This window comes from Scyliorhinus torazame, chromosome 21 (assembly GCF_047496885.1).
Source record: "Scyliorhinus torazame isolate Kashiwa2021f chromosome 21, sScyTor2.1, whole genome shotgun sequence".
In the NCBI taxonomy this organism is placed as follows: Eukaryota; Metazoa; Chordata; class Chondrichthyes; order Carcharhiniformes; family Scyliorhinidae; genus Scyliorhinus; species Scyliorhinus torazame.
This window is the reverse complement of record NC_092727.1, coordinates 113,345,863-113,465,644: the sequence shown is the minus strand read 5'-3', so window position 1 is coordinate 113,465,644 and position 119,782 is coordinate 113,345,863. Positions and strand designations below refer to the sequence as shown.

The following is a 119,782-nucleotide window of genomic DNA, read 5'->3' as shown; positions in this document are numbered from 1 at the left end:
CTCACACCCCACAATTTTCCCGAAAGACTATGGATGCTAATACAATTGAAATTTACATGACCTACGATTGATGCATTTTTCTTAAGCTTATCAAGGGATATAGAAAATATGTGGTCTTTGACCCTTGGCTACCCAATAATTAGTCACCAGGGGCGGGACTCTCCCCTACCCAGCGGGGCGGGGGGTCCCGGCGTGATGGAGTGGTGAGAACCACTCCGGCATCGGGCCGCCCCAAAAGGTGCGGAAGTCTCCGCACCTTTAGGGGCCAAGCCCTCACCGTGAGGGGCTAGGCCCGCGCCGGAGTGGTTTCCGCTCCACCGGCTAGTGTGGAAGGCCTTTGGCGTCACGCCAGACAGGGCCGAAAGGACTTCGCCGGCCTGCGTAAGTCCACGCATGCGCGGGAGCGTCAGCGGTTGCTGACATCATCCACGCGCATTCGCTGGGGAGGGGGTCTCTTCCGCCTCTGCCATGGTGAAGACCATGACGAAGGCGGAAGAAAAAGAGTGCCCCCACGGCACAGGCCCGCTCGTGGATCGATGAGCCCCGATCGCGGGCCAGGCCACCGTGGGGGCACCCCCCTGGGGCCAGATCACCCCGCCTCTCTCCCCCCCCCCCCCCCCCCCCCCCCCCCCCGGAGCCCGCCCGCGTTGCCTGCTCCAGCCGGTAAGGTAGGTGGTTTAATCCACGCCGGCGGGAGAGGGTTGACAGCGGCGGGACTTCGGCCCATCGTGGGTGGGCCCGCCGACCGGCACGACGCGATTCCCACTCCCGCCGAATCTCTGGTGGCGGAGAATTCGGGACACGGCGGGGGCGGGATTCACACCAGCCCCCGGCGATTCTCCGACCTGACAGGGGGTCGGAGAATCCCGCCCCTGGTTTGTAAATGCACAATCAATTAATTTTTATAAATAGCAAGAACTATAATGAAATATCAGGCAAATGCAATTGGTTGACTATTATCTAGTTCTTAAATCCCCACTTTAATTTGTTCCCACCCTCTCAATTGAAGCCTACTTGTGACAGTAGCGATTTTTATTTCATTTCATTCAGAGTCCAAGATATTGTGTTCTTTTAAAAATCATCTGGAGCAAGGGCAGCACGGTGGCGCAGTGGTAGCACTGCAGTCTCACGGCGCCGAGGTCCCAGGTTCGATCCCAGCTCTCGGTCGGGTCACTGTCCGTATGGAGTTTGCACACTCTCCCCGTGATTGCGTGGTTTTCGCCCCCACAACCCAAAGATGTGCAAGGTAGGTCGATTGGCCACGCTAAAATTGCCCCTTAGTTGGAAAAATGAATTGGGTACTCTAAATTTTTTTTATAAAACAAACAAAAATCATCTGGAGCCAAGCACAATCTGCACTCTAATCCTGGCTAAAAATGTTTAGTACCAATTCAAAATCCTTCGGCTCTTTGTTACTACACCCTGGGCTAGTGCACGGTGAATTCCAGCCCCACTTGACTAGGAGTCGCAACACAAGTGAATTAACTAATAGTTCTTCGAAAAATACGTGGTCTTTGACACTTGGCTGCCCAATAATTACAGTCACCAGGTTTGTAAATGCAAAATCAATTACTTTTTATTAATAGCAAGAATTATAATGAAATATCCAGCAAATGCAATTGGTTAACCATTATCTAATTCGTAATTCCCCACTTTAATTTGTTCCCATCCTCTACGCACACAAAATGAACAAACACAGAGGGGTGAAAATCATAACTAAAAGGAAAAAAAAAAGAGTCTTTGTTTCAGATGGTGGTTTTTAGTACCTTACTCCTCTTCAAATTTTGCTTTCAGTTCAAGGTTTTACTGTACGTTCATTCTAGTCTCTAGTTTCAGAAATACAGCACTCACAGCCTTTCTGGAGAAAACATGGAGGCGAGTAGGTCTTTGTGTGTCTACGACTCAAACTGAGCTCATTAGGTCTCTGAAAATCATCCCACTGGGATAGGATCCAATCACCACCTGTTACTTGGCAGAGTACAACCTTTTTGCCAATTAATTGGCCACCAGCCAATCAATTGAACTGAGTCACGCCCCATCTCTCTGGTGCTGAAAGGTATGAGGCTTCCTGTTCAAACTAGTAGAGATTAGCAGAGTGTTCCCTCCTGTAACCTCTGAATTCCTGACTCCTCGTTATCATAGAATTTACAGTGCAGAAGGAGGTCATTCTGCCCACCGAGTCTGCACCGGCTCTTGGAAAGAGCACCCTACCCAAGGTCAACACCTCTACCCTATCCCCATAACCCAGTAACCCCACCCAACACGAAGGGCAATTTTGGACACTAAGGACAATTTATCACAGCCAATCCACCTAACCTGCACATCCTTGGACTGTGGGAGGAAACCAGAGAACCCGGAGGAAACCCACGCAGACACTGGGAGAACGTGCAGACTCCGCACAGACGGTGCCCAGCTGGGAATGGAACCTGGGACCCTGGAGCTGTGACGCAATTGGGCTATCCACAATTCTACCGTGCTGCCCACTTTACTGCTTGACTTTAAGGCACATGTCCATTAATCATCCATAGATCAAAAATTATAATGGCAAAATAAAAGAAAGGGGAAATTAGGGAATAAATAAGAAGGACCCTTACAACGTCACTTTGTTCTCAACCAAAATTGGCAACAAGCCTCATAAAGAGAAATTAGTGCCGATGATCAAAAGCTTGGTCAAAGAGGTAAGTTTTAAAGGGAACCTTAATGGAGGAAAGAGGTCTGAGGTGGGAATTCCAGTGCTTAGGGCCTTGGCACCTGAAGGCATAGCTGCCAAAAGTGGAGGATTAAAGTCAGGGATGCTCAAAAGGTCAGAATTAGAGAAGCATAAGAGATCTCTGAAGATTGTAGGACTATCTCATCATAACCTCTCCTATCAGTTCAAACAGTAAAATACATTGGATTTTCTGGCAGCAGAGGCAGTTCGCCATTCGTCACTGGCGGGATCTTCCAGTGCCACCAAAGCCGGTGGCCAATCACATTGCTTGCCGGCCACGCCTCTGGGGAACCTACAGTGGGGGGGTCAGCCACAGCAGGACTGGAATGGCCAGAAAATCTCAGCCATCATCTCAAGGGACCACTTGAGACCTGCTAGTCTGTTTCTTTAAGTTGGTTATAAATTATTAGAATGCAAACAGCTCTTAAACAAATAAAATATGTATATGAGAGGTGCTACCAGACCCAGGAAGAGGAATAGTCCATTCAGCCCGTTGAGCCTGTACAACCATTCAATGAGATCATCCCTCAACTCCATTTACTTGCCTTCTCTCCATTGGTGTACTTTGCTAACAGCAATCTATCAATCTCTGTCTTTTGACTCTACACACACAGTCTTTTGAGGGAACACAAGTCAGGCGAGAACGAAATTGAATCCATTAGAGATATAAATTATTTATATGTGTCACTGAATCAAAGGATCATGTTGAAGGTGGAAACAATTTATATTTCTGTTGGGAACCTCCCAAAACATGCCACGTTGCCATGGTGATGGGCTGTGAGAATTCGAAATTAGCTTTGTTTAATTTTTCTTGGAGCAGGAGTTTGTAGATTTAGTTTTATGTAGGTTGCAACTCACAGGGATGTGCGCGTGAAATATAAATATGAGGCCTGCATCTTAAGCAGTGAAAATACTATCGGGGACCATTGTGTGTGTGGGGGGGGGGGGGGGGGGGGAGGCAGTCGGTTGAGTTCAGTTTGGAATTTGAGGGAGAGAAGCTGGAAGATTTTCCTGGTATGAAGCTAGGGGAAGAAATCACAAGTGGACTTCATAGAGCTTTGTGACAGAAAACAGTTAGCTTGCAAGTTGGGTATCTGCCAGCAACCAAAACAGAGCTGAGGTATGCACAGTCATGAGTCCTCAAAGGAAAGTCAAGAGGTTTGCTTAGCCAAAAAACTAATGGAAGGACTCCCATAGAATTTTGCCTCCAAGAATAGCTGGAACATATTAAAGTGAATTTCAGAAAGCTGGCGCATATCTTTGGGTTGATCACAAAAGGAGTGAATTAACCTTCCAGATTCTTGCATCGTATCGGTTCTCTTGGGAAGGCAGGGGGTAAAATATAGAACTGCATTTATAGCAAAAACTATAGTGTTAAGTGAATAATGCTTGCTTTGCTTTTTATGTACAGCAAAGATTGTTTTTGTGTAAAAATCATAGAGTGTACAGTGAGAAGGAGGCCATTCGGCCCATTGAGTCTGCACCGGCCGTTGGAAAGAGCACCCCACCCAATCCCACATCTCCACCCTAGCCCCTTAACCCCACTAACCTTTTTGGACCCCAAGGACAATTTAGCAAGACCCATCCACCTAACCCATCTTTGGACTATGGGAGGAAACCGGAGCACCCAGAGGAAACCCACGCAGACACGGGGAGAACGTGCAGACTCCGCACAGACAGTGACCCAAGCCGGGAATCGCACCTGGGACCCTTGAGCTGTGAAGCAGCAGTGCTAACCACTGTGCTATCGTGCCGTGTGGAATCTTGTAGCATAGTCTATTCAGTAATCAGATGGTGTTCCCTTTAAATGTTAACAGACTTTGACAGGATCATAACAAAATTGATGAATCACATATTAACTTTAACAAAAATACTGTTACTGCATGCCATTTTATAAGTATATTTATTGCATTGTATCTCAGTGTATCAACATACATTTTACGGGTTGAATGCAGTGATTATATCTATGATATTTCCATTCAAATCTAATCCAGACTTATTTTTAATTGCATGAAATTATCATTCTCAATGTGAAATATAGAATCGTAAAATGGTTACAGCACAGAAGGTGGTGGCAATTTGGTCCTTCTATCCATACCAGCTCTCTGGAAGAGTAACTTAGCTGGTTCTGCTCCCTTGCCTTTTCCTCTGTTTCTCTTTAGGCCCACGGGAACTTCCAATGGGAAGTTTCTCCCTGCTTACTCTCTCGAGGCCCCGGCTGATTTTTATCACCTCTATCAAATCTCGACCTTTAACCAGTGTAGCCTCAGTTTCTTCAATCTACTCACATACCTGAAGCCCCCCCCCCAATCCCTGGATCTATCCTCAAAAGGGTTTATGTGCCCCCACTAATGTCTTCATATCCTTCCTGAACTGTGGGCTCATGAAACTCCAGGTGAAGCAGAACCCGTGACTTTTAAAAGGTGCACCATAACTGCATTTGCATTCTATGCCTCTATTGATAAAGCCCAGGGTCCTGTATGCCTTATTAATCACTTACTTGATCTACCTTGCTACCTTCAACTATTTGCCCACATATACCCCTACGTCCCTCTACTCCTGTCCCTCTTTAGAATTAAATCCTTTTATCTCCTCATTCTTCCAACCAAAATATCACACTTCTCTGCATTAACTTTCATCTGCTACTTGTCTGCCCATTTCACCAGCCTTTCTGCGCCGTCTTGAAATCTACCACTGTCCTTCTTGCAGTTCTCAATTCTTGCAAGTCTTGAGTCACCTGCAAATTTTGAAGTGTACCCTACACATCCTAATCTAGGTTTTTGATATAGATCAAAAAAGCAATGGTCGTAATTCCTGCAGGGAACCCCATTATATACCTTCCTCCAGTCCGAAAAAACAACGATTCCCATTAATCTCTTTTCCTGTTTTCCTCTCAGAAGATCACTAGTACTGCTCGTTTATTGTTATATAACTTTTACAGGCTTGAGTCGAGCTCCAGCATGTCAGAAGGAAGGAAAACAATGAAGCTGTTGGTTTCTGCCCTTTTTGCCAAGCGTCCTGTTACAGTTTTGGTGAACGTTGGTTCCTATTCTCGGCTGCATGCCCTGGAATACAGTGCACAATAGTTATGCTGTAGCACGATGCATCGTTAGACAGGAAGTCATAAAGTTATATGGTTTCAGGTGCAAGAAAAATCATTCCTGCACTTCGTATGGACAATAGGATTCTTGGCAACATCAGCCATGGTTTGGTAATAGCACACGTGTGAGTCAAGGTTGGTCCTGGAGTGGGACTTTAACCCAACAAATCAAAGCTGACACTCCAGTGCAGCACTGACAGGATGTTGCACTGACAGAAGGCATTGATTTTTGAATAAGATGTTAAACTGAGACTCTATCTGCCATCTCAAGTGAATGGAAAATATCCCACAGCACTATTTTGTAGAAGACTTAATATCCCCGCCCATTTCTATCCCTCAATCAACATCACTAAAACAGATTATTTGGTCATTATCACATTACTATTTGTGGGAGCTTGATTTGCACAACAATGGCCGCATTTTCCTACATTACAAAAATACCACACTTCAAATGTACTTCATTGACTGTGAATGCTTTGGGACACCATGTGGTCATGATAGGTATATATAACTGCAAATCTTCATTTCCTATATTTGCTTCCGAAAATGTTGTCTGTTTACTATCTCAAGCAAAATCAAAATTCCAAACACAAATAATTTTTTTTAAGTATGTTTATTAGAATGTTTTCATAATAACACAAACCAGAACAAAAGAATGCAACAAATCACAAGCATCTATGAAAGTTAAAAAAAACTCACAACAAATAATTAACTTAAATACTAAAACTAACCTAAACCCCCCGCCTAACAACTGATGGTGAATAAATCCTTAAAAAGGAAATAAATGGTTGCCATCTTAGGTAGAACCTTTCCACCGACCCCTTGGTGATGAATTTGACTTTCTCCAAGTGTAGGAATGACATTAAATCACCCAACCAGGTGGAGGTACTGGGCAGAGTGGGAGGCTTCCAATCAAGCAATATTCGCCTCTGGGCTACGTGAGGCAAAGGAGAGAACATCTGCCTCTACCCCAGACTGAATCACTGGCGAATCCGACACCCCAAATATGGCTATCAGCGGACACTAGTCTAAATCAGCATGGAGTATCTCCAGCATGAAAGAAGCCCAGAAGCAGGCAAGTTTGGGGCAGGACCAGAACATATGCATGTGGCTAGCCTGCCAAGATCACAGTGATCATACCTATCCTCAACATTTGGGAAAAGCCCAGTCATCCTTGCCCTCGTCAAGTATGCCCTGTGTAACACTTTAAATTGAATTAGGCTCAACCGAGTTCATGAGGACGTGAAGTTGACCCTGTGAAGGGCCTCACTCCAAACCTCACCAGTAAGAATAGGGCCCAATTCGCCTTCATATTTCGTCCTCAGACTGCTTATTGGAGCAGAATCTGATGAGGGAATATGGCCACATAGGTCCGAAATAGACCCCTTGCCAGGCTGAGCCAGAGACAGAATCCTCTTACAGCAAGGAAGAAGGTAGTGCCAAAGGAAAGGCCGTACACGAGAAGTCGCAAACTTGAAAATCCTGAAAAGGGCTGGAGTTGGGCAGCTGGAATTTATCACCTAACTCCCTAAAACCAGCAAACATCCCCTCCAGGAACAGGTCCCCAAAACACTCCAGACTCTTCACTTCCCAAGATTAAAATTTGGGGTCCAAACCGGAAGGTAGGAAAAGGTGAATTGCAAATTCTAAGAGGAGACGGCCACTGGGGATTGAGGAAAATCCAGCAGGGGAAAAGGGCAACGGTGCACTGACTATGACAAGAAGAGTAGAAGTGGTACAGGAGTGTGCCCATTTGTTCCCAAATAGAATTGGGGTCACTATTCCATGACAACATTTTTTAAATGTTCACAGCCCAATTATAAAACAATAAATTCAAGAAAGCATACAGAATGCTTGCCTTCATTGGACGGGGCATTGAGAATAAAAACAGGCAAGTCATGCTGCAGTTGTATGGAACCTTGGTAAAGCCGCACTTGGAATATTGCTCACAATACTGGTCGCCACACTACCAGAAGGATGTGGAAGCTTTGGAGAAGGTGCAGAGGAGGTTTACCAGGATGTTGCCTGGTCTGGAGGGTGTTAGCTATGTGGAGAAAGACGGAGACGGAGGGGTGACCTGATAGAGGTCTACAAGATTATGAGGGGCATGGATTGAGTGGATGGGCAGACACTCTTTCTCAGGGTGGAGGGGTCAGTCAACAGGGGGCATAGGTTTAAGGTCTGTGGGGCAAAGTTTAGAGGAGATGTGGGAGGCAGGTTTTTACACAGGGTGGTGAGTGCCTGGACATTGTACCAAGAACTTTGGACATTGCCTTGGCAAACGCCTGCCAGAATCCACCAAGCTTCGGGCATCCCCAAAACATATGGACATGGTTTGCTGGGCTTCCCGCACACCTCGCACATCTATCTTCTACCCCGAAAAATTTGCTCATCCTCGCCGCCGTCAGGTGTGCCCTGTGTACCACATTAAACTGCATTAGACTGAGCCTGGCACATGATGAAGAGGAATTAACCCTGCTTAGGGCGTCCACCTACAGACCTGCCTCTATCTTCCCACCTAGCTCCTCCTCCCACTTGCCCTTCAGTTCCTCCACCGGGGTCTCCTCCGCCTCTAACAACTCCTGATAGATATCCGACACTTTCCCCTCCCCCACCAGGTACCGGACATTACTCTGTCCTGTATCCCCCGTGGCGGGATCAGCGGGAAAGCCAACACCTGTTTCCTCAGAAAATCCCGGACTTGTAAATATCTGAAATCATTCCCCGGCGGCAGCTTGAACTTGTCCTCCTTCGCCTTCAGACTGGGAAAGCTCCCGTCTATGAATAGATCTCCCATCCGTCTAATTCCTGCTCTCTGCCAACTTCGGATCCCGCCATCTATCCTGCCCGTCGCGAACCTGTGGTTATTGCAAATCGGGGTCCAGACTGACACACCCTACACCTTCTTATACCTCCTCCATTGCCCCCAGATCCTCAATGCCGCCACCACCACCGGTCTACTGGAGTAACGGGCCGGTGAGAACGGTAGAGGTGCCGTTACCAGTGCTTCCAAACTGGTGCCTTTGCATGACGCCGCCTCCATCCGCTCCCATGCCGACCCCTCCCCCATTACCCACTTCCTAATCATCGCTATATTTGCCACCCAGCAGTAGTTGCAGAAGTTCGGCAGCGCCAGCCCACCCTCCTCCCGACTGCACTCCAACAACATTTTCTTCACCCACGGGGTTTTATTCGCCCATACAAAGCCCAAAATAATCTTGCTTACCCGCTTGAAAAAGGCTTTAGGGATGAACATGGAGAGGCACTGGAAGACAAACAAAAATCTGGGGAGCACCGTCATTTTCACGGTCTGCACCCTCCGCGCCAGACATAGCGGGAGCATATCCCATCTTTTAAAGTCCCCCTCCATTTGCTCCACCAGCCGGGTTAGGTTGAGCCTGTGTAATGCCTCCCATTTCCGAGCCACCTGAATTCCCAGGTAGCGAAAGCCCCTCTCTACCATCCTGAGTGGCAGCTCCTTCAGTCTCCTCTCCTGCCCCCTTGCCTGGATCACAAACAATTCACTTTTTCCCATGTTCAATTTGTACCCCGAGAACCTGCCAAATTCCCCCAAGATCTGCATTACCTCCCCCATCTACAGCTGAAGGTGGTAAACAGCTCACGAGGGCGAGGATGAGCCGATTCTTTGAAGGAGTTGAAGAATTGCTTCGCAGCTCCAGGGTCCCAGGTTCGATTCCGGCTTGGGTCACTGTCTGTGCAGAGTCTGCACACCCTCCCCGTGTCTGCGTGGGTTTCCTCCGGGTGCTCCGGTTTCCTCACACAGTCCAAAGATGTGCAGGTTAGGTGGATTGGCCATGATAAATTGCCCTTAGTGTCCAAAATTGCTCTTAGTGTTGGGTGGACTTTGGGTAGGGTGCTCTTTCCAAGAGCCGGTGCAGACTCAATGGGCCGAATGGCTTCCTTCTGCACTGTAAATTCAATGATAATCTATGATTAATCTGGGACAAAGGTTTGGCACAACATCGTGGGCCGAAGGGCCTGTTCTGTGCTGTATTTTTCTATGTTCTATATGTTCTATCCCCTCCACCGGGTTCGAGAGCAGCCTCATATTCATGAGATGAAAGTCATTGCATTTGTTTGAAATGTCACCCAAGTTTAGAATTTCATCTTTGTTGGAGACTAGATGCGTAACTTTACAACAGCTGCAATAAAGCACTTAGCACAGTAGGTTTTCCAAATCAATCAATAAAACCTCGACCCACAATCATCCACAGTAAGACTGTAGCCATCTCAGATGGCCACCTGCAAAGGACCATGGGAATTACGGCCAACCCAGGAGTCAGACAGACTCAGAGCTTGTGTGTGTATTTGCAACCCAGATAGCTGGACGCGATCGAAACCCGCACTTGTTTGCATTCTAATGGCCCATTTCCCCAGAACGAAAGTACTGTACTCAGGTAACCGATACAGATGCAGACTAACCGGCGCCACTCCCTTTGCTAAGAAAGCCCAAACAGCCAAGGTCAATGACCGCTCAGGACACGCCCAGCCATCAAGGCACCCGCCCCTTTATTTTCCAAAATCGAAGGCAGTGATCGAAGCCTGTCGAATTATTGGGTCCAAAGCTAAGGACCGCCCCAAAGAGCGCAAAATCCCAGAGGGATAAAAAGAGACACAGCCATGTGTTCGCTCTCTCTTGGCCCCAGCCTACGCCTATAACCAAGTGTAGCATTACGACCAGATGACAAGTTCAAGACCAACGATCGCTACTAGATGGATGAGTCCGGCAGAAACAAAGCCACTTCTACCCAGCCACGCAAGATTCGAACAAACGCCTTGTTCATCTGCAAAGAGCCGGTTGCCCTGAAGTTAAGTATAGGTTATTGTAGTTGTTAGGTGTAGTTTAACTTGTAGTGTTTTATGTTGCATGTCGAAGTAATCCTTGTGTGTAAATAAACTATCTTTGAACTTGAACTGACTAACTGGTTGTTTGGTCTTGATCGATATCCGGTAAAGCCTTGTGGTGGTATCACTTGATACCTGGTGATTCTGAAAAGCAATATTATCATTAATAACTGCCATCTAGTGAATTTGGCAACATTATTGGTGACGCTGATGGGATAGTACTCCACTCATTAAAAGAGCAACATTATTGGCGTCTCCGATTGGCAACAAGACCCTGTGTCGCTAGAAGATCCGGGCAATTTAACTTTCGCTGAAGACACTTGTATAATTGTGGCGTCACATATCTCCACCAACATTTCCATGTGACGCTTATCATCAAATTTATTCTAACCTAAAAGGTTTTCTGAATGTATTCTACCATGGTGCCAGTTTAGCTCAGTTGGCTGGACAGATGGTTTGTGATGCTGAGCAAGGCCAGCAGCGCAGGTTCAATTCCTGTACTGGCTGAGGTTATTCATGAAGGCCCTGCTTTCTCAACCTTGCTCTTTGCCTGAGGTGTGGTGATCCTTAGGTTAAATCACCACCCGTCAGCTCTCCCCCTCAAAGCAGCCTATGGTCACCTGGGATTATGGCGACTTTAGTCTACCACATCTTGATTGGACCATTCTTCCCAAGCAGTTAAGGGGAAGCTTAATGCAACATGTAAGGGAGGAGTGAATAGGGGGCTATAGCAACTGATTTAAATGAGAAAGGATGGGAGACGGTTTGAGTGGAGCATGAACACCGGCATAGACTTGTTGGGCTGAATGGCCTTATATTCAATGTGATCCCATGTAAGCGTTATTATTGTCGTGTTGGGTGTTCTGGTGTACAAACGATCCAACACGGCTGGAGATGGTGTAACTCAATTTTATTTACTACTTAACTATAACAGCATACTGCTAACTTGGGTACATGCATTACCAGCTAATCTGTGGACCCTGTCTTATCACTATCTGGGTGAGGCACTCAGCACATGGTGAATGTCTGAGAGGCAGGCTCTGAGCTCGGTGCTCTGAGCCGGCTGCTACTGGAATGAGCGGGAACTGTAGTGTCCCCTGTTTTAATAGTGCGTGTGCTCTCACTGGTGATTGGCTGCGATGTTGTGTGTGTGTTGGTTGGTCCTACTGCATGTCCGTCAGTGTGTGTTTGATTGCACCATGATATGCTGATCTAAATATCATGACATCCCCCCTTTTCGCAAAGAATATGTGCCTACATGATAATAAATAAAGAAGTGTGGTGAGTGCATCTAATCATGTGTGTGCAATATTTACAACAATATGTACATGTGGCTATACTATATACACAGGAAGGTGCCAGGTGCAGAAACTAACTATGTTACACCAAGAACGAAACCAATGTTATTAACAAACAATAACAAAATCTTAAACAGTATGGCAAAAAGTCTGAAACAGTGTGTCAGAACAAGTCAGTGAGTCCAATATGAAAAGGTTCATAAATTAAGTCTTTCAGGTGGACGACGAATTCGGGTTGACCACCTCAAGGGTGGGTCAGGATCCACCGGCTGAGGAACGGGCTGGGCCCGTTCCTCCCATTCACGCTGGTGGGTGGGAAGCCACTGGAATTCAGTTGTCTTCCTGACAAGGTGCCTGAGAGCTGTAGTGTGGGAAGCAAGGTTGGGGATGAACTTCCCCAGGAAGTTGACCATTCCGAGAAAGCGTAGCACCGCCTTCTTGTCTGTCGGCTTCTGCATGGCCGTGATGGCTGCCACCATGTCGGCATCCGGCCGCACCCCCAACTGGGAGATGTGGTCTCCCAGGAACTTCAGCTCGGTTTGTCCAAAAGAGCATTTGGCTCGGTTAAGACGCAGGCCCTGGTTCCGTATCCGTTTAAAGACGCGCTGGAGGCAACTGATGTGCTCCTGCGGTGTGGTGGACCAAATAATGATGTCATCCACAAAGACGCCCACCCCTTCGATGCCCTCCATCATCTGTTCCATGATGCGACGGAACACTTCAGAGGCCGATATGATGCCAAATGGCATCCTATTGTAGCAGTATCTGCCAAATGGAGTGTTGAAAGTGCACAGCTTCATGCTGGACTGATCCAATTGAATCTGCCAGAAGCGCTTTGAGGCATCAAGCTTGGTGAATATTTTTGCCCGAGCCATCTCGCACGTGATCTCCTCACGTTTGGGTATGGGGTAGTGTTCCCTCATTATGTTGCGATTTAAGTCTTTTGGGTCTATACAGATCCGAGCTCGCCGGAAGGCTTCTTGACGCACACCATGGAGCTGACCCATGGAGTCGGCTCCGTTACCTGGGAAAGCACTCCTTGGTCCTGAAGGTCCTGCAGCTGCTGCTTGAGGCGGTCCTTGAGGGGTGCTGGGACCCTGCGAGGTGTGTGAACTACCGGGGTGGCATCCTGTTTAAGCCGGATTTTGTACTGTCGAAAACATCCTGGTTGTGCGTGAGGATTGAGTTGAGCTGCGCCCTAAAGTCTGCATCTGGGAAATCGGACGTGCCTTCTGGAGAGAGTGTACACGCCGAACGAGGTGGAGGATTTTGCACGCCTGTGCGCCTAGCAAAGGGTCCTTTGAAGAGCCCACGATTTCGAATGGTAGTGTGGCTTTACGTGATTTGTGTGTCACTTCGAGCTGGCACGACCCCGTGGCGGGGATGACATTGCCATTATAGTCAACGAGTTGACAGTTGGATGGCAGAATAGGTGGTTTAACCTTCAGGGTCTGGAATGCTGACCGTGCGAGGAGATTGGCGGAGGCACCAGTGTCCAGGCGGAATCTGATCTGGGATCGGTTGACCGTCAGGGTGGCACACCACTCGTCGTCCGGATCAATGCTATGCACTGACAGCGGCTGGTGCATTCAACTCGGGGACAGCTTGTTCTTGTTGCTGACAGCAACGCGGAAGGGCTCCCTGTCCTCAGTATCACTGGTCTGTGTGGCGTCGGGATCGGACTCGGTGAACGTGGGTTGAATTGCCCGAACGTTTCTGCGAGGCTGATTAAATGGGTACGAGTTGGCAGAGTGAGCTGCTCGACAGCAGGCAGCATAGTGGCCCAACCTGCCACAGCGAAGGCATTGTCGCGCTTTGGCAGGACATTGCTGCTTTAAATGGGCGGAGCCACAGTTGCCGCACGTCATGACGTCAGGGCGTTCGTTGCGCCACCGCGCATGCGCGGTGCGGTCTTGCGTAGTGCGCGCACCGCGTTCCTCTGCGTCAGCGTCCCCTCTTTTGGCGCGTACAAGCGCGGGAGGCCTCGGAAAGCGCGCGAAATGGCCGGCCTCCTCCAGGCCGTGGCCCAGGAGGTACTCGATCGTCTGGACCCACTCCGCCTCGTGGGGCCCGTGCCGCGCCGTTCTCATGCAGGCCGCAGGTCTTGACAGCAGTCGCCAGGGTGAGTTGTTTGACCCGAAGGCGCAGGGTGTCCGACATGACTCCGAAAACTATCTGGTCGCGTATCATGGAGTCAGAGGTAGTCCCATAGCCGCAGGACTGCGCGAGGATGCGGAGGTGTGTTAAATAAGACTGGAAAGGTTCGTCCTTACCCTGCAGGCGCTGCTGAAACAGGTACCTCTCAAAGCTCTCGTTTACTTCAACGCTGAAGTGTTCGTCGAACTTCAGGAGCACCGTCTTGTATTTGGTTTTGGCCTCGCCGTCCGCAAATGTAAGGGAGTTAAAGATGTGGATGGCGTGTTTCATAGAATTTCATAGATTTTCATAGAATTTACAGTGCAGAAGGAGGCCATTCGGCCAATCGAGTCTGCACCGGCTCTTGGAAAGAGCACCCCACCCAAGGTCAACACCTCCACCCCATCCCCATAACCCAGTAACCCCACCCAACACTATGGGCAATTTTGGACACTAAGGGCAATTTATCATGGCCAATCCACCTAACCTGCACATTGTTGGACTGTGGGAGGAAACCGGAGCACCCGGAGGAAACACACGCACACACGGGAGGATGTGCAGACTCCGCACAGATAATGACCCAAGCTGGAATCGAACCTGGGACCCTGGAGCTGTGAAGCAATTGTGCTATCCACAATGCTACCGTGCTGCCCCGCCGTGGAGAGAAGAAGGGCAATCTTCCTGGTGTCCGATGCATTCTCCCTGTCTGTGGCCTCAAGGAAGAGCTGGAGGCGCTGCTTGAACAGTTTCTAATTGACCCCGAGATTGCCAGCGATCCGGAGCGGCGGCAGCGGGTTGATGTTCTCATTGGTGCAGGACGGCGGATTGCTGATACATTGCAGGTAGGTCTCACAGGCGCTGGTTTGCGTCAACTTCTGGTATCATGTCGTGTTGGGTGTTCTGATGTACAAACGATCCAACACGGCTGGAGATGGTGTAACTCAATTTTATTAACTACTCAACTGTAACAGCACACCGCTAACTTAGGTACGTGCATTACCAGCTAATCTGTGGACCCTGTCCTATCACTATCTGGGTGAGGCACTCAGCACATGGTGAATGTCTGAGTGGCAGGTTCTGAGCTCGGTGCTCTGAGCTGGCTGCTGCTGGAATGAATGGGAACTATAGTGTCCCCTGTTTTTATAGTACGTGTGCTCTCACTGGTGATTGGCTGCAATGTTGTGTGTGTGTTGGTTGGTCCAACTGCATGTCCATCAGTGTGTGTGTGATTGCACCATGATATGCTGATCTAAATATCATGACAAGCCTTATTATTGATTCTGACCCCTGGTCCTTTTAGCCTTGAAAGCACAGTATGTGCACCGGTTGGCTTTATTAAAGCACGGGTCTAGAAAGACATACAGGTTGAGCATTCCTTATCCAAATTTCCGAAAACCGAAAAATTCCAAAATCCGCACTTTTTTTCGAGCGCCGACGTCACTTCACGAGTGGGAAATCCCATAAGGCTTTAGGAAGGTTCCCAAGCAATGTGCAGGTCCCAACGCGCCACACATGCACAGGTCTCAACACGCCAGTAGTTCTGAACATGCGCATTATCAGGTTATATTCTGAAATCTGAAAAACTCCAAAATCCGATACACACTAAGTATTTCATATAAGGGAGGCTAAACCTGTATTTATATTATTATCTATTATAACTTATATAACGATGTCCAAACACCTTTTACAACCAATGAAGTAGTTCTGAACAGGAGGATATGATGTACGATACACTCACAGCAAACTCCCACAAACAACAATGTGATAATGACCAGATAATCTCTTTTGTGTGATATTGACTCAAGGGCACTGGGGGAGAATTCTCCATTCTTTTGTTCAAATGATGGCATGGGATCTTTTGGAGAGAGATATGTGGCCTTGATTTGTCTCACGTGAAGCTGGCACCTCCGACAGCGCAGCACTCCCTCAGATCCCAAGTATACATTTTGTTTGGCATGGTGTAGCATTTCCTTCCTTACAAAACACTGTGTCCTCTGCCTTACCGTGAGCATTGCCACTGGAATTTCACTATCCATTTTCTTTTTAAATAGTACATACAGAGCCTAGAGTTAGCACTCTGCAGATGCCAAACTTCTGTCCAATTTTGAACTGCTGTGTGCTTGTAAGCTTGACCTGAAACTGACAGACACATTCCAAATGTCTAATTTTTTACACCAAACAGTTTAAACTAAGCGATATGAGACTTTGTTTCCTTAACCAAAATTAGACTTTGTGGCCATAAAAGGACACGTACCCACACACAGCAGTACAGCACATTGTGTTTTACATGGAGTAACATAGTGTCTTTATTTGAAGTAGATCAGTCAACTAGCAGAAGTGGCAATACCATCAGAATTCATTTGTTTAGAATAAACAGAAGGCAAAAATGATTAGAATGAAAGCACTCTCACGCGATGTTAAAATATTATCTAAACTCCCTCAATGGGACTATTTTCTTGCAATCACCCCCAGCCAAACACTATTCCCTACAGCTCTGAAATGATGCTCTGTAAAGATTAGAATTGAGATGACATCATCATCGAAATAGTAGATCAGAGAATTTCATACATCTGAGTTACAGGAGATTATGTAATTTACCGTCAGTTATTTATTTTACAATTACTGTGTCGTCTTCTGATTACTGGACAGTACCAACCTTTCAGAAAATGACAGAATTTTACAGTGCAGAAACAGACTATTTGGCCCAAAGGGTCTATGTTGGTTTGTAAAATGCCCATGACCCTCCTCCCATCTTATTTCATCTCACCCTTTCAACAGCATGCACATTTTGCCACGATAATTCAATGTAATAAAGCCTAAATTCTCCTTAACAGCTTGTATAGCAGAACCACTTCTGAAGTTTACCAATTGCTGTGCTTAAATAAAAATAATGACAATTCCTTCCTCCTTAGGTGCAATCGTTTTGTAAAACAAATTGCTGACCTTCTAAACACAGGTGGAAATAAGACACCATTGTTTGCAAAGGGGACTTAAAACAATGCATTTAAACTGTTGCTTTTGTTTATTCAATACTGTGTAACTCAAAGAGACTGTTCTGCTGCTATTATTAAATGAGATGCTGTTATAGAATGGTGATGATGCTTTAGATATAACCCTTAGTTATAGTCAGGCACAGTTGTACCCCAGCGTTTAATGTGAAGGTTGTACTGCATGCATTCTGGACAAAGGAATCCCTTTGTATTGCATAGTGAAAGCAATGAATGATTTAGCAGGAGGGCTATTTAGCAGAACTACAAAACTATCAACCGCTTTCAACAGGCGCATTTGGAGTAAGAGAACTGAATATCATGTAATTCACTACTGTACAAAAGTAAACAGGAAAATGATAGCTTTAACAATGTATACGGTACAAATTGGGCTTCGAGTGTATAAGAAATCACTGAAGTAGATTTACTCTTTATAATAACCAGCCTTATGACACAGCATTATTTGGAATAATATTTTGCATTGATGGTCTTTTATGATGAACAAAAAATAATGTTTTATGATGCATATTTTACAGTATGCATTTAACTTTATAAATTTATTTTCTGTATGACAATGCAATGTTGTTTGTCTCAATATGTAGTTTGAGCACTTTAAGCCACCTGGACTCAACTTTGAGTTCAACAGTTCCAGATCATAACCCCAGCTCCCATTTTGTCCACGCAAAAGGTGCTTGCAATAATTCGGCCGTTGTAATCTACACCTCTTATAGGCCCATCTTTTGTTTCTTGACTTGTTCCATTGCTATCTGCTTTTGCCTTGCACCGTTATCCCTTTGGTCATTTAATCTCTGCCACGCACATTGTTACGACCCCCCCTTTTCCCATAACCTCCCCTCCCTGCTTTCCCTGCCTTTATCAAGCTTGAGCTCTGTTCCGCCCCAAATGTTTTTTGCCAGTTCTAATGAAAGGTCAACAGCCTGAAACAGTAAACGTTTCGCACCCCACGTACGCTGCCATACCTGCTGAGTATCTCCAGCATTTTCACATTCTCATTTCAGGTTAGGTGGATTGGCCGTGTTAAATTGCCCCTTAGCATCTAGAGGTTAGACAGAGTTGCCTGGGTTGGGGTGCACTTTCGGAGGGTCGATGCAGACTCGATGGGCCAAATGGTCTCCTTCAGCACTGTAGGGTTTCTGTGAGATTCATCTATGAGATTGCCAGTGTCTTCAGTATAAGTATTCAACTGAATTTATTGGGATACTGCCATCTGAATTATTTCCTTTTGAAAACTTCAGATAGTTCTGATTTTTAACAAAAATGTCTTCGGGTGACAGCTGAAAATTGATCTTTGGCAGCTTGGTTCAGTTGGCAGCATTCCTGCTTCTGAGTCAGAAGATAGTGGGGTTAAAGGTCTAATCTAGGCTGACACTACATTGCAATATCGGGACAGTGTTGTGTATTTGAGGTGCAATTCTTTTGGACGAGGTCATCATGAGGTACTGAAGGAGTTCACTCAGCCCATCAAGTCCATATTGGCTCTCTGTCCAGCAATCCATTACTCCATTCCATTTACCCTTGCCTTGCTAACCTCCTGAACATAGATGTAAAGCAGACACCAGCATTTGCAAAGGGGACGTAAAAACAATGCATTTAAAGTACACTTCTGTTTAATTAATGCCTCTTAACCCAAATATCTTGTTCTGCTGCTATTATTAAATGAGGTGCTATTATGGAATGATGATGCTGTAGATATAAACCTTAATTATAGTGAGCTACAATTTAACCTCAGTGTTTAATATGCATTAATTTTAGATCTGTTGATGTGAGAAATCCCTTTCTATTGCATAAATGGAAGTAACAAATAATGATTTAGCAGGAGGGCTATTTAGCAGAACACTATCAGCGTACAGTATTAACCAACCTTTTGGAGTCACAGCATTGAGCATCCTGTAATTCACTCCTGTACAAGAAGTGTTCATCCACTTCGGAAATTATTGATCAGTCTGCTTCCACTACCCTCACAGGCAGTAGGTTCCTGCTCATTATGACATGCAGCTTTAAAAAGTTCTCCCCCGCATCTTCCCTGCGTCTTTTGCCCAAAAACCATTTAATTGTGTTCCCTTATTCGTGTACCATTAACTGATGGGGGGAAAAAAGTTTCTTTGTCTGCCTTATCTAAACTCATTACAATCTTGAAAGCCTCTGTTAAATCTCCCCTCAATCTCCTCTGTACCAAGAACAATCTCAGCTTCTCCAACCAAACCTCATCCTGGGAACCATTCTGGTCACCCTCTCAAAGACCATCACATCCTTCTTAAAATTAGGTGATCAGAACTGTTTGCAATATAGCCTAACCAGAGGTTTAGCAAGCTTCTATAGCTTATCTGCTTTTATACCTCTATTAATAAAGATTCCATATGCTTTGCTAATTACTCTTTCAGTATTAACTAGCACCTTCAAAGATTTTTTTTTAAAATTTAGAATACCCAATTAATTTTTCCAATTAAGGGGCAATTTAGCATGGCCAATCCACCTAGCCTGCACATCTTTGGGTTGTGGGGGTGAAACCCACACAAACACGGGGAGAATGTGCAAACTCCACACGGACAGTGACCCAGAGCCGGGATCGAACCCGGGACCTCAGCGCCTTGAGGCAGCAATGCTAACCACTGCACCACCGTGTTGCCCTTACACCTTCAAAGATTTATGTCCATAAACATCCCCCCCCCCCGACCCCCGCCCCCTTCCCCCCAGGTCCCTCTGTCCCAGCATTGTCAAATTACCTTTTCTTATTCCTTCTGTCAAAAGGCATCACCTCATACTTCTCTGTAATTTAATTCCATTCTGCCAGCGAATCTATATCCTTTTGCAGTTGATTGGTACCACCTTTACTGTACGCCGCACTTCCAAATTTGATATCAACAAATTTTGAAATTGTATTCCGCATTCTACATCCAAGTCATATGTGTATATCAAGAAAACAGTGGTCTTAACACTGGCCCTTGCGGAATGGTATGGTCTACCAAACTTCAGTCTGCAAAAACAGCTTTTACAATGGCTTGATCATTTTTGTCCTTCAGACTGTAAGCAAGCTGACACTGATCCTCCTATTCCGTGGAGACTCGGTTTTGTAAACCAGCATTTCACGTGGTACTTTGTCCAATGCTTTCTTACAATCCATGTAGACGACATCAACTGCATTCCCTTGAACAACCATTTCTGTACTTCATCAAAATATTCAATTAGTTAAGTACAATATGCCTCTTATAAATCAGTGCTGACTCTCTACTTAATTTAAACCTCTCCATGTGCCTGTTGATTCTTTTCATTGATTATTGTTTCTCAAATCTTTCCCACCATTGGTTTTAAGCTGTTGTTACTGGGAATGTGCTTGAGTACGGGCGTCACATTTGTCACTTCCCCCTGGCACCTCCCTGGTGACTAGGATGGTTTGAATGATTATGACGAGCCCTTCCATTATCTCCACTCCTACTTCCTTCAGCATCCTGGGATGCAAGCCATCAGACCAGGTGACTTATCTGTTGTACGCACAACCAACCTTTCCACTACAGTCAGTATATCCATTTTCACCCCATCCATTACCTCTACACCTCCGCTTCTGTCATTATTTTGTCAGCATTCTCCTAAAAAACACTGATACGAAGCATTCATTAAACATTCTAGCCTTTTCCTGCCTCTCTAAGCATATATCTCCCTCTTTGTCCCTAATAAACCCATCCGGCCTCTGTACTTCCTATCATCCTACCGTTCAAACTCTCTCAAAACACCACCATCGAAAACAGACTAACTGGTGACTCGCCATTGCTGGGATTTCTTGCTCTGTTTGCCTCATACATAGAAAATAGAAGCAGGAGAAGGTCATTCAGCGATTCACGCCTGCTCCGCCATTCATTATGATCATGGATGATCATCAAATTCAATACCCTGATCCTGCCTTCCCTCCATATCCCTTGATCCCTTTCATACGTTTCTATGAGATCCCCGCCTACTCTACTAACTCCAATTAATATAATCCTAACCGACTCAGTCTCTCCTCATAATACAGTCCCGCCATCCCAGGAATCAGCCTGGTAAACCTTTGCTGCACTCCCTCCATAGCAAGAACATCCTTCCTCAGATAAGGACCCCAAAACTCACCAACGCCCTATACAATTGCAGTAAAACATCCCTATTCCTATACTCAATCCTCTCGCTATGAAGGCCAACATTCCATTTGCCTTCTATGTTCTGTATTACCTACTGTACCTGCTTGCTTGCTTTCAGTGACTGATGCATGAGGACATCAAGGTCTGACTGAGCAACCACCCCTCTCAATTTACATCCATTCAAATAATAATCTGCATTCCTATTTTTGTTAAAGAAGTGGATAACCTCACATTTATCCACATATGCACATTCATTCAGCCTGTCCAAATCACGTTGAAGCATTTCTGCACCCTCTTCAAAGCTCCACCTCCCACACAACTTTGTATCATCAGCAAATTTGGAGAAAATACATTTATTATCCTCATCCAAATCATTAATATATAAGTGAATAGATGGGGTCCTGGCATTGATCTCTGCGGTACCCCACTAGTCACTGCCTGCCAATCACAAAAAGACCCATTTATTCCAACTTTTTGCTTCCTGTCTGCGAACTAGCTTTCTATCCATCTCAAGACACCATCCATAAACCCCCTGCACTTTACTTTTACATAATAATCTGCTATGTGAGACCTTGTCGACAGCCTTCTGGAAGTCTAAATAAACCACATCCACCGGTTCTCTCTGGTCAACTCTACTAGTTACACCTTCAAAGAATTCCAATAGACCTGGCAAGCATGATTTCCTTTTTGTAAATCCATGCTGACTTTGTTTGATTATACCACTGCTTTCCAAATGCTGTGCTATGAAATACTTAATAATGGACTCTAGCAACTTCTGTACTATTGACATTAAGCTCACTGGTCTATTGTTTCCTGCTTTCCCTCTACCTCCCTTTTTGAAAGTGAGCTTCTAATAGCTACTCTCCAATCTGTAGAAACCATTCCTACCGTGGGGCAACACAGTAGCACAGTGGTTAGCACTGTTGTTTCACAGCTCCATGGTCCCAGGTTTGATTCCCGGCTTAGGTCGCTGTCTGTGCAGAGTCTGCACGTTCTCCCCGTATTTGCGTGGGTTTCTGCTGGGTGTCCAGTTTTCTCCTGCAGTTCAAAGATGTTCAGATTAGGTGGATTGGCCATGTTAAATTGCCCTTGGTGTCCAAAAAGGTTAGGTGGGGTTACTGGGTTACGGGGATAGAGTGGGCTTAGGTAAGGTGCTCTTTCCAAGGGCCAGTGCAGACTCAATGGGCCGAATGGCCTCCTTCTGCACTGTAAATTCTATGATTCCAGAGTCCAAAGAATTTGAGAAAATGACCACCAATGAATCTACTATTTCTAGGGTCACTTCCTTAAGTATCTGGGATGGAGACTATCAGGTCCTGGAGATTTATCCACCTTCAATCCATTAATTTCCCCAAAACAATTTCTCTACTAATACTGATTTCCTTCAGCTCCTCACTAAAACTTGTGCTTCTCACAACTTCCGGTACATTATTCATGTCCTCCTTTGTGAAGACAGAAGCAAAGTACGAATTTAGTTCCTCCGCCATTTCTTTGTTCCTCATGGCAGTAGTAGTGGCTGCATTTCAAAATAAACCCATTGGTTTTTAAAGCTCTTTGGTTGATCTGGAGATTTGTTGAGATGCTGCATGCTACTTTTTTGTTACTTTTTAAGTCATAGCTTTATTAAATTGTGATCAGGACCATTGGTTTAGTGGTTTAGTTAAGTCAGATTTTAGGTTAGTATCAGATTCTTAATTCTTTGTTATTTTGTGGATTGTCCACCCCAATTCTATCCATTAATATTGGGAAACCAACAATCTCCAATACCAGCTGCAGGGCTCTCACTCCCATCAACGATGAAAGGACAGCTACATTCTCACAATTTTAAACCATTTGCACAAACACATTGTTAAAAAAATACGTGGCTGTTCCCATTTTTGTTCAACAGGTCGTGGGTAGCACCATTCCTCATCGGTTGTGTTATGGAAGCCCCGACCCCCTCCCCCAGCAATAAAGGTCTGATAGCGTTGGTTTTGGCCATGAAAGGAAACTAATTCGCCTGTAAGATTGATCCTCAGCCTGCTAGCACATGGTAGCACAGTGGTTAGCGCTGTTGCTTCACAGCGCCAGGGACCCCGGTTCGATTCCCGGCTTGGGCCACTGTCTGTGCGGAGTCTGCACGTTCTCCCCGTGTCCGCGTGGGCTTCCTCCGGTTTCTCGCCGCAAGTCCCGAAAGACGTGCTTGTCAAGTGAATTGGACATTCTGAATTCTCCCTCAGTGTATCAGAACAGGCCCCGGAATGTGGCGACTAGGGGATTTTCACAGTAACTTCATTGCTGTGAAACCTCCTCCCCCCTCCCCTTTCCTTGACCCAAATTAACTGCTCCTTAAACAAAACAAACTTTTTTTCCCCCAAAGGTTTTCTTTTCTCACTCAAGCAGCTCCAGGTTGGCCATTTATTCCCTCAAATGCAAAACAAAAAGGGTCGCTTGAGCGAGTTGCTAAAGGCTGTGGGACCGCAGCGCCCAATGCGCTATAGCGCCTGATATTGGTCTCAGGCACTGGGCTAATAACACCTCCCCACAGCGCCCATTGGCTCTGGGGCTGGGGTGGGGGGGGGGGGGGGGGAGAGGGGGGAGTCACTGGGGGAGTCTGCGATACCTGGCAGGGGGGAGGGTTGTAAGACTACTTGTGACACTAATAAGATTGATGTGGCGTTGGACAGTAAGACGTCTTACACCAGATTAAAATCAACAGGTTTGTTTGGAAGCACTAGCTTTCGGAGTGTATTTCCTTCATCAGGAAGGAAATAAACCTGTTGGTCTTTAAGCTGGTGTTGTAAGACTTCTTACTAATAAGATTATTGTTAGTGCCCCGCAGTCCAGTCCAAGCGAGGAACTGTTAAAGATACGAACACGTCAACAAACCTCTCCCTCTAGAGAGGGTTTAGTGGGAGAACGTGACAAGCGTTGAGTGAATGTTCTGCCCGATAGAGGAGAAGTGTGTGCTTTGGGATCCTGCTCCTGCTGATAATACCTCTTCTGGCTTAGAGCTTTCTGAGAAGGCGCGTGTTAAAATGCACTCCCCGGGCACTTGTGCAAACGAGGGGGATTTTAAAAAGGCTGTTTTCGAAAGCGGAAGTTAGAAAGAAGTGAGAGCAAATGACATTTAACATCTCGCTGCGATGGAGCTTTGAGTGAAGGAAGTGTCAGAGACCCACCCCACCCTGCCCCTGACAGGTATCACACACTCCCCCAGTGACTGCCCCCCCCCCCCCCCCCCCCCAGCCCCAGAGCCAATGGGCGCTGTGGGGAGGTGTTATTAGCCCAGCGCCTGTCTGAGGCCAATATCAGGCGCTATAGCGCACTGCGGTCCCACAGCCTTCAGCAACTCGTTTTGTTTTGCATTTGAGGGAATAAATGGCCAACCTGGAGCTGCTTGAGTGAGAAAAGAAAAACCTTTGGGGGAAAAAAGTTTGTTTTGTTTAAGGAGCAGTTCGTTTGGGCCAAGGAAAGGGGAGGAAGTTTCAACTTGAGGCACAATGTGTGAAGCAGTGGGTTTTGTTTTTCAATATAGTCGGAGCTGCTTTTGACAAGAGAGGACTCCGGATCTTTAAACTCACTGCCCCAAAACTTCCTCCCAGTTGCTGGCCAGCTGAGTGAGTGTGTGTGGGTGTGGGTGGGTGAGGAGTGTGGGTGTTAAGAGGAGTGTGGGGGTGAGGGGTGGGTGTGTGTGTGGGTGAGGAGTGTGGGGGTGAGGACTGTGTGTGTGGGTGAGGAGTGTGGGTGAGGAGTGTGGGGGTGAGGACTGTGTGTGGGTGAGGAGTGTGGGTGTGTGTGTGGGTGAGGAGTGTGGGTCTGGGGGTGAGGACTGTGTGTGGGGGGTGAGGACTGTGTGTGTGGGTGAGGAGTGTGGGTCTGGGGGTGAGGACTGTGTGTGGGTGTGTGTGGGGGGTGAGGACTGTGTGTGTGGGTGAGGAGTGTGGGTGTGTGTGGGGGGGGGTGAGGACTGTGTGTGGGTGAGGAGTGTGGGTGTGTGTGTGGGGGGGTGAGGAGTGTGTGTGTGTGGGGGGGGGGGAGTGAGGAGTGTGTGTGGGTGAGGAGTGTGTGTGTGTGTGGGGGGGGGGTGAGGAGTGTGTGTGTGTGTGGGGGGGGAGTGAGGAGTGTGTGTGGGTGGGTGAGGAGTGTGTGTGGGTGTGTGTGTGGGTGAGGAGTGTGGGAGGGGAATGAAGGACGGCTCCATGTCCAGGACCATGTCCCAGGCGGAGGTGGACCTGGCTGGATTCGGGGTGATGGCCTCGCCGCAGGAGCTGGAGCGCACGCCTCTGCTCAGCAAGATGCCGAGCCGGCGGCGGAGAGCTCCGGCCAGAGACTGCCGCCGGAGCCAGCCCCGGGCGTACCGGAGGAGCTCGCTGCCAGCGGATAGTCTGCTGCTGCTGCAGCGGCCGCAGGCAGCCCCGGGCAGCAGCGAGTCCCCGCCGCCGCCGTCCCCGCCTCCGCCCGAGGAGGGCAGGCCAGGAACGGGCGCTCCGCCCGCCTGCCCGGCGCCCCCGCCGCTGCCCAAATCCCCGGCGGCGGCGGCCAACAGCTCGGACACCGAGGATGGCAGCCCCCGCCTCCCGCACAAAGACTCCGTTTGCGAGGAGACCGAGATGGAGCCGGAGGAGAACGAGGTGGAGATGAAGGCGGTGGACACCTCTCCCGACGGCAGGTTCCTCAAATTCAACATCGAGCTGGGCAGAGGCTCCTTCAAAACTGTCTACAAGGGTTTGGACACGGAAACCACGGTGGAAGTGGCATGGTGTGAGTTACAGGTAAAGTGGGGAGGGTTGGTGGGGGGGGTACAGGTGTTTTCAAACCCTCTGCCATCCCTATCATTGCGTAGTTCAGAAATGCTTCGACTCTCCTTTCACAACGTCCGAGGCAACAAAGTTGTGATGGAGGGAAGGACAGCCAATTTACGCACAGTTAGTGAGACAATGCACAGATGATCTGTTTTTACTAACGCTGGGTTGAAGGATAGATATTGGCCAGGGGGAAAACACTCTTTGGAATAGTGCCATGGGATCCTTTCATTCACCAGAGATGGCAAATGGGGTTTTGGTTTAAAATCTCATTCAAAGGTAATTCCCTCAGTGCTGAACCTGCATTGTTTGGTCCTTGCAATGCTGAACCATATGTAATAACTGATGCCTGACTTGCCTTGCATAAGGATGCTTAATGTGGCATGTCGTCAGTGGGTAATAATCTTTATTAGTGTCACAAGTATGCTTACATTAATACTGCAATGAAGTTACTGTGAAAATCCCCTAATCGCCACATTCCGAACCCTGTTTGGGTACACAGAGGGAGAATTCAGAATGTCCAAATTACCTAACAGCACGTCTTTCGGGACTTGTGGGAGGAAACCGGTGCACCCGAAGGAAACCCACGCAGACACGGGGAGAACGTGCAGACTCCGCACAGTCAGTGACTCAAGCTGGGAATCGAACCTGGGACCATGGCGTTGTGAAGCAGCAGTGCTAACACTGTGCCACCGTGCCGCCACGAATGGTTACAGCAGTGTGGCATGTTTGCATTTTACTCCGCCATCTACTCCAAGGATGCCCCTGCTGCTAGAATAATTGAAAGGTTTAGCATGAAATTAGCAACGCAATTATTCCAGAGACATTTTCTACCAAAAACATAACTTATTGTTCATACTCGAAAGTGTGTCGCTAATGCTATGTTAATTCTGTAGCTCCAGAGTTGCTTTATATCCTAGCAATTAAAATAGCAATATTTAGAGAGCGCACCCTCTATATTTTAAAATTAGCTGCTGATGGGAATGAAAGATGCTCGGAAATCGGAGGGAGCTCTATCCCTTCCCTGTCAGCGTTTCTAAATCTATATTGATATGAAGGCAGGGATTCATACAGTATCTCTCAAATTGCTTTATAAATGCACCCTCACAGGGTGGTAATCATTAGCTGAAGTGGTAAGAATGAAGACTCGGGTCTTTTTGGACAGAAGTTTACATTGGTTTACATATTGGTGCAATTATTATAAATTACGTTTATGGGGCATTTGGAGGAGCATATATTGTACAGTGAGTCAGCAGGCATCACTCTATCTTCAGGTACATTACACACCTGAGGATCAGGGTATTCTGTTGTTAGTGGTCATGGGTGGGAGGTATGGCTACTGAGAATAACAATCTTTATTATTGTCACAAGTAGGCTTACAATAACACTGCAATGAAGTTGCTGTGAAAATCACTGTGCCACCTGATTTCACCTTCGGGAAAGAAAGTGGCCCATCCCTCCCTCCTCCAGTGGGGGCTCAGACCGATACAGTTCCTCATAAAAGTCCCTGAAGACCCCATTGATGCCAACCCCACTCCTCACCACACTCCCCCCCCCACCCCCCCCATCCTTAATTCCCCCAATCTCCCTAGCTGCATCCCGCTTCCGAAGTTGATGTGCCAGCATCCGACTTGCCTTTTCCCCATATTCATAAATCACCCCCTGGGCCTTTCTCCACTGTGCCTCCGCCTACCTGGTAGTCAACAGGTCGAATTTGGCCTGTAGGCTACGCCTCTCCCTCAACAGTCCATCCTCCGGCACCTCCGCATACCTCCTGTCTACCCTCACCATCTCCCCACCAGCCTCTCCCTCTCCCTCTGCTCTCTCCTCTCATTGTGGGCCCTAATGGAAATCAGCTCTCCCCTAACCACCGCCTTCAGCACCTCCCATACCATCCCCACTCGGACCTCCCGATTATCGTTGGCCTCCAGGTATCTCTCTAGGCTTCTTCGGACCCGCTCGCTCACCTCCTCTTCCGCCAACAGCCCCACCTCCAAACGCCACAACGGGCGCTGGTCCCTCTCCTCCCCCAGCTCTAAATCTACCCAATGCGGGGCGTGATCCGAAATGGCTATTGCCGAGTACTCGGTATCCTCTACTTTCGCAATCAGCGCCCTGCTCATAACAAAAAAGTCGATCTGGGAATAGGCCTTATGAATGTGCGAGAAGAATGAAAATTCCCTAGCCCCCGGCCTTGCAAATCTCCAAGGGTCCACCCCTCCTATCTGGTCCATAAACCCCCTCAGCACTTTAGCCGCCGCCGGCTTCCTTCCCGTCCTAGACCTGGAGCGATCCAGTGCCGGATCCAACACCGTGTTAAAGTCTCCCCCCCCCCCCCATTATCAGGCCCCCCACTTCCAAGTCCGGGATCCAACCCAACATGCGCCGCATAAAACCCGCATCGTCCCAGTTCGGGACGTACACGTTGACCAGCACCACCCTCTCCCCTTGCAGCTTACCACTTACCATTACGTACCTGCCGCCATTGTCTGTCACAATGCTCGACGCCTCGAACGACACCCTCTTTCCCACCAAGATCGCCACCTCCCCCAATTTTTGGCATCCAGCCCCGAATGAAACACCTGGCCTACCCACCCCTTCCTCAATCTTACCTGGTCTGCCACCTTCAGGTGTGTCTCTTGGAGCATGACCACATCCGCCTTCAGCCCCTTCAGGTGTGCGAACACCCGGGCCCGCATAACCGGCCCGTTCAGCCCCCTTACATTCCAGGTTATCAGCCGGATCAGGGGGCTACCCGCCCCCCTCCCCCGCCGACTAGCCATAACCCCTCCTCGGCCAGCCACGCGCCCGCGCCCCACGCCCGGCCTGTTCCCCACGGCGGCAGACCCCCGTCCCAACACCCTCCACTCGCTCCAGCTCCCCCTTGACCATACCAGCAGCAACCCGGTTCCCCCTCACCCCCCCCCTCCCCACCCCCTAGCTAGGACCCCTTCTAGCTGCATTGCTCCCCCCATTGAACTCCCGCAAGTCAGCTGACTCCTGCTGACCCCGGCCACTCCCGCCTCTCCTTCGACTCCTCCCATTGTGGGACTTCCCCTCCCCCTCCATTACCCATCAGCAGGCTCTCCGCCTCCCCCTTCCATCCCAAGCGCAGGAAAAAACCCGCGCTTCCCATCTGCCTGGCCCCGCCTCCTCTGTCGCAGTTCCTTTAACAGGCCCAGTCCCCTCACCCCCAACTCGGGCCTCACCCTCTCCCGCGGGGCCCCATCCCCCCTACCGGCCATCCACCCCCTACTCCGTTTACTTGCCCCCCTCCAAGAGCCCACCCGACAGTCCCAACCAAAACAGTGCCCAGCCCACCCAAACCACCCACACCAAACCAAAACTGAACAAGAACAAAGAACCTCCCCCCTCAAAATGTAACACAACAACAGCAAACCCCGACCATCCCCACGCCCGACCCCCCATCCCGACCCTCAGTTTGTGTCCAGCTTCTCGGCATAGACAAAGGCCCACGCCTCAACCAGGGACTCAAAATAATGGTGCCAGTCCTTATAGGTGACCCACAGATGCGCCGGCTGCAGCATGCCAAACTTCACCCCCTTCCTGTGCAGCATCACCTTCGCCCGGTTGTACCCGGACGTCTTCTTCGCCACCTCCGCGCTCCAGTCCTGATATACTCGAACCTCCGCATTCTACTACCTGCTGCTCCTCTCTTTCTTGGCCCACCTGAATACGCACTCCCGATCAGCGAACCGATGAAACCGCACCAGCACCGCCCGCGGCGGGCTCGTTAGCCTTGGGCCTCCTCGCTCGCACTCTATGGGCCCCTTCCAGCTCCAGGGGCCCCTGGAAGGATCCCACTCCCATCAGCGAGTTTAACATGGTGACCATCTTGCTCTTCTTCCCTCGCACTTTCTTTGGCTTCACCACCACTTTTTTAGTCGCCCCGCTCCTGGTCCAAGCCATACACTGTCGGGGGAATGTTGCAGTCTTCTTCCCACACCGGGAAATGTCGACAAAATGCCGTTGGGGGTCCTGAAAAGAGCCCAAATGTCCGTTCCAAGCGGGAGCTGCCGAACGTGCGACTTAGCTCCGCATAGCCACAACCGGAAGTCCATGATTAATACTAAATTAAGATAAATAAACCTATACGTTGTATTTGATATGCACAAAATATATACCAAGGAAGTGTGCAAAATTAATTTTTTTCCTCTAATTTGTAGATTGAACTAAACTTATTGTCTCTTCACACTTCTACGAAAAGTTATAAGAATGTAGAACAGTGCCTCAAAATGCCTTCAATGCAAAATCAATTAAAGTGTTCAAAAGGGAGTTGGATATTGCTCAGAAAGTAAAAGTGTTGGAGAAGGTAATCTGGTTATTTTCAAAGTTATTAACATTGAATTGATACCGCTCACTTGTCCCTTTTAGAAAAGAGGGAAAAAGCTAAGTTAACTAAAATGGATTTGGTTAAATGTGTTTGTTAATGGTTGAACCTGAATATACAGTGATGTGGAGATGCCGGCGTTGGACTGCGGTGAGCACAGTAAGAAGTCTTACAACACCAGGTTAAAGTCCAACAGGTTTGTTTCGATGTCACTAGCTTTCGGAGCGCTGCTCCTTCCTCAGGTGAATGAAGATGTATGTTCCAGAAACATATATATAGACAAATTCAAAGATGCCAGACAATGCTTGGAATGCCAGCACTAGCAGGTGATTAAATCTTTACAGATCCAGAGATGGGGTAACCCCAGGTTAAAGAGGTGTGAATTGTACCAAGCCAGGACAGTTGGTAGGATTTCGCAGGCCAGATGGTGGGGATGAATGTAATGCGACATGAGCCCCAGGTCCCGGTTGAGGCCGCACTCATGTGTGCGGAACTTGGCTATAAGCTTCTGCTCGGCGATTCTGCGTCGTCGCGCGTCCTGAAGGCCGCCTTGGAGAACGCTTACCCGGAGATCAGAGGCTGAATGCCCTTGACTGCTGAAGTGTTCCCCGACTGGAAGGGAACATTCCTGCCTGGTGATTGTCGCGCGATGTCCGTTCATTCATTGTCGCAGCGTCTGCATGGTCTCGCCAACGTACCACGCTTCGGGACATCCTTTCCTGCAGCGTATGAGGTAGACAACGTTGGCCGAGTCGCACGAGTATGTACTGCGTACCTGATGGGTGGTGTTCTCATGTATAATGGTGGTATCCATGTCGATGATCTGGCACATCTTGCAGAGATTGCCATGGCAGGGTTGTGTGGTGTCGTGGTCACTGTTCTGAAGGCTGGGTAGTTTGCTGCAAACAATGGTTTGTTTGAGGTTGCGCGGTTGTTTGAAGGCAAGTAGTGGGGGTGTGGGGATGACCTTGGCAAGATGTTCATCTTCATCGATGACGTGTTGAAGGCTGTGAAGAAGATGTCGTAGTTTCTCCACTCCGGGAAAGTACTGGACGACGAAGGGTATTCTGTCGGTTGTGTCCCATGTTTGTCTTCTGAGGAGGTCGGTGCGTTTTTTTGCTGTGGCACGTTGGAACTGTCGATCGATGAGACGAGCGCCATATCCCGTTCATACGAGGGAATCTTTCAACGTCTGTCGATGTCTGTTACGCTCCTCCTTGTCTGAGCAGATCCTGTGTATACGGAGAGCTTGTCCATAGGGGATGGCTTCTTTTCTGTGTTTAAGGTGGAAACTGGAGAAGTGGAGCATCGTGAGGTTATCCGTGGGTTTGCGGTAAAGCGAAGTGCTGAGGTGACCGTCCTTGATGGAGACCAGTGTGTCCAAGAATGCAACTGATTTTGGAGAGTAGTCCATGGTGAGTCTGATGGTTGGATGGAACTTATTGATGTCATCGTGTAGTTGTTTCAGTGATTCTTCACCGTGGGTCCAAAGGAAAAAAATTTTATTGATGTATCTGGTGTATAACGTCGGTTGAAGGTCCTGTGCGGTGAGTAGGTCTTGTTCAAACTTGTGCATGAAGATGTTGGCGGATTGGGGTGCGAATTTGGTCCCCATGGCTGTTCCGTACGTCTGGATGAAGAACTTGTTGTCGAAGGTGAAGACGTTGTGATCCAGAATGAAGCGGATGTGTTGCAGAATTGCGTCTGGAGATTGGCAGTTGTCGGTGATGAGTACTGAGGCTGGTGCAGCAATGCCGTCGTCATGGGGGATGCTGGTACAGAGTGCCGAGACGTCCATTGTGACGAGGAATGTTCCTGGTTCAACTGGTCCATGGGTGCTGAGTTTCTGTAGGAAGTCCGTCGTGTCACGACAGAAGCTGGGCGTACCTTGTACGATGGGTTTCAAGATGCCCTCGATGTAGCCAGAGAGGTTCTCACACGGTCCCATTGCCTGAAACGATAGGACGGCCTGGTGTGTTGGCCTTGTGTATTTTCGGGAGGCAGTAGAGATCTCCAATGCGGGGAGTATATGGGATGAGAGCATGTAGGGTGTGCTGAAGATCTAGATCCAAGGTCTTGATCAGTTTGTTAAGTTGGCGGATGTGTTCATGGTCGGATCTGCGGGTAACTGTCTGTAGTGTTCTTGGTTGTTCAGTTGTCGGTATACTTCTTTGCGGTAGTCTGTTCTGACACCACACTGTGCCACCTATATGCATACCAAGAACAGGAAGCTTGAGAAACTCGGCATCACCACCAGCAGCAACCAAAATCAGAACAGTGACCATGACACCACACAACTCTGCCATGGCAATCTCTGCAATACGTGCCCGATCATCGACATGGATACCACCATTATACGTGAGAACACCACCCATCAGGTACGCGGTACATACTCGTGCGACTCGGCCAATGTTGTCTACCTCACACGCTGCAGGAAAGGATGTCCCGAAGCGTGGTACGTTGGCGAGACCATGCAGACGCTGCGACAACGAATGAACGGAAATCGCGCGACAATCACCAGGCAGGAATGTTCCCTTCCAGTCGGGGAACACTGCAACAGTCAAGGGCATTCAGCCTCTGATCTCCGGGTAAGCGTTCTCCAAGGCGGCCTTCAGGATGCGCGACGACGCAGAATCGCCGAGCAGAAACTTATAGCCAAGTTCCGCACACATGAGTGCGGCCTCAACCGGGACCTGGGATTCATGTCGCATTACATTCATCCCCCACCATCTGGCCTGCGAAATCCTACCAACTGTCCTGGCTTGACACAATTCACACCTCTTTAACCTGGGGTTACCCCATCTCTGGATCTGTAAAGATTTAATCACCTGCTAGTGCTGGCATTCCAAGCATTGTCTGGCATCTTTGAATTTGTCTATATATATATTTCTGGAACATACCTCTTCATTCACCTGAGGAAGGAGCAGCGCTCCGAAAGCTAGTGACATCGAAACAAACCTGTTGGACTTTAACCTGGTGTTGTAAGACTTCTTACTGAATATACAGGGAATTGGGATTGAAATGGTAGAACGCCCATGGCTAACAAAATGGTGAAGCAGACTTGATAGCTTAATGTGATGTGCAGATTTTAAAAAGCCTATTTTCTTATTGTTCACTGTATTGAACACATTTGACCCAAAGAAATACCTACTTGTTTGCTTTGGCTTGTACTTAATGTAATTAAATGCAACTCTACTCCATATCATTTAAACTTAAATGTCTCACGACATTCAAAACCAGCGACAGCAGAACGTGGTGCCATCAGGTAGTTTGTTCCAGTTTCTTAACATGAAACCAAAACATGTAAAATATTTACTGAAAGAACAAAATGAGTCTTTTAAGAAGGCTGCTGACTAGATGTGCCCTAGAAGTAGTTTTCCATTAAAAACAGCACGTATGGCATCAACTCACTTTGGAATTAAAAAGAAAAACACAGCATAGGCATTCGTTCAGAATATTCTATATGAACGAAAGAGAGGGAATCTCATATCTGTGGAAAAATGTCCATGATTTATTTACTATTGAGGTTCAACCATTTGTGTTATATTTCTGTACTGAAACCATTTTAGTTAGCTCATTTTTGCATTTCCTTTCTGGAGGGAATTGGTTCAATTTTACAGCTTCAAAATGAACAGATTAGCATATTTAATAATGGTCCTTTTCATTGCTGGCCAACTCATAATGTCAGATCACTTGAAGTGGTTGTGAGACAAATAGCCTGTCAGCTGATTAACAAAGTGGGTAGCTTTTTGTTTTGCACTGCCCTTGTCTAATGTTGTACGATTTTTAGAATGAAGGAGTATTAGGATCAATTATTTAGATGTGATTATATCCTCAATTTGTTTTGTAAAGCCTGTATTATGTTTCCTGTCACGCATGCTTTCAGTCTGGTTAATTTAGCAAGCCATTGGGATGTATTGAAACACATGGGTTTCTTGCCAAATTGGAGCCATTTACTCAGTTTACCTCAGTGTTACCTCAGTGTTACTTTGGTTCACTTTCAGCCCAAGGTTCAAAGCTCTAAGGAGGCTAGTAGTATTTTTATACATTGGTACTAAGGTCTCCTTGTAAAAGCGTAATCACTGTGGTAGCTAATTATGTTGTGAAATCTCATGTAAATAATTCACTTAAAATGACGCGAGAGTACTTTTACTGAGCACAGTTGACCTACAAAATTGTCTTCCTTTCAATGTCAACATACCATGAAGCACTCTAAAATTTGGAGTGTAAAATTATGGAGCATTTCCCTAACTACAGCTGAGGTATGGGAGATGTTTTTTTCTATCCATTTTTATGGGATGTGGGCCTCGCTGGCTAGGCCAGCATTTGTTGCCCATCCCTAATTGCCCTTGAGAAGTTGGTAGTGAGCTGCCTTCTTGAACCGCTGCAATCCATTTGGTGTGAATACACCCACAGTGCTGTTAGGGAGGGAGTTCCAGGATTTTGGTCCAGCAACATTGAAGGAACAGCAATATATTTCCAAGTCAGGATGGTGAGTGACTTGGAGGGGAGCTCCCAGGTGGTGCTATTCCCATGTATCTGTTGCCCTTGTCCTTCTAGATGGTAGTGGTCATGGGTTTGGAAGGAACTACCTAAGGAGCATTGGTGAGTTCCTGCAGTGCATCTTGTAGGTAGTACACACTGCTGCACCTGTGCGGCGGTGGGAGTGAGTGCTTTGTCCTGGATGGCATTGCGCATCTGCGGGTTCTGAAGTCTTGTTGCAGGAGACGCACCTGAAAGTGGCAGACCAGGTTAGGTTAAGGATGGGCTGGGTCAGTCAGGTCTTTCATTCGGGGCTTGATTCTAAGACGAGGGGGGTTGCGATCCTGATTATTAAAAGGGTACAATTTGAGGCGGAGGGCAAGTCGTGGATGGGGGTGGCAGGTTCGTTATGGTGAGAGGTAAGCTCGAAGGGGTGAGAGTAGTCCTGGTCAGTGTGTATGCCCCTAATTGGGACGATGTGGATTTTATTAGGAGGATGCTAGGATAGATCCCCGACTTGGACTCGCGTAAGTTGATCATGGGCGGGGACTTTAATACGGTCCTGGACCCGAACCTGGACCGGTCATGCTCCAGAACGGGCAGGTTGCCAGCGATGACAAAGGAACTGAGAGGGTTCATGGAGCAAATGGGGGGGAGCAGATCTGTGGAGATTCAGCCGGCCGCCGGCGAGGGAGTTCTCGTACTACTCCCACGTCCACAAGGTGTATTCCTGAATTGACTACTTTGTTGTGAGTAGGGACCTGCTGGCTGGAATGGTGGGGGCAGAATATTCGGCAATTGCCATATCGGACCATGCTCCACACTGGGTAGACCTGCAGTTTTGTAAGGACAGCTTTCAGTGCCCGCTTCACGCAATGTTTCCAGTTAGCTAGTAAATACAAATTACAGGGAAATATGGCATGTAGTAGGTCAAATATATTTGCTTACTTGAATTCTCACTTTGAGTGTAACTCCTGGTTGCAGCGTAAAAATCATCTTTCTCTGCAAATTGTACATTTATTAATTAAAACTCAACTTGGTTCCTGGGTGGGCATTCATTTGCATGAAGTGAAAATGGTCATATTTGGACTAATTTACAACCAAAGTCAGGGGATATCTAGCATATGAAATGAAGTCACAGGAGATCACTGTGTGACTACTTCATTCTGTATTTAATTGTGTATACATACCCCAGTACTTGATGGAAGACTGGGCAAAAAATATTCAATTCACGGAATTGGCACCGCCAACCGAAAGGAAATGTTGGAAAAGTTGATCACTAAAAATCCAAGCTGCAAAAAGAAAAACATTGGGGGTAATTCTTGTTAAGTAATGGGTTAAGAGACATTGCAATTAGTTGTCTCATTTATGTGAAGTATCCATTAATTGACACTGATATGAAAAGGGGCTTCAGGTGGCCTCTGTCAGGTGATGGATGGTTAGAGTTTTGTGCAAAGGCTGTTGGAATGAAATAAATGGGTGTTTGTGAAAAAGGAACAGAACTTTAGACTCTTCATATCACAGCAACTAAAACGTCTAACAATTCTAACCTAACTCTCCCAGCAGGAAATCCACAGGATAGGTTGCCACACTAAGTTTTCCATCCTGTATGATTTTGCTCTCCATTGAAACCCATGTTTCACCCAATCCCATGGGTTATCTGCCCAGCAAGCGTGCATAAGATTATCACTAATATCTCTCCTAAGCAGTGATTTTAATTATTTTGCCACGGCACTGAGGTCCCAGGTTCGATCCCGGCTCTGGGTCACTGTCCATGTGGAGTTTGCACATTCTCCCCGTGTTTGCATGGGTCTCGCCCCCACAACCCAAAGATGTGCAGGGTAGGTGAATTGACCACGCTAAATTGCCCCTTAATTGGAAAAAAATGAATTGGGTACTCTAACATTTATTATTTTTAAAAATTGCCATGAAATCCTCTGACGAGGATCAGACTGGTCAACATAATCTTCATTTGGTGTTCTGAGGTCCCTCTGAGGGCCAAAGGACCAGTTACTTAATGTCCCAATTCCCAGGTGGAGATGTAGTAGCATTTTGGAGCATCTCAAGCACAAATTTCTGCAATTTGAAATTCAACAAAATGACACCAGAGTGGTGTGAAATAAAATATATGTTTACACCATGAGCTATCTCTCAAATGTCAGATCACTGAGTTGTTAATGAAGAATAATGATGTTTCTAAGAACTTGCAAATCTGTCCGTGTGGGGAAGGTACTATTAATAAGACAAAGACTGTTCTAATTTGAATATAGCATTTTTTTGTTAAAATGTTTGATATATCTTGTTTGAATGATTAACATACTTCCAAGGTCTTGCATTAGAATTCATATTTTAAAGGGCAGCATGGTGGTGCAGTGGGTTAGCTCTGCTGCCTCACGGCAACGAGGTCCCAGGTTTGATCTCGGCTCTGGGTCACTGAGACCCATCATAAATGCATTTGGCTATTGTGATTGAGCAAGTAAGTGGGACAGTTTTATTACATTCTGTCATTTTAATGAATCAACTAAATTGCATTCCCATTTGAAAAAATAAAATGAAAATCGCTTATTGTCACAAGTAGGCTTCAATGAAGTTACTGTGAAAAGCCCCTAGTCGCCACATTCCGGCGCCTGTTCGGGGAGGCTGGTACGGGAATTGAACCGTGCTGCTGGCCTGCTTGGTCTGCTTTAAAAGCCAGCGATTTAGCCCAGTGTGCTAAACCAGCCCATTACAAAATTGATTTGGCAATGGTGATTTCCGAGGCTGTTCATTAATTGAGATTATTTTCATGAGATTATGTATATTAGTTGTGAGAGAGCAGTTGGCCAGTACACACTACTAGACAAGAAATCATTAAAGTTTACAAATACCAGATGTATAAAGGTTCGGTGGATTTTTTTTTTTGATAGCTTTTGACTCTCGAATGATGAATTGGTTTCTCTGGCGTCTTCACTTTGCTTCACAAAGTATGAATACAGCCCTTTTCTGCAGTGGAGTACAGAGGAATGGTTATCGGCCTGGACGTAATCCAACACAGACGTGAACACATCTAACCAAAGCTTCTATTCAGTCTACACTTTGTCCATGCCAAACCTTAGTCATTTCTCTGAAAATAGTTGTTCCCTATTGAGTTTTGTTGACTGTGCAGTGCTGTGTTGGAGAGGAGAGCTCCATAATATGAAGGAGTCTCTATATATTGCTCATGGAGGGGATGCCTTTTTTAACAAGTCTTGCATTTGATTAATTTGTTCACACAGAGAAGGTGTGATTCGTTTCCCCCCCCCACTTAGTCTCCAGAATTCCCCTCCACTTAGTCTCCAGTTAACGAATGAAATGCCCAGTTGTATTTATGCAGCACCTTTCATGATCTCAGGACATTGCAAACGTATTTTACAGCCAATGACGTACTTTGCCAATTTAGTCGCTGGTGTAATGCAGAGTCATGCACACACCGCCACCTGGAGGTTACCCTCCCAAGCCACTCCCCATGCAGACTTGGAACTGCATCACCGTTCATTCACTGTCATCGAATCAAAATGCTAGAACTCCCTCACTAACAGCACTGTGGAAGTACCTACATCACACGGACTGCAGCGGTTCAAGAAGGCAGCTCACCAACACCTTCTCAAGGGCAGTTAGGGATGGGCAATAAATGCAGGCCCAGCCAGTGAAGCCCACATTCCTTGAATAAATAAAAATAAATGCACAAAGATTGATGCATGTTAGCATTTTGTCTGATCGCCAGGCTTAAATATTTATGACTAACTTAATATATTTTAAAAGCGTCAGGCAGGGAGCAAAATAAGTTAGAGACGAGGTTGTGTGCATTTTATCATTTATTTCCATGTAATATTTAGAGAAATAGAAAATCAAACTACATGACAAGCTATTAAAATGCCTCGTCATTAAGACAGATTTTCAATCACTCCCATCCTAGACCCACCATAATTTCTAACTTTAATCCATTATTATGATTTTCAAAACACCACCCAAATCATCTGGAAAAATGGGAAATCTGCTTGACCTAAAAATATTTAGTGCAGTAATCATCTGCCTACAATTATTGCAGTTAAGATGGGCATCTATTACAGTAATAACATTAGAAAATGTCAGTTCATTTTACTAAACTTCTGCAAGTGTCAGCTGTGGCTCCATCGTTAGCACTCTGTCCTCTGAATCAGTCCAAGTCCCACTCCAGAATTTTTGAGTACAATGCTCTAGGCTGGCACTCCAATGCAGTACTGAAGGAGCGCTGCATTGTTGGACCAAGTGCCTCCTTTCAGGTAAGATGTTAAACTGAGGACCTGCCTGCCCTGCTCTGCTAGGTGCAGAGAATCAATAGGGAACCATTTGGAAGAAGAACATGGGAGTCGGTGTCCTGGCCAATATTTATCATTCAGTCACTATCACCTTTTAACAAAAACGTATTTGGCTGTTATCTTATTGTGTTTGTGAAAGCTTTCTGTGCACAAATTGGCTTCTGGGTTTCCTACATTATAACGGTGGCTACATTTCAGAGTACTTTGTTGGCTGTGAGATGCGTTTAATGCCTTGAGGTCATGAAATGCACTATGAAAATGCAAGTCTTTCTTTTTTTTGTTCTTTTCATTTGTTGGTTCTTTTCTTCTTCCAGTCTTTCATACATTCTTTTATTCCTTATAATATACCTCACTGTGTGGTTCCAATGCAGGGAACTTAATTAACTGGATGAACTAATGAGTGGAATAATCATAACGAGGCCAAATCACTAGAAACTCACTATTAGCAGGGTCCTTTGACCGTGATTATTTCTGACGGTCATGCAACAATGCTTTCCAAACCAGTAACCGCTTCCATCTAAAAGGACAGGGTAGCAGATGCATGGGAACACCACGACCTGCCAAATCCCACGTGATGCCACACACCATCCTGACTTGGAACGTTTGAAAAATTAATTCAAGGAATGTGGGTGCCGACGGCTAGGCCAGCATTTATTACCCACCCCAGTTGCCCTTGAGAAGATGATGGGGAGCTGCCTTCTTGAACCACTGTAGTCCATGTGTTATAGGTGCACCCCCGGTGCCGTTAAAGATGCAGTTCCAGGATTTTGACCCAACGACAGTGAAGAAACTGCAATGTATTTCCAAATCAGGAGGGTGTGTGGCTTGGAGGGGAACTTGCAGGTGGTGGTGTTCCTATGCACCTGCTGCCCTTGACATTCTAAACGGTAGCAGTCAGGGGTTTGGAAGGTGCTTTTGAAGGAGCCTTGGTGAGTTCCTGCAGTGCATCTTGTAGATGGTACACACGGCTGCCACTGAGTGTTGGTGGTGGAGGGAGGGAATGCTTGTGGATGGGGAGCCAATCAAGCGGGCTGCTTTGTCCTGGAAGCTTCCCCCCCCCCCCCCCCCCTCTCCCACCACTACCACAAAGGATGTTGATAGTAGGAGATGTAGTGATAATGCCATTGAAAATCAAGGGGCGATGGTTAGATTCTCTCTTGTCGGGGATGGTTATTGCCTGCCACTTTCCTGGTGCAGATGTAACTTGCCACTTGTCAGCCCAAGCCTGGATATTGTCTGGATCTTGCTGCAATTGGACATGGACTGCTTCAGTATCCAACGTGATCTCGTGAGATGTTGCAATGTAAATCCCACCTATTGTGGGCGGGATGACTTTTTGTCAAATCTGTATATTAGAGGAGGCAGTTAACCTCACTCTAATGTCTAGATTCCCAAGGTACCTGAGGCTTTGGGATTCATCCCGTTTGCCTCGGACATCTCGGGCAAGCGGCGTTCAGCACTTGTCCCCACAAACGGGGACCAGACGGCACGGCACTAGTGGGGATCTTCCAGGGGATCAGAGACCCCAATCTGCATGTGATTTGGGCAGGGTGGTGCCACTTGGGCACCCTGGCAGTGCCAGCTGACACCTTGGCAGTGCCACCTGGGTGCCAGACTGGCATTGCCACGGTGCCAAGCTGACATTTTTGCACAACGCAACTGGGCTGGGGGTGCCCGGCGTGGGGGTTTAGGGGGTTGCCGGGGACCCTCCCATAGCATATTCGGGCTGGGGGGATGGGGAGGTCGGACATCTTTTCGAGTGGCCTCCGAGATCGGGACAGTATTTAAACATGGTATCTCGATCTCTTGCGACACTGTGGAGGTCCGGCGAGCAGAGCTCCCCACTGTACAAAGGTGGCTCTGGGCAGCCTCGGCCAAACGTTCACCATTCAGGCCCCTTGTACAATGTGGGTTGCATTGAATAGCCATGTGTCTCTTGGCACGATGGGCACTGGGAAACAGGTGGCTAAACGCACTCGTTCGGAGACTTTGTTCTTTTTTGGGAGAATCGTGCTTCAAGTGTTGGGTGAGTTTGGTGGAGTGTTTCTCGCTGGCCTTTTGGGTGAGATCCACATTGCTATTCAATCACACTTTAGTGGGCGGCACGGTGGCACAGCTCTGTGTACCCGAACAGGTGCTGGAATATGGTGACAAGGGGCTTTTCACAGTAACGTCTTTGCAGGGTTAATGTAAGCCTGCTTGTGACAATAAAGATTATTATTATTTGTACAGCTCCCTCACGGCGCCGAAGACTCGGGTTCGATCCCGGCTCCCGGTCACCGTCCGTGTGGAGTTTGCGCATTCACTGCGTGCCTGCGTAGGTCTCAACCCCCACAACACAAAATGTGCAGGGTAGATGGATTGGCCACACTAAATTGCCCGTTAATTGGAAAAAAATAATTGGGTACTCTGAAGTTTATATTTTTTTTAAATCACAATTTTGAAAAAGTTTTAGGCCTTGGGGAGTTTCTCCCCGGTCAAGTCCACACTTAGAAATGTTTTGAACACTGGGAGCTGAACAGAGCGAGACCGGCTCCTCTGAGATTGGGCTGCCATTTTGAGAGGGTGCCCAATCTCGAAGCGAGTTTGAGGATTCCCCACATCGCCCACCAAAGGGCATTTTCACGCTCCACACACATGGACGTTACCACCCACCCCTCCCCCAGGTGAGGACACCCTGCTATGTGCGACAACCGTTTAATCAATATATAATATTTACTCAAAATAAATCAAATAATATTAAAAAAACTGATCTGTTGGTAAATATAATAGATTGGAATTAAGCTATCATGTTCAAATTTTAATGTGCATTTTGATATGTCGATCTGATCATCTGCAGCTCCACTAATGGGACTGAAGCTTATTTAAGATACGCCTATAGGCTTACTTGAATTATCAGATTGACTTATCTCATTCTATTTTTCAAAAAGGAACAGTACTATAACATCATGCTTAAACTTGCATTCAAATCCCGCTTACCATCTCCGCTCTTTAGCTGGTTGTTTAATTATGATTATTTGAGGTGATTGTACAGTGAGCATATTTTGCACTTGTCAACACATGGCAGTAAAACAGTCGTATCCCTGACTCATTTCACTGCCTCTTGGCTCATTGAGCATGTAGCTCAGATTCCCAGTGAGACCCATGTCGCTTGGGACAGCCTCATGCCCAGCAAGGCCAGTCGTTTAAAATTAGCCTCCATTTCCTGCCAAATATTAGCCCAAGGGTCCACTCCATATACGTCTTTCATTCTCACGCCACAATATAAATATTTCCCACTTTCTCTGTCTGTTAGCTTTTACAAAGGGTCATCGGACTCGAAACGTTAGCTCTTTTATCTCCCTACAGATGCTGCCAGACATGCTGAGATTTTCCAGCATTTTCTCTTTCACTCCATATACTTGCTCCTGTTGCACGGATGATTGAGCCCTATTTAGCTAGCTCATGGAGTCAGTGGAACTAACGGCCCAAGGTAGGGTAATGGAGCAACTTGCTAGGCTCTTCCTGCTATAACTTACAAGCAGTGGGCGAGGATGAGGCATCCACCATCCATCCCACCGGGAGTGGTGGAAGGGAAATTTAGCATGGTGTGGAAGCACAGTGGTAGGCCTCATACCCTCATTTCTGGTACTTTTCCACAGCTACCCCACCAGAAAAGCAGAGGGAAATCCAACGTGAGCTGACAGTGTAAGAGCTATAAATTCGAGGCCAGTCTGATGTATGGCAAGAACTCAGTGTTACGTCGATTTTCTAAACATTTGGCTTAAAATTGATTTTTGTATCATGAAACTATCTAAAATTTTAAAAGGTGCATTGATTTTCAATTTCAGCCACCATTTACACTAGGCGGGAATGATCAGGTTGTGTTCTCGCTGGCAGAGCACTGCCCATGGGTTTCCCAGCGGCGTGGGGCAGCTACAATGGGAAATCCCATTGACAAGCGGCAGGAGTAGAGAATCCCACCGCCAGTGAATCGCGTGCCGCCATTCCCAGGCCGCTGGGAAACATATGGTGCTGGGGGAACCGGAGCATCCCGCGCAATGTCTTACAGTCACATTCTTTCAGTAGAAATGAATCGCTAAAGTTTTTTTTTCATTGTTTTTGTATTTTTACTCCAAAGCTAATCTTAGTTTAAGAACGAGGAAGATAGGTGGCACTGTGGTTAGCACTGCTGCCTAGGACACTGAGGACCTGGGTTCGATCCAGGGCACTGCCTGTGTGGAGTTTGCACATTCTCCCTGTGTGTCTGCGTGGGTCTCACCCCCACAAACCTAAAGAGGTGCAGGGTAGGTGAATTGGCCACGCTAAATTGCTGCTTGATTGGAAAAAAAATAATTGGTTACTCTAAACCAAAAAAGAACAAGGAAGATTAGTGCTCTTGTGCGATTGAATTAGATTTTAATGTTGTGTTTTGTTCAGTAAGATCACAAAGGAGAATATTCTAACAATATGAAATCTCAAAACATTTTGAAACCTTTTTATGAAATCTTATTTCCCTGTAGTCTTTACCCTGTCTAAATGTGGATTTCATTAGTTACATGCCAAATATGAACTTCATGTAATTTCTGAGCAAAATGCTAAAAATCCTTTGTTCAAAATGAGGCACCAAGTCACAGAAGTTTAGAAGTTAGTTTAACTCTCCTCTCCCAGGATAAGGAGGCTGAGAGTGTAGTGGCATGGTCGTTATGTTATTGGACTTAGCCATCCAGAGGCCTTTCCTATTATTCTGGAGATGTGAGTTTAAATCTCGCCGTGTAAGTTTATGAATTGAATTCTGTTAATTAAATAAATCTGGAATATAAAGCTAGTGGGCCAAATTTTCATTTTTTTCTTTCCAGAGTAACCACTCTGGTGGGAAAAGCGACATAGAACATAGAACATTAAAGCGCAGTACATGTAGACGACCAACTGAGCTGCTGGCTTTTCCCGCTGAATTTTTAAACATTCTGAAGGGGGTGGGGGAAATTCTGGAGTCGGGTCCCATGCTGTCTTTGAATGAACCTGCCCTGCCAGCAATCTTGGCTCCTGACAGAATAACAAAAACGGAAACCCCTCCCCACAGACACAGAACAGCCTCCCTGGGAACCTCCCACCACCACGAACCTCCCCATCGGAAGCCACCCACCACCAGAACTGCCCCATTCTCAGGGAGGAGTGCCAGTGCACTGCACCCCACCCCCCTCACCTCCAGGGCTGTGCACCCCCAGCGGGTTCTGTTCGCCAATTTCACGTTTTAAAAACCTGTCCGGAGCCTTGGCGGCATGACATCATGGGGACTTGCCCACTAATTATGTTTAAATTAATTAATATGGTTCCTGGTACGTTACTGGACAGCGAGCAGCGAAATCCCGCAGGGTAAAAGTAGTTTTGGGCCCTCCCACGTTTCTCCAGCCCCTCTGCCATTCCCGCCGCTGATAATAGGAGCAGAAAACCCACCCCCAGCATCTGTAATGGTGCATATGATGTCCTGATCTCCGGGTTGCCTGACATGACCATCCCCAAGCCCCATGTGAGGGGCCTTGCCACCCCCACTCGCTGCAGGGCAACTCTGGTCCAATCACCAGCGCACAAAAAATGCCAGCTTGGCACCACCAAACTGGAACCCTGACAGTGCCCCTGCCAGTGCCATCTTGGCAGTGCCAGGCTGGCAATGCCAGTGTCCCCAGGTAGCAGCAGCAGTGCCAGGGTATCATCCTGCTCAAAGGGAATGCACCTGGGGGCCTCCAATCCCATGGGAGACCCCCCACAAGTGTTGTTCTATCTGGTCCCAGTGCTGAAGAGCACTCACCCGAGGTTTCCGAGGTGAAGGGTATAGATGCCAAAGCCTAGGATACATTGAGAAACTGCATATTAAAGTGAGACTAGCTGCCTTGCTGTAATATGCAGATTTGCTGAAAAGTTATCCTGCCCGGCGAAACGGGTAGATCCGAAGTGTGGGGTCTTTCAGCTTCTATTGGCCACGTTGAGCCTGGCCTTTGAACTGTGCCCGCTATGACTAGTTATTGCCATTCCGCCATGTTTATCTTCATCCTTATTACGTATATAAATGATAATTTCCAATATCTTATCAGAAAGAGTGATGCCGTATTCGTGGAATGACTCATTTAGAGGAACCATCTTTCCACAACTAATGTGTGTTTAAAATCATGTTTTTCTAATCTCGAAGAAACACAAGTATCAAATTTGCGTCAGAATTTCACTCACTCTGAGACAGTTTTAAAGAATGAAGGTGACAATCTGGGGCTGAGTGTATCGATTGTGATTAAATCAATAATGATTTTAGTTAAAAATACTCCAGTGCATTATTGAATGCTCTCACATTATTGACTGCAGTTAGGTAAAGGAGGTTTGAAGGACAATGTGGGTTTACCTCATTCAAATTGTTTATTTGATAAGAAATGCTGCATGTAATGTTAATCATTTAAACAGTGCCTGATTATACCTGAAACCTAATGTCATAGGCAAATATATTGATGTGCTGAATAAATATATCTTTCCATCCTGGTTTGAATACCCATTATTTCGGTTTGGCAAGTGCGCTGCCTGTCAAAGATGACGTGACTGCAAGTGATAGGAAACAGATTGTTACCTTGCATATAATGCTGGGAAAACGTGGTCAGTAGCAAAATGACAAATCTGTTTCACATTATCAGATCCAACCCTTTGGAGGGAGAGGGACACGGGGGAGGTGGGTACACCGGATCCGAAGAATAAGTGGCCCCAAAAAAGGTGTTTGCCAGCATACTTGAGATGAGAAATCCGAAATTGTAAATACATTTCCATCTCTTCATGAGCAGATCACAGTAAAAGATGTAATAATAATAATCTTTATTAGTGTCACAAGTAGGCTTACATTAACACTGCAATGAAGTTACTGCGAAAAGCCCCTAGCTGCCACATTCCGGGCGCCTGTTCAGGTACGCAGAGGGAGAATCTAGAATGTCTAATTCACCTAACAAGCATGTTTTTCAGGACTTATGGGAGGAAACCGGAGGAAATTCACGCAGGCACGGGGAGAACGTGCAGACTCCACACAGACAGTGACCCAAGATGGGAATCGAACCCAGGTCCATGGTGCTGATGTAGATCCCATTAGTACATTTATATCCACCAGGACCCTCCCCAGTGTGTGTGGGCTCCAGACTTGTGAAATCTTTCCTCTGACAGCAAGTGTGGGCCTTGAGTCAGCAAGTTTGAGTAAGTGCCAGTACCAAGGAAGTTGTGAGAAGCTGAATAGTAACTTGTCCCTTTGCTGCTGTTAAACAAGAAATACGTAAAGCTGTTTACGTTTTCCATGTTTTGCTAGACCAGGATGGCGTGAGGGAATTGTATACATTAGCTGGTGTTTAAGGAGCCACTTTGCTATGTTTTATACTGGGTTTAATTTGTAGCAGATTTCGGGAAAGAATTTATTTTCTGATTGTGGATTGCACACGTTAATGGCCTCCAAAAATGAACACTGCTTCTGGGCCTGTAAACCATTAGCAGCAGACCTGATCCCATAGGTGAGGAATTTGCAACAGACAGAATGTTAACAGTTGTTTGTTTTGGCTGATTCCTTTCACAAAATATTTGACTTACTTCCCCCATCCTTGCACAAAGCACCATAGCATTTACTACTGGGGGGAAGTAAATGCCACCTCTATATGTGCAGCTGGCTTTGGAGGAACGTTTATTATAATAACAATAATAATCTTTATTACTGTCACAAGTAGGCTTACATTAACACTGCAATGAAGTTACTGTGAAAATCTTATAGAAGCCTTAAATCTGTTTACAGTCCAAAAATTAAAGTTCACCAATGTCTGTGCTGGGAAAAGCTACCAAGTCAAATCTGTTTACTTTTTTATGTTATCTCGCACTGACATTGTTCTCTGAGTAATATTTATTATGAGCGATGTGACAGCTGAGGTGTGCCACATAATGATTGGCTGTATGTTCATACGTGTGATATTCCACATGTTCACATACTGGCAAACTCGATTGAAACAGGAGACATCCTTCCTACTTAAGGCATTTAACTCACAAGAGAACAGGGAATAGTCCCGCATGCGATAAAAACAGATTTAAGATCGGCCAAGGGATGTGTGGAAAATGCGATGGTGCATACCTTTTCAGCTATGTCAGAAGACCATTATGGATGGTGTAGGGCCGCTATGGGATAGGTAGATTCAAATTGATTTTCAGGTTATGGCAACGCGTTTTAATTGTCTATTTTGCATCAACCTGCAGAGGGTTCAGATGAGGACTGCTCATTATCCAGGAGCATAATTAATAAAATGGATCACGGTCAATTTGGATAGATTAGGAAAATTCAAAAAGCTCCAGATAAAATCCATCCAATGATGTTTCATAGATGCGATAGGTGCTTTGTGAGTCCCATGCCCATATCTTCACAACTTTGAGTCAGGGATTCCCTTCTGCTGGAAGCAAGTTCCTGTGGCTCCTAGTGTGAAAACAAAGAGGACAAACCTGAGCGAGCGAACTCCACGCCTGTCAGCTTCATATTTGTTAGCGGACAGATACTAGAAGGGATTGTAAGAGATGCCTTTAACGATCACTGCAAAATGAAAATTCATAAGCAGCTTCCAAAAGGAAAAAGGTCAAACCTAACAATTTGATTTGAGACAATCACTACAGTAGTAGATGAGTTTGAGAATTTTTTAAAATATAAATTTAGAGTACCCAATTCATTTTCCCAATTAAGGGGCAATTTTGCGTGGTCAGTCCACCGACCCTGCACATCTTTGGGTTGTGGGGGCGAAACCCACACAAACACGGGGAGAATGTGCAAACTCCACACAGACAGTGACCCAGAGCTGGGATCGATCCTGGGACCTAGGCGCTGTGAGACAGCAGTGCTAACCACTACACCGTGCTGCCCTCTGAGTTTGAGAATAATTTTGAGAAGGTTCCTCATACCAGTAGGAATCACAAGTAGGAATCTTCTGCTATCAATAGAAATTTGAAATGCTGGTTTAGGGTTGACTCCAATCCCATGGCCCAATGGTTGCGGATAATGGAAGGTTCAATTTGGAGACTTTTTAACCAATGGTTTTTATAATGACCTGGACAGCATAATTGAGAGCATGGCAAGTAGCTTTGCAAATGGTACCAAAACCTGTACACTGGTTCCGAAGAAAAAGGAATGCAATCAAATCAAAAACAAATTAGACGTGCTAGAGGTGTGGACCAAACATTGGCAAATTGCATTTAATTTAGATGAATGTATTGTCATGCATGTTCTTTTGGGGCAAAGTGTTTAGCCATGATAATCCAGCCATCATGGTGTGTGGCGGTTTCGATCGACCAGTTTGTCTTTTCCATGTGCATTGCACATGAAGATCAAGAAGGAACGAGAAGAAAAATCGTCTCAAAAGGGAAAATCTCATTCTTAATATAAATTTCATAAGAACGCTAAATGAAGTACTCCTGCCGTGTTTTGTGACTGGCAAGTAGTTCTTCATAGCTTTGAGGTGTCACACTGCCGCATTGAGAACAGGCATTGCTGTTGATGTTAAGTGGATCGTTGGTGTGTTCCTACCAACGTCCGATATTTTTACAGAAGGCATTAACTCCCATTGAAGTAATGGAATGCAGTGTCTGTGTGTCACACCAGATGGTGACCTTGATAGTCGTTTCTGTGTCAGATTTGTATTCGGTCGTGCAGCACGGTGGCACAGTGGGTTAGTCCTGCTGCCTCACGGCGCCGAGGTCCCAAGTTCGATCCCGGCTCTGGGTCACTGTCCGTGTGGAGTTTGCACATTCTCCCTGTGTTTGCGTGGGTTTCGCCCCCACAACACAAAGATGTGCAGGGTTGGTGGATTGGCCACGCTAAATTGCCGCTTAATTGGAAAAAATGAATTGGGTACTCTAAATTTACTTTTAAAATGATTTGTATTCGGTCTTAGAATTTAAATCTGACCTTTTGTTTTGACCCAAAAAGCACATTCTCATTTGTCTTTTCACAGACTCGTAAATTATCAAAGGCGGAGAGACAAAGGTTCAGTGAGGAAGTGGAGATGCTGAAAGGATTACAACACCCCAACATCGTGCGTTTCTACGATTCCTTTAAATGTTCAGTGAAAGGCCACAAATGTATTGTGCTGGTGACCGAGCTGATGACATCAGGGACACTGAAAACGTAAGTGGTGAGGCAATGACATTTTAGAGCTGGCTGAATAGATTTCTTTATGGTGTGGTGATTGGAGTAACAAGCAAGGTGGGTTACATGTTCTGGAGAGAAGATGAATGATAACTGAGTTTTGAAAAAGTTACAGATGGGGCAGCACGTGGCACAGTGTTTAGCATTGCTGCCTACGGTGCTGAGGACCCGGGTTCGAATCCCGGCTCTGGGTCACTGTCCGTGTGGAGTAGAAAGAGAGAAAATCGACCGTGGATATCTAAGGAAATAAGGGAGTGTATCAAATTGAAGGAAAAAGCATACAAAGTGGCAAAGATTAGTGGGAGACTCAAGGACTGGGAAATCTTTAGGGGGCAACAGAAAGCTCCCAAAAACCCTATAAAGAAGAGTAAGATAGATTATGAGAGTAAACTTGCTCAGAATATAAAAACAGACAATAAAAGTTTCTACAAATATATAAAACAAAAAAGAGTGGGTAAGGTAAATATTGGTCCTTTAGAGGATGAGAAGGGAGAATAAATAATGGGAGATGAGGAAATGGCTGAGGAAGTGAAGATTTTTTGGGTCGGTCTTCACAGTGGAAGACACAAATAACATGCCAGTGACTGATGGAAATGAGGCTATGACAGGTGAGGACCTTGAGATGATTGTTATCACTAAGGAAGTAATGATGGGCAAGCTAATGGGGCTAAAGGTAGACAAGTCTCCTGGCCCTGATGGAATGCATCCCAGAGAGCTAAAAGAGATGGCTAGGGAAATTGCAAATGCACTAGTGATAATTTACCAAAATTCACTAGACTCTGGGGTGGTCCCGGCGGATTGGAAATTAGCAAACGTGTTTAAAAAGGGAGGTAGGCAGAAAGCGGGTAATTATAGGCCAGTTAGCTTAACTTAGGTAGTAGGGAAGATGCTGGAATCTATCATCAAGGAAGAAATAGCGAGGCATCTGGATGGAAATTGTCCCATTGGGCAGACGCAGCATGGGTTCATAAAGGGCAGGTCGTGCCCAACTAGTTTAGTGGAATTCTTTGAGGACATTACCAGTGCGGTAGATAACGGGGAGCCAATGGATGTGGTATATCTGGATTTCCAGAAAGCTTTTGACAAGATGCCACACAAAAGATTGCTGCATAAGATAAAGATGCATGGCATTAAGGGTAAAGTAGTAGCATGGATAGAGGATTGGTTAATTAATAGAAAGCAAAGAGTGGGGTTTAATGGGCGTTTCTCTGGTTGGCAGTCAGTAGCTAGTAGTGTCCCTCAGGGATCAGTGTTGGGCCCACAATTGTTCACAATTTACACAGATGATTTGGAGTTGGAGACCAAGTGCAATGTGTCCAAGTTTGCAGACGACACTAAGATGAGTGGTAAAGCAAAAAGTGCAGAGGATACTGGAAGTCTGCAGAGGGATTTGGATAGGTTAAGTGAATGGGCTAGGGTCTGGCAGATGGAATACAATGTTGACAAATGTGAGGTTATCCATTTTGGGAGGAGTAATAGCAAAAGGGATTATTATTTAAATGATAAACTATTTTAGAGAGTCCTGGGTGTGCTTGTGCATGAGTCGCAAAAAGTTGGTTTACAGGTGCAACAGGTGATTAAGAAGGCAAATGGAGTTTTGTCCTTCATTGCTAGAGGGATGGAGTTTAAGACTAGGGAGGTTATGCTGCAATTGTATAAGGTGTTAGTGAGGCCACACCTGGAGTATTGTGTTCAGTTTTGTTCTCCTTACCTGAGAAATGATGTACTGGCACTGGAGTGTGTGCAGAGGAGATTCACTAGGTTAATCCCAGAGCTGAAGGGGTTGAATTACGAAGAGAGGTTGAGTAGACTGGGACTGTACTCGTTGGAATTTAGAAGGATGCAAGGGGATCTTATAGACACGTATAAAGTTACGAAGGAATAGATAGGATAGATGCGGGCAGGTTGTTTCCACTGGCGGGTGAAAGCAGAACTCGGGGGCATAGCCTCAAAATAAGGGGAAGTAGATTTAGGACTGAGTTTAGGAGGAATTTCTTCACCCAAAGGGTTGTGAATCTCTGGAATTCCTTGCCCAGCGAAGCAGTAGAGGCTCCTTCATTAAATGTTTTTAAGATAAAGATAGATAGTTTTTTGAAGAATAAAGAGATTAAGGGTTATGGTGTTCGGGCCGGAAAGTGTAGTTGAGTCCAAAGAAGATCAGCCATGATCTCATTGAATGGCGGAGCAGGCTCAAGGAGCCTGATGGCCTACTCCTGCTCCTAGTTCTTATGTTCTTATGTCATTCCTTCATTGTCACTGGGTCAAAATCCTGGAGCTGCCTTCCTAACAGTACTCTCGGTGTGCCTGCAGCGCTGGGACTGCAGGGGTTCAAGAAGGAAGCTCAGTATAACCTTCCCGAGGGTAATTTGATATGGGCAATAAATTCTGGGTTAACCAGCGATGCTTAAATCCTGTGAAAGAATAAATAAAAGTTATATGTGATAATGAGTGACCAGATTTGGTGGGATTTACAGTGTGTAATGTGCGATAACAAGCAGGCGCTGTGTGACCATATAAATTACAACTGGAAGGTTTGTTGCTAAGGCTGCAATGTTATTTTCCTGCTTTATCTTCAGGTACCTAAAGAGATTCAAAGCAATGAAGAATAAGGTTCTGCAGAGGTGGAGCAGACAGATTCTGAAGGGCCTACAGTTTCTTCATACACGGTCCCCTCCTATCATCCATCGTGACCTGAAATGTGATAATATCTTCATTACAGGGCCAACTGGTTCTGTAAAGATTGGTGACCTTGGTCTTGCAACGCTAAAAAGTGCATCATTTGCAAAAAGTGTAATAGGTAAAGACATTTTGTGCTCTTCAATGCTTTTCTTAATCAGACCAACATGGCATCATGGTAGGAATTAGTTTCAGGCAGTCTGAACCCACTTGCCCAGTGGGGTCCAAAGTGCTAAATTTCCCTGGATATGACATTAATTGGCACTGATTCGGTCATCTCATTCCGAACCATATGGTTGACTCATGTAACATGGAGATATTAGTCGTGAATTGAAAGAAGCCTATTTAAGTTTCAGGTTGAGGTGCATTGATCTAACCCATGCAGAGGAGATTTACCAGGATGTTGCCTGGTATGGAAGGAAGATCTTATGAGGAAAGGCTGAGCGATTTAAGGCTGTTTTCGTTAGAGAGAAGAAGGTTAAGAGGTGACTTAATTGAGGCATACAAGATGATCAGATTAGATAGGGTGGACAGTGAGAGCCTTTTCCCTCGGATGGTGATGGCTTGCACGAGGTGACATTGCTTTAAATTGAGGGGAGATAGATATAGGACAGATGTCAGAGGTAGGTTCTTTACTCAGAGAGTAGAAAGGGCGTGGAATGCCCTGCCTGCAACAGTCGTGGACTCGCCAACATTAAGGGCATTTAAATGGTCATTGGATAAAAATATGGATGATAATGGAATACTATGGATAGGCTTTAGAGTGGTTTCACAGGTCGACGCAACATCGAGGGCCGAAGGGCCTGTACTGTGCTGTAATGTTCTATGTTCTATGTTCTATGCTGTAAGTGAGAAAGGAACACTTGATGAGGTCACTTGAGGGTAAACAAATGGTATCTGCTGCAACCCATCTCCCAGAGCAATGCCAAATCTGAATGCAAGTTTTGGAGCTCCCCCTCAGCCAATTAAAATCACTGACCGACTTTGAGGAAGGTTTCCGCTGTCAGCGGCCCCTGCCTGTTCGGAAGAGGATGCAAACAAAGAAGTGATGGGCAAAAATGAAGGGAAAGGAAAACCAAATGAATCACTCTGCAGGCACGCAATATATATCCTTGTACGTGGCCCTATTTTTAATGGTCGCTGAAGTGATGCTGGTGTTGCAGCAGCTAATTGGGAAGGTAGTGATCCAGAAAGGAGGTGGAGACACATTCGGGGCTGTGTAGCTGCTGGTCCCCATTCCAGCCAGTCTGGTGGAGCAAGTTAGCTGCAGCCGATGGAAAGTCTCACTTTGCCCTTCCTGGAGACTCTGAGGTGCTTTCTCTTGGACAGAGGCTGCAGGAGTAGTTGATCCATGTTTGCAGATCCACACAACCACGCATTCACCGGCAAATGCTGGTTGTGCCTTTCCAGAGCGCATTCATGTCAGTAGCTCTACAATTACTTTGGAACTGGACCCATCACCAGTCATCTGTGTACAGATCCACAGACTCCCTACGGTGCAGAAGAGGCCATTAGGCCCACCGAACAAACATCAACCCTGTGAAAGAGCACCCTATCTAGGCCCACTCCCTCATTCTATCCACGTGACCCCACCTAACCTGCGCATCATTGGACACTAAGGGGCAATTTTAACATGGCCAATACAGCCAACCTGCACATCTTTGGAATGTGAGAGGATACCGGAGCACCCCGAGGAAACCCACGCAGACACGGGGAGAAAGTGCAAACTCCACACAGGCAGTCACCCGCGGTCGGAATTGAACCTAGATACCTGTGAGGCAGCAGTGCTAGCCAATGTGCCACCATGTCTCCCGTTATTGGCGTATCCAGGTATAAAGCTACTTGCAAGTGGGGTGGGTAACTCTGTTGCAGCCTAATTTACCTTGTATTCCTCCACTGATCCTTTCCTTTAATGCTCTCCAAAAAGAACAAGTATTCAGCATTGCCAAGAGGATGCACGATGCGACATTATTGTCAACGGCAAAAAAAAGGCTATTCCTGAGCAGCCACCACTGTGTCTTGTGACCATTTTAATCGGAACGACAGACAAAGAAAAAAGAAAACGCAGGAAAGCCGCGTAAAATGGCATGAAAGTACTCAAACAATAATCAGACAGAGCTTTTCGAATCATGTACCTAGCAATGTTGAATGCCCACTCTAATGGGGAGCTGACTTGAGCATTCCAATTAACTTGGCCACCTGTTTCCTTCAACTCATTTGACATTGAACTGCAAGAAGTCTCATGGTGCACAACATTGTAAAAAACCACTGTGATGGATTTGTAAAACCGGTAACACCCAACTTAAGCCTGAAAGACTCGCAATACCAGTTGGAAGATATGCCCCCAAGTGCCAACATCAAACTGGTGTAGTAGGGACTGTTTTATTAAAGCTGGAATGAAGACTCTGGGTTGGAGCAGAGCACCTTGCATTTGGTGTGTGTTATACTTGATCTAGACGTGTATTAAGTTTCTTGGAATTAATACATAATCTTTTAATAGGAGGGATTTGGTGTGGAAACAAAGAAACATTCAAGTGTAGTCAGACTGTACTCCAGCCAAATATTCCAAGTTATTATACATGCTCCTTAGCAAAGGCCAACATATGCATATTGTTGCAATAACAGTTTAATCTATTGCTAAGGTATTGCTAAGAACTCTTCCCACTTTGACTAAATATTGCATTAAAACATCATCAACAAAGGCTGACGCACAGATGCCAACGTCGGTGCCAATTGTGGCTCAGCTGGTAGCACTTTTGCCTCTGATTCAGAATGTTGTGGGTTCTGGTCCCACTCTAGGATTCTCCACTCCAGCACTGAATGAGTGCTACACTGTCAGAGGTGTCGACTTTCACATCAGTTTCAGCCAAGGTCTTGTCCCACCATTTTAACTGGCTGCAAAAGATCCTGCGTTCTACATTGAAGAAGAGCAGGGGAGTAACAGCAGGTGTCCTGGCTAATATTTATCTCCCACTCAAGATCAGAAAAAATGGGATTATCTACACGTTATCATGTTGCTGTCTGTGGGAGCATCCTGTGTGTAAATTGGCTTCTGTGTTTCCTATAGTTATGGGTGATGCGTTTTCAGAACCCCAAAATGTGTCATGGAGTTCAGCCAACTTCTCCCTTTAGCAGGGTAGCATTGTGGATAGCACAATTGCTTCACAGCTCCAGGGTCCCAGGTTCGATTCCGGCTTGAGTCACTGTCTGTGCGGAGTCTGCACATCCTCCCCGTGTGTGCGTGGGTTTCCTCTGGGTGCTCCAGTTTCCTCCCACAGTCCAAAGATGTGCAGGTCAGGTGGATTGGCCATGATAAATTGCTCTTAGTGTCCAAAATTGCCCTTAGTGTTGGGTGGGGTTACTGGGATAGGGTGGAGGTGTTGACCTTGGGTAGGGTGCTCTTTCCAAGAGCCGGTGCAGACTCGATGGGCCGAATGGCCTCCTTCTGCACTGTAAATTTTAATTCTATGATAATGGATTTGTTGCTTTTCCGAGCACGCGGCTTGTTCCCTAGGTGTGGGATTACAATTATGGACACGTGGGTCTTTAAACACAAAACAATATTTATTCCATGAACTCAACTTAACATCTTAAATAAACATTGGATCTCTTAACACCCCTTACTTCAAAGATAACTCTGGAAATATTGCAACAGTAAATAATTCCTCAAAATGTTCCTTCAAACTTCCAAGAGACTTAACACCTTTAAACAGAATCACATCAGATTAAAGGCTTTACTATTATGAGTTTAAATCACCCAAATGATCCAGAGATAGTCTTTCATGGCAGAGGTACCAGCAAATCCAGCTCACTGCAAAACACAGACACACACAAGCTCTTTTTCAAACTCTAACTTCAAAATGGCTGACCTGAGCTCAGCCACACCCACTCTCTGACATCACTGTTTTCTTAAAGGTACATTGCTTAAACATCCATGTCTTAAAGGTACTCTCACATGACACTACATTACACCAATGACTACAATTTAAACAATACTTCATTGGCTGTAAATTATTTTGAGACCCCAGTAATCATGAAAGACTCCATATAAACGCAGGACTTTTTTCCTTCTTTCAGCGGATGAAGAGCAAACAAGAAAACAGTAGTCAACAAAAGCCACAAATCTGGGATGAGTGTGAGAAGCCAACAGTGATAACCAGGAGAGATAAATTAATGATCAACAACATTTGCCTTCTTTACCTTCTTGGAAAGAAAGTATGAGTTAGCAAGACCATCTGGGAAGGTGGATGGGAGAGAAAAAAGTAGCAGCAAAAGAAACAAAGGCCTCAGCTATGCCCCATTGTTTAGACTTGATTCCGTGTTTGTATTATTGACACATTTAGCTTTTCAAATGTGTGCTCTCTGGTTAAAAGGTAATCGGCAGTTTTGGAGGTATGAGTTACACCATAGATGCTCATATTGGTCAACAGGTGTGCAATTCATGTTGATTGACTGGAGTTAAAAGAAAACATTGACAGGTGCGACAAACGGATTATAACATGGATCCTACTTTTCCTTCTTTTAGGTACTCCAGAGTTTATGGCACCCGAGATGTATGAGGAAAAGTATGATGAAGCTGTTGACGTTTATGCGTTTGGCATGTGCTTGTTGGAAATGGCCACCTCTGAATATCCATATTCAGAGTGCCATAATGCAGCCCAGATCTATCGCAAAGTAACGAGCGTAAGTAAAAATTTAATTTGGCTTTCCGTTTTATTAAATTAAGAATGACCTTCCTGTGTGGAAACCACTTTACAATTTACAACAGTGGTATTTACTAATATTTCATATTTCCCAATATAATACTCCTACTCTCCAAGTAAGTAGGAAAACGCCTTTGCATTTGTGTAGCACCTTTATAACACTGCTCATGACAACCTAAAGTATATCTTATCAATTCTATATTTTTCATGTGCAATTGAATCAAATGCAGAACTTGTGCTTGGTGATGAGTCATGAGACCAGATAACTTTTTTTTTGTGTTGCTGTTTGAGGGATAGACTGTTGGCCAAGCTTCTGGGAAAAGTCTATTTTTTAATGATTTTTATTGGGTCTGTTACCAACAGTCAAATAGACACGTGCAGCATGAAGATTTTAAAAGAAAAAAATTTATTAGAATACCCATTTCTTTTTTTTCCAATTATGGGGCAATTTAGCGTGGCCAATTCACCTACGTTGCACATGATTTTGGAATAGAATCATAGAATTTTCAGTGCACAAGGAGGCCATTCGGCCCATTGAGTCTGCACTGGCTCTTGGAAAGAGCACCCTACTTAAGCCCACACCTCCACTCTAACCCCTTAACCCAGTAATCCCACCGAACCTTTTTGGATACTAAGGGCAATTTAGAAAGGCCAATCCACCTAACCTGCACATCTTTGGAAGGATCTGGGAGGAAACCGGATCATCCAGAGGAAACCCATGCAGACTCCGCACAGCCAGTGGCCTAAATCGGGAATCAAACCCAGATCCCTGCCGCTGTGAAGCAATCGTGCTAACCATCTTTGGACTATGGGAGGAAACCGAGAACCCAGAGGAAACCCATGCAGACACGGGGAGAAAGTGCAAATTCCACACCCAAGGTTGGAATGGAACCTGGGACCCTGGCACTGTGAGGCAGCAGTGCTAACCACTGTGCCACCGTACCGCCACCTTCTTGGCGTCTCATCGTGAATTTCAATATGCAAACATACCTCTCTGAAAAGACATGTACAAGAGTATTTACTTACAGGTTCGAGGATGTTGTCGAAACCGCTCAATATTGTCAAGATAAAGGCACAGATGTGATTTAATTGAGTGATGCTTCAGGTAAAAGGGTTTTGCAACGGTACATTGACATTGTGGGGGTGAGGCCCACACAGACATGGGGAGAATGTGCAAACTCCACCGATCAATGACCCGGGGCCGGGATCGAACCCGGGTCCTCAGTGCTGTTGGCAGCAGTACTAACCACTGCGCCACCGTGCTGCCCCACTGCATGAAGGTAATATCTCATCCAAAAGTAGCATCTGTAAACGTAGGCCACTGAAGTGTTAGCCTCAATTAAGTAGACATGTCCTGGGGTCTGTAAGCTGGCATCTAGTATGATGACCTATTCAATTATGAACCATTGGGTGTAGTTTTCCTAGTGGTGGTTCCAAGTGAGATAATGACAATGAATCACAGCATTGATGCTACTTTGGAGGAGCACGAGAACCAAATGTTCCCTGTTGCTAATATTAAAAGCACTTCAGATGATTTAAGAGTAACATAAATCTCAATGATGGAAATACTTGGCAGATCAGGCAGTATGTGTGGGGCGAGAAACCGAGTTTACCTTTCAGGTTGACTTTCATTAACCATAGAAAAGGTTGGAGGGAGAACATGTTTTAAGCAAGCACTGAGGTAGAGAAAGCGTGGAGATGGGGAACGAATAAAGAGGGAAGATCTGTGATGAGGTGGAAAGCAGGAGAGGTTAAATAGCTGTTGTAGAGTATTGGTTACAGTTTGGCAGGTCTGAAGAAGTCTATGTAGTCATCCATGGGTTGACTGCAAGTCTTTATTGACTCTTAGAACTATTTACAATATACATAAAGAGTACAATCTAGGTACTGTCTCCATGCTTGCTGATACACACGGCTGTCACTGGAATCCAACACTGGACTGATCCTGGGTGCAGGTCATGTGCTCGTTTACATCCCACATTAACCCTGTATGTGTCGGATCCTTGTACTACGTCTTTTCCACGTCTTTATCCAATATATTTTAAGTGATTATAGTTTACCTTATTTCTTACATTGCTATTATTATACATTTACATTGTCATGACTACACTACCCCTTCTCATTGCTAAAGACCATGAACAAAGGTTCAGGTCGTCTGGAGGCCTAATTACCCTTCCATATCTTGTTAGCACTACCGTCGGAGGAGAAATGGCTCTGTCGTTGCTGGTTCTTCCTGTAGGATTGGGGGTTGTTCTATCATCTGGGTATCTTTGATCCACTTCTTCCATTCTGTCACGTTGAACCATGCTTGGTTGTTTCGGCTGTTGCACTGGTTGCTACACTAACTCGCTGCTTGTGGGATGGACGATCGTTGCATTCATCTCCTTGTCATTTCTTTCGCTTCTCCCGTCGTCGTGTGGATCGAGCTGATGTCCTCTGTGGTGGCGAGTGAGCATTCCTGTGACTAGAATGAGGTTTAGTGGAATGGTCACCTCCTGGGTTCACTGTCTGGAAATAGACTGTCATTATCAGGTTCCAGCATCTTTTGTGGCTGCTTGCTGATAGTTGTAGCATATGTTCAATGATTGCAGTGTTGACCTGCTGCACTGTGCTCGGAACCTGAGGTTGAGGCTTATTTGACTGCTCGTTGGTCTCTTTTACATCCTCTGAGTTGTTGGCGTCCTGGTTACCTCCTGGGTGGTTGGCTGGTCTGACCATTGACGTTTATCCAGCACCTGTACTTAGAATGGAATAACCCGCAATGCAAAGAGAGAAGACGGTGCAGAGCTGAAGTCCAAGTAGGATACTTTTCTTTTTGTTGAGTACTCTAGAAAAGTTCTGTAGGGTGAATCTTTATGATTAACAACAGTGGTTTTCTTTACGTCTTCTGACGTTTGGTGGAGATCCAGGGATACACAAGTATCTCTCCTCAAGAGAAAGACTGGTTATGATGACGTACATCAGCTCAAATATTGGCTTGCTGCCATACAATAGTGGTCCAAAATCATGCCATTGACCAGAAGTCAAAGTCCTCCAGGCCCATAGAGTGTTGTGCGTGTGTTCAAAGCCGGAGGTTTTTAAGCCATGGTTCATTACCAGGTGCGTTATGCTGGGCCTTGTTTCTAAATTAACATTTGTTAAATGGCCAATGGCTGAATTGCCTGCATTTCAGCATGAGAAACCAAGATCTTTACATTCACCCAGGAATTGTGATTGTGTCTCTTTCAGGTTTGCAGTCTCAATTTCATGGATGATCTTTGGGCCTTGTATGCATTTCGTAGTTTTGTCTTGCACAGTTTGCCGTAATGTCCAATTCTGTTGCACTGAAAGTATGGGGCTGAAATTGCAGGATATTGATCTTGCCTGTGGGGGTGCTTTGTTCCATAGCATTGGCATGGTCATTTGCTGACTGGTTTGGATATTGCTCTCCCTGACCTGGAGTATCCCTGTGTCTTTGTTGCCGAACTAGCTGAACTGTGTGTTTGCCTCTGCACCATGGTTTATGACTGCCTAACTATCTGGATTGCCTTTTCCAGGGTTAGATCTTCCTTTGCTTGTATGAGGTCAGAGAGTGTGTTGTTCACTACTCCTACCATTATTCTACCTCCGATGAGTCTCCTTATTCGCAACCTTCTGTCATCCTTTACAGGTCATTGATGAATGAATTGACAGGTTCTCCTGGTTGCTGGACTTGCTTGTTAATTTTAGCTCTTTCAAATATATTATTATAACATTGAAAGTTTTCAGTACATCTTTAAATTTAGCAGATAATTCGTTGATTCCTTGTCTTGCAATAATGTCGTCTTCAATGGGACCTACCAAGTAAAGCAGCATGTTAACCAGCTCTTCTTCTGATCTTGGGAATCTTTTCCTTGACAGTCCCCAATTATGTGATTGATCGAGGTCTTGAGATTAATCTGAAATGATTTGGAAATGTGGACTTTTGATCCATGGTAATTTTAAAAGTGTAGATTCTGCTTTAAGAGCTTTCTGAATTTCACAATGGTGTTGCCGTTCACTTGGAGCCACAAATGGATTTCCTGCACTTGGCAGACTCAGCTAAAATGACTACCATGATCAGCTTTAAAAAATTTCAACAATTGCTGCTTGGAGCAATAACCTGGAGACTTATCTTACTCAGCATTTAAAGTTGAAAATTTGTCGAATCCTGGCTTTTGCTTTCTCTCGGCCGAATTTAGAAGCCACAATTCCCCCAGATTAATTCATTTTTTTTCTGTTTTGGAGCAAGCTCGGTTGCCACAAGTTTGTGCGCCATCTCTGGATCAGACTTTAATGACTCAGTTTTTCAGACTTGTCACGTGAGAGTACCTTTAAGAAATGGGTGTTTATTAGAGAACTGCAGTGATGTCAGAGAGTGGGTGGAGCTAGGCTGTCTGTCTGCATTTACTTTTGCTTTGGGCTGTTTGCTACAGGGTGTGTTTTAGTTTCGTTTTGGAGAGCTGGATAGCTGCAGGAAAAGCAAGCAGTTGTATAAGGATCTCTCTCTGCAAACTAATGACTGTCTCCAGATCAATTGGGTGATTTCAAAGTGCTGACTGCTCTCAGTAGTGAATTCAAACCTGATCACTGTGTTAAAAAGGGTCTTTGTCTCATGGATGTTAATAAGGAAAGATTAAGGTTTACTTATAGAATATTGTATCTGTGCGGAGGATTGGTGTTGATAGTTGTTAAGATGTTTACTGTGGGTTTGCAAAGTGTTAACTGGTTTCATAAATAAACATTGTTTTGATTTAAAAGTACTGTAGATTTCTGTTGCATCACACCTGCAGAGTAGGCCGGTGTGTTTCCCCATAACCACAATCTATTCAAAGTTGTGGGTCAGGTGAACTCCATGATACACTTTGAGGCTCTCTAAACCCTGGCCCATAACAAACTGCACTCCTGACTCTGAATTATTTATAGATATCTCAGGATTTGCCATAGCCTGGAGTTTTAAAAGATTTAGCTCACCTCTGTTTGGTCTATTGACTCTGTGCTCTGGAATTAGAGGTCGGATTTCTTAAAGGAGATTCAATGAAGTCTTCTGCTGCGTTAAATCTTTGCCTCCAGCTTCCAAGTCTTTCTTTGGAGCTTTTCCCTAATGATTTTCCCTGTATGCCTCAGCCTCTGGAGCTTCCTTTCCAGTCCAACTGCAGTATTACAGCATTTTTGATTTTCTCTGCATTTTCTGCGAAGTCTTGGGTTTTTTCACAAGCTTCCGCCATGTTGTATGGTGTTGGTTACAGTTTGGTGTGTTGGAAGAAGTCTTCAGAGTTATGTATAGGGTAACTGAAAGCCTTTTATTGACACAGAATTATTTACAAAATGTCCAATAAAGGATACAAGCTAGGGGCTGTTTCCATGCTTGCTGGTACACACGGCTCTGTCCAACACTACACTGAAACTGGGTACGGGTCATGTGCTTTCTTACATGTCTGTGTGACCAGTACTGTATTCAATCCCACATTAACCCTATATGTGCCAAATCCTTGTACTACCGGGCGGCATGGTAGCACTGTTGCTCCAGGGTCCCAGATTCGATTCCCGGCTTGGGTCACTTGTCTGTGTGGAGTCTGCACGTTCTCCCTGTGTCTGCATAGGTTTCCTCCGGGTGCTCCAGTTTCCTCCCACAAGTCCCGAAAGACGTACTGTTAGGTGAATTCGACATGCTGAATTCTCCCGCTGCGTACCCGAACAGGCATGTGGTGACTAGGGGCTTTTCACAGTAACTTCGTTGCAGTGTTAATGTAAGCCTACTTGTGACAATAAAGATTGTTTAATTTTTACATCTCCCCCAAATTGTTTTGGAGGGAGTGCGATCAGGGTAGTTGTGGGGACTATCCTCAGAACGAGAAACCAAGAAGTTAAGGAAGAGTTGGCGATAGACCATGTGAACACAAAAGAAGGGTAGAAATTGGAAGCAAAGTCCATGACACTTTCCAGTTTAGGATAAGTGCAGGAAGTTGTGATGCAGATAGGAAGAGAACAGGACAAAGGGAGGAAAAGCAGAGGGAATATAGGAAGAAATAAGTTCTGAAGCAGGGAGATGGGGAAAGAATAAAAAAGGAAGATCTGTGATGGGATGAAAACAAAGGGCCTACTGGGGAAGTCCTGTTTGTGGGACCCATTGCCAGTTCAGTAGAAGCTGGACTGTACATATCATTCCATTTCCCACCTTACTTTTAAAAAAAATAATCTTTATTGTCACAAGTAGGCTCACATTAACACTGCAATGAATTTACTGTGAAAAACCCCTAGTCGCCACTTCAACCCATCTCAGAATTTACCTCTGGGCTGACTCAGAGTCAGAACCCATTGATTTTGAAAAGGCTCCCAACAGGATTCCAAATTTACATCTATTATTTTGATGAGGCCCAAGACCCAGTTTTGAGTGGGCCTTGGGCCTTGGACCCGTCTCACACACACACACACACTCGTAGCAGAAGATTTCCTGGCCGTTGTCACCAATGCGGCAATAGCCATGAGTAAACCTGAGATATGTACCTAGATTTCCGAAGGTTAGAGGGCACCTTTAAATCTAAAGTTATTAATTAATGCAATTCTAAGTAGCGCTAAACAATCAGCTATGTTTCACTGCCTGCCTGAAAGTCAATTCTTTTTCATTCTGTTCGGCTGTATTGGCCAAGAGGTAAAATGTTAACACGTGTTTGTCTGGAACGTAATGGAAACATACCCATGGCGACATTGTTAATGATTTCAAGCCAAATAGTCCCTTGTTAGTTGACCATTCAAACATTCCATAAACCAGAGCAAATTGCAAGCTTTGAAGTAAACGGAAAAGGGAAAGGCGTTTGTTTAACAGATCATTCAGCTCAAGCTTGAAAGGAGGATTGAGGAAAGTCAAGAAAGACGGTACATTTTAGAAATAAGCAGCAGTCTCCGAATGGATGGGGCAGTCGGTCCTCAGCTGATGTTGATCCTAGGATTCTCGAAGAAATGAGATGTAAGATTTGTGCTGTGAAATTTCTTGCTCACATCTTTAATAGCCCGCATGTTGTTCTGATCTTTAAGAAAGGCAAACAAGATGGATCTATAGGATGGTTAGCTTGACGTCAGTAATAGGGATGGTGCCCAAGGAAGTTGTTTAGGCACGCAGCATGTGACTATTGAGACTGAGATGCCGCATCAGGAAGAGGCAATCTGGCTTCAGGAAAAGGAGGCCTTGCCTGACTAATTCAGAAGTTAAGACTGTATCCCTTAGAGAAAAGAAGACTGTGAGCAGAATTGAGAGGTATTCAAAATCATCAAGAGCCTGGACAGTAGATAGGAAGAAACTGTTCCCACTCAGGAATGGATCGAGAATGAGCGGGCACAGAGTTCAAATAGTTGGCAAACTAAACAAAAGTAATATGAGAATAAAAAGCTTTTTAACGCACCAAGTGGTTAAGGTCTGGAGCATTGTAGAGACAAGTTCAATTGAAGCTTCCAAAGGGAATTAGACTGTTATCTGAAAATGACGAATGTGCAGGGTAAAGGAGAGAAGGTGGGAGCTTGAGGGGACATAAAGCAGGAAAATGTTACACTAGTGGGAGAGTATTTCCTGTTGAAAGTATTTCCACTGAAAAGATCATTCTTCTTTAACTAGGCAATTGATGAATGGAATGACTTCAGAATAATGCAGGAAGGAAACCTGAGAAAGGGAATCTGCCATTCTTGTTGATTAAATATTGGCAACTCTTTGTAATCTCTGTTTTAAAAAATTAGTATACAATCTTCAAAAGCTAGCAGATTCAACTGTAGGAATGGCTATAGACTCTTACACAGCTGGGGAGCACAACTAGAATAATATTCTATCATCTGTTGTCAATTTGAGAATAAAAGGAAGTTTTTTTGAAGTTTGTGTTATTTCTGACTATACAACATGCACTTTGAGGGAAGTGGGGGGATGGTGGGGGTCATGAATCCGAGCATGTCCTTGAATCAATTAGTTCAGTAATGCAGTGCTGTTTTGGCCCAATGTCTTTGTATGTTGTTGTTCTGTATCTTTGTCTAAGGATGTTTCAAGGAGTCTGGTATATGGCCAAAGTCAAAAAGTACCACTAGTTAATGATGCTGAACAGTTTCGATGCTAATCTGATTAAATGTTTTTGACCTTGGCAGCATTTGTACTTGCATTTGAGAATCAAATGAAGTAACTGATTTAATTTTCTTGAAAGCCACCTGTGCTGGCTCATACTGGAATAAGCTGACACAGTTAGATTGTAGCCCAGTTTCACAATCCTCCTTGGCTAGACTGCTCCAGGGGGAAAGTTTGGAGGTTACATGATTAGCTCATTTCCATCTGATTGATCAATCTAAGACTGCGTAAAGAGCTTGTTCCCAGTTTTACAGCTGACATTTTGAAGACTGATGCAAGTGTTCATTTTTTTTAAATGAGCGCAACACTTGTTTCAGCATTTGCAAATGGTGCAGCTGTAGCTCTCTTTTTGGTATTTGTACGATTTTTAGTTAGCTCCTGTTTTAAGTTTCCTTCCTGGCAACTGCATCAGATTTGTGCCTATGTAAATGATAACCCGCTAAATTGCATGTAACCAGGCTGGCTAGAAAAAAGACAAATCTGTGAGTAAATACTTAAATTTTCTAATTGTCCAATTTGGAATTTAGTTGGAATCAGTCTGTCGTGTCTGGATGTAGCAGTAAGGCCTCATCTTCTCCATGTAGTTTGCAACCGCTGCAGGGAACGAGTTGGTGCCACATAGTTGCGATGACAAACTGAGTTGCGATGATGAATACGATCCATTTGTAAAGTTACTGAACTTGTTTACGTGTTTTCTTTTCCGAGAGGTAATTAAATGCACACCATGAAAAACTGTTACCCGGTTAATCATTACTGCGCACAACACTTTACATATTTGGTTGCCCTTTGTTTTAGACGAAAGGTTACTGCATGGTTTGTGTTTTTCCCTGCAGGGTGTTAAGCCAGCCAGCTTTGACAAAGTAAAAGTCCCAGAGCTTAAAGAGATTATTGAAGGATGCATTCGTCAAAACAAAGATGAGAGGTAAGAATCTGCTCATTGATTGTCTGGTGGCATAGGTTCATCTTGCAAATAGATAAGGAGTTCTTCCTTGATCTATGAACTGTGCCTCCCAGTCCCATATGACCAGCTGCAATGCAGGCAATTTCTAATTCCTTAACTGGAAAGCAAATATAATAGCATTATATGGGAAGATATTTTAGTCAGTTTCTGGTTGTTACATTGTGATATGAAATGCCAATATGTAATGATTACTTCTCAATGTGTTGTGTTATTGTTCTGTTATAATGCAAGATCTTGAAAGACAGATTTATTTATTTTTTTGCTATTAAGTAGTGATATCAAATGGTGGTGGGGGGTTGGGGTGGGGGGCGCAGGGTAACCATGTTGAGGGAAGGGTAGGGAGGATGGGAAGTGTGGGGCACGGGATCAGAAGGTCGGGAAATCGGGTTGGGAAAGGGGTGCCATCTCGGAGGGGTGGGGTGGCTGAGTAATGGTGATCAGGTGGGGGCAAACGGAGGCAGGGGTCGGGGTAGACTGGGTTGCAGAGGTGACCAAAGTCAAGGGGGGTGGTGCCATAATGAAGGAGTGCTAGCTGACACTGGTGTGGGGTAGGGGTCTTCAAACGGACGTTAGGCCCCTTTTTAAAATATGAGATACGAGCAGCAGCAACCGTGTGGACCATCTACAACATACACTGCAGGAACTCACCAAGGTTCCTTAGTGAGCACCTTCCAAACCCACAGCCACAACCATCTAGAAGGACAAGAGCAGCAGATACCTGGGAGGCCCCCCTCCAAGTCACTCGCCATCCTGACTTGGAAATATATCGCCATTTCTTCACTGTCGCTGGGTCAAAATCCTGGAATTCCCTCCCTAACAGCACCATGGATGTACCTACACCTTGGGGACTGCAGCAGTTCAAGAAGGCAGCTCCCCACCACTTCTCAAGCTCAACTAGGGATGGGCATTAAAGGCTAACCTTGCCAGTGATGCCCACACATCATAAAAAATATATTTTTTTAAATGAGAGGCGATTAGGCAACCTGGGTGCTCATTTTATTATCTACACTATCATAGCTGGTGATGCATTTCTGGCTTCTAATAGGTTGCCCTTCCTTCCCTACAGTATTGGAAACCAGGGAGGCCATTCAGCACATGAAAAATGTGTGGTGCAAAGTTGAATTTCTAGATTACTGTGCAGCAAGAGATTAGAAACTTGCCTCCCACTTTAGAATTGATCACACCTGGGGCGGGATTCTCTGACCCCTCCCGCCGGGTCGGAGAATCGGCGGGGACTGGCGTGAATCCCGCCCCCGCAGGCCGCCGAATTCTCCGGCACCGGATATTTGGTGGAGGCGGGAATCGCACTGCGCCGGTCGGGCCCCCCCCCCCCCCCCCCCCGGCGATTCTCCGGCCCGCCGAAGTCCCGCTGCTGTCGTGCCAGTCCCGTCGGCGTGAATCAAACCATCTATCTTACCGGCGGGACTGGCAGCCCGGGTGGGGCTCCAGGGTCCTGGGGGGGGGGGGGGGGCGGTGCCCCAACGGTGGGCTGGCCCGCGATCGGGGCCCTTAGATCTGTGGGCGGGCCTGTGCAGTGGGGGCACTCTTTTCCCTCCGCCTCGGCCACAGCCTTCACCATGGCCGACGCATAAGAGACCCCCTCCCCCGCGCATGCGCGGGGATGACGTCAGCAGCCGCTGACGCTCCCGCGCATGCGCGGACTTCCGCCTGCCGACGAAGTCCCTTCGGCCCCGGCTGGCGTAGCGCCAAAGGCCTTCCACGACAGCCGGCGGGATGGCAACCACTCCGGCGCGGGCCTAGCCCCTCAAGGTGAGGGCTTGGCCCCTAAAGGTGCGTAGTAATCCGCAACTTTTGGGGCTTCCCGAAGCCGGAGTGGTTCCCGCCACTCCATCCCGCCAGGTCCCATCGCCCCGCCGGGTAGGGGAGAATCCCACCCCTGGAGTCCATCTGTATCCCCCTTTTGAAATGGGCAGTAGGAATGTGTTGAAGCTAGCAATCTGGTGAGTGCAGCTCTAAGAAACAAGGAAACATATTATTCTTGCCCCTCATTCCAATGCCTTTCACCTGCACCTTCCTATTATCACTGATTGCCAGATAAAAGATCTCTAATCTTCAGCGGCTTGGCAACAGGTGCCAACACCAAAAAGAACAGCCCATAACCCTTTCATGGATTGCTCTCTCCAGCCATCAGCAAAAGTGCACCTTTTGAAGCTACCCCATCCCCAACCGATTTAATTTGGTGCAAGTCCACCATCTTGCGTAGATGGAGGGACGTCAACCATGTTGAGGCCACTAAGTCTTGAGTCTTCTTGCAGAGCATTTTATTGGAAACAATTGAAGATGAGAAGCCACCCTATCTCACGGACGGTCACCGAAGTGAGAGAGAGTGCTATAAATTGCAAAGTTACAACAGTAGAATCACAGGTGCTATCAAATCATGAATGTAGAGTTGGTGTATATGGTGCCATTGTAAATAAATTAAGATGTTCTCTGTTATTTCTTTTGTAAATGTATTCCTAGAAAGTGAATTCATTATGGTGCTTCTGAGCAAGACTCAGGATCACAATTCTAGCTAAAATTCACAATTCTGGCTAAAATTGGGTCAACGTGGCAATTTAATTGCCAGACCCATTGCTGAAACCTTGGGCTGGATTCTCCGCAGCCGCGTGCCGAAATTGCGTTTGGCGCAGGGAGGGGGGAGAATTCAATTTGGTGCCGAAATCGGGCAGGCGCCACTCCGGCGATTCTCCGGGCCCCGAAAATCAGCGTGTGCGCGTAGTACTCCACGCGGCTGGGGGGCCATTGCCAGAGGCCCGCCTACCGATCATCCGCTCCCGATTGGCTGAGTTTCCGACGGCGTGGAACTAACATGCTATGGCTTGACAGGATGCTCGTGTGGCAGCTGCGGACTCAGTCCGCGGCCACCCTGGCGGGGGGCATCGGACACCAGGGGGGGCGTTATGGGCGGCCGTGGGACAGACCAGGCCAGTAGGATCTTTGGGCGCACGGCCGTTCAGGGGGGCCTACATCTTGCAGCTGCCTTCGTGGTCTGGGTCCGCCATGACAAATGTTCACCTTGGATATGTGGAAGAATATTTAATTGCCAGATCCATCGACTCTCTCAGTCCTAGCGTCCTATTCTCTTTTTGAGTAGGTACACCATTCAGGATCTTCTCGACCACTCGTTCTTTCAAGAGGACACTGGGGTCCATGTAGAGCTCGCAGAGGAAGATGACGGAGCAAAATCTGCCTTAAAACTTTGGCTCCGCATGGATGATTCAAAGAAACTCCATGGCAAATACAAAGACAACAAAGCTATAGAGTTTCCTTTTGAACTGTATAAGGATGCTTCAGAGGTGGTGGCACAGGAAATGGTAAAGTTACCCCTATGTTAACATCCATAGTTAGCATGCAGAACTGAAATAAATGTCAATTTTATCTGTAGGCTTTGCATGAATGTGAAACTTAGTCAGTGTTTTAGAAATCGGTTCCAACTAAAATAAATATAGCCTTGAATCATTTATAAATGGTCCTCCCACTATTTTGTTTTTTGGCAAAATTAGGATGCTTAATCATTACTAGTGAATAAGATATTCTATTAATTGGGCCTTCCGCTAACAAGATGTTTGCACAAGAATGTATTGTCTCTTTTAAGTGCTCATTCCATGTCCCAATACTGCTAACAACGGTTAGTCTTAAACTGGGATTTTCCAGTTATGCCAGCAGTGGGAATTGGCAGGGGCAGGACAGGGAAAATTTGGAAAGTAGCCAAAAGCCCGAAAATGCCGTCCTTAGTCTTCCCTCACATAACAGGATCAACATCTGGCAGCAGATATGAAAGCTAGGTTCCTCTTCATGAGTTATTTGCCTGAAGGCAGGTCTGACCCACAACAGAAAGGTTCCTACCATGGGTAGGACAGGGAGGCAGATCCAGAATCCATCCAGCCAGAACTGCGATTGAACCCAGTGCTGCAGGCATCGATCTGATACTCACCAGCCACCCAGCCAACCAGCTCCCCAAGAAGTCTGTGTTGGTGTGGCAACGTACATTTTTACATGCATGTGGTAGCCTAGAGCTATGGATAGTCATGGTAGGGGCTTCAACTTTCTTACCATCAAATGGCTGATCAGGAATCTCTCTTGTCTTACTACCTGCCATTGGTGTGTGTTGGAAGGATTTATAAATTGCTCCTCACCGTGTATGGTCGCGTTCTGAATGCACTTTCCTTGGCCAGCCAATCCTGGGGTGGGATTTGAACCTGGAGCTCTGGGCTGAGAGGCAGTGCCGCTACACACTCCGCCACAAGACCTCCAAAGCTGGTGTTCAGGCCGGAAAGTGGAGCTGAGTCCACAAAAGATCAGCCATGATCTCATTGAATGGCGGAGCAGGCTCGAGGGGCCAGATGGCCTACTCCTGCTCCTAGTTCTTATTAAAGCTAGATTATGCAACCTTCCTTTATTTATGATTTCATGTCGCATTTCATGTCATGGATTCATGTCGCATGACATTCATCCCCCACCATCTGGCCTGCAAATTCCTACCAACTGTCCTGGCTTGACACAATTCACACCTCTTTAACCTGGGGTTACCCCATCTCTGGATCTGTAAAGGTTTAATCACCTGCTAATGCTCGTATACCAAGCATTGTCTGGCATCTTTGAATCTGTCTATAAATATATATATATATATATATGGTTCTGGAACATACCTCTTCATACACCTGAGGAAGGAGCAGCGCTCTGAAAGCTAGTGACATCGAAACAAACCTGTTGGACTTTAACCTGGTGTTGTAAGACTTCTTACTGTGCTCACCCCAGTCCAACGCCGGCATCTCCACATCATTTATTTATGATAGCATTTCAGAAATTCAGAAAAATAACCTTCACCCTATCAGTTTTAGTACCTTCAACATAATTCAACAAGGCTTGTTAGGCAGCACCTTCTAAACCCATGACCATCCAGAAGTACAAGGGCAGCAGACAAATAGGAACATCACCATCTGGAAGTTCCCCTTGGAAATATACCGCCATCACTGAGTTTGAATCCTGGAATTCCCTCCTGAACAGCCCTGTGGGTGTACCCACACCTCATGGACTGCAGTGATTTAAGAAGGCAGCTCACCACCACCTCCTTCTTGAGGGCAATTAGGGAATATACAATAAATGCTGGCCCAGCCTGAACATTAGCATCCTATAAATGAACTTTAAAAAATGCTTGCCTCTACGTTTTGTTAATATGCTTATGTTAATAAGTCTTAAGTCAGCTCTACAAGTGGATGATCCTCAGTCTATCAGCTAGAATAGAAAGCTTTCAAGCCCAATTAACCGATTACACCCATGGTGTGTTTAGCTGTATTGCAGCTGGAAAATATTAAATTCTCATTGGCAGGACGCAGGCATGAATCCCGGCGCGAATCTGATGTGAAAGTGATTGAGGAAATTATAAACCGTCTCTGCACTGGGTTTCCATCCAAAACAAAACTTGCGCATTGAGACCATTCCCAAACAACCGAATGGTGCAGGTTGAATCAAAGCATTGGTCAGAATTAGTGTCAGCGGTTTACGGAGCTATTTTGGAAGAGGAGAAGGCACCACTGGAAGGGATCAAATCAAAGTGGGAGGAAGAGCTGGGAGAGGGTATGGAGGAGGGGTTCTGGTGTGAGGTGCTCCGGAGAGTGAACGCCTCCTCCTCATGCGCGAGGTTGGGGCTGATACAGCTGAAGGTGGTATACAGAGCACACCTCACGAGGGCGAGGATGAGCCGATTATTTGAAGGAGTAGAAGATGTGTGTGAGCGCTATGGGGGGGGGGGGGTTCCCGCATATCACGTTCGTATGTTTTGGTCCTGTCCAAAGCTAGAGGATTACTGGAAGGAGGTTTTTAGGGTCATCTCTAAAGTGGTGCACGTGAAACTGGACCCGGGCCCACGGGGGTCCATATTCGGGGTGTCGGACCAGCCAAGGTTGGAAACGGGCACGGAGGCAGATGTTGTAGCCTTCGCCTCGTTGATCGCCCAAAGGCAGATCCTGATTGGATGGAGAGCAACCTTTCCACCCTGTGCCCTGGCGTGGTGGGGGGACCTGTTGGAATTCTTGACTCTTGAGAAGGTTAAGTTTGAACTGAGGGGAAGGTTGGAGGGGTTCTACAATTCATGGGCATTATTCATTATGCACTTTCAAGAACTGGATAACATCGAACATTAGTTGGAGGGGGTGTTGGGAGGGTTGGAGGGAGGGGCTGTGTGTGTGTTAATGGTGACTGTGGGTGATTCCTGATTCCTTTTTGGCAGTTGTTTATGTGAACATGCGGGCTAATGTTTGGGTTTGGTGGGAGGATGGGATCGTTGTTATTGATATGGGGATTGACATATTCGTTACTGATTATTGTTCATTGTTGGTGGGTGTAAATCTGGGAGAAAATGTGAAAAAGGAGTAGAATCAAAATATTTATTTTTTAAAAAGTATTGGTCGGAATGAAAATGGTAGCATTGGAAATGAGGAACTTATGAAGGTAAGTCACTGTCAGATCATTAACCCAAAATCAGATACAGGATGTCATGTTATATAACAATAAACATGATTTCAGATTGATGAACAATAAAACTGAATTTTATTACTTTTTTTTCAAACATACTCGAACACAAGCTCTGAGGGTCCATTGGATCCATTCTTATTTTGAGGCGGTTGTTCGATAGGCGGGTCACATTCTGCTTTATCAATCGCTTTCCTTTGATTCAAAAGAAATGAGTGGCATTTATATAGATAGAGCTTAGAACTTGGGGAAGACTCCAACTGTATGATTTGTTCAGGTTATTTTCCTATGAAGTGGATTATGCTAATCTGATTTTGATGTGCAAACAAATCATTAAAGATTAAATGTTCTATTCGAGAGGAATGGGACTTTTACCTTTTACAATATCAAGATTGACAAGGCTGTCAATCGGTTTTGCATTTGTAAATGATTGTTTGGGATGACAAATGTCAAGGGCTTGCTTTGAAGCTTACACGATGAGTAATTGCTATCTATGCAACCATGGGAGTCCTAATCATTCTGTTCACCCAATAGGGGGGTCACCAGATACCGATTAGGATGTGGAATCCTGGTCCATCTCCATTTTGTCAGCTCGGGGACTGCAGTAATGTAATACACACACACACTGATTGGCCAACTCAACATTGACTGGGGATTGCACCTGAAACCATCCTAGGCTGGAGACTCCGCCTCGCGATACCAGAAACCCGAATCACGATCGGGCTGAGAATCGGGCGTCTGGTACAAATCGAGGTTCGCGCTTGGAGCCGATTTGGGCACCATGCTCTGGCCCCTCCCTGGCAGCGAAAATTAGGTTTGCGCCCCGCGTTGGCGGGGACATGCAAAACTGGCCTTTGCATTTAAATGCGATTAGTGACTTGGAAAGTTCATGCTCCGCCCTTCCGCGATTCTCCACCCCACTCAGGCGGAAGTATTGTGGGTGCGAATTACTACAAGTATTTACAAATGGTGACTGGACTGCATGGCTGCAGGGAGGAGCAGGAGGCTAAAAAACGTTGAAAAACTGTTGGAACTGTATAGGATGTATAATCATCTGGAAATGAATAATTTGGTTAGAGATAGTCAACACGGTTTTGTGAAGAGTAGGTCGTGCCTCACAAACCTTATTGAGTTCGTTGAGAAGGTGACTAAACAGGTGGATGAGGGTAAAGCAGTTGATGTGGTGTATATGGATTTCAGTAAAGCGTTTGATAAGGTTCCCCACGGTAGGCTACTGCAGAAAATATGGAGGCATGGGTTCAGGGTGATTTAGCAGTTTGGATAAGAAATTGGCTAGCTGGAAGAAGACAAAGGGTGGTGGTAGATGGAAAATGTTCAGACTGGAGTCCAGTTACTAGTGGTGTACCACAAGGATCTGTTTTGGGGCCACTGCTGTTTGTCATTTTTATAAATGACCTGGAGGAGGGCATAGAAGGATGGGTGAGTAAACCTGCAGATGACACTAAAGTCGGTGGAGTTGTGGACAGTGCGGAAGGATGTTACAAGTTACAGAGGGACATAGATAAGCTGCAGCGCTGGGCTGAGAGGTGGCAAATGGAGTTTAATGCAGAAAAGTGTGAAGTGATTCATTTTGGAAGGAATAACAGGAGTGCTGGAAGCAAACAGTGTATCTGAGTTTGGGTAAGGCTGAGTTTGGGTAAGAGGTGAGTGAGGGCTGTGTTTTTTTTTTTGGGTGTTTGGGGTTGAGTTTCCCAAAACAAAAAAAAAACAATTGATTAAGTAAATTAATTAACTGGTTAAGGGAATTTGGTGCTCATCTCAAGGAGGTGCAGAGAAGCAGACCTGTGAGGGAGTCTCGGGAGCAATTACATCACAGCCAGCAGGTAAGTGGTTGGCTTGTGACTGGTAAGTGATTTTTTTATCTTTTCTCTCTTTGACTTTCTCTTAGCTGTGTAGTGTAGTTCAAATTTAACTTCAGGTTTAAGTCATGGCAGAAGAGCTCAGACCCGTGTCATGCTCCTCTTGTGAGATGTGGCAATTCAGGGACCCTTCTGGTGTCCCTGACTCCTTCATCTGCAAGAAGTGTGTCCAACTGCAGCTCCTGTTAGACCGCTTGATGGCTCTGGAGCTGCGGATGGACTCACTTTGGAGCATCCGCGATGCTGAGGAAGTTGTGGATAGCACATTCAGTGAGCTGGTCACACCGCAGATTAAAATTACTGAGGCAGATAGGGAATGGGTAACCAACAGACAGAGGAAGAGTAGGAAGGCAGTGCAGGGATCCCCTGCGGTCATCTCCCTCCAAAACAGATTTACCGTTTTGGAAACTGTTGGGGGAGATGGCTCACCAGGGGAAGGTGGCAGCAGCCAGGTTCATGGCACCGTGGCTGGCTCTGCTGCACAGAAGGGCGGGAAAAAGAGTGGCAGAGCTATAGTGATAGGGGATTCAATTGTAAGGGGAATAGACAGGTGTTTCTGCGGACGCAAACGAGAATCCAGGTTGGTATGTTGCCTCCCTGGTGCAAGGGTCAAGGATGTCACGGAGCGGCTGCAGGGCATTCTGGAGGGGGAGGGTGAACAGCCAGCTGTCGTGGTGCATATAGGCACCAACGATATAGGTAAAAAACGGGATGAGGTCCTACAAGCTGAATTTAGGGAGTTAGGAGTTAAACTAAAAAGTCGGACCTCAAAGGTAGTAATCTCAGGATTGCTACCAGTGCCACGTGATAGTCAGAGTAGGAATGACAGGATAGCTAGGATGAATACGTGGCTTGAGAGATGGAGCAAGAGGGAGGGTTTCAAATTCCTGGGACATTGGGACCGGTTCTGGGGGAGGTGGGACCTGTACAAATTGGACGGTCTGCATCTGGGTGGGACCGGAACCAATGTTCTCGGGGGGGGGGGGTGTTTGCTAGTGCAGTTGGGGAGGGTTTAAACTAATGTGGCAGGGGGATGGGAACCGATGTAGGAAGTCAGTGGGGACGGAAACAAAAGGCAGGAAGGGAGAGTGTGTAAAGCATAACCAGAGAAAGCAGGGCAGAGAGCAAGGAAAGTCTACATTAAACTGCATTTATTTCAATGCAAGGGGCCTGACGGACAAAGCGGATGAACTCAGGGCATGGATGGGCACATGGGACTGGGATATTATAGCTATGACTGAAACATGGCTAAGGGAGGGGCAGGACTGGCAGCTCAATGTTCCGGGGTACAGATGCTATAGAAAGGATAGAACAGGAGGTAAGAGAGGAGGGGGAGTGGCGTTTTTGATTAGGGAGAACATCACGGCAGTACTTAGAGGGGATATATCCGAGGGTTCGCCCACTGAGTCTATATGGATGGAACTGAAAAATAAGAAGGGAGAGATCACCTTGATAGGACTGTACTACAGGCCCCCAAATAGTCAGCGGGAAATTGAGGAGCAAATATGTAAGGAGATTACAGATAGCTGCAAGAATAATAGGGTGGTAATAGTAGGGGACTTTAACTTTCCCAACATTGACTGGACAGCCATAGCAATAGGGGCTTGGATGGAGGGAAATTTGTTGAGTGTATTCAGGAGGAATTTCTCATTCAATATGTGGATGGACCGACTAGAGAGGGGCAAAACTTGACCTCGTCTTGGGAAATAAGGAAGGGCAAGTGACAGAAGTGTTAGTGAGGAATCACTTTGGGACAAGTGACCATAACTCCATTAGTTTTAAGATAGCTATGGAGAATGATAGGTCTGGCCCAAGAGTTAAAATTCTTAATTGGGGCAAGGCCAATTTTGATGGTATCAGACAGGAACCTTCAGAGGTAGATTGGGGGAGACTGTTGGCAGGCAAAGGGACGGCTGGTAAATGGGAGGCTTTTAAAAATGTGTTAACCAGGGTTCAGGATAAGCACATTCCCTTTAGAGTGAAGGGCAAGGCTGGTAGAAGTCGGGAACCCTGGGTGACTCGAGATATTGAGACTCTGGTCAAAAAAAAGAAGGAGGCATATGACGTACATAAACAACTGGGATCAAGTGGATCCCTTGAAGAGTATAGAGATTGTCGAAATAGAGTTAAGAGGGAAATCAGGAGGGCAAAAAGGGGACATGAAATTGCTTTGGCAAATAATGCAAAGGAGAATCCAAAGAGCTTCTACAGATACATAAAGGGAAAAAGAGTAACTAGGGACAGAGTAGGGCCTCTTAAGGGTCAACAAGGACATCTATGTGCAGAGCCACAAGAGTTGGGTGAGATCCTGAATGAATATTTCTCATCGGTATTCACGGTGGAGAAAGGCATGGATGTTAGGAAACTAAGGGAAATAAATAGTGATGTCTTGAGAAGTGTGCATATTACAGAGGAGGAGGTGCTGGAAGTCTTAAAGCGCATCAAGGTAGATAAATCCCCGGGACCTGATGAAATGTATCCCAGGATGTTGAGGGAGGCTAGGGAGGAAATTGCGGGTCCCCTAACAGAGATATTTGAATCATCGGCAGCCACAGGTGAGGTGCCTGAAGATTGGAGAGTGGCGAATGTTGTGCCCTTGTTTAAGAAGGGCAGCAGGGAAAAGCCTGGGAACTACAGACCGGTGAGCCTAACGTCTGTAGTAGGTAAGTTGCTGGAAGGTATTCTGAGAGACAGGATCTACAAGCATTTAGAGAGGCAAGGACTGATTTGGGGCAGTCAGCATGGCTTTGTGTGTGGAAAATCATGTCTCACAAATTTGATTGAGTTTTTTGAGGGGGTGACCAAGAAGGTAGATGAGGGCAGTGCAGTAGACGTTGTCTACATGGACTTTAGCAAAGCCTTTGACAAGGTACCGCATGGTAGGTTGTTGCAGAAGGTTAAAGCTCACGGGATCCAGGGTGAGGTTGCCAATTGGATTCAAAATTGGCTGGACGACAGAAGACAGAGGGTGGTTGTAGAGGGTTGTTTTTCAAACTGGAGGCCTGTGACCAGTGGTGTGCCTCAGGGATCGGTGCTGGGTCCACTGTTATTTGTGATTTATATTAATGATTTGGATGAGAATTTAGGAGGCATGGTTAGTAAGTTTGCAGATGACACCAAGATTGGTGGCACAGTGGATAGTGAAGAAGGTTATCTAGGATTGCAACAGGATCTTGATCAATTAGGCCAGTGGGCCGACGAATGGCAGACGGAGTTTAATTTAGATAAATGTGAGGTGATGCATTTTGGCAGATCGAATCAGGCCAGGACCTACTCAGTTAAAGGTATGGCGTTGGGGAGAGTTATAGAACAAAGAGATCTAGGAGTACAGGTTCATAGCTCCTTGAAGGTGGAGTCGCAGATGGACAGGGTGGTGAAGAAGGCATTCAGCATGCTTGGTTTCATTGGTCAGAACATTGAATACAGGAGTTGGGACGTCTTGTTGAAGTTGTACAAGACATTGGTACGGCCACACTTGGAATACTGTGTGCAGTTCTGGTCACCCTATTATAGAAAGGATATTATTAAACTTGAAAGAGTGCAGAAAAGATTTACTAGGATGTTACCGGGACTTGATGGTTTGAGTTATAAGGAGAGGCTGGATAGACTGGGACTTTTTTCCCTGGAGCGTAGGAGGCTTAGGGGTGATCTTATAGAGGTCTATAAAATAATGAGGGGCATAGATAAGGTAGATAGTCAACATCTTTTCCCAAAGGTAGGGGAGTCTAAAACTAGAGGGCATAGGTTTAAGGTGAGAGGGGAGAGATTCAGAAGGGCCCAGAGGGGCAATTTCTTCACTCAGAGGGTAGTGAGTGTCTGGAATGTGCTGCCAGAGGTAGTAGTAGAGGCGGGTACAATTGTGTCTTTTAAAAAGCATTTAGATAGTTACATGGGTAAGATGGGTATAGAGGGTTATGGGCCAAGTGCGGGCAACTGGGACTAGCTTAATGGTAAAAACTGGGCGGCATGGACTGGTTGGGCCGAAGGGCCTGTTTCCATGCTGTAAACTTCTATGATTCTATGCTTCTAACAGGAAGACAGAGTACTGGGCTAATGGTAAGATTCTTGGCAGTGTGGATGAGCAGAGAGATCTCGGTGTCCATGTACATAGATCCCTGAAAGTTGCCACCCCGGTTGAGAGGGTTGTTAAGAAGGCGTACGGTGTGTTAACTTTTATTGGTAGAGGGATTGAGTTTCGGAGCCATGAGGTCGTGTTGCAGCTGTACAAAACTCTGGTGCGGCCACATTTGGAGCATTGCGTGCAATTCTGGTCGCCGCATTATAGGAAGGATGTGGAAGCATTGGAAAGGGTGCAGAGGAGATTTACCAGAATGTTGCCTGGTGTGGAGGGAAGATCTTATGAGGGAAGGCTGAGGGACTTGAGGCTGTTTTCGTTAGAGAGAAGAAGGTTAAGAGGTGACTTAATTGAGGCATACAAGATGATCAGAACATTAGATAGGGTGGACAGTGAGAGCCTTTTTCCTCGGATGGTGATGTCTAGCACGAGGGGACATAACTTTAAATTGAGGAGAGATAGATATAGGACAGATGTCAGAGGTAGGTTCTTTAATCAGAGAGTAGTAAGGGCGTGGAATGCCCTGCCTGCAACAGTAGTGGACTCACCAACACTAAGGGTATTCAAATGGTCATTGGATAGACATATGGACGATAAGGGAATAGTGTAGATGGGCTTTAGAGTGGTTTCACAGGTCGGCGCAACATCGAGGGTCGAAGGGCCTGTACTGCGTTGTAATATTCTATGTACTGCGCTGTAATGTTCTATATTCTATGTGGACATGGTTCGCTGGTCCGCCCGCACATTTTACACACCTGTCTTCCACCCCAAAGAATCTACTCATCTGGGCCACTGTCATATGGGCCCGGTGTACTACCTTGAATTGGATCAAGCTGAGCCTTGCGCATCTGGCGGTCGCGTTGACTCTGCTCAAAGCGTCTGCCCACAAGCCGACCTCCATCTCTCCCCCAAGCTCCTTCACCCACTTACGCTTCAGCTCCTCGGTCTGCGTCTCCTCCGCCCCCATTTGTTCTTTGTAGATGTCCGAGACACTCCCCTCTCTGACCCATGCCCTAGACACTACCCTATCCTGGATCCCCCTTAGTGGCAGGAGTGGGAAGGATGATACCTGCCTGCGCAGAAAGTCCCGCACCTGTAAATATCTGAAGTCGTTCCTTCTTGCCAACCCAAACTTCTCCTCCAGCGCCTTCAAGCTAGGGAAGCTCCCTTCCAGGAACAGGTCCTCCATCCTCTCAATTCCCGCCCTTCGCCATACTCGAAACCCCCCATCCAGGCTCCCTGGGGCAAACTGGTGGTTGTCACATATTGGGGACCAGACCGATGCTCCCACTGCTCCAATGTACCTCCTCCACTGACCCCAGATCCTCAACGCCGCCACCACCACAGGACTGGTAGAATATCTCGCCGGCGAGAACGGCAGAGGTGCCGTTATCAACGCCCCCAAGCTGGTGCCTCTACATGAAGCTGCCTCCATCCGCTCCCAAACCGATCCCGCCCCCACCACCCACTTCCTTATCATAGTAATATTGGCCGCCCAGTAGTAATTACTGACGTTTGGCAGGGCAAGCCCCCCCCCCCACACCCCCCCCCCCCCCCTCCTCCTCCCCTGATTCCTCTCGAGCATCGCCTTCTTCACCCGCGGGGACTTACCTGCCCAGACAAAGCCCAAAATGATTTTGTTAATCCTCTTAAAAAAGGACTGCGGGATGAAAATTGGGAGGCATTGGAATACAAATAAAAATCTCGGTAGGACCGTCATCTTAACCTTCCGCACCCTCCCAGCCAGCAACAGCGGTAGCGCATCCCATCTCCGGAACCCGCCCCTCATCTGCTCGACCAACCGGAACAAGTTCAACTTATGTAACCGGCCCCAGTCGCGCACCACCACCTAGGTACCTAAAACTGTCCCCCACTAACCTAAACAGTAGCTCCCCCAGCCGACCCTCCTGACCTCTTGCCTGGACTACAAACATCTCGCTCTTTGGCATATTCAGTTTATATCCCGAAAACTGGCCAGATTCCCCCAAAGTCACCATGATCTCACCCATCCCTGCCCCTGGATCTGCTACATATAAGAGCAGGTCATCCGCGTACAGCGAGACCCTATGTCGTATCCCCCCCCCCCCCCTAACCAGCCCCTTCCAACCCCTTGAAGCTCTCGGAGCAATTGCCAGCGGCTCTATAGCTAATGCAAACAGCAGTGGGGAGAGGGGGCATCCCTGTCCTGTCTCCCGATGCAGTCTAAAATAGTCCGAGGTCATCCTATTCGTCCTCACACTAGCCTCCAGGGCCTGGTACAACAACCTAACCCAGTCGATAAAGCCCCTACCGAACCCAAACCATCCCTACCGAACCCAAACCATCCCAACACCTCCCATAGATAGTCCCACTCCACCCGGTCGAACGCCTTCTCTGCAACCATGGCCACAACTACCTCAACCTCCCTACTCTCCGGGGCATCATAATCACGTTGAGCAGCCTTCTTATATTGGCCACCGACTGCCTGCCCTTGACAAACCCAGTTTGATCCTCCATAATCACATCCGGCACATATTCTTCAATCCTAGAGGCCAAAACTTTGGCCAGCAACTTGGCGTCCACATTAAGCAGTGAAATCGGCCCATAAGACCCACATAGCTCCGGGTTCTTGTCCTGCTTGAGTATTAACAAAATCGTGGCCTGTGACATCGTCGGGGGCAGCACCCCTCTGTCCCTTGCCTCATTGAAAATCTTGACGAGCAACGGCCCTAATATCCCCGAGAATTTCTTGTAGAATTCCACCGGGTACCCGTCCGGCCCCGGGGCTTTACCCGACTGCATTGCCTTCAAGCCCTCAGCTATTTCTTCGGTCCTGATCGGAGCCCCCAGCCCGTCCACCAGTTCTCTGCCCACCCTTGGGAAGGTCAGACCGTCCAAAAAGCGTCTCATCCCCTCGGGTGTTCCGAGCGATAGAGTCTGCTGTAAAAGTCCCTGAACACCCTGTTTGGCCCAGCCGAGTCCCCTCCCAGATTCCCATCCCCATCAACCACCTTTTCTATTTCCCTGGCCGCCTCCCTCTTCCTAAGCTGCTGTGCCAGCATTCTGCTGGCCTTCTCCCCATGTTCATAAAACGCCCCCCTCGCCTTTCTAAGCTGCTCCACTGCCTTGCCTGTGGCCAACACCCGGAACTCAGCCTGCAGCCTCCGACGTTCCCTTAACAGTTCCACCCCCGGGGTCGCCGCATACCTCCTATCTGTAAGATCTCCTTGATCAGTCGGTTCGCCTCTGCCCTATCCGTCCTGTCCCTATGAGCCCGGATCGAAATCAGCTCCCCTCTCACCACTGCTTTCAGCGCCTCCCAGACCACCGCTACTGAGACTTCCCCCGTGTCGTTGACCTGCAGGTAGTCCTGCGTGCACTTCCTTGAAAATCTCAATTATTTATGCACATATATTAGCTATTTTTTGAAGACCGGATAGATGAGCAGTATCATTCTTTTATTATTACACATCAGATCCAATCAATGTAGAGATATTTCACTTTGTACTCAAAGAGAAGTATTGGTGCAGTGAACAAGGGACATGAGATCACACAATTAAATTGTGTTTTGGGAATAGCCGCCAAGGGCACACTGATACCATGGCATCAAATGTGTAAATGCAAAATTAGTTTCTCTGCCGCAGAATGTTGTCCTGCCACCTTTTTGAGTGTGTGCTCTATCTCTTTGTTAGGTAACCTTGGGTTTTGTGTGCGAGGCCGATTACAAGTTGGTTGCAAAGACTATCCGAGATCGTGTGACTGAGGTCAAGAGAAAACGTGAAAGAAAGCAACGCATGCAAGACGAACTGAAGAAGAAAGAGCAGGAGAAAAAGAAAAAGATTTATGAGCTCTTGGAAGAGCTAAAAGTGCCTCAAGACACAACAGAAAGTGCAGCCGGAACTACGCAAATCTCCCAGTCTCCAGCCACCGTAGGTCCTACTGAGATCTTGCTGAATCCTCCATTTCCACCTGAGCCCGAGGAGCCGGAGGCTGACCAACATCAGACTTTTCGTTACAGACATACTAACTATTCTTCGGCGACATGTAAGACTAAATTGAAATAAGTAAATAAGTTTCAAATCCAGATTTTGTTCTCCTGAATATATAGGATAGCTGGAATCACCTTATTATTATTATTTTGTGGCTAAATCCTAGACAAGTCAGACTATTTAGTCCTAAAATTCTGAACGGACTAATCTGTGATATACGGGAGGTGAAATTAACCATGGACAGGGACGCCAAACAACCAGTGTAATGTTGTATGATCTGTCCCATGTTTGATGCCAGTGATATAACTCTGGTCCAATGTTATTCTATATCTAAATAATACTTAGAGTCTCAAAGTGGGTGCTTTCGGCTTCTCTCAAAATCTGAGTTTATTGTGAAGCACAAACTGCGTAGCATTTCGTTTCATTTTATTGACCGTCAGCCCTCATTTCCATGTGTCTTCCAGTCAGGTTTCCTAATACAGGAATAATGCAAGGCTACTTTATTTTCCAATTTTTCACCGCCTGCGAGGGGAAATGACATGTCCGGTCCCGTGTCCTTCCTGAAGGAATAAGGAGCTTGCAGTGCAAAGAATTTCTCGTTGCAGATTGAAATATTTTCCAAAGCTGGTTTCAAACCACAGATATATGCATATGTTTGCTGATTAATTGCATGAATATATTTGCCAGGAGTACTTCAAACAAAAGTATTATTAAAGTGGCACAAAAAGATCAAATATAGCGCTTGCTTGTATATATTTTCCTCCTCCAACATTAGAGGAATACATCTAGGCCAGGCTTTTCTGGCACTCCCCTCCCTCCCCCCCCACCCCATGTTGGAGGTGGGTTGCCATTGGCTGGTGGATTCTCCCCGGCAGCGCAACCGGCGAGCAACGCAACTGGCCATTGATTTGGATCCTGGCGAATGGTGAGCCGCCTCTGCCGCCCGAAAATCCTGGCCCTAGTATATTTCCATAAGGCCAAGTAATAGCAGAATATCTGTGCTCCAATATACTATAAAATAAATAATCTTTATTGTCGCAAGTAGGTTAACATTAACACTGCAATGAAGTTACTGTGAAAAGCACCTAGTCATCACGTTCCGGCACCTGTTCCAATACACAGAGGGAGAATTCAGAATTCTCAGCTGGTACGGGAATTGAACCCATGGTGCTGGCCTTGTTCTGCATCACAAACCAGGTGTCTAGCCCACTGAGCTAAACCAGCCCCTATCCCAAATGGATACTATTGCCAGTTCATTTCCCACATGGGAGTTGCTGAAATTAGCCAAGCCACCCAAGTAATAGATCACAGAAATCAAATTAATAGCGATTTCTGGTCGTTCTATATCAAATCAGGTGGCATTGTCAAGGTGGCATTGGAACTATTATCTTGCATCCCCTCACCACTTTTAGTCCATGGCAAACCTATTTTCCAAAGAATTGAAGCCTGTAGATTTATGGATTTTCACTCGTTTGACGCACTAAATTGTTGTACCATTACAACATAAATGGTAACTTTTTCAGTTCCGCTGATTTGGATTTTGGGGCTGGTAATATTTTAATACGTGTGTCAGTGGAATTCAGCTAGGTGCTGGATGTTTTATCAGATGGTTTATTGTATTCTTAGTTAAAATGTAACACAGGAAGAATAAAATTGATGTGGTCAAGGCCGTTTTGAAGCCAATTACTTTCATTGTTTTCTCTGTTTCTGATTAGCTGATTGTGAGACTGATGGTTATCTGAGCTCTTCTGGGTTCTTGGATTCCAATGACAATTTACACATGGCTGGCCAGTTAACACCTAAATCTGCAGTTGGACTCCAGTTTCCAGCAGTAAGTGCCTGCCATGCAGTTTTAAACTTGAACTTTTTTCGGACAAAGCCATGTTTAATGAAAGTAATCCAGTTCTCACTGCTAATTACAATTCGTAGTACTAATTTAAGGCCATTTTTTGTTGGTGGCATCTTCTATCGGTTTGCGCAGTTGCATTTTGGTGAATTTCTGTGCATTGAAAGGATAGTTCTCAAGTCCCAGGCAGCTAGGACAATATGGGATGTTGGCAAGTCATCCCCAAACCAATCGTTTCCAACAAATTTGCATGGGGCTGAGTTATGTGTTTCATTTTCTCCTCTTAATTTACATTTATGAATAGCTGTGCCTATTACATTTTACCATTTGGTTTCTTTCTAGAAAAAAAATGCTTACAAGGTTATATATTGAAAGCAAAGAAACTGTACATAGAAGATTTGGAGTTGGGGACCAAGGGCAATGTGTCCAAGTTTGCAGACGACACTAAGATGAGTGGTAAAGCAAAAAGTGCAGAGGATACTGGAAGTCTGCAGAGGGATTTGGATAGGCTGAGTGAATGGGCTAGGGTCTGGCAGATGGAATACAATGTTGACAAATGTGAGGTTATCCATTTTGGTAGGAATAACTGCAAAAGGGATTATTATTTAAATGATAAAATATTAAAACATGCTGCTGTGCAGAGAGACCTGGGTGTGCTAGTGCATGAGTCGCAAAAAGTTGGTTTACAGGTGCAACAGGTGATTAAGAAGGCAAATGGAATTTTGTCTTTCATTGCTAGAGGGATGGAGTTTAAGACTAGGGAGGTTATGCTGCAATTGTATAAGGTGTTAGTGAGGCCACACCTGGAGTATTGTGTTCAGTTTTCGTCTCCTTACTTGAGAAAGGACGTACTGGCACTGGAGGGTGTGCAGAGGAGATTCACTAGGTTAATCCCAGAGCTGAAGGGGTTGGATTACGAGGAGAGGTTGGGTAGACTGGGACTGTACGCGTTGGAATTTAGAAGGATGCGGGGGATCTTATAGAAACATATAAAGATACGAAGGGAATAGATAGGATAGATGCGGGCAGGTTGTTTCCACTGGTGGGTGGAAAGCAGAACTAGGGGGTGTACCCTCAAAATAAGGGGAAGTAGATTTAGGACTGAGTTTAGGAGGAATTTCTTCACCCAAAGGGTTGTGAATCTATGGAATTCCTTGCCCAGCGAAGCAGTAGAGGCTCCTTCATTAAATGTTTTTAAGATAAAGATAGATAGTTTTTTGAAGAATAAAGGGATTAAGGGTTATGGTGTTTGGGCCGGAAAGTGGAGCTGAGTCCACAAAAGATCAGCCATGATCTCATTGAATGGTGGAGCAGGCTCGAGGGGCCAGATGGCCTACTCCTGCTCCTAGTTCTTATGTTCTTATGTTAGATTGACTCATCAGTTTGCCTTCATGTGGAAACATCATTTCGAAAAGGGTAACTACATGCTTTTCATTAAAATCACAAGGAACAACTCTTTTTTTAATTGGAAAACTGAGCTAAAAAAAAGAGTGGTTCGTTTCAAAGATTTCAAAAGTCAGAGGATTGTTGGACGAAGGAATACTTTTGGAATTGAGGGGATTTTAGTTTTCGTGCCCCCGGAAACAATAATTTTGAGTAAGACTACATAGAAGCCTTGATTGATTTGAGGACATTATTACAAAGAAGAAACAGTATGGAAAAGGAGACCGAACCCAAGGGAACATTTATTCATGGAAAAAGAATTTGAAAGAAAATGGAAGAGCCATGACATTATGTTGGTGGGAGGACAGGAGTAATCTGCTTGGAAATGTACAGTGCCAGATCATGTTGAGGGCTTTGAAAATGTTTGAGGCAATAATGTAGATCATTCAGAACAGTGTTCAAGGGCAGAGTTCTCAAGCTATTACATACATCAATAGTTTTGCCAAAAAAACATGCTGCCTTTCATTGTTTCGGCTCGGACTTCTGAAATAATGGGAAATTTGAAAGTAAAGGACATGTTTCATAACTTTGAAAAGTACTGATTTAACAGCGTGTACTCTGAAGTAACACGTATTTGAATATTTTACATGATACTTAATATAGGAGAATAATGTTGGAAGTAGGTAGGTCTCCACACACGGGGGTTAATTTTAATCTTTATGTCGTAAAGAAGACATGAGGTGTTTGAAGATGGATATGCCCCAGGGCAAAGATCTGGGGAGCTGGATTATAATGTGGGAAATTGCCAATTTGTCCATTTTGGCAGGAAGAATAGAAAGCAGAGTATTTAAGTGGAGAACGACTACAGAACGCCGAGGTGCAGTGGGATCCAGGTGTTCCCGTGCAGGAGTCGCAAAACATTAGTATGCAGGTGCAGCATGTAATCACGAAGGCAAATGGAATGCTATCCTTTATTATGACAGGAATTGAACCTAAAAATAAGAATGTTATGCTTCAGTTTTATAGGGCATTGGTGAGACTGCGTCTCAAACACTGTGTAGTTTTGGTCTCCTTTATTCAAGGATGTAAATGCATTGGAGGTGGTTCAGAGGAGGTTTACTCGATTGATACCTGGAATGACTGGGTTGTCTCATGAGGAAAGATTGGACAGACTGGTCTTGTTTCCACTGGAGTTTAGAAGGGTGAGGGATGAACTAACTGAAATATATAAGATCCTGAATAGTCTTAACAAAGTGATTGTGGAAAAGATGTTTCCTTTTGTGGGTGAGTCCAGAACGAGGGGCACAATTTAAAAATTAGGGGTTGCCGGTGTAGGAGACATGAGATTTCTTTTACAATCAGAGGGATATGCAACATTGGAACTCACTGCCTCAGATAGTGATGGAAGCTGGATCACTGAATATTTTTTTTTAAATATTCAAATTTTCAACAGATTTTCCACAGAAAAAAGAAACAAGAACATAAGAACACCACCCACAAGAATTATACATAGAATTTCCCCAAACTACAATAACCCCCCCGTATAACAATAAAAACACAAATAGGGAAAACCCCCACCCTAACCCAAACGCCACCCCAGAAGAACCCCCCCCCCCCGGTTTGCTGCTGCTGCTGAGAAAATCTAGGAACGGTTGCCACCGCCTGGAGAACCCTTGCCCAGACCCTCGCAAGGCAAACTTTATCCTCTCCAACTTAATGAACCCTGCCATGTCATTAATCCAGGCTTCCACGCGAGGGGGCTTCGCATCCTTCCACAGTAACAAAATTCTCCGCCGGGCAACCAGGGACTCAAAGGCCAGAATACCGGCCTCTTTCACCTCCTGCACTCCCGGCTCGTCCGATACCCCAAATAATGCCAATCCCCAGCTCGGCTTGACCCGGGCGTTCACCACCTTGGACATAGTCCTCGCAAAACCCCTCCAAAACCCATCCAGCGCCGGGCACGTCCAGAACATATGGACGTGATTTGCCGGGCTCCCTGAGCACCTCACACATCTGTCCTCCACCCCAAAGAACCTACTCAACCTCGCTCCTGTCATATGCGCTCTGTGAACAACTTTAAACTGTATCAGGCTGAGCCTGGCGCAAGAGGAGGAAGAATTAACCCGACTCAGGGCATCGGCCCACAGACCCTCATCTATCTCCTCCCCGAGCTCCTCCTCCCATTTGCCCTTTAGCTCCTCCACCGAGGTCTCCTCCTCTTCTTGCAGCTCCTGGTAAATCGCCGAGACCTTGCCTTCTCCAACCCATACCCCCGAGATCACCCTGTCCTGAATCCCACGTGCCGGAAGCAGCGGGAATTCCCTCACCTGCCATTTCACAAACGCCCTCACCTGCATTTACCTAAAAGCGTTTCCTGGGGGTAGCCCAAATTTCTCCTCCAGCGCCCCTAGGCTCGCAAACGTCCCATCAATGAAGAGGTCCCCCATTCTTTTAATGCCTGCCCGATGCCAGCTCAGAAACCCCCCATCCATCCTTCCCGGGACAAACTGATGGTTCTCTCGAATCGGGGACCAAACCGAGGCCCCCACCTCACCCCTATGATGCCTCCACTGTCCCCAAATCTTCAGAGTCGCCGCTACCACCGGACGCATGCTGTACCTTGTCGGCGGGAGCGGCATTGGTGCCGTCACCAGCGCCCTCAGACTTGTGCCCACACAGGACGCCATCTCTAGCCTCTTCCACGCCGCCCCCTCCCCTTCCATTGCCCACTTACGGATCATTGCCACATTGGCTGCCCAGCAGTAGCCACATAGATTCGGCAACGTCAGCCCTCCTCTGTCCATGCTACGCTCCAGGAAAACCCTTTATACCCTCGGGATCTTATTCGCCCACACGAATCCCATGATGCTTCTGCTTACCCGTTTAAAAAAGGCCTTAGGGATCAGAATGGGAAGGCACTGAAATACAAAGAGAAACCTCGGAAGGACCGTCATTTTAACCGACTGCACCCTACCCGCCAGTGAGAGTGGCAACATATCCCATCTTTTAAAATCCTCCTCCATCTGCTCCACCAACCACGTCATCTTGAGCTTGTGCAGGGCCCCCCCCCAACTCCTAGCTACATGGATCCCCAGGTACTGAAAGTTCCTTTACCGCCCTCTTCAGTGGAAGCTTGTCTATCCCCCTTCCCTGGACTTCTGGGTGTATCACAAAGAGCTCACTCTTCCCCACGTTCTGTTTATACCCCGAAAAGTCCCCAAACTCCCTAAGGATCCGCATGACGTCCGCCATCCCCTCCACTGGGTCCGCAACATACAATAACAGGTCATCAGCATACAGCGACACCCGGTGTTCCTCTCCCCCCGCCCCCACTGAACCGAACCAATCCCCTCCAGTTCCTGAACTCCCTCAATGCCATGGCCAGCGGCTCAATTGCCAGTGCAAACAACAAGGGGGACAGGGGACACCTTTGCCTCGTCCCCCGGTACAGCCGAAAGTATTCCGACCTCCGCTGGTTCGTAGCCACACTCGCCACCGGGTCTTTATATAGTAGCCTAACCCAACTGATGAACCCCTCCCCAAACCCAAACCTCCGCAGCACCTCCCAAAGATACTCCCACTCCACCCTATCGAAGGCCTTCTCCGCGTCCATAGCCGCCATTACCTCCGCTTCCCCCTCCACCGAAGGCATCATAATTACATTAAGGAGCCTCCGCACATTGGTGTTCAGCTGCCTACCCTTCACAAATCCCGTCTGGTCCTCATGAATCACCCCCGGGACACAGTCCTCAATTCTCGTGGCCAGAACCTTCGCCAGCAACTTTGCGTCAACATTGAGGAGTGAGATCGGCCTGTTCATCCACACTGTAATGGGTCTTTGTCCCGCTTCAAGATCAAAGAGATCAGCGCCCTGGACATTGTCGGGGGCAAGGTCCATCCCCCCCCGTCCGTCCCCCCCCCGCCCTCGCCTCCTTGAATGTCCTCACTAGCAGCGGGCCCAGCAAGTCCACGTACTTCCTATAAAATTCTACCGGGAACCAATCCGGCCCCGGGGCCTTCCCTGCCTGCATGCTCCCTAGTCCCTTAACCAGCTCCTCCAGCCCAATCAGTGCCCCCAAACCAGCCACTTGCTCCTCTCCACCCTCGGGAACCTCAGCCGATCTAGAAATTGGCGCATCCCCCCCGTCCCCCATCGGGGGCTCAGACCTATACAGCTCCTCACAGAAGTCCCTGATTAACTTGTTTATTCCCACCGCTCTCCGCACCGTGTTCCCCCCTTTATCCCTAACTCCACCAATCTCCCTCGCTGCCTCCCTCTTCTGAAGCTGATGAGCCAGCATCCGACTCGCCTTCGCCCCGTACTCATACGCCGCCCCGTGCGCTTTTCTCCATTGCGCCTCTGCTTTCCCAGTAGTCATCAAGTCGAATTCCGTCTGGAGGTTCCGTCGCTCCCAAAGTAGTCCCTCCTCGGGGGGGCCTCTGCATAGCTCCTGTCCACCCTTAATATATCCCCCACCAGTCTCTCCCTCTCTCTCCTCTCTCTCTTCTCCCTATGGGCCCTAATGGAGATTAGCTCTCCCCTGACCACCGCCTGCAACGCCTCCCAGACTACCCCCACCTGCACCTCCCCATTGTCATTGACCTCTAAGTATCTTTTGATACACTCCCAAATCTGCCCGCACACCCCTTCATCCGCCAACAGTCCCACATCGAGGCGCCACAGCGGGCGCTGGTCCCTCTTCTCCCCCAGGTCCAGCTCCACCCAATGCGGGGCATATACGTTCACTAATACCACCCGCACCCCCTGCAGCTTACCGCTCACCATCACGTACCGACCTCCATTATCTGCCACAATGTTCAGCGCCTCAAATGACACCCGCTTCCCCACCAGAATCGCCACCCCTCTATTCTTCTCGTCCAACCCCGAGTGAAAGACCTGCCCTACCCACCCCTTTCTCAGCCTAACCTGATCTGCCACCTTCAAATGCGTCTCCTGGAGCATCACCACATCTGCCTTCAGTCCCTTTAAGTGCGCGAATACCCGGGTCCTCTTGACCGGCCCGTTCAGGCCCCTCACATTCCAAGTTATCAGCCGGATCAGGGGGCTTCCCGCCACCCCCCCCCCCCCCCCTGTCGACTAGCCATCTCCCTTTTTAGGCCAGCCACGTGCTCACACCTCCCGCATTACTCCGTTCCCCCAGACGGTGGACCCCCGCCCCGACTCCCTCTCCCAGCTCCAGCTCCTCTTTGGCCAATGCAGCAGCAACCCAGTTCCCCCCCCCACCCCCAGCTAGATCCTCCTCTAGCCGTTTGCTCCCCCCATGGCACTCCCGTAAGTCAGCTGACTCCTGCTGACCCCGGCCTCTCCAGCCACTCCATCGACCCCCCCAGCGTGAGAATCCCTCCACCTCCCCCTGGCATTCAGTGTGTGCTCCTCTCCAGTACCGCCCTTCCCCCTCCGGCCCCGCCCCCTTCCTTCCCTAGCGCGGGAAAACGCCCGCGCTTTCCATCCAAGTTGGCCCCACCCCCTCTGGGACAGCTCCCTTTTTGCAGCCTTGTCTCAACTCCCATCCCCGGGCCTCCAACCCCCCCCCACCTTCCAACACCGACGCCCACATCACACAGCCCCCACATCGAACCATTTCGCCCAACCCCACCCAGCACCAAAGAAAACAGAACAGAACGCCCCCAAAACACAGTAACCCCCTAGGCACCCCCTCCCATCAAACCCTCAGTTCGAGTCCAACCTTTCAGTTTGGATAAATGTCCACGCCTCCTCCGGTGTCTCAAAGTAGTGGTGCCGATCCTGAAATGTGACCCACAATCGCGCTGGCTGCAGTATCCCGAACTTCACCCCCTTCCAATGTAGAACCGCCTTAGCCCGGTTGAAGCCGGCCCTCTTCTTGGCCACCTCCACGCTCCAGTCCTGGTATGTTTGGATCTCTGTGTTTTCCCACCTGCTGCTCCGTTCTTTTTGGCCCATCTCAGGACACAGTCCCTGTCCACAAAGCGGTGGAACTGCACCATTACCGCCTTTGGCGGCTCGTTGGCCTTGGGCCTCCTCGCCAGGACTCGATGAGCCCCGTCCAGCTCCAGGGGCCTCGGAAAAGCTCCCGCGCACATCAGCGCGTCGAGCATCGTGACCACATATGCCCCGGCATCAGACCCCTCCACTCCCTCCGGGAGACCCAGAATTCGGAGATTCATCCTCCTCGCCCGATTCGCCATGTCCTCAAATTTTTCTTGCCACTTCTTGTGCAGCGCCTCGTGCGCCTCCACCTTCACTGCCAGGTCCAGAATCTCATCCTCGTTCTCCAAGGCTTTTTGCCGCACCTCCCAGATCCGCCGACTCTTGGGCCTCCTGGGACTCCACCAGCTTGTCGATCGACGCCTTCATCGGCTCTAGCAGTTCTGCCTTCAGCTCCACAAAGCAGCGTTTGAGGAACTCCTGCTGCTCCTGCGACCACTGCGCCCACGCTGCTTGGTCTCCACCCACCGCCATCTTGCTTCTCCTCCCTCGCACTTTTCACTGCACTAAAATCACTTTCTTGACCGCTCCACTCCTGGTCCAATCCATACAGTGCCGGGAGAACCGTACTGTCACCTTCCCACGCTTGGAACCGTTGAACAATTGCTGTTGGGGTGCCTTAAAAGAGCCCAAAAGTCTGTTTCTGGCGGGTGCTGCCAAACGTGCGACTTAGCTCAGCATAGCCGCACCCGGAAGTCATCACTGAATATTTTTAAGGCAGAGGTAGATAGATCCCTATTAGGCAAGAGAATCAAAGGTTATCAGGCGTAGAAGGAAAAGTAGTCCTAATGGCTGAATGGCCTCCTTCTGCATTAAAAGGATTCTGAGAATGCTAACAGATCAGCCATGGTCTTGTTGAATGGCATAGCAGGCTCAACGGGCCGAACGCCAACTTCTCCTATTTTGTATGTTTAACCACCCAGGCACTAATCTGATGGAATGAAGCAGATCTGTTCATCCACAGATGAATGTCGGGCCAGTTCTACAACAGGCAAGTGATCCTGTCCCCTTTCTCCAGATTACTGCTCCATCCTTTCACTTCTGGTCACTGAAGACCATAAGACATAGGAGCAGAATTAGGCCACTCGGCCCATTGAGTCTGCTCCGCCATTCAATCATGGCTGATATTTTCTCATCTCCATTCTCCTGCCTTCTCCCCATAACCCCTGATCCCCTTAAATGTATGTTTAGTAGGGCTTTTCACTACATTTTGAATAATTTGTATTCCCTTTGCTTCTTTCTTTGCAGAATATCGCTGTGACCATTCCGTCAAAACATCATTTGTCACTTCACAGTGGGCTCAATTCACCAGTTGACAGGTAAATAAAAATGACACAAGATCCCATAGTTCTTTAAAATCTTTAATCCATTTGTACTTCCACGTTTAAAGATTTGTATATCAGAATCTCTAACTCACATATGTCTAATCAAATAGGATTAAAAAAAACAAAGAGTGACTTATGAGTACACTATGATTTTTTTTTCTTGTGTTCATTCTCTGATTGGACATTTAAGTTTGCCAATCATTAGTGCGTGACTTTCACCAATTCTTATCTGGACAACATCATGCAGTTGTTCAAAGGTGTAGAGATATCCATAATAGAAAGGGTTGATATCGGATCTTTTTTATGGTGTCACGAGAAAATGGTTGCACCACTATAATTTTGAACTTGCAGCAATTATAATAAAAAATAATTTGTCAAGAAATGGTGTAAAAGTGAAAATGGGACCAATTTTTGCATTAGAGAAAAACCTTCTGTCCTTTGAAGGATTAAATAATTAGAGCAAAAGAATTAAAGATCTACAGCCACAGGACTTCAAGAACAGTATTTGAAGAGTAAATATCATGAGTCACTGAAAACCATAATATGCATTTTACAATTTGGTTATAAAGATATTATTTTATAGTTCCTTTATCTTTTCAGAGTACCACTACCATGAATGCAATATAAACCCATTTTTTAAACCACTCCCTCCCCTAGTTTAACATAAGAACGAGGAGCAGGAGTAGGCCACCTGGCTCCTCGAACCTCCTCCGCCATTCAATGAGATCATGGCTGATCTTTTGTGGATTCAGCTCCACTTTCCCGCCCGAACACCATAACCCATTATTCCTTTATTCTTCACATAACCCTTTATTCCTTTATTCTTCAAAAATCTATCTATCTTTATCTTGAAAACATTTAATAAAGGAGCCTCAACTGCTTCACTGTGCAGGGAATTTCATAGATTCACAACCCTTTGGGTGAAGAAGCTCCTCCTAAGCTCATTACTAATAGGCTTCGTAGTTTTGTTGTCTTACACAAGCTCGCATTTGAGGAAATTTGTCCAATCAATCAATGGCAGCTATCCTCCAGGAAGATGATATTCTGAGATTGGAGTCCACAGCCCATAACTGTTGGGTTAAATGCAACTCTTTAAACGAGAGCCCAGTTATTTGAATTGCTTGAAAGTTATTAATGTTAGAAAAAACAAATGTCGCTGTTTTGTGGTACATGAAGAAACTGCGTAAGCGTAAACGCTAACCATGTTATTTTCTTATCCTTTAAAAGTAATGTTGAATTATCCTCTGTTGTACATTCCAAAACTTTGCCATGTAATGAGATTTTCTCACAACTAGTTACACCATCCCATGGAATGCACCCCATGCCGCCAGGAAACCCACATGGGGGGGGGGGGGGTTGCCGCCACCAGCAGGACCGGAAGATCCCACCAGGATCAAAAGCAGAAGGCCTTGCCCAAAGTTTTGGAAATACCCAGGAGGTCAAGCAGTTCCATGGAGAGAGAATCTGAGTTAACGAATGCGATTCAACAAAGTCCCATAGCGAGCGTGTTTAGCCGCGTGTTCACAGCGCTGAGAAAGACATGACTATAAAACGTGACTCACATTAAATAAGGGGTCTCAGCGGGGACCGTGCGGCCAAGGCCGCACATAGCCCCATTATCTACACCGATGAGCTCTGCTCGCCGGAACGCTTCAGTGTAGTAAGAGAGCAGGACGCCATTTTTAAATGGCTTCCCAAACTCCAAGGCCCCCAATGTGACCCCCGACCCTCCAACCCCACCCAAAGGTTCAACACACAATGGGAGGGTCCCCGGCCACAGATCACCCCAGCCCGATCACCACACACAAAATGCCAGCATGGCACCTTGGCAGTGCCAGGCTAGCACCCAGGTGGCACTACCCTGTTCCAAGGGTATGTACCTGGGGGCCTCGGGTCCTCTGGGAGTCCCCCACAAGTGCCCTTCCGTCTGGTCCCTGTTTATGGGGATCAGGGCTGAATGGTCCTCTCCCGAGGTCTCTTGAGACAAAAAGAATAGATCCCAACACCTCGGGTAACTCAGAAATTTGCACATTATAGTGAGACTAGCCATCCTGCTCAGGAATGCAGATTACCTAAAGTGCTCCGCCCACAATGGAATAGGTTTACATTGCAACGTCTTGTGAATCATGTTAGATCTCGTGAGGTGTTGCGAGCTGGGTAGATCCCGGGAGTGGTGTCTCTCAGCTTCTATCAACCACCCTTTTCAGGCGCACCGTGGCCGTTGGATCGCGCCCAACATTTTGAGTCCAATATGGCTCTCATTTGGCACTTAGCAGTTCTGGCAACATCTGTGGAGAGAGAAGTTCCAAACAAGAGTCACATTGGACTTGAAACATTAACTCTGTTTCTCTCTGCACTGATGCTGCCAGACCTGCTGAGTTTTTCCAGCACATTTTGGGTTGGACTCACCAGTGGCGGGAACTTCCGTGGATTTCCTGACGGCGTCGGTGTGCCCAAAATGGGGAACCACATTGGCCGGCTGGCAGGCCGGAGGATCCCGCTGCCGGCGGGTACGCACTGCACCAGGAAACGGGTGCGGCGGGACGGAGAATCCCACCCACTGTATCCAATAATTTTAGCCTAACTCACTGTTCTGGTTGGTTTTATACAGCTACGCTTCCGATGTTGCTTCTGGAATGAGTGATGGGTATGAAGGTCTATCTGCAGGAGAAGGATCAACAAAACCGCCAGTGAAGCGTATATCCAGCAAACTCATTCGTAGGCGTGGCAGATCCAGGCTACGCATTCTTAATGTAAGCATTCTTCAATCAAGCACTGTCCCAGCAACACACTTGCTAAGGGAATGTTTTTTTCACAACTTTTACTTTCCTGCACCTTCACTCAAAGTGCTTCTCTTCACAATGTGGTAGAGATTTATGTTTAGTCCAACATTGTAAAGGCAAGAGTTTTGCCCGCAACAGTAGATTGACATAGATCATAGAATTTACAGTGCAGAACGAGGCCATTCGGCCCATCGAGTCTGCACCGGCTCTTGGAAAGAGCACCCTACCCAAGGTCCACACCTCCACCTTATCCCCATAACCCAGTAACCCCACCCAACACTAAGGGTTATTTAGCATGGCCAATCCACCTAACCTGCACATCTTTGGACTGTGGGAGGAAACCGGAGCACCCGGAGGAAACCCATGCACACACAGAGAATGTGCAGACTCCGCACAGACAGTGACCCAAGCCGGGAATCGAACCTGGGACCCTGGAGCTGTGAAGAAATTGTGCTATCCACAATGCTACCGTGCTGCTAACATGTTGATATAAAATGCACCTGGCACTAATAGCTATACATTTATACAATGAGTATCATATTCAGCTACTGTACTTTGTAAAGCTACTGCAATGTAAACTTGAATGCAATTGACAGAAGAAGGGGTAGAAATTGGTAGACATTCGAACCTGAAGGGAGGTTTCTCCTGGCCCTGGAGTGGCAGAATGCCCATGGTGGTGAACCGGTGTGAGTTGCTCACCCCAATTATTCAAATAAGACCAATTTGCATTGTGGTATTTTAAAGGATAGGCCTGCACACCACAAAGTTGCAAACAAACAAGAGCTTTTAAAAAAAATAAATGATTGTTTTTCCAATTAAGAGGCAATTTAGCATGGGCAATTCTCCTACCCGGCACATCTTTTTGGGTTGTGGGGATGAGACCCACGCAGACATGGCAAACTCCACATGAACAGTGACCTGGGGCCGGGATCAAACCCGGTCCTCAGCGGCGTGAGGCAGTCGTACTATCCACTGTGCCGCCCAAAACAAGAGCTTTATTGGCAAGGTGTTTACTCAATAGGCTGCAAAGCGAGACTGACTGTTAGCCCGCCAAAACTGCTGATGACATTATTGATACATCAAATGATCAAACTCTGAAAGTGACCTTGTTCCAACGAGGAACAGACATGAATACACAACAGGCATCACTTCTTAGACCTCCTGTTTCGGGTATGCACTCCCTCCATGCATTTCTACCTGTATTGTTCTAAATCCCATAATAATTTCAAATCTGAAAATGGCATTGGGTCACTTATTCTCCCTATTACATTTGGTGCTTAGTCAGTGCCCACCATTTTAGGCAGGAGGCGACTTTTGATATGCAAAATAGGATTCAAAAATGTATACAGTACATTTGAATGCAACAGGGCGGCATGGTAGCACAGTGGTTAGCACTGTTGCTTCACAGCACCAGCGTCACAGGTTCGATTCCCCGCTGGGTCACTGTCTGTGTCCGGAGTCTGCACGTTCTCCCCGTGTCTGTGTGGGTTTCCTCCGGGGGCTCCGGTTTCCTCCCACAAGTCCCGAAGGATGCGCTGTTAGGTAATTTGGACATTCTGAATTCTCCCTATGTGTGCCCGAATGTGGCGACTAGGGGCTTTTCACAGTAACTTCATTGCAGTGTTAATGTAATCCTACACAGAGCATAGAACAGTACAGCACAGTACAGGCCCTTCAGCCCACGATATTGTGCCGGTCATTTATTCTAATCTAAGATCAACCTAACCTACACCCCAATTTACTGCTGTCCATGTGCCTGTCCAAGAGTCGCTTAAATGTCCCTAATGACACTGACTCCACCACCTCTGCTGGCAGTGCATTCCACACACCCACCACTCTCTGTGTAAAGAACCTACCTCTGACATCTGCCCTATACCTTCCTCCAATGACCTTAAAATTATGTCCCCTCGTGACAGCCATTTCCACCCTGGGGAAAAGTCTCTGGTTAGCCACTCTATCCGTGCCTCGCATCACCTTGTACACCTACTTGTGACAATCAAGATTGGGGGCGTCATTCTCTGACCCCCCGCCGGGTCGGAGAATGGCCGCTGGCCGCCGTGAATCCTGCCCCCGCCCCTGCCGAAGTCTCCGGTACCGGAGATTGGGCGGGGACGGGAATCGGGCCGCGCCGGTTGGCGGGACCCCCCGCTCAATTCTCTGGCCCGGATGGGCCGAAGTCCCGCCCAGAAATTGCCTGTCCCGCCGGCGTAAATCAAAGCTGGTATTTACCGGCGGGACCAGGCGGCGTGGGCGGGCTCCGGGGTCCTGGGGGGGGGGGGGGGCAGGGCGATCTGACCCCGGGGGGGGGGGTGCCCCCACGGTGTCCTGGCCCGCGATCGGGGCCCACCGATCCGCGGACGGGCCTCCGCAACGGTCTCCACCATGGCGGAGGCGGAAGAGACTCTCCCCACTGCGCATGCACGGGAAACTGTCGGCGGCCGCTGACGCTCCCGCGCATGCGCCGCCTTTCCGCGCCAGCTGGCGGGGCACCAAACGCCATTTCCGCCAGCTGGCGGGGTGGAAATCCCTCCGGCGTCGGCCTAGCCCCTCAATGTTGGGGCTCGGCCCCCAAAGATGCGGAGCATTCCGCACCTTTGGGCCGGCGCGATGCCCGTCTGATTGGCGCCGTTTTTGGCGCCAGTCGGCGGACATCGCGCCGTTGGGGGAGAATTTCGCCCTATATATTTTTTTTTAAATTTTGAGTACATATGTGTGGTGTCTACATAATACATGCTCTTCCCACCATCGGTTCCATGGTGTAATGGTGAACACGTGTGGAGTCTACATAATACATGCTCTTCCCACCATCGGTTCCATGGTGTAACGGTGAGCACTCTGGTCTTTAAATCCAGCGATCCGAGTTTAAATCCCAGTGGAAGCATTCATCATACATGCTCTTCCCATTGGTACTGGCCAAAATATTCCTGCTGGCCTATATCCTTTCTGGGATTGCCTCCCCCAGGCCCACACTGTTGGCTCCATCCATGTCGGAACTGACTGATTTCTCACTCTTGCAGTAAGAAAGGAGCGTGAAATACCAGTCTGTCCTGCCTTTGTCACCAGATTTATAGAAATCAGGGGCGAAATTCTCCTACCCGCCCCGCCACATTTCTGCTCCGACCGGCCGGAGTCTCCGTAACACCGGCCGGTCAATGGGGTTCCCCATTGTGGGGCAGCCCCACGCCGTCGGGAAACCCCCGGGCGCCGGCAAAACGGAGACTCCCGCCGGCGGAGAATGACGCCCAAGGCCTATATCATAAAATAACTCGGGCCTCGCAGCGACAGGTGGATTTTGCCCATCGACTCTCCATGTTACACTAAAGCAAAAATTAGTTCCTTTATCTTGTCTTCTGTTCTTTAGCTCTTGCATTTGTTTTTAAATTTGTTTGCATTTATGTTGATTTAAATTTGTTTATATCACTATCCTTGCAATGATCCTAAAATGTAGGTCACAAGGAAATATCTGCATCTTATACTGTCAATGCAGATCATTGTGTCACATGTCACACAAGCTCATTGTTAATGGCTTCCATTCCTGCTGCAGATTTCAGACAAAGGGGATCGTGTGGTAGAGTGCCAACTCCAGACACACAACAACAAAATGGTAACATTCAAGTTCGATTTAGAAGGAGACTCACCTGAAGATATTGCCGCCGTTATGGTAGGTAAATCATGAGAAAGGTCTTTTTTTTCCCAGGAAACACTGGATGTGAAATCAGCCTTCGGCAATGGCGATAGAACAGTGGTTCTCAGGAGTGTGGCCTGCGGACCACTGGTGGTCTATGAGGATCCTCTAGGTGGTCCGCGGGCTGGTCCAAAATGCAAGTCACCAATGCGCAACAGTATGTCTGAGGCTGTCGAGAAAACAGGCCAGAACCCTTATCCCCACCGCTCATGTATATTTGCACAACAAAATGGCTGCTGTGTGTGTGAGGCACTTGTCATAAACACAAACAACAATAATGTTGTTTTATAAGCAAGATTTATGTTGCTATTAATTAAGTTTAATATATATGGAAGATGAGTATTGGTTTTTCAGAAATTTATTGTAGTGATTTGATGATATATTAGAATATATTAAATTAGTGGGTTCTCGAATGTTTATAACGTGAAAATATTTGTACTTTTGTTCTGACATGAATGAATAATTTACTTTACGATCTTAATAAAAAAAGATTCACATACATTACATTAAGTAGTGGAAAAATATTTATGGTTTCCATATGTTCTTGTTAATTCTGCTGAGTTTTTTGTGCTGGCACGTGAATGCGAGTAGGGCAAGATCGTTAGGTGATACTTGCCTAAGTGATCCCAGGACAAAAATATTTGAGAACACGATGAAAGAACATCAACCATTATGAAGTCAATGGCAAACACAATTGTGTGGCCTACGGAACAGACTTCTTTTAAATGAATTCATAGAATGTGGATGTTGCTGGCAAGACTGCCATTTATTGTCCATCCCTAACTGGTGGTGAGACACCTTCTTGAATACAACATGAGTGACTGGCTAGTCAATTTCAGAGGGCCGTTTACAGCCAACCACATTGCTGTGCGACTAGACTGGGTAAAAACAGATTTCCTTCTCTAAAGGACATTACCGAACGAGACAGATTTTCACAACCATCAAGCAGTTTTGTGGTCAACAACTTTTACTAAAGCTGTTACTAGATGTTTATTTATTTAATTAAATTTAAATTCTCCAGCTGCAATGCTGAACTTGTATCTCTGAATTATTAGTCTCCGAATTGCTAGTTTACTAATGTATCCACTGTGCTTCGGTACCCCTCATTGTAACCCATTTTTTGTCGTCAGTAGTGGACTCGCCAACACTAAGGGCATTCAAATGGTCATTGGATAGACATATGGACGATAAGGGAATAGTGTAGATGGGCTTTAGAGTGTTTTCACAGGTCGGCGCAACATCGAGGGCAGAAGGGCCTGTACTGCGCTGTAATGTTCTATGTTCTATGTCATCAAAGACAAATTACATTCCCAGTAATCCTTTTACCCGTCCAGCTCTGAAATTGTGCAGTGCTGTTTAAAAACTCTGTAAGGCCTTAATGTTATGATAAATTATTCTTTTAATCTTGCCACCTTTTTCATTCTTCTCTCTTTCTCCATTTTTTCACCCTTTACTCGCATTATAAATCAAAATTCAGTGGCCAAGTCATGGGAGGCAGTGGCATAGTGCTATTGTCGATGGACTAGTAATCCAGAGATCCAGGACGATGATCTGGGGACTGGGTTCAAATCCCACCACGGCAGGTGATGGAATTTAAACTCAATAAAATATTTGGAATTAAAAGTCTAATTATGACCATAACAACCACTGCTGATTGTTGTAAAAACCCATCTGGTTCACTAATATCCTTTAGGGAGGGAAATCTGCCATCCTTACCTGAACATGTGATTCCAGACCATCAACAATGTGGTTGACTCTTCATGAATGGGATTCGTTCAACCATTAAAAGTAAAAACTGCCAACAAGATGCTGATTCGATTTGAAATAAATGACCCTGTCACTTTGGACAGTCCTTTAACCATGAGCATTCCATAGATAGTTTGGCCTCTGCTCTCAGTCAGTCACTAAGAAACAGCAGGGTGGAGACACCACTTCCAATTCCCTACCTCACTGGGAAGTGCCTGGTTTCCACTTGGTATCTCCTTACAGAACTGTAGCTGTGATCAGGAGCAAAGGAGAATTGAATAACTTCTGCTTTGGGGTTATTGCACTAGTGGAGGATTTGCATTTGCCCAGTAGAAATAACATGCCAAATTTTGAGTTCATTGTTTGAATGCAGTTCAAAACAACAATTGTTCTTTCAGGAAGTAAAGAGAAGGCTTTAACGATATTATTGAAGCATATTTCATGGTATTACTGAAGCACAGTGGTTAGCACTGCTGCCTCACAGCGCCAGGGACCCGGGTTCGATTCTGGGTAACTGCCTGTGTAGAGTTTGCACCTTCTCCCCCTGTCTGCGTGGGTTTCCTCCGGGTGCTACAGTTTCCTCCCACAGTCCAAAGATGTCCAGGTTAGGTTGATTAGCAATGTTAAATTGCCCCTTAGTGTCCAAAGATATGTAGGTTAGGTTAAGGGGTTATTGGGATAGGGTGGGGGAGTGTGCTTGGGTAGAGTATACATTGATGGTCGGTGCAGACCCTATGGGCCGAATGGCCTCCCACTGCACTGTAGGGATTCTATGGTCTGTTAATCAGATTACTGAAGTGTTTGGTTAAAGCAGTGGAATGGAACACTAGTGAGGTGTGAGGCGCTCTCCAAAAGTTTGTGTTACTTCTTGTATCTTTGCCATGATCAGTGGCTCTGTGGACTGATTTTTACTGTGGTGTTTTCAGATCAGTAGGGAGTTCATTCTACTGTCAGAAAAGGATGGTTTTGTCAGCAAGCTTCAAGAAATCATACACAAAGCAGAAGCTGTATTAAAGAAGGATATTCACGGGGACCACAGCACTGATAAAGTTAGTAAGCAGTCAAGTACTGCCAGTTCCCATGATTCTCAGGTAAGGAGCACGCTAAGATTTTTAAATTTATTTTTATATTTGAAAAATGACGTGGGTGTCATTGGCTAGGTCAGCATTTCCTGATGCCCATCGCTAATTACCCTTAAGACGGTGATGGGGAGCCACCTTTTCGAACAGCTGCAATTCCATGTTATTAGTTAGAAATAAAAGAACTATTAACTATTTTTAGTTTCCTTATAAAGCATGAAACCATTGGAACATTCTTCTTTATCTCCCTTACCATAGGATCATTCATTTTCGTACCTTGCATAATAAAGATGATAGCATATTTATTAACAGATGTGGGAAGAGAGTCTAATTACTATGCTCCCCTTTGTTTTGCTCTGTTCCATGAATTTATCTTGGCTAAGTGTCTTTAGACTGTATAAAATAATTCGTGATAAAATCATGTTATATTGCCAGTAGTGGTCCATCAAAACCTAAAGTACAGAATGGCGGCTGGTGTTTACTGTCGGTTGTGAGGCAGTTTGAGGGGCTGACATGAAGCGGCTGCTCCCGGTGACGCTGCTGCTTCTGCTGTCGCTGGCCCGGGGCAACCAGCCCCTCCAGCCCAGGGAATGTGAAGCACACAGGGAATGAAATACATGAAGGAAGACTGGCATGCAGCAAGTGGTGCATTGTAACATTTTTTGTACATGTGTGCATTGGATTTCTGGAGAGATTTTACAAATATTTGAAAGCGCAGGATGTGGATCCGACACTTGGAATGGTAGTAAATGAACTGATGCTAATGTGTGAACATACCAAAGGAAAGGAGCACCGCCTGTGCTACTATGTTGGAGCAACAAGTAATGCCGCAACTAAAATTGTGAATGAAATAGCCCGTCCTATGAGTGCACATGTACCGGTCCTGAAGATTTGTGAAAAACTGAAAAGGAAAGACATGCAGATCTGTGAACTGAAATATGCTAAGAAATTGAAATAGAATAAAGCTGAACTAAGCAGACTGTGAGTGGCAGAGCTGAAGAGGATTCTCGATGACTGGGGAGAGAAATGCATAGCGTGTGTGGAGAAAGTAGAGTTAATCAATTTGATCTTGGAATTAGCACGGAAAGACCTCACTGATGAACTAGATGTCAATTTTGATCCATGAAGAATTACCTACATTTTTAAAAGGAAAACTGGACCTCAGCAATGTTATTAAGTATATGTATGGTGCATGCCATGGATATGGTATACCATAAAGATAAATTTACCATTAAAAAAAAAAAAACCTTTTTTGAAATAAATAAGCACCTACATGTTACAAAATGGACAAAGGAATGTCATATGAATGTCGTAAGTCTGGTATTACCAGTAAGAGATTCTAGCTTAGTGAGTGGTCTGAAAACTATGTATACATGTAACCTGCTAACTGATAGGTAAATACTATAATACTGCTTTCAGGTGGCTGAAAAGGGAATGTCCTATTAAAATGATCCCGTCCGGGCTCTGTGATTTGATCATTTTATTAATATCCATATATATTTTTCTGTAACCTAAATAAGTGAATAACAACAGCCAGTTTCTAAATGAGTCATGCATTTGTGATAACATCGTCTCGTGTTCCACAGGGAGAAGAAAGGTTAAACCAGGCGCCACATCCCACATTACTGTCTTCAGCTTCAAGAGGTGAGCTAACCAATTGATGCCTTTTTTGTCGGCGTCACAGAATTGACCTTTACATCCATTGTAGCTTTACAGCGGTATTTACACTCCGATACTGGCAGTTTTGGGTTGTGGACTTGTGTCCAGTAGGAACTGGGCTGTCAATGCAGCGTAGAAGAAGGCCAGTCATTCAGCCCATCCCACATATTGGCTGGCTCCAGTCGTTTGTTCTTTTCCCATAATTTCTCCCTTTCAAGTACATATCCAATTCCTATTTGAAAGTCACTACTGACTCTGCCACCACCACTCTTTCAGGCAATGCATTCCAGATCATCATATTTAGCGCCATGTCTGTTTAAAAAGAAAAGCTCCTTGTGTGTGTTTCAAAAAAAAAAACAAAGCGCCTCATCAGATCTTCTAGGGGTCAAGTCTGTTAAATCTGGTTACTAATGATGCATAATATTTTGCTCAACTTAGTTACCACTTTCTATCTGAGGGGTTAAAACAAAAGGAATATTATGTTGATTTGCATACTTCAAATAAGTTTGAATTTTAAATAGGTCAAGTTATCCAAGTAAATGTCAGTGGTGAAATTAGCAAATTGTCATGCCTCAACCTATTTATTCTACCCAAAATAAGCTAATGGGCGAAATTCTCCAGTATGGGCGCGATGTCCGCCGACCGGCGCCAAAAACGGCGCTAATCAGTCCGGCATCGCGCCGCCCCAAAGGTGCGGAATCCTCCGCATCTTGGGGGGCCCAGCCCTAACCTTGAGGGGCTAGGCCCGCGCTGGACTGACTTCCCCCCCGCCAGCTGGCAGTAAAGGCCTTTGGTGCCCTGCCAGCTGGCGCGGAAATGACATTTCCAGGCGGCGCATGCGCGGGAGCGTTAGTGGCCGCTGACAGTTTCCCGCGCATACGCTGTGGAGGGATTCTCTTCCACCTCCGCCATGGTGCAGACCGTGGCGAAGGCGGAAGGAAAAGAGTGCCCCCACGGCACAGGCCCGCCCGCGGATCGGTGGGCCCCGATCGCGGGCCAGGCCACCGTGGGGGCACTCCCCGGGGCCAGATCGCCCTGCGCCCCCACCCCAGGACCCCGGAGCCCGCCCGCGCCGCCTTGTCCCTCCGGTAAGAGAGGTAGTTTAATCCACGCCGGCGGGACAGGCATTCTAGCAGCGGGACTTCGGCCCATCCGGGCCGGAGAATCGCAGTGGGGGGGGGCCGCCAACCGGCGAGGCCCGTTTCCCGCCCCCGCCAAATCTCCGGTGCCGGAGAATTCCGGCAGGGGGTTGGAGAATCTCGCCCAATATTTCTATTTTAAAAATGTTCTAATAGTCTCAGCCATACAATATTACATTGCAGCCTGAAAAGACCGAGAACTACTTCGAAATTGACTGATTTCTGACAGGAAGTTACTGTTAAAGTACTTTTAGACATTGCATACCGTTGGAATAATATGGTATTGACACTGACAGTCTGTGCTACAGCAGATATTCAGTGAGGACTAAACAAAAGCCCTGAGGTTAGTCTCAAAATTGTTCATAAAATTAACCAACACCCTTTCCCCAGTGAAATAGTATGAAAGAGTTCCTTGGAATTAAGCCTAGCCTGTCAGACAAGCAAAAGTAATGAAATAGCAACAGGAAATGCAGGTGAGGAAGCATTTGCGATGAAACGGCATTCCTGTTTCAAGTCGAGCCATGATTTTGCAGAAGAAGCTAAAACGAGGAATAGGCATGAATATGTCTTCATAGAATTACTAGTCCTGAAGGACGTCATTCGGCCCATTGAGCCTGCACCAGCCCTGGAAAGAGCACCCAACTTAAGTTACTTAAGCCCAAACCTCCAGGTCCCTAACCCAGTAACCCCACTTAAACATTTTGGACACTAATGGGGAATTTAGCATGGCCAATCCACCTAACCTGCACATCTTTGGACTGAGGGAGCAAACCGGAGCACCCGGAGGAAACCCACGCAGACACTGGGAGAAAGTGTGAACTCCACATAGACAGTGAACCCTAGTCCCTGGCGCTGTGAGGCAGCAATGCTGACCACTGTGCACCGTCTCGTCTTAAGATGATAGGTTTAAGTAGCTGCTTCAATGAACCTGAGGTCAGTCATGATAGAATTCCATGAGAAACATTCAGAAACTGAAAGAAATGATAATACTTGGACATTTTAATTTATCTAATAAATTAGTTATTAAATTTTGATGCCTATTTAGTCTCTGGCATGACTGAAAATTATAATCTTTGAATGCACTGCCAGTACATTTTGTTTTCAGTATAATTTGGCAGGAATTATTTTCTTGGAGAAAAGATAATGAAGAAATTGCTTTTGGTTCTGTGGCAAAACATTAGCATAAAGCACGACACAGGATTGTCAAATAACGATGCCAGTCTGAACTTGTTGCTAATATATACAATATTAAATTGCAGTACCTAATTTGATCTTTTCATTCCATGTTAGATGAAGGGACTGCCTCTCTCAGTCATGTGGTAGAATCTGCAACAAGGAAGTTTCTGGTCAGTCCTGTTCCTGAAAATAAGCTGTTGAGTCCTTTGGTAGTTAGCTCGTCAGCTCAGCCTTTTGTCGACACATCGACAGGTACAAATGCCTTACAAAACAAAATTTCTTCAGGTATTGAACATAATAATGCCCAGGTGAAAGGTTTTAGAATGATAATCTGTTCCAGTTTTAATATAATTTTGGTCCCGCTCAAAATTATGGTATACCATAGATGTTACAGAATCGTTACTGGTTGCATAAAATGGATTCTATGTGGTTCTCCACCTGGAAATTTCTGCCTTTGTTTCAGATACTGTAGCCTTTATTAAAAATCACAGGAGTAGGGAAGGGGATGGCATGATGGTCTCTCGCCTCTGGGACCTGGAACTGAATCGAGCTCAGACGAGGGGTCATAAACCTTTGCATAGAAATCAGTTCCTGCCACCCTGCCAGTGCAAACTGGTGCAGGTTATCCCTGAGCAGTATCGTGCAGGCCTATGGGCTCAGGGATGTTAAAACCAGTTCCCTCGGGAGCTAGGATAATGTTGGCATAATGCAATGTTAGCGGTAGTCCTCTGGTAGATCGCTGGAGAGGGAGAAGTCTTGCTCTTCCCAGCGCCTTGCATTGTGAGCAGTTCCAACATTATTCAATAGTTTAAATATACAGCTAACTATCCGATAGGCATTTGGTTATCTGTATGAACATTCTCCACAATAGAAAGTAAGCTTTTTGTATGAATGTATTGCTTCTATCTTAACGTCATTGGAATTTGATAATGTACAGCAATTCTTGTAAATGTTGGATGACTCAGCACCAGAAATAAAAGAATGTCAACGTTAAGCAATGGAATGCTTTCTACTTTGGGCAGTTGGGGCCAGCATCATTTATTCCTCGATATATTATACCTAGATGATCACTCATTATTCAGCAGCTCCAAATGCAAATAGCACCTCCGCTGCTCTAATGTGTCATATTGCCTTTCTTGTAACATACACCCAGCAGTCTGAATGAGATTTCGAAAATAGTGGCACAGTTCCCAATTTAGCCCAGCTATCAACATTTAACATTGCAACTTTACCAGCAAACACAGAGACAAGGGAGGGGACATTCTGCCTGTTTTCAGATGGGACATGGTTTGGGGCAGGGAGGGGGAATGGTTTGTAGGGGGGGCACAGATTCTTATTTAAGGGCCAACCTTCCAAATCTGATCCCTGATGAGAACAGCAAAAATTATAGGCATGATTTAACAGAAAGGTTTCTTAAGTGGCACTGCTCCTGTGATTTTTAATAAAGACAGAAACGTCCAGAAACATTTGGGTTGAATTTTAGTGCCAAGGTCCCGATTCAATTGCTGGGCTGAATTACAAGTCAGGAATCCAAAGTGTGGCAGTTGGAGCCCAGGGGAGATTTTTGAGGAGGCAAACAATTAAGAGGCCGTCTGCAGGAGCAGCTCCACACCTGGGAGGGCCAAAGATTGTGGCGGAGGTTAAGTTGCCAGCATCCCCACCAGGAGAGGTGCTCGCTGCTAGTGTCTATGGGGAACGAGGATACCTCAAGATGGAGGTACGCTCTGAACAGTTGTAAATTGAAACAGTGGCCCCAACTGCCAGGCTATGATGTCTGAGGAGGAGGCAGGAGGCCATTACTGTTCGATCTATGGGTTCCATCCATATGGTGGGGAGGGGTGGCGGGATGGGTGAAGTGCAGTCTGTTGCCTGGAGAATCCAGATGGTGTTTGAATAGTTCTAATTGGCTGCCATCCACTTGTGAGTGGGTAGCTGTCATCTTCCCCACCCCGCCACCCCCCAGGAGCCATCTCCCTGAAAATATGCCAGAATCAGGGACCGGTAATAAGAGATTGCCCGCATGCCCACCTCCAAAACTGCTCTGCTTTGGGATGCTAATTCTACCCATTCAGTCACCATCTGCAAAGAAAACAGATGACGTAACATTTTCTGTGTGGATCCTTTGTTTCTGAACCTGAAACAGCGTTTTCTGCCTTGTTAAGAATTCCCCAAATTGTCTTTCATCAAACTCACTTTAAAATATAACACCCTATTACTTGTTTACTAATGTACTGTGATTAAAATGTATTTCTTTCTGATTGTACATTCTGAGCGGGTACTTCAGAGGAAACAAGAACCGCTCTTAGTACTCATACCTGCAAAAGATATTAAACGTGAGGGTTTTGATTGTAGCTTTGCGAAGAGTTTCTTAAATTGACTGAACTGCCATTACTTTATTTTCCTGCAGCTTCATCAAACATGTTCAGACAGCCCAGAGCAATGGCACAACCAATTTCAACAGGCTATACATCAGGAGCAACATTTAGTAATGTGACACTTAACAATTATAATCCAATTCAGGTCTCTGATAATGAACACAGTGGAACTGAGCTGTTTATATCTACACCATCGCAGAATTTCAAGCCAGTACTAATGTCTCTACCTACTGCTACTTATGCTTCGAACACCCTTCAAAACCTAGCACTGAATCAGCAGGGAAGCCCACAATACGTCGTGCAAAGAGAACTTCCGATAAAGGTTGCAGGGAATGTTGGGGGAGACATGCCACAATTTTTACAGTCGCAGGGTAATAGCTGGTCACCAACCACACAGCCCTTGTCTCTCTTGGCTGATGTGCTATCCTTGATGTGCGTGGGTCATCTGGCCCTTACAATCCTACCAAGCCCTTCTTTACAATTTCCATTGATGTCCCCCAGTGGCAACATTGCTTCTCCAATCTCTCCGCCTGCCAACATTTCCAGACTACCTCATCTTCCATCGCCAGAAATAAATATTGGACAACAGCCAAATAATGCCGAGAATGGTGGCATGGCAAGTCTAGAAGGGCAACTTGGATCAATTTTTCCTGAGTGCAACAGATCTCCAGAGATGCTCCACAACTTCAGCCACGTACTGCGGACATCCAGTTCTGAACGTGGTCACATGGTAGCATCAAGCAAAGAAACTGACGGCAGGCCAACATCTTTAGGTGTCCAGGGTACCCCACACCAGAATGAAAAAACTCCAACAGCTTTTATGTCAACACCCACCGCAATACCAGTCGCTAACATGTGCTCTCCATCATCAGCACATCCTCCATTTTATTCACATCCCAGTCCGATACTTAATCTTGCAAGTTCTTTTCCGCCACATCAGAATCTAGGAAATTATGTACATTCCAATTTCTGTGAAAGCACAGTAGTTTCACCTCCGATGCCTCACGTTACTGTTACAGGTCTTATAAGTGGCTCAACTAAAGAACTAGAGATTAGACAGTTAGCGGTAAGTAGAATTTCTAATAAGTACAATTAATTTAGAACTCTAAATTAATGTTTAATTTCCGATATGTATAATTGAGATTGGTAACTCTCCATACTGATCTGTAATGTAATATTGCTTTCATTCAATGACAATGACTCATAATTAAAGGGAACAGTAACATTCATGAAATTAAAATAAGAAATGCTGGATAAACTCAGCAGGTCTTGCAGCATCTGTGGAGAGAACAAAGTTATCGCTTCGAGTCCATATGACCCTTCTAAGAACTGATTCCTCCCACAAGTCCTGAAAAATGTGCCGTTAGGTCATTTAGACATGCTGAATTCTCCCTCTGTATACCCGTACAGGGTGCCAGAGTGTGCTGACTAGGGGATTTTCACAGTAACTTCATTGCAGTGTGAATGTAAGCCTACTTGTGACAATAATAAAGATTATTATTAGAAGGGTCATATGGACTCAAAACATTAACCATGTTTTTCTCGCCACAGATGCTGCCATGGATTTTTCCAGCTTTTTTGATTTTATTTCTGATTTCCAGCATCTGCAGTATTTGCTTTTAGTAACCATTATGACCCTGGACTAATAATCCAGAGTCCTAAATTAATGTTCCAGAGACTGGAGTTCAAATTCCACCATGACAGGTGGAGAATTTCAATTCCGTTAATAAATAAATCTAGAGTATAAAGCTGGTGTTGTTAAATGTGGCGGGGACTGCCAGATTGTCTTTGAATCCCATCTAGCTCCCACCTGCCTGTTAGGAAAGAAATCTGCTGGCCTTACCTGGTCTGGCCCATAATGTGACTCCAGACTCCCAACTGCCTTCTGAAATGGCCCAACAAGCCACTCGTTTACTCCAATTATTGATAGAAACTAAATGCTCGGCTTTCCAGGAGCACGCACATACCGCAAACAGATTTTAAATTTTTTTAAATTGAAATGACAACAATGCAACAATCAATCTGATCCCACTACTGCCTTGCGAATCAGTTCTGTTCAGAATTATATTTTAATGAACGTGTGACAAAAATGCTCATCTTGCATGATTTTGATTTATATTTATGTAAATCTTTTTTTTTTTTACAGTTGCTGGACAGAAGTAAGAAAAATATATCATCGTTGATTATAACTGAAGCCCTATCATCACAGGCAGGAAAATTACCATTGCCTCCTATTACTGAGGGTAAGTAACGACTACATCTGCAATATGTTTCAAAGTTACATTGCTTCAATTTTTGTGAATTGTTTTCTTAGTGTTTCATTTCCAGCCAGTTGTTCCTACCATCTCATTCTTTCATCCACTTACAGCTGGTCTCATTTGTAACTTCTATGATGGTTCCATATAGCTGCAGTATTTTTATTTTTGAAACAGTGGTTTCTAAATGTAAGAAGTAGTGGATGGGATTTTGAGCCTGTGTGTTAGCCGTCAGCGAGAACAGCGACGTGGATGGAAAACGTGGCGAGAATTGGAAAGGCGAGATAGTTTTGTCCCATTTTTCCAGGCTCTTCGCTGATAGCATAATGGGAATTCTGGGAACCTCATTCAAATACATTAACGACCCCCCCCCACCCAATATTCATTGGTCCACCGGTGCAAGGTGCAACAGCTGTATAAAAATGAGAATCTAGCGACCTTGCTTCTGAAGGGGATTTTGGAGGTGAGTGCTCAGGTCACCATCACCCTCCAAGGTGCCAATTAGAGCCGGCACCGGAGTCCAGATAAGTTCAGAAATGAAAGTGACTAGTATAAGAAATGGTGATGCACAGACCTTGCAACTTATATTGTAATTGCCAAGTTATAAAATTAATCATTTTATTCTCCGTAAGAACATTTAGTGAGTTTAGAAATGTTCTTTTGGCTTCCAGGAAATGAATTTTGACTAAATAATTGAAAAGAACAAAGGTGTATTTTAGAAGCTAATATGCTATTTTAGTGCGGGCGGCACGGTATCACAGTGGTTAGCACTGTTGCTTCACAGTGCCTGGGACCCAGGTTCGATTCCCTGCTTGGGTCACTGTTTGTGGGGAGTCTGCACGTTCTCCCCGTGTCTGCATGGGTTTCCTCCGGGTGCTCCAGTTTCTTCCCACATGTCCCAAAAGACATGCTTGTTAAGTGAACTGGACATTCTGAATTCTCCCTCAGTGTACCCGAACAGGCGCCGGAGTGTGGCGACTAGGGGATTTTCACAGTAACTAGTAGGCAGTGTAAGCCTACTAGTGACACTAATAAAGATTATTATGCAAAAATAAAACCATCGTTTTTTTTCCCCTTCCCTTCAATGTAAAGCTAAGTAACAAGCTCTCGAAGTTTTCTGATATTTGGGTGAGAAGAGATATTAATCTCATTAGTTGTTGCTATTAGCAAATGTCTGTAGTTCAGGAAGAAAACCAAGACTATATATTTTTTTAAACTTGAGTACCCAATTCATTTTTTCCAATTAAAGATCCATTTAGTGTGGCCAATCCACCTACCTTGCACATCTTTGGGTTGTGGGGGTGAGGCCCACGCAGACAGAGGGAGAATATGCAAACTCCACACGGAGTGTTACCCAGGGCCGGGATCGAACCCAGGTCCTCGCCGCTGTGAGGCAGCAGTGCTAACCACCATGCCGCCCCTGAAAACCAAGGCTATTTACATAGCCAAGATTAGAAATAAATTAACATTAAGTAATGCTTAAAAATGATTAATCTGACAAGCTCCTGATTCATTTTGCGTAGAATGGAATGTTTTGTACATTCAAATATGTTGATATAAAATGAGATTGATCCTATTAGAGTCGATCGGCCTTTACTGCAGGCAACACTGCACTTCAAACAATCTAGCTGTACATTTGATATCCAAAAGGCGACACTGAATGTATCCTATTTTAAACAAGAGGCACATTATTTGAATCTTGGTCTGAAAAAAACAAGGTCGCTAGTATGATTATTCAAATAATAAATTGTCATAGTTTAGTAGCCACGTGCATTGAAAGAGGAAGCACAATATTGGACCTGCCAACTAATTGCCCAGGCTTTTCACCCTGTCAAATTGCTCGATCTCCACCCTCCGCCATCTTGTTTTTCCCCCCCTCGTTTCTGCCGCTGCTCCAAAGCCACTTTTTCCCCCCGCTCCACTTCTGGTTCCCTCCATACACAACGGAAGGGGGACCTTGCTCTCACCTTCCCACATGGGAATCGGTCGAAAAATTTCCGTTGGGGCTCCTCTGGAGAGCCCAAAAGTCCGTTCTAGCGGGAGCCACCGAAATGTGCGGCTTAGCTCCGTATCGCCGCAACTGGAAGTTTCCCTGTCAAATTGCTGACCAACTAGCAAGCTGATTGGGAGTTAGCTGGATTAATTTACTGAGCGGCAAGTCTGAGGATCGGAGGCTGGAAGAATGAGGCTTCAAAGTCAGAGCTATCGGTAGTTGTGTGCTAGAGCTGGAAGAGCAACCAAAAAGGATGTTGGCAGAGTTCAGAATATTGGAGTGAGCTGATATGGGCAGGAGTCTGACCAGCACCAAAAAGGATGAAATAGTTCTATATTGTGGATTCCGTGCTACAAGATACAACTTGCCTGCTAAGCAGCTGAATACGTCTGCTACTCTGGTAATGTTTTCCCCATGCCAAGAAGTTGGATTCCATTTCCTTCAGGTGCTCAGGTTTCTTCCCACAGTCCAAAGATGTGCAGGTTAGGTGGATTGGCTATGCTAAATTGCCCCTTGGTGTCGAAAAGGTTAGGTGGGGTTAGTGGGATAGGGTCGGGGCATGGACCTAGGTAGGGTACTCTTTCCAAGGGTCGGTGCAGACTCAATGGACCAAATGGCCTCCTTTTGCACTGTAGTGATTCTATGATCCTCTACAGCCTGAAACCTACTAAGGTGGATGATCTATTAGCTGCTTGTTGGTATAGTTCCACCTGCCATAATGCGACAAGTTACATCAACAGTAGAATGGACAAAGCAAACCTGTGATCCTCCTCATCCTCTGAGCCGGCAACAAAGTCAAGGGGAAGCTTCTTGTATACCATCCAGCCTCTACTGTGCTCCTCACAGCTGATGGTTTGCTGATCAGTTAATGCAGCTACAAATAAAGGAAGAAGAGCCTTCTAATGACCCAGAGGGAACCTTACCATTGGGAGCCAGCAAAACATGGCCTTATTTGGCTGTGACTCTATCCTCAGGAAACATGTTGGCGGCTTCAAAACTCTTATTCGCAACTGGGGATACAGCCAAGTGTATCAATTCTGACTGCAGAGAAGAATCCCAAATGATGAAATGTCATCTTGAATGCCCTCCCTCCAGGCCATGCAATCCTGAAGGTCTTGAACTCCTGAGCCAGAGCCTATGTAGAACAGTGTTGAGGGAAAGTGTAGCAACATGACAAGAAGCTGTTTTACAGTCTTTTTTTCTCTTAAGAATATTAATCCTAAATGTTTCTACAAAGCGAGAGCAGATGTTGGCAAATCTGGATCAACCTTGTAATTTAGTTGCCTCATTTCATAAAATAATTTGTAGTTTGTGGAACAGTAATTACTCAGAACATATTACAAAACCACTTCTATTTATTAGTTCAGTGTATAATTATTTTTCACATTCAAATTGTAAGTGGATAACGTGGACATGATTGACTGATTTAGCTATACCTCAAGAAAAACTGTCAGAACACATGGAAATAAATGATTTCTTCTTAGAATATTATAAGAAATATGAAAAACGCTCAGAGGAAGTTAGTTTTAACGATTCTTTTAAATGTTTTACAGAGTTCAAGAATTTTCAGCCATCTGGCTTGCCCCAGCCTCTTACTGTAGGACGTTTTGAAATCTTCAAAACGCAAGATCAAATCAAAGGGGTTTCTCAATTGGCAAATCAGGAAGACACTAAGACAAGAGATCATTTGGTTGCGGAAAACTGTGCTCCTTTGAGACCAACTACGACTCTCTGGGAACCAATGTTGAACGATGGATTGAGTACAGCATTGGGAAGTCAGCAAGATATCTATTCCCTGCCAAGTTCACCCAACCAGGTTGTACAGTGTTCCTTGGGAATCCCTGAGGTTGCTGGTGACAATCACTCTCCAGACAGTAACAAAGTAATGGTTAGTTCAGGAGATGAGAAACAAAATTCTGATTCCAAACTATCAGATGACCACATTGATTCAGTCCCAGTGCATGGATGGATTCAATATTCACGGTCAACTGTCTACATTAGCAGTGACGATACTGAAAGCGACGGTGATGAGATATTTGAAGAGTTGCAAAGCCTGAGAGAAAGGTAAGCTCTTGAGTTACTGTTCTGAAGTATTTGTTGTTCATGGTGCTGTACCGAATGTTTTATTTGGAGTGGGATTATATTTCAAAATATGTTTTCTAAATAGGTGGGGGTATAGTAGTATTGTCACTGGACTAGTAATCCAGAGACGCCGGGGATCTGTATTCAAATCCCACAACAGTTAGTGAAATTTGAATTCAATGGAATTAGAAATTTAATGATGACCAAAAGTCTAAAGATGAGCACGAAACCATTGTCGATTGATACAAGACGAAAAGCTTAGACAGCAATACAAATTTGGTGCTACCCGGTGACCATTTTTGTTGTTTTACTGGCTGAAATACTTGTGTTAATCCAACAGACATATGGCAGAGGTTCAGAAATTGCAGGCAATTCAGAAGAAGGAGATTGAGGAGCTCTATGAAAAGATGGGTAAAGTACCTCCAGCTGGAATAGTATCACCAGCTGCAATCTTAACTGGAAGGCAAAGACGTTTATCCAAGGGAAATTTCAACCCATCCCGTCGTAACAGCTTGCAACGACTTGAGACTTTACAGCAAGCAGGTATCTATAATAACCTAAAGTGAACAACTGCATTTTATGACTAGAAAATGTACTTTTGCTTGATATTTTAGTGCTTTCCCTTGTAAACAATTTAATTTTATTTGGTTAGCTAAAAGAACAATAGTGTTTCATCATCATGTACTGATGATTCAAAGTACATTTGTAAGATCACAGAAGAAATATGGGTTAGGAAAGATATTTAACACTAACTTATATTCAAGTAGCATATTTAATAAAGAACAATGTTCCAATATGCTTCATAGTATAATCAAAAATGGATGCTAGACTGAGATATCAGGCAGGTTGACCAAAAGCTTAGTCAAGGCAATGAATTTATGGGGAGTTTTGAAAGCGGCAGAGAAAGAAAGGTGCCTCCAGGGAATCCTATAGCAAAGCACCTAGATGGCAGAATATTCAGCCACAAATGGTGAAGTAAAGCTCGAGGGCAGAGGGGGAATACATAACAGGCTACAATCAGAGAGAATAGAAAATACCCAGTTTTGGAGTAGGTAGCGGTGGAAGAAATGCAGGACGTGGAGCCATATAGCAGTGAAGGGGTCTAAACAAGATGACATTTTTTAATATGAAGTGTTGAGAGTCTGGTAGTTCAAGTTCTCGTGAATGGAAGTGACAGGGTGAACGGTACTTGATGCAGTTGAGGATTAAGGAAGCAGGGATTTGGATCAGAATAAGTTTATGGAAAGTGAAGGGTGGGAGATTGGCCTGGGCAGCTTCTCATCTAAACTCACACATAAATAAAAGACCCTAGTCCTCCACATCTATTGCAGTACCAACTGTTCCTTAAGTGGGATAAGAGGAGCATTTTCAGGATAGCAACCTGTAACTAGTGGAGTACCACAGGGATCCATGCTGGAACCACAATATATATTAATGACTTGGACGAGGGAAGTGAACGCAATATTGCCAAGTTTGCGGATGACACAAAAATAGGTGGGAAGGTGATGACACAAAAGAATCTACAGAAGATATAGACAGTTAGGTGAATGGGCACAAACTTGGCAGGTGAAACATAATGTAGGAAAATGTGAAGTTATGCACTTTGGTATGAAGAATAAAGGAGATATTATTTAAATAGAGAAAGACTTCAGAAAACAGCACAGAGGGATTTGGGGTCCTCGTGCATAAATCCCCAAAAGCTAGCATGCAAGTTCAGAAGGCAATTGGGAAGACAAATGGAATGTTGGCCTTTATTTCGGTGGGAATGGAATATAAAAATATGAAAATCCTGCTAAAACTATACAAGGCACTAGTTAGACCACACCTGGAATACTGTGAACAGTTTTGGTTCCTTTGTCTAAGGAAAGGTATACTGGCATTGGAGGCAGTCCAGTGAAGGTTCACCAGGTTGATCCCAGGTATGGAGGGATTTTCTTATGAGAGGTTGGGTAGATTGGGTCTGTACTCATTGGAGTTTAGAAAAATGAGAGGTGATTTTATTGAGACATATAGGATTCTCAAGGGGCTTGAGAGGGTTTCCTCTTGTGGGAGAGTCTAGGACCAGAGGGCATAAAGAGTAAGGAATCGGCCATTTAAGACAGATGAGGAGGAATTTATTCTCTGAATGTAGTGATTCTGTAGAATTCTTTACTGCAGAGAGCAGTAGAGGCTGGGTCGTTAATTATGATCAAGGTTGAGATAGATAGTTTTTAAAAATTGAAATTTAGAGTACTCAATTCATTTTTTCCCAATTAAGGGGCAATTTAGTATGGCCAGTCCACCTACCCTGAACATCTTTTGGGTTGTGGGGATGAAACCCACGCAAACATGGGGAGAACGTGCAAACTCCACATGGACAGTGACCCAGGGCGGGATCGAACCTGGGACCTCGGCACCATGAGACAGCAATACGATCCACTGTGCCACCAAGCTGCCCATAGATAGGTTTTTAATCAGTAACGGAATCAAGGGTTATCGGGATAAGATTGGAAAGTAGATTCAGATCAGCCATGATCTAATTTAATGGTGGAGCAGACTCGATGGGTCATACTTATGCTTCTATGTCTTATGATTTCAGAATTTGTCTGTAACTTCATATGTTGCACATGTGTGATGAAGGGCCTCTTGACATTGATCTTAAATTTTCACTGATTAGTTTGAACATGTTTCTTTGTGTAAAATTCCATGATTTAATTTGAAGTAATGCGCCAGATTTTTCCTTCATAGCAACATGGAAATTTGTGGAACATTTGCTTACAATTAGATGTTCCCAGCTATTATTAAGTTAAATGTTTTTCAGTTTTGGTAAATATTAAATTAAATATTATTACAGAAATCCTCCCACGCCATTCTGATGGCTGATAAGAACAGATCATTGTCTGTGGCTCCAGATTCAGCCAATACAGGACTCAATTAGACTTGATATATGCCAGATGGCCTGTTTTCCTTCCTGGAAAATACTTCAATCACATGTCAGACACACAAGCATATATATGAATAATTAAAATGTGTAGAAGAACATGATCAAGCCTGACCCCCTTTGCTTACCCCTTAACCACAGACATAAAGCCAACCTGTGTAAATCATAGCAAAATACGGTGGGAACCATGACACCCAAACAGCTAAGCAATCATATGAACACTTCATTATAAATGAGTGGAATACTTTTTACCCTCAGCAAGGATGAATGTGTGGGCCATTGTACCTGTAAAATGTATTGAATCGTTTAGTACAAAGTTTTCAAGTTAGTGACTGGGAAAAAAATGTGGTATTGCATTCTCAACACTGCCTAATTAAATGGAATCTTGATTTTGGCAAAATTGTTGAATATTGCAAATTGTGTACAGCACCAGAATTAATGACTACTATTGTGAAGTTGAATCAATGCTACAATTCTTAAAAAGACCACATTCTGACGATAAAACTGTTGTATATGTCTGCAGGATTCAGTAGGAGGAATTCCTTAACAGGCAGTTGAAGCTCACAGGATCAACGCTAAACACCATCAGCTGTTGGTGGGAGTCTTTTCCTGAAGACTTCTAAGTTGTACAGAGATGGTCATCAGAAACCAAGGTTCTGTACAATAAATTTAAATGAAATGAAACATGTACTATTCCAACCGCAATAAAGGTCTGTCACTGTTACACCAGTTCTATCTGCAGAATCACCCATTGTTGGTAGACTTATGGATAGTTACTGTAGCTAACAGTTTGGGCTTGGACTATTATACGATGCACACAGTCAGCAGTATAGCCTATGATCTTCAATCACATGTTCAGAAATACTCTGGATGCTCCCCATCAGAAGTTAGTTATAGTAATGGGTGAAATGCCCTTATGATTGTTGCAGCGCAAGATATAAAGATATATCCTGCATTTGATTTTCCTTTAAAAGACTAATTTTTAAAAATGCTAAAATACAAAAACAGTAAGTCCATCAGCAGTTTTAACCAGATTACATTATCTGGCATGAAATGCTTCAACAATGGTCCCTGTTTTAATCAGACACAAAGATCTATGTTTCTGTTCTTGATGATAGTTGATTCAAATATACTGTTTATGACAATTTATTGCAAAGAGAATCTGATCAAATCAGATTAAAAACTGAATGCAGGAAAATAGACTAGATATGAATCTGGTCAGTTTAGAGGAAGTTTGTTAACCTTGCAATGCATATGCAATTCCAAGAGTGCTGGGTGCTAAGCAACCAATATAAATCATTTATGTATTTTTATTTTAAAATATATTCTGCCACTGTCACACTGTTAAAAAAACTACTTTATTAATTGTATGTGCATATGTATATATAAAATTTGGTGTTCGAGTAAATTGTATAAGAATTGCATAATGATAGCTCTAATATTAAAACTATATAAGCAACTTTCTCAAATGGAAGGTAGTGTAATCTATTGTAAATTGTTTTAATCTATCAATTCATCATTTTACATGTACATTAAATGTCAAATAATTATTTTATTGAAGATATTTAATTTTGTAAAATATTTTGTAGTATCTGAATCCAAAGCTGACTGATATAAATTTACATCTGAGAGTAATGCAAGATATTTATATTTGGACAAGATATGATAGTTACTAAAACTATGTTGATCTTGTATTAATTCTTAGAGTTATGTTTATTAATTATGAATGTTCACACCTTTATAGTGGAGATGGAATTTTATTTAATTGTTCAATGATGCCTTTTTGATTGCAATGTCCACTTTAACAAACCTACAAAACATTAAACTTCATATTTATCTGCAATAACGGTAATTTACCTTTTGAAGCCAAACTACATCTTATTTTGGGTGAACCTTCTTGTACCATCACAAATGTAGCAAAGTCACTTGAAATAAATGCAGATGTTAAGTATGTTTTTAAACCTAATATACCTATTAGGTCTAAAATCACAGGACCCAGACATTTAAGGTGTCCAGCAAATCAGTGACCAGAAAAAAAACACCCTTGTGGAACATCTGCAGATTGCTGGTGTAAATTACGTCTATTTTCTTAAGTGTATTTAACTTTATTGCATTGTTGCTTTCTAAAAAATATTTGAAACTTGAGTGTTGCCACCCATTTTAATAACA

The 119,782-nt window shown here is 45.8% G+C and overlaps 1 protein-coding gene across 1 annotated transcript; it reads left to right on the top strand.

Moving 5' to 3' along the window:
• The first annotated feature begins 25,390 nt into the window (after window positions 1–25,390).
• Window positions 25,391–119,465, top strand: wnk4a (WNK lysine deficient protein kinase 4a). Its single transcript, XM_072487293.1, has 19 exons — window positions 25,391–25,978; window positions 49,129–49,301; window positions 51,899–52,119; window positions 56,524–56,681; window positions 65,633–65,721; window positions 68,873–69,095; window positions 81,879–82,230; window positions 83,891–84,006; window positions 92,645–92,715; window positions 95,333–95,474; window positions 99,049–99,165; window positions 101,862–102,026; window positions 103,601–103,658; window positions 106,103–106,240; window positions 108,396–109,429; window positions 110,510–110,606; window positions 114,165–114,675; window positions 115,034–115,236; window positions 118,137–119,465. Exons 1-19 carry the CDS (start codon window positions 25,391–25,393, stop codon window positions 118,169–118,171), a joined length of 4,491 nt encoding a protein of 1,496 aa, XP_072343394.1. The 3' UTR covers window positions 118,172–119,465.
• Window positions 119,466–119,782: the final 317 nt, after the last annotated feature.

What these genes read in the sequence shown, in the direction of transcription:
- wnk4a (XM_072487293.1), top strand. Translation starts at nt 25,391, where the DNA reads ATGAAGGACGGCTCCATGTCCAGGACCATGTCCCAGGCGGAGGTGGAC. An exon ending in TAACTATTCTTCGGCGACAT is followed by an intron (nt 82,231 to 83,890) that starts GTAAGACTAAAT and finishes GTTTCTGATTAG; the next exon opens with CTGATTGTGAGACTGATGGT. An exon ending in AAGATATTGCCGCCGTTATG is followed by an intron (nt 99,166 to 101,861) that starts GTAGGTAAATCA and finishes TGGTGTTTTCAG; the next exon opens with ATCAGTAGGGAGTTCATTCT.